Source organism: Camelina sativa, chromosome 17, assembly GCF_030686135.1.
Source record: "Camelina sativa cultivar CO46 ecotype springtype chromosome 17, ASM3068613v1".
NCBI lineage: Eukaryota > Viridiplantae > Streptophyta > Magnoliopsida > Brassicales > Brassicaceae > Camelina > Camelina sativa.
In genome coordinates, this window is record NC_141896.1 from 34,496,190 (window position 1) to 34,634,160 (window position 137,971).

At 35.6% G+C, this 137,971-nt stretch overlaps 16 protein-coding genes, 1 long non-coding RNA gene, 1 other non-coding gene and 1 pseudogene across 21 annotated transcripts; 10 read left to right on the forward strand and 9 right to left on the reverse strand.

The window, feature by feature from the left end:
* The first annotated feature begins 9,455 nt into the window (after positions 1-9,455).
* LOC147924716 (zinc finger BED domain-containing protein RICESLEEPER 2-like) lies at positions 9,456-10,262 on the forward strand. Its single transcript, XM_087496912.1, has 2 exons — positions 9,456-10,152; positions 10,231-10,262. Exons 1-2 carry the CDS (start codon positions 9,456-9,458, stop codon positions 10,260-10,262), a joined length of 729 nt encoding a protein of 242 aa, XP_087353038.1.
* Positions 10,263-11,433: 1,171 nt separating this feature from the next.
* On the reverse strand, positions 11,434-13,161 carry LOC104759860 (mechanosensitive ion channel-like protein). The gene is given in 5 exon segments (XM_087496913.1): positions 11,434-11,496; positions 12,439-12,585; positions 12,588-12,691; positions 12,694-12,856; positions 12,940-13,161. Coding segments are annotated over 5 exon segments (699 nt in total).
* A 6,756-nt stretch (positions 13,162-19,917) lies between these two features.
* On the reverse strand, positions 19,918-23,100 carry PERK7 (Protein kinase superfamily protein). The gene is made up of 7 exons (XM_087496323.1): positions 22,346-23,100; positions 21,441-22,076; positions 21,241-21,327; positions 21,072-21,142; positions 20,762-20,983; positions 20,502-20,663; positions 19,918-20,380 (listed from the first exon to the last, which is right to left on the reverse strand). The coding sequence occupies exons 1-7, from the start codon at positions 22,968-22,970 to the stop codon at positions 20,093-20,095; spliced, it is 2,091 nt and encodes a 696-aa protein (XP_087352449.1). The 5' UTR covers positions 22,971-23,100; the 3' UTR covers positions 19,918-20,092.
* A 146-nt stretch (positions 23,101-23,246) lies between these two features.
* On the reverse strand, positions 23,247-23,320 carry TRNAT-AGU (transfer RNA threonine (anticodon AGU)). The gene has a single exon. It is a non-coding gene; the product is annotated as a tRNA-Thr (tRNA).
* Positions 23,321-28,618: 5,298 nt separating this feature from the next.
* Positions 28,619-29,813, reverse strand: LOC104758228 (Rho guanine nucleotide exchange factor). The gene has a single exon (XM_010481060.3). It carries the CDS (start codon positions 29,762-29,764, stop codon positions 28,757-28,759), a length of 1,008 nt encoding a protein of 335 aa, XP_010479362.1. The 5' UTR covers positions 29,765-29,813; the 3' UTR covers positions 28,619-28,756.
* Positions 29,814-31,686: 1,873 nt separating this feature from the next.
* On the forward strand, positions 31,687-34,203 carry LOC104758229 (ras-related protein RABG3e). The gene is made up of 7 exons (XM_087495246.1): positions 31,687-32,023; positions 32,464-32,490; positions 32,657-32,756; positions 33,208-33,354; positions 33,438-33,518; positions 33,608-33,753; positions 33,867-34,203. Exons 1-7 carry the CDS (start codon positions 31,971-31,973, stop codon positions 33,934-33,936), a joined length of 624 nt encoding a protein of 207 aa, XP_087351372.1. The 5' UTR covers positions 31,687-31,970; the 3' UTR covers positions 33,937-34,203.
* Positions 34,204-47,937: 13,734 nt separating this feature from the next.
* Positions 47,938-49,660, forward strand: LOC147924717 (ras-related protein RABG3e-like). The gene is made up of 3 exons (XM_087494376.1): positions 47,938-48,972; positions 49,065-49,210; positions 49,324-49,660. The coding sequence occupies exons 1-3, from the start codon at positions 48,955-48,957 to the stop codon at positions 49,391-49,393; spliced, it is 234 nt and encodes a 77-aa protein (XP_087350502.1). The 5' UTR covers positions 47,938-48,954; the 3' UTR covers positions 49,394-49,660.
* Positions 49,661-50,136: 476 nt separating this feature from the next.
* LOC104758230 (uncharacterized) lies at positions 50,137-50,786 on the reverse strand. The gene is made up of 2 exons (XM_019238747.2): positions 50,608-50,786; positions 50,137-50,514 (listed from the first exon to the last, which is right to left on the reverse strand). The coding sequence occupies exons 1-2, from the start codon at positions 50,662-50,664 to the stop codon at positions 50,317-50,319; spliced, it is 255 nt and encodes an 84-aa protein (XP_019094292.1). The 5' UTR covers positions 50,665-50,786; the 3' UTR covers positions 50,137-50,316.
* A 96-nt stretch (positions 50,787-50,882) lies between these two features.
* Positions 50,883-52,073, forward strand: LOC104758231 (uncharacterized). Its single transcript, XR_762655.3, has 2 exons — positions 50,883-51,422; positions 51,512-52,073. It is a non-coding gene; the product is annotated as an uncharacterized LOC104758231 (long non-coding RNA).
* Positions 52,074-56,124: 4,051 nt separating this feature from the next.
* LOC104758232 (uncharacterized) lies at positions 56,125-56,872 on the reverse strand. The gene is made up of 2 exons (XM_010481062.3): positions 56,711-56,872; positions 56,125-56,620 (listed from the first exon to the last, which is right to left on the reverse strand). The coding sequence occupies exons 1-2, from the start codon at positions 56,765-56,767 to the stop codon at positions 56,426-56,428; spliced, it is 252 nt and encodes an 83-aa protein (XP_010479364.1). The 5' UTR covers positions 56,768-56,872; the 3' UTR covers positions 56,125-56,425.
* A 4,792-nt stretch (positions 56,873-61,664) lies between these two features.
* Positions 61,665-63,456, forward strand: LOC104758234 (BURP domain protein USPL1). 2 transcript variants are annotated; one of them, XM_010481064.2, is made up of 2 exons: positions 61,665-61,945; positions 62,482-63,456. In XM_010481064.2, exons 1-2 carry the CDS (start codon positions 61,889-61,891, stop codon positions 63,265-63,267), a joined length of 843 nt encoding a protein of 280 aa, XP_010479366.1. In that variant the 5' UTR covers positions 61,665-61,888; the 3' UTR covers positions 63,268-63,456. The 2 variants fall into 2 exon arrangements, with proteins under 2 accessions (XP_010479366.1, XP_010479365.1); XM_010481063.2 differs by having other exon boundaries at positions 61,693-61,960.
* Positions 63,457-64,829: 1,373 nt separating this feature from the next.
* LOC104759862 (hydroxyproline-rich glycoprotein family protein) lies at positions 64,830-66,241 on the forward strand. The gene has a single exon (XM_010482745.2). The coding sequence runs from the start codon at positions 64,910-64,912 to the stop codon at positions 65,999-66,001; it is 1,092 nt and encodes a 363-aa protein (XP_010481047.2). The 5' UTR covers positions 64,830-64,909; the 3' UTR covers positions 66,002-66,241.
* Positions 66,242-66,955: 714 nt separating this feature from the next.
* LOC104758235 (phosphatidylinositol 4-kinase alpha 1) lies at positions 66,956-79,160 on the forward strand. The gene is made up of 26 exons (XM_087494380.1): positions 66,956-68,261; positions 68,442-68,783; positions 68,973-69,134; positions 69,235-69,402; positions 69,568-69,726; positions 69,816-69,943; positions 70,332-70,641; positions 70,786-70,954; positions 71,048-71,265; positions 71,475-71,633; positions 72,299-72,481; positions 72,828-73,355; positions 73,482-73,841; positions 74,095-74,309; positions 74,629-74,809; positions 74,898-75,034; positions 75,135-75,288; positions 75,617-75,883; positions 76,338-76,415; positions 76,512-76,556; positions 77,075-77,247; positions 77,339-77,534; positions 77,738-77,878; positions 78,009-78,217; positions 78,370-78,840; positions 78,946-79,160. The coding sequence occupies exons 1-25, from the start codon at positions 67,275-67,277 to the stop codon at positions 78,788-78,790; spliced, it is 6,090 nt and encodes a 2,029-aa protein (XP_087350506.1). The 5' UTR covers positions 66,956-67,274; the 3' UTR covers positions 78,791-78,840; positions 78,946-79,160.
* A 164-nt stretch (positions 79,161-79,324) lies between these two features.
* Positions 79,325-81,853, forward strand: LOC104758236 (pseudouridine kinase). 3 transcript variants are annotated; one of them, XM_010481066.3, is made up of 8 exons: positions 79,325-79,802; positions 79,959-80,061; positions 80,197-80,235; positions 80,442-80,539; positions 80,679-80,793; positions 80,872-80,954; positions 81,050-81,587; positions 81,678-81,853. In XM_010481066.3, exons 1-8 carry the CDS (start codon positions 79,710-79,712, stop codon positions 81,737-81,739), a joined length of 1,131 nt encoding a protein of 376 aa, XP_010479368.1. In that variant the 5' UTR covers positions 79,325-79,709; the 3' UTR covers positions 81,740-81,853. The 3 variants fall into 3 exon arrangements, 2 of the variants coding, with proteins under 2 accessions (XP_010479368.1, XP_087350507.1); XR_015586314.1 differs by having other exon boundaries at positions 79,382-79,802; positions 80,872-80,950; XM_087494381.1 differs by having other exon boundaries at positions 79,565-79,802; positions 80,197-80,307.
* A 20,562-nt stretch (positions 81,854-102,415) lies between these two features.
* On the forward strand, positions 102,416-102,745 carry LOC147924718 (uncharacterized). Its single transcript, XM_087496914.1, has one exon. It carries the CDS (start codon positions 102,416-102,418, stop codon positions 102,743-102,745), a length of 330 nt encoding a protein of 109 aa, XP_087353040.1.
* Positions 102,746-103,311: 566 nt separating this feature from the next.
* LOC147924719 (uncharacterized) lies at positions 103,312-104,631 on the reverse strand. The gene is made up of 6 exons (XM_087496915.1): positions 104,497-104,631; positions 104,145-104,409; positions 103,864-103,939; positions 103,633-103,775; positions 103,469-103,553; positions 103,312-103,381 (listed from the first exon to the last, which is right to left on the reverse strand). The coding sequence occupies exons 1-6, from the start codon at positions 104,629-104,631 to the stop codon at positions 103,312-103,314; spliced, it is 774 nt and encodes a 257-aa protein (XP_087353041.1).
* Positions 104,632-118,020: 13,389 nt separating this feature from the next.
* Positions 118,021-119,146, reverse strand: LOC147924720 (uncharacterized). The gene is made up of 5 exons (XM_087496916.1): positions 119,012-119,146; positions 118,653-118,923; positions 118,467-118,578; positions 118,261-118,385; positions 118,021-118,151 (listed from the first exon to the last, which is right to left on the reverse strand). Exons 1-5 carry the CDS (start codon positions 119,144-119,146, stop codon positions 118,021-118,023), a joined length of 774 nt encoding a protein of 257 aa, XP_087353042.1.
* A 1,005-nt stretch (positions 119,147-120,151) lies between these two features.
* On the forward strand, positions 120,152-121,147 carry LOC147924721 (uncharacterized; annotated as a pseudogene).
* A 3,737-nt stretch (positions 121,148-124,884) lies between these two features.
* Positions 124,885-128,288, reverse strand: LOC147924722 (uncharacterized). Its single transcript, XM_087496917.1, has 7 exons — positions 128,028-128,288; positions 127,440-127,946; positions 127,195-127,354; positions 126,746-127,104; positions 125,864-126,471; positions 125,672-125,771; positions 124,885-125,595 (listed from the first exon to the last, which is right to left on the reverse strand). The coding sequence occupies exons 1-7, from the start codon at positions 128,286-128,288 to the stop codon at positions 124,885-124,887; spliced, it is 2,706 nt and encodes a 901-aa protein (XP_087353043.1).
* Positions 128,289-137,971: the final 9,683 nt, after the last annotated feature.

The following is a 137,971-nucleotide window of genomic DNA, read 5'->3' on the forward strand; positions in this document are numbered from 1 at the left end:
ATGGTTCAAACACTTCCAAAGAGAATAAATAAAAGGATTTTATCCCAAAATGATACTTTTGTAAAAAACTTTTAAAAAATGCCACATTATTAAATTCTATTTAAAAATGCCATAAACTAGTTTTTGCAGCGAGAATGATTGACAAGTTTGTCTTTGGAGAAAAGCTTGGATTTTTGCAGCTGAATGCACGAGCATGAACTCTTTCTCTTTCCTCTCTATATTATTATTTTTTTATTTATTTTTTTCACTTGTCCACATTATTTTGCACAATATTTCATAAAAGAGAGAATGAAATATACCATAATTTTATAGATAAGTTAAAATTAATTTAATATTGTAGAAAGTTTCTCAAAGAAAACCAAAAACACAGAGAAAAAATGAACGCGGAAAAAGATGAATGAGAAGACAAAAAGATGTGCTTGAGTTTTTTTTTCCCATTGCTTTTTATTCTTGGGCGTGCAAGTGAAAACACATTTTGATGCAAAGCTATAAATGTGTTTTTAAATGAATGTTGTGGCACTCATGAAAAAATGGGTAATGTGGCAGTTTCTTTTAAAAAATTACTGTTCATGGTAATTTTATTAAATAGCTCTATATTTATTGTTAAAGAATTAATAAGAAAATATAAATAAATTGTCACACCTTTTTGGCGAGAACTATGAATGAGGAGAGTGGAGGGGGAGAGTGGAGAGACTCTTCCTAGATAAAGAATATATAGAACTCTAGTTAATTAATGTTTGTGAAAATATCAGAAAATATTTTCAACAAAGAGGCAAGTGGGTGAAATCAAATTCATTGAGGTTCCATGTTGATGGAAGAGCCTATAGCTAACGTATTTACTGCTGACAAATGAGAGACAAAAATGTCACTGGTTGTTTTAAAAGAATCAAAAGACTCCACAATAGAAGCGAAAGCTCCAAAGCTACAATAATTTTGTATTTTTTCTTTGGGACTTGTACATACATCTTTTATGTATAGTTTGGTTTAAATAGTGTTGATAAGCATTTACAAATTCTAGTGGAACCAGTTTTTGTTATCTTTCCATTTGTAGTGTAGTTAGGGTTCTATATAATATAAAGTATGAAATTTTATGGTTCAAACATTTCCAAAGAGAATAAATAAAAGGATTTTATCCCAAAATGATACTTTTGTAAAAAACTTTTAAAAAATGCCACATTATTAAATTCTATTTAAAAATGCCATAAACTAGTTTTTGCAGCGAGAATGATTGACGAGTTTGTCTTTGGAGAAAAGCTTGGATTTTTGCAGCTGAATGCACGAGCATGAACTCTTTTTTCTCTTTCCTCTCTATATTATTACTTTTTTATTTATTTTTTTCACTTGTCCTCATTATTTTGCACAATATTTCATAAAAGAGAGAATGAAATATACCATAATTTTATAGATAAGTTAAAATTAATTTAATATTGTAGAAAGTTTCTCAGAGAAAACCAAAAACACGGAGAAAAAAATGAACGCGGAAAAAGATGAATGAGAAGACAAAAAGATGTGCTTGAGTTTTTTTTTTCCCTTTTCCCTTCTCCTTCACGTGAAATAATTGTTTTCCCATTGCTTTTTATTCTTGGGCGTGCAAGTGAAAACACATTTTGATGCAAAGCTATAAATGTGTTTTTAAATGAATGTTGTGGCACTCATGGAAAATGGGTAATGTGGCAGTTTCTTTTAAAAAATTACTGTTCATGGTAATTTTATTAAATCGCTCTATATTTATTGTTAAAGAATTAATAAGAAAATATAAATAAATTGTCACACCTTTTTGGCGAGAACTATGGATGAGGAGAGTGGAGGGGGAGAGAGGAGAGACTCTTCCTAGATAAAGAATATATAGAATTCTAGTTAATTAATGTTTGTGAAAATATCAGAAAATATTTTCAACAAAGAGGCAAGTGGGTGAAATCAAATTCATTGAGATTCCATGTTGATGGAAGAGCCTATAGCTAACGTATTTACTGCTGACAAATGAGAGACAAAAATGTCACTGGTTATTTTAAATGAATCAAAAGACTCCACAACAGAAGCGAAAGCTCCAAAGCTACAATAATTTTGTACTTTTTCTTTGGGATTTGTACATACATCTTTTATGTATATTTTGGTTTAAATAGTGTTGATAAGCATTTACAAATTCTAGTGGAACCAGTTTTTGTTATCATTCTATTTGTAGTGTAGTTAGGGTTCTATATAATATAAAGTATGAAATTTTATGGTTCAAACACTTCCAAAGAGAATAAATAAAAGGCTTTTATCCCAAAATGATACTTTTGTAAAAAACTTTTAAAAAATGCCACATTATTAAATTCTATTTAAAAATGCCATAAACTAGTTTTTGCAGCGAGAATGATTGACAAGTTTGTCTTTGGAGAAAAGCTTGGATTTTTGCAGCTGAATGCACGAGCATGAACTCTTTCTCTTTCCTCTCTATATTATTACTTTTTTATTTATTTTTTTCACTTGTCCTCATTATTTTGCACAATATTTCATAAAAGAGAGAATGAAATATACCATAATTTTATAGATAAGTTAAAATTAATTTAATATTGTTGAAAATTTCTCAGAGAAAACCAAAAACACGGAGAAAAAAATGAACGCGGAAAAAGATGAATGAGAAGACAAAAAGATGTGCTTGAGTTTTTTTTCCCTTTTCCCTTCTCCTTCACGTGAAATAATTGTTTTCCCATTGCTTTTTATTCTTGGGCGTGCAAGTGAAAACACATTTTGATGCAAAGCTATAAATGTGTTTTTAAATGAATGTTGTGGCACTTATGGAAAAATGGGTAATGTGGCAGTTTCTTTTAAAAAATTACTGTTCATGGTAATTTTATTAAATAGCTCTATATTTATTGTTAAAGAATTAATAAGAAAATATAAATAAATTGTCACACCTTTTTGGCGAGAACTATGGATGAGGAGAGTGGAGGGGGAGAGAGGAGAGACTCTTCCTAGATAAAGAATATATAGAATTCTAGTTAATTAATGTTTGTGAAAATATCAGAAAATATTTTCAACAAAGAGGCAAGTGGGTGAAATCAAATTCATTGAGGTTCCATGTTGATGGAAGAGCCTATAGCTAACGTATTTACTGCTGACAAATGAGAGACAAAAATGTCACTGGTTATTTTAAATGAATCAAAAGACTCCAGAACAGAAGCGAAAGCTCCAAAGCTACAATAATTTTGTACTTTTTCTTTGGGATTTGTACATACATCTTTTATGTATATTTTGGTTTAAATAGTGTTGATAAGCATTTACAAATTCTAGTGGAACCAGTTTTTGTTATCTTTCCATTTGTAGTGTAGTTAGGGTTCTATTTAATATAAAGTATGAAATTTTATGGTTCAAACACTTCCAAAGAGAATAAATAAAAGGATTTTATCCCAAAATGATACTTTTGTAAAAAACTTTTAAAAAATGCCACATTATTAAATTCTATTTAAAAATGCCATAAACTAGTTTTTGCAGCGAGAATGATTGACAAGTTTGTCTTTGGAGAAAAGCTTGGATTTTTGCAGCTGAATGCACGAGCATGAACTCTTTCTCTTTCCTCTCTATATTATTATTTTTTTATTTATTTTTTTCACTTGTCCACATTATTTTGCACAATATTTCATAAAAGAGAGAATGAAATATACCATAATTTTATAGATAAGTTAAAATTAATTTAATATTGTAGAAAGTTTCTCAAAGAAAACCAAAAACACAGAGAAAAAATGAACGCGGAAAAAGATGAATGAGAAGACAAAAAGATGTGCTTGAGTTTTTTTTTCCCATTGCTTTTTATTCTTGGGCGTGCAAGTGAAAACACATTTTGATGCAAAGCTATAAATGTGTTTTTAAATGAATGTTGTGGCACTCATGAAAAAATGGGTAATGTGGCAGTTTCTTTTAAAAAATTACTGTTCATGGTAATTTTATTAAATAGCTCTATATTTATTGTTAAAGAATTAATAAGAAAATATAAATAAATTGTCACACCTTTTTGGCGAGAACTATGAATGAGGAGAGTGGAGGGGGAGAGTGGAGAGACTCTTCCTAGATAAAGAATATATAGAACTCTAGTTAATTAATGTTTGTGAAAATATCAGAAAATATTTTCAACAAAGAGGCAAGTGGGTGAAATCAAATTCATTGAGGTTCCATGTTGATGGAAGAGCCTATAGCTAACGTATTTACTGCTGACAAATGAGAGACAAAAATGTCACTGGTTGTTTTAAAAGAATCAAAAGACTCCACAATAGAAGCGAAAGCTCCAAAGCTACAATAATTTTGTATTTTTTCTTTGGGACTTGTACATACATCTTTTATGTATAGTTTGGTTTAAATAGTGTTGATAAGCATTTACAAATTCTAGTGGAACCAGTTTTTGTTATCTTTCCATTTGTAGTGTAGTTAGGGTTCTATATAATATAAAGTATGAAATTTTATGGTTCAAACATTTCCAAAGAGAATAAATAAAAGGATTTTATCCCAAAATGATACTTTTGTAAAAAACTTTTAAAAAATGCCACATTATTAAATTCTATTTAAAAATGCCATAAACTAGTTTTTGCAGCGAGAATGATTGACGAGTTTGTCTTTGGAGAAAAGCTTGGATTTTTGCAGCTGAATGCACGAGCATGAACTCTTTTTTCTCTTTCCTCTCTATATTATTACTTTTTTATTTATTTTTTTCACTTGTCCTCATTATTTTGCACAATATTTCATAAAAGAGAGAATGAAATATACCATAATTTTATAGATAAGTTAAAATTAATTTAATATTGTAGAAAGTTTCTCAGAGAAAACCAAAAACACGGAGAAAAAAATGAACGCGGAAAAAGATGAATGAGAAGACAAAAAGATGTGCTTGAGTTTTTTTTTTCCCTTTTCCCTTCTCCTTCACGTGAAATAATTGTTTTCCCATTGCTTTTTATTCTTGGGCGTGCAAGTGAAAACACATTTTGATGCAAAGCTATAAATGTGTTTTTAAATGAATGTTGTGGCACTCATGGAAAAATGGGTAATGTGGCAGTTTCTTTTAAAAAATTACTGTTCATGGTAATTTTATTAAATCGCTCTATATTTATTGTTAAAGAATTAATAAGAAAATATAAATAAATTGTCACACCTTTTTGGCGAGAACTATGGATGAGGAGAGTGGAGGGGGAGAGAGGAGAGACTCTTCCTAGATAAAGAATATATAGAATTCTAGTTAATTAATGTTTGTGAAAATATCAGAAAATATTTTCAACAAAGAGGCAAGTGGGTGAAATCAAATTCATTGAGATTCCATGTTGATGGAAGAGCCTATAGCTAACGTATTTACTGCTGACAAATGAGAGACAAAAATGTCACTGGTTATTTTAAATGAATCAAAAGACTCCACAACAGAAGCGAAAGCTCCAAAGCTACAATAATTTTGTACTTTTTCTTTGGGATTTGTACATACATCTTTTATGTATATTTTGGTTTAAATAGTGTTGATAAGCATTTACAAATTCTAGTGGAACCAGTTTTTGTTATCATTCTATTTGTAGTGTAGTTAGGGTTCTATATAATATAAAGTATGAAATTTTATGGTTCAAACACTTCCAAAGAGAATAAATAAAAGGCTTTTATCCCAAAATGATACTTTTGTAAAAAACTTTTAAAAAATGCCACATTATTAAATTCTATTTAAAAATGCCATAAACTAGTTTTTGCAGCGAGAATGATTGACAAGTTTGTCTTTGGAGAAAAGCTTGGATTTTTGCAGCTGAATGCACGAGCATGAACTCTTTCTCTTTCCTCTCTATATTATTACTTTTTTATTTATTTTTTTCACTTGTCCTCATTATTTTGCACAATATTTCATAAAAGAGAGAATGAAATATACCATAATTTTATAGATAAGTTAAAATTAATTTAATATTGTAGAAAGTTTCTCAGAGAAAACCAAAAACACGGAGAAAAAAATGAACGCGGAAAAAGATGAATGAGAAGACAAAAAGATGTGCTTGAGTTTTTTTTTCCCTTTTCCGTTCTCCATCACGTGAAATAATTGTTTTCCCATTGCTTTTTATTCTTGGGCGTGCAAGTGAAAACACATTTTGATGCAAAGCTATAAATGTGTTTTTAAATGAATGTTGTGGCACTCATGGAAAAATGGGTAATGTGGCAGTTTCTTTTAAAAAATTACTGTTCATGGTAATTTTATTAAATAGCTCTATATTTATTGTTAATGAATTAATAAGGAAATATAAATAAATTGTCACACCTTTTTGGCGAGAACTATGGATGAGGAGAGTGGAGGGGGAGAGAGGAGAGACTCTTCCTAGATAAAGAATATATAGAACTCTAGTTAATTAATGTTTGTGAAAATATCAGAAAATATTTTCAATAAAGAGGCAAGTGGGTGAAATCAAATTCATTGAGGTTCCATGTTTATGGAAGAGCCTATAGCTAACGTATTTACTGCTGACAAATGAGAGACAAAAATGTCACTGGTTGTTTTAAAAGAATCAAAAGACTCCACAATAGAAGCGAAAGCTCCAAAGCTACAATAATTTTGTATTTTTTCTTTGGGACTTGTACATACATCTTTTATGTATAGTTTTGTTTAAATAGTGTTGATAAGCATTTACAAATTCTAGTGGAACCAGTTTTTGTTATCTTTCCATTTGTAGTGTAGTTAGGGTTCTATATAATATAAAGTATGAAATTTTATGGTTCAAACATTTCCAAAGAGAATAAATAAAAGGATTTTATCCCAAAATGATACTTTTGTAAAAAAACTTTTAAAAAATGCCACATTATTAAATTCTATTTAAAAATGCCATAAACTAGTTTTTGCAGCGAGAATGATTGACGAGTTTGTCTTTGGAGAAAAGCTTGGATTTTTGCAGCTGAATGCACGAGCATGAACTCTTTTTTCTAGCGCTGGGCAAACGGTGAAATCCGAATAAACCGACCCGAGAGAACAGAATGTTTCGGTTATCGGCACCAAATAATTAGAGAAGGACAAACCGATCGGCCAAATTAATTAGAGAATTCGGATGTCGGTTCGGGTCGGTTCGGTAATTGGACCCGATCGGTTTACCTAGACCGAGATTATGCAGCCATACATAAGGCTAATAAGTCACTTAACCCTAATTGTGTTCTCATTTCTTCTTTAGATCCGCCGTTTGCGAAACAAAACAAGATTTTTCTCTTCTTGCGAAGCCGAAGTAGCTTACGAATTTCTGAAAGTAAGCTCTTCGTCTTTGTTCTTTCTCTTTAATCAACACCTCGTTTTTCTTTGCTCTACCATTCATTCCTTTGGATAATCTTTGATTTCGAATTCTAAACCCTAACCCTAAAATTTCCCAAATCGAAATCGATTTGGGGAATTTTAGGGTTAGGGTTTAGACTTTAAAAGCAGAGGTTGTCCAATGTTGTTATGGGGTTATTGTATCTGTTTATCGATTGTAACATATTACTTATTTCAGTTTTAAAACTTCCAAATCAGTTTCGTATATTTGAGTTTTTTCTTGTTCTATAATTTGTGTTGTGTTCTATTGTGTTGTGTTGTGTTGTGTTCTATTGTGTTGTGTTGTGTTGTGTTCTATTCGGTTGTGTTATTTTGTGTCCAAATGAGTTTCGTATATTTGAGTTTTGTCTTGTGTTATATAACTATTGTGTTGTGTTGTGTTGTGTTGTGTTGTGTTCTATTGTGTTGTGTTGTGTTGTGTTGTGTTGTGTTCTATTATGTTGTGCCAGCTTTTGTTCTATTCGGTTGTGTTCTGTTTGAGTTTTGTCTTGTGTTCTATAACTATTGTTCTATTCGGTTGTGTTCTGTTTGAGTTTTGTCTTGTGTTCTATAACTATTGTGTTGTGTTGTGTTCTGTTCAGGTTTTTAAACTTTCAAATAAGTCTGTATATGTGAGTTTTGTCTTTTCTTTATGGTCCTTGTGTTCTATTGTGTTGTGTATGTATATCGGTTGCAACATATTAGGATTAGAGCTTGGTTCTAAACGCTGATTGTTATATATGTGTACTTTTGTTAATCTGAATTTTGTGTTTTTGTTTTGTAGATGAATGAAGAGTACAATGAGATGGAGCCGCCACTTCAACCTGAAAATACTGAAGAGGTTCTAACAGGGAACACTCGTAAACAACCTACTGCTGCTTCTGCTAAACCACCAAGACCACGAAAGAAGAAGTATGCTAAAAGAGCGCTGATATGGCAACATTTTCTGGAAAATGATGATGTTTCTGGTAAGAGCTTTTGTAAGTATTGCGCTGCAGAGATTGGTTGTGATTCAAAAACAGCTGGAACTAGTCCGATGATAGGCCACTTAGCTAGATGTAAGCAGTACAAGGATTTTGATGAGAAAGAAAAACAGAAGGTGCTAAGTGGTGACAGTAATGGGAATCTGAAGGTTATCAAGTTTGATCCGTTGATGTTTAGGAGAGCAGTTAATGAAATGGTTATTGTCAATGAATTGCCATTTTCATTTGTCGAATCTGAGGGTTGGAAACGTTTCTGTTTCAACGTCTTACCTCTCTACAAGACAATCTCGAGAAGGACTTGTACAAGAGACATTGTTGCACTCTATCTGGAAGAGAAAGCAGCCTTGAAGAATCTGTTTACTGTTGCGAAACAAAGGGTTTCTCTGACTACAGACATATGGACTTCTCCTACAACCTCTTGCAACTATATGGTGATCACAGCACACTGGATTAATGCTCAATGGGAAATGTAGAAAAGAATCCTCAGTTTTAAGGTTGTGACGGATCATAAAGGAGATACCATTGCAGGACAGTTGATGGATTGCATTGAAGAATGGGGGATTGACAAGGTTTTTACAGTTACTGTTGATAACGCAAAGAACAATGACAAGGCGCTGGAAATTTTCACAGATACATTAAGGCTGAGAGGAGGAGAAGCTCTAGTAAGAGATGGTGAGTTTCTACACATGCGCTGTTGTGCACACATACTAAATCTGATCGTTGGGGATGGTTTGAAGAAGGCAAATTCTAGTATAGTTGCCATAAGGAATGCAGTCAAGTATGTTAGATCATCCTTCAGTAGGCTTAGATCTTTTGCAATGAGGTGTGAAACAGGAAAGATATGTAGAGGCAGCTTGCCATTAGATGTTGTCACACGCTGGAATTCAACTTATCTGATGCTAACTGCTGCTATCAAGCTGAGGGTAGCGTTTGAGAAAATGGCGAGTGAAGACAAGTTGTATTGTGACTACTTCGAGGAAGTAGAAGAGAAGTCGAAAGCAAAAAGGATTGGACCACCAACATCAGCTGATTGGGAGGAAGCTTCAAGATTGGTAAAATTTCTGAAAGTGTTCTACAAGGCTACTTTGACATTCTCAGCTTCAAAGACTGTAACTTCTACATTGTGTTACAGTGAAATTGTTGACATTGAGAGGAATCTAACCGCTAAGTCTTCTAGTCCTGATATGGAGATCCGAAAGCAAGGTTATGTAATGAGGCACAAGTTTGAGAAGTACTGGGACGGATTGCATAACATGAATCCTCTAGTGATTATAGCCAGTGCCTTTGATCCTCGCAACAAAATGGAGTTTGCTGGACTCTGCTTCAAACAGCTCTATGGCAAGGACACAGTAGAGAGTAAGCAACTTGAGTCTTCAGTTTCAAGTGCAATGAAGCAGTTGTATGAAGATTATAGTCTTAGGCTGAGTGAACCAGTAGTCGATGCAGATCCTCCAGATTTTGAGCCTACGGTCATGTGTGACATTTCGGATGATGATGATTGTGAGCTGATGGAGTCACTTTACAGTCAGTTGGTTGGTTGTAAGAGAAGTGAACCCGGCTGCAATGAGTTAAAGGCCTATTTGACAGAAAAAACTGAGGTAAGAGTTGAAAACAGTTTGGGGTTACCTTTTGATGTTCTCAGTTGGTGGAGGTGCAATAGTTCTAAGTTTCCAATCTTGTCAGAACTTGCTAGAGATGTTCTAGCAATTCAAGTCTCATCAGTGGCTTATGAGTCAGCTTTTAGTACAAGTGGCCGAGTGTTAGACTCTTATAGGAGTTCCTTAACTCCTTACATGGTTGAGGTTTTGATATGTGCACAGCAATGGCTAAAGTGTTCATATAAGTCAGAAGCACAAGTATCAAACTTGGTGCAAATGTTGGAAGAGGTTGAGTTTCTGGAATCTCTTGGTAAGTATCACTAAGTTTCTTTACTATGTTTTCAATTTTTCAAATCTCTTTTATAATTTCTCTTCTTTTCTTGTGTAGATTCTCGGAATTCAGTGGCAGCTCCTCCATGATTCTACAAAGTATGGTACGTAGGTGTTTAGTTTAGTGTTTGCTTACTTGTGTCTTGCATTGAAGTCTATATTCTAGTTTCTAATTATGTATTTGATTTACATTGTTAAGATTATGTTTGATTTTGTTTCTTTATTAGATTTGTTAAGTCTTTTGTTATGGTTTTCATGGTGCACAGGTAGTAGATAGAAAGCTGCTCTTTTGCCTACTTTTGGATGCGGATTGGCAGCCTTAACAAAGGACTGGATATAACTGATTTGGAAGCCGATTTTTTGAGTACTTTTTGATGCAGATTATCATGCTTCGTGTAACTTCTACAACTTTCTAATAGTTACTAACGTACATGATGTAATGCTAGCTTTAAACTTGATACAATGCTAGTTGAGCATGTTCTTTAATGGTTTGTAAAGCTTCCTAGATGAGAAGCAACCAGATTTTTAAACTTTTGTACTTGTTTTCCTTTGTTTTCTCTTTCAACAGGTTTATTTCGGGTTAAATTAACCGAAATATGAACAATTTCTGCTAATCTCGGAAGGTAATATAAATCAGGTATCCGAACCGAACAAACCGAGTACCGACCGATCCGAAACCGAAATTAATTTCGGTTCAATTCGGTGACATTATTCATAATCCGAAATTTGCTTAAACCGAATAACCCGACCCGTTTAACCCGTTTAACCCGTTTGCCCAGCGCTACTTTTTTCTCTTTCCTCTCTATATTATTACTTTTTTATTTTTTTTTTTCACTTGTCCTCATTATTTTGCACAATATTTCATAAAAGAGAGAATGAAATATACCATAATTTTATAGATAAGTTAAAATTAATTTAATATTGTAGAAAGTTTCTCAGAGAAAACCAAAAACACGGAGAAAAAAATGAACGCGGAAAAAGATGAATGAGAAGACAAAAAGATGTGCTTGAGTTTTTTTTTCCCTTTTCCCTTCTCCTTCACGTGAAATAATTGTTTTCCCATTGCTTTTTATTTTTGGGCGTGCAAGTGAAAACACATTTTGATGTAAAGCTATAAATGTGTTTTTAAATGAATGTTGTGGCACTCATGGAAAAATGGGTAATGTGGCAGTTTCTTTTAAAAAATTACTGTTCATGGTAATTTTATTAAATAGCTCTATATTTATTGTTAAAGAATTAATAAGAAAATATAAATAAATTGTCACACCTTTTTGGCGAGAACTATGGATGAGGAGAGTGGAGGGGGAGAGAGGAGAGACTCTTCCTAGATAAAGAATATATAGAATTCTAGTTAATTAATGTTTGTGAAAATATCAGAAAATATTTTCAACAAAGAGGCAAGTGGGTGAAATCAAATTCATTGAGGTTCCATGTTGATGGAAGAGCCTATAGCTAACGTATTTACTGCTGACAAATGAGAGACAAAAATGTCACTGGTTGTTTTAAAAGAATCAAAAGACTCCACAACAGAAGCGAAAGCTCCAAAGCTACAATAATTTTGTACTTTTTCTTTGGGACTTGTACATACATCTTTTATGTATATTTTGGTTTAAATAGTGTTGATAAGCATTTACAAATTCTAGTGGAACCAGTTTTTGTTATCTTTCCATTTGTAGTGTAGTTAGAGTTCTCTATAATATAAAGTATGAAATTTTATGGTAACCAGTTTTTTGTAAAAAAGTTAAATAAAATGCCACATTATTAAATTCTATTAATAATGTCATAAGCTAGCTTTTGCAGCGAGAATGATTGACGAATTTGTATTTGGAGAAAATCTTGGATTTTTGCAGCTGAATGTACGAGCATTATCTCTTTCTTTCTCTTTCCTCTCTGTATTATTACTTTTTTATTTTGTTTTCTTCAATTGTTCTCATTATTTTGCCACAATATTTCATAAAAAAGAGAATGAAATATACCACAATTTTATAGATAAGTTAAAATTAATTTAATATTATAGAAAGTTTCTACTAGAAACACAATTTATGATAGACAAATTATTTTTAAATTAGAAGAAAGAGAAGGAAAAAGGAACAATAGTTGAATAATAGTGAATTAAGTTAATTAGTGACCTAATATAATAGTGAAATACGTTTAACTTAATTTCATACATATGCTGCTATGCACATAAATTTGTTTATTTTTGCATATAAATTTTGTAATATGCACATGTTATGCCTAAATTATGTATGCAAGAATCTATTGTTACAGTCTTCGCTTTGGTTTCACTTTGGATCTTCACGTCTATGCCAATGTGTTTTTGGACCATGAGCATTTTCTTGATGTCCCAACCGGATGTTTTCTTTGGGTCAAATACATGGCGTATTTTGCTCCAAGGATGACCGGAAAGAGCTTCAACAACAGAATAACAGACCAAAATAAGAGAGACTCCTTGATCCGTTCTTCGTAACTAGTTATGTGGAACCACGCTGAACAACACATGGCGATGATGGACTTTGTGACCACAAGGAGAAGATGATTAGAACCGGCGTGAGAAAATCAATCAACACGAGAAGCAGTAACTTTTTCTGCTTTGTCGCTTTCTTTGATATCAATGTGATAACAAAAAATATTGTCATCCACAACCGTGCGGCGTCTTGAATACCATGAAGAACATACACTGTTTGCTACTTTGATCTGAGGATCCACCTTATGATGAATCTGAAGATCCTCACCATGATTAGGTGAGATGTTTAGCAGCTATGGTAACCCCCGATGTTAACGCCCACTTCCATATGGGGAAGCTCCACCAGTTTTTGTGCCGCAAGCTTGAGATGCTTGCGGCAAAAACCATCAGAAGGAAAGCATCAATTATGATCACTTTGGAAGTGATCATAATACACCTCCATGCTGATCTTGACTTTTGCATTTTGAGGAACACTTGTTGACATGGAGGAATGTTTTTAGAGGTGAGGAACGTTGTTGACTCCATCTCCTTCCTTTTTCTTCTTTCACTTGTTTTTCGATAAATGATGAATGAAACAAAGTAATGATCATTGGTTTTTATAACAAAATGTGAGATTTCATCTTTTTGCTTAAGCAATGTACTAGTAGCTAGCTATTTTATTAAGCCAAGAGTGATATCGACAAAGATATCTATGTAAATGTAGTTGATTGTTAATTCTTCAACCGTAGGCCCTTAGAAATTATAAATCGATCCTATATAAGTGTTCTATTAAGTGTTAAGTATTTTTTTTTAATGTTGAAGTGTCAAGTATCTAATAAAGCAAATCCTTAACACATTATACATAAAGAAAATTTCTTGAAAATAAATAGTTCCTCTAAAAACGTAGCATATTATAAAAGTCTTGTGTTCACATTAGAACTTGTATGCACTTAACTACTCACTCAATACAACATGTTTTTGTGAATTTCTTTAAGATGATCTATAAATTTAAAAGACAATAAAATCATTTTCTAGGGTTTAAGAAACCATCAAAATTATGATATTAATTCATTTATTTTTTTGCATGAAAATATCGTTGGGATAAGTTTGAAGAAGAAAAAGATAGCTTAAGCAATAACTGATCCTAATCCTTTTAAGTAATGGTGTGACAAGATTGGACACTATGCATCCTAACTGTCTGGATCGTCTATTCAAACTAATCAAAGCACAAGAAACTCTTGAGAAAGAAGAAGATAACACTCATGAGGCTGCATCTCTTATGATGCACGAGGTGGTGTATCGTAATGAGAAGAATGTAAAGCCGAAATAGTATGAAGATTGCTCAGACAAAGTTTGGTACTTAGAAAATGGTGATAGTAACCATATGACAGGAAATCGTACTTGGTTTTGCAAAATCGATCATATGGTTACAAGAAAAGTCTGTTTTGGTGATGATTCACACATAGATATAAAAGGGAAGGGGTCGATTCTGTTTATTACCAAAGGAGGTGAACGAAAGGTGCTTGCAGATATCTACTATATACCGGATCTTAAGAGCAATATCATAAGCTTGGGACAAGCCACTGAATCCAGCTGTGATGTCAGGATGAAAGAAGACTATCTTACTTTGCATGATCGACATGGAAACCTACTAGTAAGGGCAAGTCGTTGAAGAAACAGGTTATACAAGGTGAAATTGGAGGTTGAAAATATGAGATGTCTGCAACTTATGGCTTCAAGTGATGCAGGTCTGTGGGATGCATGATTAGGACATATTATTCTTGAAACTATAAAAACAATGGTAACAAAATATCTAGTTATTGGAATATCAAGTGTACCAAAGGAGAAGGAAACATGTGCATCTTGTTTACTTGGAAAACAAAAAAGGCAAGCATTCCCAAAAGCGACTACTTATCGAGCAACACAAGTACTGGACTCATTCATGGAGATCTCTATGGACAGACCTCGCCATCTACAGCTGCACACAAAAGGTATATTTTTGTGTTAATCGATGACCACTCTCGTTACATTTGGTCCATTCTTTTGAAAGAGAAGAGTGAAGCTTTTGAGAAATTTAAAGGGTTTAAGGCGATAGTAGAACAAGAATCTAGAGCTATGATCAAAACATTCTGAACTGACAGAGGAGGATGTCTCAAGAATTTCAAAGTTTTTGTGAGAAAAAGGCATCAATAGGCACCTAACTGCACCTTACACACCACAACATAATGGAGTTTTTGAGAGAGAGAATAGGACTCTATTAGAGATGACTCGAAGCCTTTTGAAGCACATTAGCATGACTAATTATCTGTGGGGAGAGGCAGTAAGACATGCAACCTATATTATCAATAGAGTGAGAACAAGAAGTTTGACTAATCTAACACCGTATGAAGGTTTTAAGAACGAGAAATCGAATGTGGACCATCTACGGATGTTTTGATGTGTTCCCTATGCTAAAATTGAAATGCCACATCTGAAAAAGTTTGATGATAGGTTGAAGATTTTTCTGTATCTCGGAACAGAACCTGGTTTAAAGGCGTATCGACTTCTCGATCCAATTAACCGAAAAATCATAGTTAGCAGACATGTTGTGTTTGACGAATACAAGAGTTGGAAGTGGAACAACTCTAAAGATCATTCTACAGGATCAGGAACGATTACTCTTAGTTTTGGTGAGTTTGGTAACAATGGAGTTAGTAGAGATGAAGTTACTAATGAAACAGAGGAAAACAGAGAGACTAGTGAAGGTTGTGATGTTAATGGTGAGAAAGAGACTGGTAATTAATCAAAGACCGAAGAACAGGACAGTGTAGCAGAACAAGAACAGTTGCAGCCACCGGTTTTAAGACAATCAAGAAAACATGTTAAAAGACCTAGCTATTTAAACTACTATGTGTTGTTAGCAGATATAGAAGGAGAAAATCTTCTATTATCAGCTAATCAAGAACCATGGTGTTTTAAAGAAGCAAGCAAGTTGAAAGTTTGGAGAGATGCTTGTGAAGAAGAAATCATGTCAATAACAAAGAACAAGACTTGGAGTTTGGTTGATCTACCTTTTGGGGTAAATTTGATTGATTTAAAATGGGTGTTTAAACTGAAATGCAACTTGGATAATAGCATAAAAAAATAGAAAGCATGACTTGTGGCAAAATGGTATGTACAAATACATGGAATAGTCTTTGATGAAGTCTTTGCTCTTGTATCTCGGATTGAAACAATTTGTTTCATCATTGCTTTGGCAGCTTCGAATGGATGGGAAGTACATCATATAGATGTGAAGACTGCATTTCTTCATGGAGATTTGAAAGAAGATGTTTATGTTACTCAGTCGGAGGGATTTGTGGTCAAAGATAGTGAAGAGGAGGTTTACAAGTTGCATAAGGCGCTCTATGGACTTAATTAAGCACCTCGCACTTGGAACACTAAGTTGAACAACATTCTTGGAGAGCTAAACTTTGAAAAATGCATTAAAGAGCCATCTTTGTATAAGAAACGAGACAAGGAGCATCTTCTCATTGTGGCAGTTTATGTAGACGATTTACTTGTTACAGGTTCTAGCCTGGATTTGATACTTGACTTTAAGAGAGGAATGAAAAGAAAATTCGAGATGAGTGATCTGGGAAAACTCACCTACTACCTCGGGATTGAAGTGTGTCAAGGTGAAGATGGGATTGTGCTAAGATAAGAAAGGTATACAAAGAAGATTTTAGAAGAAACTGGTATGAGTGAGTGTAACTCTGTTCTCATACCGATGGAACCCGGTCTAGAGCTTTCTAAGACATAAGATCTGAAGCGTATTGATGAACATCTTTATAGAAGAAAGATTGGCTGTCTCAGATACTTGCTCCATACTCGGCCAGACCTCTCATACTTTGTAGGGATTCTGAGTCAATATTTTCAGGAGCCTAGGGAATCGCATTGAGCTGCGCTAAAACAGATTCTACGGTATCTTCAAGGAACATCTGTTTATGGACTTCATTTCAAGCAAGGAGTTCAAACATGTTTAATAGGATACAGTGATAGCATTCATAGTGTGAATGTGGATGATGGTAGGAGCACATCTGGTCATATTTTCTTCTTCAATGAGTGTCCGATCACATGGTGTTCCCAAAAACAACAGGTGGTGGCTTTGTCTTCTTGTGAAGCAGAATTTATGGCTGCAGCTGAGGCAGCTAAGCAAGCTATTTGGCTCCAAAATTGTTTTGCTGAACTAGTTGAAAGGACTTGTGAAAAGTGGCAATAAGAGTTGACATAAATCCGCAATTGCACTCACTAAAAATCATGTCTTCCATGGCCATAGTAAACATATTCACCGGAGATACCACTTCATAAGAGTGTGTTGAGAGTGGTCAAGTTGAAGTGATACATGTTCCCGGGATTGAACAAAAGGCTGACATTTTAACTAAAGCACTCGACAAGAACAAGTTCAAGGATATGAAGAACCACATTGGAGTTCATACAATGAAGGATTTCAAGCTTAAAAGAGAGATTGTTGGGTTAAGCTTGAAGAAGAAGAAGATAGCTTAAACAATAAATTATCATAATCCTTTTAAGTAATGGTTTTTAAAAGGATTAGGATTAGCATGTGTTTTAGGAGTTATCTAAACAGATATTCCTATTAGTATTAGGACTAGTCTCTTTATATAGAGATGCCAAGGTGTGGTATACCTATGAGTTTGAGAGATTGAGATAGAGAGATTGTGAGAAGCTTAAGGTTTTGAGTTATTTTCCTTTTGCTAATAAGAGAGTTATTCTTAAAATAATCTTGTGTTCTTAATTTTTCTTGCTAAAACTAGAAATATAACCAAAAAAACATGCAGCTAATAAAACAAAGTATTGAAAGTTAGTATGAAGAAAATAATTATGTTTTGCATTGAGAATCAATTTACAGTGCAATATATCTTGATAGAATGTGATAATAGAGTTGATGTCATAAACAAACAAGAATAATACAAGATGATGAGAGAAACAGTAATGAAAAGTGTTTAAAATTTGTTTACTAAACTTCAAATATTATTTTAAAATTTTTTTACTAAACAGTAATGAAAAGTATCATATGACTTAAGTAAAACCTTTTAAATTATGAACGATTATATTTATACTGAAGATTAGCATTGATAAACTTTGAAAATTAAAATCTTACGAAGCTAGTGTGGGATACATACTACTATAGTCTAATTAATGTATCAAATAATAACTATTCAATCAAAAAAAATCTTATATGATTTTTCAAATAATCTATACTAATAAAAAGTAGAAGCTATAAGCTCCTAAACCTGTCCACCTAGGATTTAAAACATCCAATAGGGATTCGACATATCACTTATTAACGTTTTATACAATTTCTAGAATTTTCTATATTAAGAATTATTTTAAACAACCTATCATGATTTGACATGTCATTCATTAACATTTTTTAAATTTACAGAATTTTTTAGAAAAAGGAAAATTTTAAGTTTATGGAAATCAAAGAACTATGCACAATATCCCACATCGGCTATAAATGTTTTAGACAGTGGTTCAGAACCAGTATAAATAAGATTAATATGCTTCCAACATTGAATGAGCAGGAAAGCTTGATTTATCAGGCGTCCAAGTTTAAAAGTTTTATTTGGTTTAATCTGGTTTTTTATTTGATCAAATTAAAACTTTAAAAAGTTTCAAAAAAATATTATAATATTTAAAATTTTTAAAAGTTTAAATATTATAATTATTGAAACTTTTAAAAGTTCTTAGCTTTTAAAAAGTTTTAAATATTAGAAATTTTAAATTTAAAAAGTTTAAAATATTATAAATATTGAAAATTTTTAAAAGGTTCAAATTTTGTATTTTGAAACCTTTTAAAAGTTTAAAATATTATAAATATTGATGTAAAACATAAACTATCTTATTTATCTACATTTGTGCTTTTTATTTCTTATGAGCTGTAAAACATATTTTTGTGTATGATTTTATAGATTAGTTGATATTCTTTCATTAATTTTTTACTTTTGGGTCTAAGGAAGAAGGATTGACATCGCAAGACCTTAATTTGATGTTTGAGTCAAATTTTGAGGTTTAAAGAAGAAAGATGGACGACAAACACACATGTTTTATACATAGGCATGACCAGCGTTACGGTTGTCACAGTTAATGTTTATTAACCATCGGTTATGGTTAGAAATTTTTGTAACCTTAACCAGAACCGTTTAACAAACAGTTAAACGGTTAATCGGTTAAATGGTTAAACGGTTAAACGGTTACGTTTAAATACGGTTACGGTTCAAGTGGTTACTGTTATATATGGTTACGGTTATTTGATAATATGATATAGTTGATATTATTTGATGATATAATATAATTGATATTATATATTTATAATTAATATGTTCTTATAGTTTACACATATTTCTATATATCATATGATTCATATTAAATAAATAATTATTAGTATATTTTATTATGTTTTTGAAATATTATAAACCAAGTAAGGATTTTGGTTTGAGAAGTTTCTAAACGCATAGATCTAAAACCAAATAAGTATATGGATAAAATTGTTAATAATTGGGTGCATGTGTTGACTATGCTGGTGTTCATGAATTTCATAAATTTTATGAGAAAAGAAATGATTTTGTTCTTGGAGTTTGATGGGTTAACAAGTTGTGTGGTAGTCTAAAAAAATGTTTTTCAGTAGAAAAATGTGAAGAAGTTGACGAGAAGAAGAAGAAAAAGAATATAACGAAGAACCAAACGGTAAAAGTTACGATGACAATTAACACAAAATTTGACAATGAAAATGACAAGAAATAATATGAATAATAAGAAAACATTGAATAAAAACACGAAAACATAGGTGATAGCGATCAATTAAATATGAAAACGAGTTAAATTCATGATTATAAAATTGTTTCGTTTTTCTGGTAGTCAAAGAATTGATTTAGGATATGTGAGGTCATCAGTTTGATTTGCCTCGCCTGGACGTCCAGTTAAATTCATGATTTTTTTATCAGATTTGATTTTATAACACAACTGATTTTTATATTTTAAAAATTTGTGTATCTGAAATTTATTTTTTCCTTAGTACTAATTTTCATTTTTTTATGAGATAATATTTTATTACCGTAATCAATCATACATAATTTTTTCAAAATATATCAAATAAACCCATGCGTAGCGTGGGTTCAAAATCTAATCTGACTAAATAGGTGCAGTGATTTGATTGAATAGAATTTTTTGATCGCTAAAACGTTGGGATTCATCTTCAATTCACATATAGGAGAATTTCTGTGATTTATAATGTACTTTCTTTTACAGTAACAAACAATATTTTTCCAACATTTTATTATCTTAATTCTTGAGAGTTAACATATTTTAGCATAGGATACAATACAATTGTATTTATTTCCTTAATGTTTTCAACAAACAATTTTAATCAAACAGTTATATTTCCAAAAAAGAAAATACAATCCAACAGGTTTTTTGATAAGTCGGTTTATGTAATTTAAATCCCACGGTTATTAGTGGTAGTTTTATTAGTGCTTCCTCCAGTGTGCATCTCCTCGCTGCTTGACGATGACGGGTCAAGCCCGTACTCGCTTGTGGCACCGTATTCGCTACTTGCCCCGTAATCACGACTGCCCAATGTCACTTTCCGAAACTTCTTCATCTCGGCACCATATGTGCCCGTCTCATAGTCTGAGCTGCCTTCACCTCCGCTTGAACTCTGTCTCGGTTTCACAACCTCGTCTAAGTCATCCAGCGAGGCATCGCCCTCCAACGTCCGAACAATCTAGTAAAAAGTTACGGAAATAAGCGATGAATATATAAACTCCGTAAGAAATGTCCAAAATCTCGTGAATTGGACGAGGACGAGCGATCAATAATGCCATGTGTCACGCTTATTTATTTACCTGGCTCATCTTTGGGCGGCGACGACCAGAATGTCTTACGGCTGCAGCAGCACAAGCCACCATGCGTGCCATCTCGTAAGGCTCGTATTGGTTCTCAAGGAATGGGTCTACCAATTCACCATATTCTCCGTCACGTGCTGCGTTCATGCATAATGGTCTCGCCTGCCAATAACCGCACGTTCATCAAAACATGAAAATTGTTTTCTTTTCTTTGGATATTGAGTATAACGATGAATGTATATATTGATACATTTACTTACCCAATCGACCAAACTATCTTCCATCTCACCACTTAGATCAACCGGTCTACGCCCGGTTACGAGCTCAAGAAGCATAACTCCGAAAGAGAAAACATCTGATTTCTCTGTTAGTTTCCCACTCGATGCGTATTCAGGAGCTAAGTATCCGAATGTTCCCATGACCCTAGTCGACACATGTGTGTTGTTGTCTTGAGAAAGCTTAGCCAAACCAAAATCTGCAACCTGGAATTAGCTTAAAGAATGTCAATCGAGAAATTTTGTAATTACATGTAAAGATTCGAAACAGAATTTAGGTATAGTTAAAGCATACCTTGGCTTCCATGTTAAGGTCAAGAAGAATGTTTGAAGCTTTAATGTCTCTATGAATGATTTTAGGATGACCTAACCACAATTATCAGGCCCAAACATGTAAGTATATTAACTATATCTCTTTGAATGTAGATTTAAAGTGAAAAGATGAAAAGATATTAATGACTCACAATCTTCATGAAGATAAGCAAGACCTTTTGCTGATCCTAAGGCAATCTTGAGTCTCGTTGGCCAATCCATCACAGTCCCACTTTTCCCTATATAATTCAATTGATTTAGTGAAAAATTGTGTTAGTTTTTAACTTTTTATATAGGTTATATATAATCATTACCAAGAACACAAGAAAAGTCATTATTACTAATTAATTACCATGAAGGTGGAACTCAAGTGTGTCATTAGGGAGAAACTCATAGACCAACAGCCTCTGTCCTCCAGCATTACTGCAATATCCAACAAGAGACACAAGATGTCTATGATGAACGCGGCTAATGATCTCAACCTCTGCCTGGAATTCTCTATCGCCTTGCCCGCTTCCAGCTTTAAGGCACTTCACCGCGATCTCCTTACCGTTTGGCAAGATTCCTTTGTGAACATAACCGAACCCGCCTTGTCCCAACAAACGGTCTTTTGAGAAACCTTGAGTTGCGGCAGCGAGCTCCTCGTAAGTGAATGTGCTTTGGTTGAATCCCAAAGCCACTGAAGGGTGAGGCGGTGGTAGAGATGGAGCGTATGGACCTGATGAGAAATTTGAGCCCATCTCGCCGCTCTGAATAACATTTACGCCTCCTGACATTGGTGCTGGTGGTGACGGCATTGGCTGCCAGTTTCCTGAAGGTGGTGGTGGCGGCGGTGAATTCACCCAATTTGTTCCCATTGATCCCGGAGGTGGAGGCAGATTCACAATGTGATCATTTTGGTTGTAGTGTTGTTGTTGTTGTGTAGCAACATCTTGGTTGTAATGTTGTTGTTGTGTAGCAACACTATTAAAATATTGATCATTCCCGGCTACAATCCCAACCAAAAAAAAAAGAAGAAGACGTAAGACAAAGACTTAGATACTAATTAAGGTAAAAGAACTAGATGAAACTTAAGCTTAATAAATGGTATGGGTTTTAGTTAGGGTTCATGGTTTTGTACATATGTAATCAAATGAGAGCAGAGGAATGTGATTTATCTAATATCTTGGATAGCAAGAAACAAAATTCATGTTTTTTCTTGGCAAATAAGAAACTAACGGGGTTTGAATAGGGTTCATGGGTTTTATATATACGTACTTTTGCCAGCGGCGTAAGCATTGCTTCCGTAATACGGCATCTGATCAAGCTTTGATTTCTTCTTCTTCTTCCGAAGACAACAGACACATAGCAAGATCATGACAAGGAACAAAAATCCAGCTGCAGCCACAAGTCCTATAACAGCACCAATGTTCAGACCATCGTTACTTGACGAATTCGAGCCACCCTCTCTTGAAGGTGGAGCCAGCGATTTTGGTGCCGAGGGGGAGCTACGGTCGGAAGTCTTAGACGGTGGTGGAGGAGTATGGGAAGGGTTCTTGTTTCCTCCATCACCGCTGCTCCCATCGTTTCCTTTGTTGTCACTTTGCTGCGGCGGGGACGGTGAAGAAGGAGGAGGTGGAGATTGTGATTGTGAGGAGGAGTCAGACGGCGGTGGTGGAGGCGAAGAGGAAGAACCATCAGATGAATTTTCCGGTGAAGGAGGAGGTGGTGATTCTTGTTGTTGTTGAGGTGGAGAAGCTAGGTCAGGTGAAGATGGAGGAGGAGGAGATGTTGTTTGTTGATTGTCGGAAGGAGGAGGAGCTGCTGTTTGTTGATCGTTGGAAGAGGGAGTAGGAGGAGGAGGAGCCGGCGGTGAGTTCTCCGGGGATTGCCCCTCCGCCATAATCGCTCTCTCTTTCTCTCTCTCTCCGGTGGTTTCAATGTGTATCTATTGTGAGATGAAACAAGGAACACCCAACTCTGTTCCTGTTCTCCTAGGAACAAGGAAGCTTTTTTTTTCCTTTTCCAAATTCTATTTTTAAGAAAGTTTTCGAATGTTTTTTTTGTTATTTCTATATTTGGGAATTATACAGAAAGGCAAAAGAAAAATATTCACAACGGACAATTTTCAGTTACAGCCTAGAATTCATGTTTGTAAAATGTAAAATGTTTTTGAAAATGCTCTCGTTGAGAGTTGAACTCAAGACCTCCCGCTTACTAAACGGGTGCTCTAACCAACTGAGCTACGAGAGCTTTTTGTTCGAATTCTGTTCTTCGACGATAATCAAGCTTTTCTTTTTGACAACAATTGGGTTGAAACTTAGTCGAGTGACTGTCTGAGTGAGCTTCTAAACATTAATAGAAAAATAAGTTTGGCTCACAATCAGAACTATAGTACGGTTGATTACAAGACTAGAATTCATGATTTTTTTTTTCTTTTTCTTTAATGAGATATTCAAGACTAGAATGCCAAATCTATTATAAGATTTACAGTGTTGCAAAACATAAACCATGCATCGTGGTCTCATGTATTAGGGCTAAAGCTTCATTGTGGTCTGTGGATCTGGTGCATGTAACAAGTGCATATCATGAAGTTATCCATTAAAGCGCGCGCGATCATTAAATTCACAATATTTTGTAAACAGATTCGAAAATTGGTCATCATTTGTAATAGAATATGATCATATTAATATCTCTTCTTAAAACAAATATTAAGAATCTAAGATAAGAATATTTTAACTTTCCAAATAATCTCCTCGCCATAAAAGATTATTCTGTGCATTTTTATTTTATGGAAACAATTTTTCGTATAAATAAAATGAAACTTCAGACAGCATTCATTTCGATACATGCCATTGCCAAATAAAAGAAGCTTCTTTTCCTTATTTGATAAACAACAACAACAACAACAACAACAACAACAACAACAAAAACCTAGTGGTTCTATTCTTTATTTTGTTCTTATCAGCTCAGGTTTAGGTTTTCATACCAGCTCACATCGACCTCCTCGCTTAGAAAATCAAAATAATAAGAAAAGAATGGTTTAACGTCATGTTTCATATATATATATATGCTCATGTAACAAACAACCAGTCAACCACTTAAAGAAAAACTATGCTTGAATTCATTTGATTTATCACTCATCTACCACTTATATATGTTCATGTTCGTGTGATGAATAGATATTTCTTTTAGTTAATTTGGGTCACATCTTATAAAAGCTAACCATAGATTGTATCTCGAAAAATCTTTTTAATATATGGATGAATTTGTATGAAAGCCACGTTACGTCTAAAGAATGAGGCCACTGATCATTTTTCGTAGTTTCTGTTTCTCATAAAAAAAAAATACATTTTTTTGTTGATCATATATAGTGATGGTTTCTTTACATGTGATTCAAGTTAGATATACTATTTAATGAACGAAGAAAAGTGAAGAACACATGCAAATGTCCAACAGAAGCAAGTCGAAATAAATTCTCATTTAGCTTTCACTGATTTATCATTGCTGGAAAATTTTGTTTATGCTAGTTTTACTATGATCTCGTCGTTATAAAACCCCACTTGAATTGTTGCCTTGTTGAGTGAATGGACGTTGTTTAGACATGTCTATAATTATGAATCTAAAATAACTAGTGTGTATATATAAATATATAAAAAAATCATTATTTATTTTGCCTCTCCTTCTATTTGTTGACGAGGGACTACAGTCCCGATCTAAATTTCAGTATTTCCCACTTACAGTGCCTCCGGCTTGGTACATACTTTCGTTATTAATCGTTGTATTCTTGTGATATTGTTATATGTCGTTTGCAATTAGCAGCGTTAAAAGTATATGTTCTAGATTTGATCGATTATATCATTGCTAAATTTTGGATTAGATTCTCTGGAAAAGATCTGATAGTGATAGTCAGTATGAGTATATTTGTATATGTTAAAAATTACAACTGTTTAATTCTTTTGTAGGTTTACTTTTCTATTTACCGTATATTCATAACTTCAACTATTCAATAAGTAAACTTGAAATGTACCCGTGCAATTAACTAGTATAAATATATATCTTTGAAAAAAAAACTACATGTGGAAATAACCAAGAGAAAAAGAAGAAGACTTCGGGAGAGAAGAAGACGATGGTGAAAAAGACAAATCCAAGAACCAACACAAGAAAAAACCTTTACCAGAAAGAAAGAAAAAAACACTAGAAAAAATGAAGAAAAGAGTGAGTACGATGAAAATGATGACGTATTTAGCCACGGAAAAGAGAAAAGTATGGAAGAGCAAACGATCCATTCACAAGCGAAAGATGCACTGTCGTGTATTGTTCTCTCCTATGCCATGTTCTCTTTCGTTTTTTCTCATGTGAAGCTTCTTCCATTCCCTCTTTTAGTGTGGTTTCGTTCTCAAATTTTAGGTTTTTTTTTCTTTCCCACTTCCTAACACTACAAAAAAAATTGAATTATTATGACAAACTTAGAGAAGGAAAATATTCGTCAGAAATCTGTCACAATTTTTGTTATGATTTTGTGACCTTTTATATTCAATGCCAACAAAAAAATAAACTTCGTCTCCTCTAACTCTTTTTTTCCTCAGACAGTCCTTCCACCATGATTTTTCTTTCAAATCCAGCTTGGTTTTGTATATTGATACTTTAGAAACGAGTTATAAAAGGAAGAGTTATTGTTGAAAAAACTGTTCTATGATGATGCGTAACGATGGAGTAGAATGGACAAGCTTTAAGTAAATTCCTCTTCGGTTTTGTTTCTTTTGTTAAGCTATCTCTCTTGGTCACCGTTCTTTTGTGAATGAATATATAGACAAGTGAATGACCTCTCTTGCTTTTTTTTTTCAACCTATGTTTGTAGGTATAACACTGTTCCACTAGCCATGCAAAACATCTGATCATGTGCCGGAAACAACATGGGATTCCCATTGGACGACTGATCATGCTTCGTGTAGTCTGATATGTATATGTGATGAATGCAACAACGGGTCATTCCAAAGCCGGTGTGTTATTTTCAGATGGGTTGGGATCTCAGACGCTTATTACTACAAAGAGTGTACATTTGGCCTCTCTTTTCATATGTGGTTCACTTTGGATAGGAAGGGGATTACCAGTTGGACTCTCGTCATCTCACTCTTCCTTCTCTTCTCTTCCCGCTGAGGAGTCCTTTGTTGTGACAATTGATACTGAGATATATCCCCACAAGAATACTTCACTTAGGTGAACTTTGCTTTCTTTTTAAACTCTCAATGATGTAAATGATCTCTTCGATCTCATCATTACTCCTTCATGCCAATTTTTAATAGAAGAGATTGAAGCCAAATTTTCCCTTTTTGTGTTGTGAAATATTTTAAAATCACCCAAAATTTAATAATAAATCTCAAAGAATCATACTTCCTACGTTTCAAAATATAATTTAATAATAAATCTCAAAGAATACTCCCTCCGTTTCAAAATATAAGATGTTTTGGAGAAGTTTTTTATTTCATAATATAGGAAGTTTTCAAATTTCAATGCAACTTTTAGATTAGTTTAGTATTTTATATTATGCAGTATTGTTTCTGATTGGTTGAACTTGTTAAAAGTAAAGACTTTTTAATTTGCGTGGTTTGCTTAAAACATCCTATATTTTGAAACGGAGGGAGTATTTAATATTCTTGATTAAAAAAATATAAAAACTCTAAAAAATAATCAAATCTTCTAAAAGCTCACTCAAATCTTTCAAAATTCTAAAATATTAAAATCCTACTAAATCTTTAAAATGTCAAGTTCAATGCTCCCTTCTACAAAAAAAAATTGAGTTATTGTAACATTTTATTGTGACGGAAAAAATGTTATTATGACGAAATATTACGTCTTAATAAAATTATTTTGTTGTAGTGTAATCTTAGCAAATATTTCAAAAAGAAAACTTATACAAAATCTTCCTAATCTTTCTAAACTCTCTTTACCCTAAACACAATCATGTCATCACCTTATTCTAAAAATATTAGGTAAAAAAAGATAAGCACATCTTAGCAAACAACAGCGTCCGTCGAAACCGCCAACATGAAAATGTTTCATGTTTCATGTTTAAGCTCATCCAAGTAAAAATTTATTATCAAATAATGTCAAACATTACTATTCATTATGATACTTTTTTATTTTGTTAATCACTCCACTCTTATCATAAATCATATATGCTTTTAACAATTAGTATGTGTTCTATCATTCAAGATATTCCAACAATGGAATCTTAGATCCAAACCGATGATATATATGTTCCATTTATATTTCAATCCAAATCCAAAGACGAAAGGAGAGAAACAAACCAATCTGGATCCAACGATTAAGTTAAAAAAAAAGAAGAAACTGATTAGTACATTATATTAGATCACATGTAACACAATTATCATAACTATTATTTAACAGTAGTTATACACACGGTTAACAAAATACTAAAAACGGTAACAATAACTTTGTCATTCCATGAACTAGTTATGTTCATTGATGGAATATCTTTTCTGATTACTATTACGTCGATTTTACGTAATAGTAATCATTTTAAAAACTATAAAATATAGCTAACCTAAATTTTGCAATTAAATTTCCAACGAGAAAGTAAAAGAAGCAAACAGATTTCTAGTATATAATATTAGATCACATGTAACACAATTATCATAACTATTCTTTAACAGTCATACACATATGGTTAACCAAATACTAAAAACGGTAGCAAACCCTTGTCATTTTATGAACTAATTGTGTTCATTTGTGGAATATCATTTTCTACGTCGACTTAACAGATAAAAATACGACAAACAGTAGATGTAATAATAGTTAATCCACATGCCAAGGGTTTGCTAAAATGACTAATCTTTAGCTCAAAACTATAGCTAATCTTTTTAAGTTGGTGGTTATATTTCCAACGAAAAAAAGTAAGAAGGAAACTGATTGCTAGTACATTATATTAGATCAAATGTAACACAATTACAGGATCATAAGTATTATTTAACAGTCTCATATACACTCGGTTAACAAAATACTTACATCGATATATATATACATGTTCAAAACTCAAAAATATAGCTTATATTTTTGAAACATTCAATTTAAGTTTCAGTGAAAAAGTAAATGAAAGAAGGTTAACAATATGAAAATGGTAACAATCCTCTTGTCACTGGATGAACAAATTATATTCATATTATATAATTTCCTTCTGGCCTACTTTAGGTCGATTTTGAAGAATATATACATAATATAAGTAAATATTGCATTTATCTTATTTTCACATTTTGAGGAAATATTGGTTAAAATCTTGAGGTCATGGAGGATGTGGGACAAATATTTGCCTGCCTACCAATTAATAATTTTTGACCAATAAACCAAAACTTAAATATTGGGTTTATGACAATTGGATATATTAGTAAAAATGTAACATTGATGATTTTACCAAGAAAATATTTATTCCTAGCTAAAATATTTGTTCTTGGAAGTTTTTAGCCTTTCTGGCGATGAAATTGTTAAATATTTTAAAAAGATATCAAAACCAAAATTAACACTTAGGAGAACTGGTACAACAATACTTTTATTTTCGCCAATCTGAACATATACTAATGTGTAGAACATTAATACGATAAGACGATACAATTTTCATTAAACAAAAAAAACAACAACGACAACAGTTTTATTCAAGAAGCACAGATACACTCAAACATGAGTAGAGGTTGAAGCTGAGAGTATGTTCTTGCGAACATACTTACGAGCCCAAACATGTTTGCCATTGATGGTAAACTTGTTCTTAAACCTCGCACTCACAATCTCTTCCATCATCAACGCACACGACGGTTTCAACACCAGCTTCGCAAACAACGGCTGCTCACCTTCAACTTGTTGCATCTCTATTGCTCCTATCACATCCCCGAATCTCTTAGTGAAGTAGACCCTCACTTCCTCTTCCGATATTGGATACCCTTTCGAAAACGTCAGGAAAATAGTCCTATCATCCGCAGCCGCCTTCGCTGCTCTCTCTTCTTCCGCCAACATCCTCACCGCGGCTGCCTTGTTTGCTTCTTCACCAACAGGAGGAGGAGGAAGAGGATAAGCAACAGCTACGTTTTGCACATTCCTGTTAGGGCTAACTTGTTGAAGACAACCAAGCCTAAGGTTCCTCAATTCCTCAAGGTATTTCTCTCTCTCTGAAGCCAAAAGTTTCTCCCTATTGTACTTACGTACCTTCTCGCATATGTCTTCGAAAGCTCGGATGCAGAAATCGTTCCAATTATTTGTCAACAAAGTGCAAAAAGTTTCACGGCTCGCGTTGATCAGCGTGAGAGTAAACCTCCCTTTAGTGATACGCAAGAGCAAAGGTATGATGGTATTGTCGTCGTTGTTGGCAGCCAAGACAGTCGATGCGTAATGATGGTTGAATAGAAGATTGATACAGACACTGACTTCGTTAGCCACAGCGTCGACGACAATGTCTGGTAGAGAGCAAAGAGAGGCGATTAGGTCGGGGGCGTAACCGGATTGCTCGAGCATCATGAGAAAACCCATCGCGAGAAACGACTGGTCCACGTCTCGACTTAGAGGATAGACAAGACGAGTGAACAAGGTTCTGTCGATTTTATGAAAGGTATGAAACTGCTCTCGTGTGACCACGGCAGTAGCAGATGATGAAGGGTTCTCCATGAAAGCCGAAAACAATGGAAAAGCCATGATAGGTTTTTTTTTTTTTTTTGCTTCGAGATTATGTGTGGTGATGGTGATGTTATCTATGTGATTAGGACATAGATTATATAGAGAAACCACTGAAATTGTGAAAAGGCGTAATCTTATTTTCCCTAAACAATTTTCATACATACCTTACAAGTTTTTGTCCTAGTTCATGTCTCTAATTAATTACATACAAGAGTCATAACGTTAAGAGGCTACGTGTCGTTTAGTGTTGAGCAATGGTGACCCTTGGATCATTATCAGTTATTACCCATCACCCTTGGATCGTTATCATTATTCAAACACATATCCCTAACATTTGTTTTTTTCTTGCATCATTGTACATTTTTTTCTTTATATGGAGGAGCCTAAGTCAATACTGTATTCTATGAGGCTAATTATAAAGAAAGAAATCAAAACCTCATTCTTCCAAATTTATTATCTTTTGCAATTTTTGTTGAATACAAGATAAAATTTATACGGTCAAACATTTGATATAAGAATTTCTATAATGTAAAAAAAAGTTTTTTTTTCTACAAATAATTTCAATTTGATTAGATATATTTATATTATTTGATTTATAAAAGAGGTTTTGTTGTCAAAAAAATATATTTTCTAGTTTTTCTTAAATATATAATCTAATCACATTTCTTATTTATTTTATACTTATTTTTATTTTCGTTTCAGTTAAAACTATTTAGATCGTTAATCTAACTTTGAAGATAAATTTAGTAAATAACTATAATAGTAAAATAATATATAAAAAGGTATATTCGTACGTATCGACCAAAATACTATTTATGAACGAAATACGTATTTAGAAAAATAATATGTTACCGATCAAAATAGAAAATCCGTATCATTAATATATATGTAACATATTGCTTTCGAAATGTAGAAACTATTTGACACAAAGATTTGATAATGGCAGCAGATGAAGCAAAAGAATGGACAAAGATTTGGCCAGAGGAAGATCATGGACATGATCGGAAGATCGAGACACATGATTGTATTTTTAGCAGAGTGGATGAGATACTCAATCAACTTAGAGTATCTTGTTCTACAATTCTGGAAACTTAACTCTAAAGTCTCATCATAACAATGCAACAAATGTGGATTCAGGACTAGAAGCAAATATTTGAAAGAGTCCAGATGGTTTTGCAAGTTGGTCAATGACTATATTCATAATTTCACAATCCATAACAAAATTAGAGAGACTATGAAATTCTCGGTAAAAATAACCTATGTATGAACATTCATTCAACTTTTATATTTTATTTATATATTCATGCTTGTCTTGTAAACATGTTCCATGAGGATTACATTGTAAACATCTTCTACTAGAATTACATTTTAAATTGATGAAAGTTGTTGACAAAAAAAAAACAATATAACACATTTTTGTTTAAAATTAACCTAAAAGTTGTAATAATTTGAAGATAATATTTCAATCAACCATAAGATTATCTACCTTCTTAAAAAAGTCGAAGGGGGTGTATTGAAACAATGATTTTGGAGAATTCTATGGAATTTAGGAAATTTGGAATTTTGATAGATTTTAGGGAAGTTGATATGATTTATGGTAAAATTCTTTCAAATCCCACCTAAAACTATGAGATTTGGATTTCTGTATTTTTAACTAAACAAATCCTCTCAAATCCTCCAGAATCTATAAAACTTATTAAAATCCAAATTCACAAATTGTTTTAAATAACAGTAGATTTTAAATTAGATTTTTAAATCATCAGTTCAATAACAGTAGATTTTATGAGACTTTTTAAAATTTATGATTGAATAACATATAATTTGTAACTTTTATACAAATCACCTAAAATATCAAGTTGAATATATCCCAAATCATTTATCTTATTAATTGAAATTCTCGGCGTAAGGTTAAATAGTTGGATTTTTTCTGTATAAAAAAAAAAGGAAAAAAATCCAAAAACCATCATCACCTAGGACACCTACTACTATTATCTTAAAAATAAAATAAAAGAATAAAATACAAAAAACAAACAAACATTAAATCCAAAGTATTATTAGACAGGTCAGCAAACATAGGCTCGCAAATCCGAAGAGCAAAGAGAAGAAAGAAACAAAAACAACAGTCTTCTCTTCTCCCCCAAAAAAACCCAGAAATCGCAGCAGAGCCTTTTACAGTAGAGATCTCTCCATCATCATCATCATCATCATCATCGTCACTGACTCGATGCCTTCCCGTAGAAGAACTCTCCTCAAAGTCATCATCCTCGGTGATAGCGGGTCAGTTGTTTTTAAATAATATTTTTTCTGGGTTCTGAGTTTTTGAAGATTGAAGTCGAATTTTGTTAATTGCTTGTTGTTAGGACTCGATCTGAATTAGGGGTGTGTGATCTCATCTCTTAGTTTGTTTGTTTTTCTCGATTCAATTGTTTACTTCTCGGTGACAAGTTTTTTTTATAAAAAAAAAATCAAATTACAGGGAAGGTTTTATAGTCTCTCACAAGTAATGAATGTTGCTATTCAACGTTATGATGTCTGATTTGGTATTATTTGTGTATCTTTTGACTTTAGAGACTGAATCTTGTATCATATATTCATGGTATTCAAGATTTGTATGTTGTGCTATTTGGTGATGTGTTACTCCAAAAGTCTATTGTTATGATATGTTTACTCAAGTTATGACTTATGATTGGGTATTTTTGGAACTTGTACTTTTCCAGGGTTGGGAAGACCTCTTTGATGAATCAGTATCCTTAGCTCGTGTGAAGGGATTTTTAAGGATATGATAGTACAATGGTTTTATTATAACTATATAACTTATGGATGGATGCATTCTCTGTTTTACGACTAACGATTTGTTGGAGTTTAGATGAGTTCTTTGTATCTGTTTCACTTTAACCATCACGCCTTTAGATATGTTAATAAGAAGTTCAGCAACCAGTACAAGGCGACCATTGGTGCTGATTTCCTAACTAAGGAAGTTCAGTTTGAAGACAGGCTTTTCACTTTACAGGTTTGTTGTAACCAGCACTTTATTACTAGTTGTAGACTAGTCTTATTTTGTGTTGGAGTAGATTTCGCTTGCTTAGCGCATTGGTGTGAGTTTGGCTGAAAAGGAAAAAAAAAAAGTTAATTAGTATGTATGTAGTTTATGAGCCCCAGGTTGATCTGTTACTCAATCTCTACTTAACGTTTGAAGCAAATTAAGTCATCTGTAGTCTCATCTTATACTAATGGAATCTTTATTCTGTCCAACTTTTGTGCATCATTTAAATATTGAAATGGTTTATACTGGTTTGGTTTCTAATGTGATTTTTAAGGGTTTTGCTTCTGGCATGATCAGAGTTAGGAAAACACTAAATGGGTTGACAGAGTATGTTCTAGATTAAGAACTTGTCCACAAGGACTATATGTATTGATCTCTTTGTTTGACCATAAGAGCTAAGGCCTTACTTTTCTTACAGATCTGGGACACAGCTGGTCAAGAAAGGTTTCAGAGTCTTGGTGTAGCGTTTTATCGTGGTGCTGATTGCTGTGTTCTTGTATATGATGTCAACTCCGCGAAATCATTTGAGGATCTCAACAACTGGAGGGAAGAGTTTCTGATTCAGGTATATAGATATAGATTCATACCCTCTTCCCAATGGATTCAATAAAGAAACTTTGCGTAAATTCCATTTATTGTGATTTGCAGGCAAGTCCTTCTGATCCAGAGAACTTTCCCTTTGTTGTTATTGGTAATAAGATCGATGTGGATGGTGGAAACAGTCGGGTGGTATGTATATAATCTCCATCTAATAATAAAGAACAACCTTGAAATTTGAACAGTCGGGTTGTTTCCAATCACTCTTTTGGTTTTTTCAGGTTTCAGAAAAGAAGGCTCGAGCTTGGTGTGCTTCAAAAGGAAACATTCCATACTATGAAACCTCTGCCAAAGAAGGCACCAATGTGGAAGACGCTTTCCTGTGCATAACTAAGAACGCAATGAAAAGTGGAGAAGAGGAAGAGATGTAAGTTCAAAACACGCAAATCACCATCATCATAGGCTTTTTTGCTAATGCTTTTATGGTTTGATTTGGTCAAAGATTTTGTCTGAAACTTGTTGATGTTTTGATCTTAACAGGTACTTACCAGACACGATCGATGTTGGAACCAGCAGCAATCCACAGAGGTCAACAGGATGTGAATGCTGAAAGTACTTCTGCTCTCTCATCATCATCAATCAGTTTATCTCACTTTGAGGGTTTTTTACCATATTGTAAATCTGGTGCTTTTTTTCTTTCTGGTATATTATTATTAAAAAAATAATTAGAATTTCAAAAAATAAATAAAAACCGAATTGGACTAGTCGGTGTTTGTGGCCTGTGTGTGTGTGATTATTATTATTATGGATTTCTTTTTTCTCTGCACTATCGACATTTGTTGTCCACTACATTTATGAAAAGACTTGTTTTTTCCTAGTTTTTTGTTTCGATTTAAGGATGACTTTTATATAATTAACTGATTGATCCCAATGTCGGTTTGAAGACCACGACGACCTTCCCAAATGTGATCATCTTTCTTTATTTTTAGTGCCAAGACCGACTTCCGAAATGGTTACCACCATCTCCCTCATGTACTTCCATCATTATTTGATCTGCCTCCACTCAATCCGCACAGATAAAAAGGGTATCTGAGGAACTCCAGCAAAAGAAATTGAAATATAAAAAGGGTATCTGAGGAACTCCAGCAAAAGAAATTGAAATAGAAACGACAAGCCTTCAACCGTTGGGCTTTCTAACGATCTGCTAGAACTTTACCACGCTTTGCAAATTAAATCATCAGCAAAATGCACAAGAGCAAGAAATTACTCGAGCTGACCAATCCATAGTAGGGTGAGAAACAAAAGAAAACTCTAAATATATTATGAATAAAACTTTGTTTGGGAAGCAGATCCTTATTGTTCGGTATTTCGGATCGGTAATAAAAGTGTTTGATATGTTTTTTATACTTTTATTGTCTGTACATAATTTTTAGTTTTTTTTTTTGGAATTCTTCTATTGTTTGTACATACATATTTTGTATACAATTTTGAAACTCTTTGCGAGTAAGTTATCAAAATTGAACAGAGGAAGAAGATGAACTCGGACTTGAGCAAGAACAAGAGAAAGAGTGAGATGAGAGAGCTGAGCTAGAGAGACAAAAGTTTCTTATTCTCATTAATTGTGTAAATTATACAGTGTTAACCGTATATACAAGTATATCCTAATCTAATAATAAGCTATATATTAACATGTACTAGGATAATATCCGCGCTATGCTGTGGGTTGTTTTTTTCCTTTTTTATTACTATTTTGTTGTGTTTTTTTATATATTGTTTGTAAGTTTTTCTTAATTTATTTGGGATTGTTGGTATGCAAACTATTTTTAATAATCAATTGTAATTTAAGATAAATAAGATTGAGCATTTAAAAATCTTGTAAAAATTGGAATTTAGTATTCTTGATTTTGCTCAAATTTTATTGTATGCTTTATACATTTTAATATTTCTAAAGTAACCACTTGAATGACATTCTCTTAGCAAATTTTCTTTATTTTTATCTTCTTTTAGTGAAACTTTCTTTTACTTTAAGAAAACAACAAAAGTCTTATTTTATTATTCTAAACAATGTTTTAAATCTTGATCTAAAAAGAAAACCAAAATATCAGTCAACTAAGTTCCGTCACGAATTACTTATTTTTACTTTTATTTTAATAGTTAATATTGTAAATAGCTGAATTAATATATATTTATCATTATAAAGATTTAAATAAATTCTTAGCTTAATTTTCCCTTATATATATATATATATATATATATATATATATTTGTTGGTTTGAATTATTTGTTTTGTATAGAAATTTTTGAAAAAAATGATTTTCTTTCCGTAAAAATCATATTGATAATGTAATAACTGGAAAAATCTTATTATATAAAGTTCAATGACAAAATTTCTTATTAACGAGATCGTGACACATATCAAAAATATTGATAAGATGTTGACACGTGTCAAAAATAAATATAGAAACAAATTTGATTTTTACTATTTTACTAATCTACATGAATTAGAAACAAATTTGATTTTTACTATTTTACTAATCTACATGAATTAGAAATATGTCAATTTCAATATCACTATTGTACGGTTAGAAACCAAATTAACATAAAAAATATACTACTACCAACTTCGTATTTTATACATAGTCTACTATAAATTTAAAATTAACATAAACAACTTTCGTATTATATATATAGTAGAGAATTTAAAATAGTCTATTGTTTCTGTGTCTTTTATGAATTAGAAAATCATGAACACCAAGGAACACCAAGGAGACAATTACAAACCATGAGACATCGAAAACCATACTAGCAAAAGAAAACGGGGTATCATGAGTGATGAACCTCATATAAAGCTGGATTTAGCTACACTTCAAATATGGGTAGACAAACTAAATCAATATGTAAGTACAATATTTATATAATGCTACACATGTATATACGATTAAATTATATTGTTTTAATTTTTTAAAATTTTCATTATCTAACATTGATTACCAAAATATAGGGTTCACAAATAACAACTTTGCAACTTAAACGATGGTAAGAACTTTTATTGAATTTGTCTTATACAATTTGTAAACACCTCCATCTAAGAGCTTATTATATTTCGCTTATACATTTTTTGAATACTTCCATTTGATCCAAAATAAAATTATCCGTAGGATTTACAACAAAAGATATGTTTCAAAATTAGCTCGAACTAGCAAGCAGTCAACACCATCGAATTTATGTTATAGACCCAAAACAAAGATCTTTAAGAGCAAAAAGGGCAAAAAAACATGGTAAGAATTCAAATTATGTAACCTTACACGTAATTAATAAGGTATAGATGATGAATAACGAAAACAATATGCATAACGTATTGTTCTAAGATATTTTTCTTTCTATGGCTTTAAGAAAATTGAAACTAAGCTAAACATTGTATTATTTTTTTCCATGAAAGACTAAAGAAAAAGACAATGATTTGGTCACATGTAATAATTGTGAAGCTTTGGTATGGAAATCTGAAAGTCTAAAACAGAGTGGAAAAGTGTTGAAATTCTCGATTTGTTGTCAACAAAGACGAGTTGTCTTGCAACAATGGCGAGCACCTCCAACTTACTTAGATGACTTACTGTCATGGTCGGCATCGTTTCGGCACAATATACAAGCATACAATTCAATGCTTGCTTTTACATCAATGGGTGGAAAAATAGATAACGATATCAATTCAGGAAACGGTCCTTTTACTTTTCGTATGCATGGTCAAAATTACCACAAAATTGGATCACTGCTACCAGTTAAAGGATATCTTCCACGTTTTGCACAGATATATGTATATGATACTGCTCATGAAGTTCAAAACCGTCTCAATGCACTTGCCAAAGGAAAAAGTAATGAGTTAGATGAAGGAATTCTAAGTGGATTGATAAAAATGCTTGATGAATATAATGACTTAGCTAAAGTGTTCAGAATAGCTAGAGATAAATACGAATCTGGATCTAAAGAAGTATTTTCCATTAGGCTATTGAAAAATAAAGAACGTGGCAGACAATTTGACCTTCCACAAGGAGACGAGATTGGTGGACTTATTGTGGGTGACATGTCTATCCCTAATTATGACAGAGATATTATAGTGCAACCTAGGAATGACAAACCACAGTACATCAGTTTTTTGCATCCATCGTACATGTCACTACAATACCCTTTGTTGTTTCCATATGGTGAACAAGGTTATATTGAGAAAACTATTTCATATAGCTCAGAAGAAAATGCTACTAAGAGGTCATATGTTACAATGCGAGAGTATTATGCATATCAAATACATACCAGGTTAACATCTCCAGGAACAATAGTCCGTTCAGGCCGTCTTTTCCACCAATATGTGGTTGATGAATATACTGCTATTGAACAAGAACGTATGAAATTTTATCAGTTCAATCAGAAAAAATTAAAATATTTGTGATTATAAGATATTAACATCCGTTTGAAATATTATCTTATCAGTACCATCCGTTTTCAACTCATATTACACAAAATATTAATTTAATTTTATATTAATAACTTTGAACTCATCTACATCTATTTTCTTTAACTAAAAGTGTATATATTTACTGTTCTTTTTTTTCAATCAAACAATTAAAAGGAGATTTCTCGATTAGCTGCTCAAACCGGAGGGAAAGGATAAACAAAAGAAACTTCAGAGATAAGATAACACGAAGCACAGATAAGACAATCTGCCTTCGTATTTGACGCACGCGGGATCCAAGAGATAGAGAATAGTGGGAAAGACTCCAGCGAGTTAAACTCATCGAGCAAGTTGGAGAAGGACGACCAATATTCAGAAGACTGCACCATAGTGAGTAACTCAGCACAATCAGTCTCAAAACATTGACAAGCGATCCCTTCAACACGTATCCGCTCAATGGCCAACAACAACGTTGTTAACTCCGAATGCAGGGGGATGGGCCTGTTTTAGACACTTGGCCCCCAACAACAAGGTTCGCTTCTCACCAACGCAACACCACCAGCCCAATCATGAATACACATTGGTTGCTTTCCAAGAATCATCAATCTGACAACCAAGTGAAGAAACCTGGACATCTGAATACGAAGATGGAGCTGACATGACTGACGTAAAAGAGAGCACCTATTCCCAGGCTAAATTATCGCCTAAAGTCTGAGTAATTATATCATTCGCCTCTATCTCTTAACCTTAATTTTTTTTTAATGGGTTTCCAGATTGCCCATAAAAGATATGGTAATTGAAGAAATTGATCAAGATCACCCTGTTGAGAGGCGTCCCTCCCATAAAACAAAATTCAAATTCGAGTACACAGACTCATATGGTAAACCCTCTGACAAGACCGGAGTCAAAAATAAATCCCAAACTTCACACGAACGTGGACATTCAAAATAAAAACGTGATTAATAGTTTCAACCGTAGAGTCACATCTTTTACATCAAATATCACATTGGACACTATTTTAATAACTTTGAACTCATCTACATCTATTTTCTTTAACTAAAAATGTATCTATTTACTGTTTTTTTTTCAATCAAACAATTAAATGGAAATTTCTCGGTCAGCTGCCCAAACCGGAGGGAAAGGATTTACAAAAGAAACTTCAAAGATAAGAGAACACGAAGCACGGGCAAGACAATCCGCCTTCGTATTTGACGCACGCGGGATCCAAGAGATGGAGAATAGTGGGAAAGATTCCAGCGAGTTAAACTCATCGAACAAGTTGGAGAAGGACGGCCAATATTCAGAAGACTGCACCATAGTGAGTAACTCAGTACAATCAGTCTCAAAACGTTGACAAGCAATCCCTTTAACACGTATCCGCTCAATGGCCCACAACAACGTTTTTAACTCCGAATGCAGGGGGAGAGGCTCTGTTTTAGACACTTGGCCCCCAACAACAAGGTTCGCTCCTCACCAACGCAACACCACCAGCCCAATCATGAATGCACATTGGTTGCTTTCCAAGAACCATCAATCTCACAACGAGATGAAGAAACCTGGACATATGAATACGAAGATGGAGCTGACATGACTGTCGTAAAAGAGAGGCGTCCCTCCCAGAAAACAAAATCCAAATTCGAGTACACCGACTCATATGGTAAACCCTCTGACAAGACCGGAGTCAGAGATAAATCTCAAAGTTCACACAAACGTGGACAATCAAAATAAAAACGTGATTAATAGTTTCAACCTTATAGTCACATCTTTTACATCAAATATCACATTGGACACATCAGTGTATCTATTTGCTTACTAAAATTATTTACTTTATATTATTTGATAAATTTTATTTTATTTTAAAAATTATAAACCCGCACATCGGGCGGGTCCTAATCTAGTGATTATATAAACAACCAAATAAGTTTGAAGACAAAATATGTTATAACAAAAATAATTATGTTGTCCAAAGAAAACACCATACCTCTCCGGAAAATTTTACTTTTACTTCAAATTTGTATTCTTTATTGAAGAAATGGTGATTCAGCAAATTACCTTGACATGATCCAGATTATGCACAACAACTCTTTTAATTACCATATATGTAGAAAACTTTTCCCATTGCTATAATTTTACTTGATGAGCCGTAAATCTCACTCCAAAATTTGCATATGTACTAAACAGCAAAATAGAAGCTATTATTTGGGTTTTGACCCCAAAAAAAAAAAAAAAAAGAAGCTATTATTTGGGCTTTGACCAATCATGCGGCCCATTAACACCTTAACACAACACACTTCTTTATTTGGGGTTTGACCAATCCTGCGGCCCATTAACACTTCTCATTACCAAAACACTGTAAGTCCAACTTCTTTAGGCTGCTGACATGTATTAATTGTTTTAATCTGATAGGCTGTTGATTTTTTCTGAGGTGTCAACACCAGCTTCAATGTTGAGGCTGATGTGTCAGAAGAGGAGAGCAACACATTCTAGTTTTATTGTATTGATATATAAAGTATATGGATGTATTATACTTAATACACCCCCCCCCCCTCAAACCTTTCAATCCAGAGCCAGAGAAGGATTGTAAAGGTTTGATAAAGCCATCCGATTGAGCAAAGAGTGAAACTGTCGAGGTTGTAATGGCTTAGTCAAAATGTCAGCTAGTTGATTCTTCGAAGCAATGTGTAATGCCTTCAGGTTCCCAAGCTTAATCTGATCATGCACCGTGTGACAGTCAATCTCAATGTGCTTCGTTCTTTCGTGAAAAACTGGGTTGGTCGCTATGTAAACGGCGGACTTGTTGTCGCAGAACAGTTTTGCAACCTAAGTAACAAGAATGCGGAAATCCCGAAGAAGCTGCTGAATCCATAGGACTTCTCTGGTGACTTCAACCATGCTTCGATACTCTGATTCTGTGCTACTATGACTTGCAACATGTTGTTTCTTGGATTTCCAATAGATAAGTGACTTACCAATGTAAACACAAAATCCACTAATCAAACGCCTTGTATAAGTACAAGTTCCCCAATCCGCATCCGCAAAAGCATTCACACAAGTCTCATTAGTTGCAGAGTAGAACAAACCTTGGCCTGGACTACCCTTGATGTACTTGAGAATCCGACGAGCAGCTTGCATATGAGCATCAGTGGGAAATTGTAAGAACTGACTGAGGTGATGAACAACAAATGTAATAGCAGGTCTTGTTTTCGTTAAGTAGAGGAGACGACCAATGATCTCCCTGTAAGGCCTCGCTGAATCCAAAGGAGTTCCAGTATCTTTAGTAAGGTGGACACATAGATCCATATGAACTGGACTCGGCTTACATGCAAGTAGACCAGTGTTCTCCAGTAAGTCCAAAGCATACTTCCTCTAACATACGGATATACCCTTGCTTGTTCTTGCAATCTCCAATCCAAGGAAAAATCTCAGAGGACCTAAGTCCTTGATTTAAAAAGAACATGCCAAAACAGCTTTAAGCGCAGCCAGATCCTCAACATTATTACTAGCAATAGCAATGTCATCAACATATACTAACACTGCTATAAAACTAGTCGTTGTGAATTTGACAAATAAGGTCTTATCCGCCTGAGACTTTAGGAAACCATCTTTTAGTAAAACAGAAGTGAACAAGCGATTCCATTGCCTAGAAGCCTGTTTTAATCCATATATTGATTTGCGAAGGCGGCACACAGCATTCGGAGGTAAGACTTGTGAGTTACCTGGAGTGTAGCCTTGAGGTAAACTCATATAGATTTCCTCATGAAGCTCGTTGTGTAAGAATGCATTAGAGACATCCATTTGAGATAGTTCCCATCCATGTGTAGCTGCCAACTCCAACATAAGTTTGACACTGGTTAGCTTAGCCACTGGAGAAAAAGTTTCATTAAAATCTACACCTTTGCTGAGTATATCCCTTAGCAACCAATCTTGCTTTGTACCGTACTATACTACCATCAGAATTATACTTGATGACAAAGAGCCATTTACAGTCAACAACATTCTTTCTAGGCGGTAAAGATGTAATGTACCAGGTTCCATTAATCTCCATTGCATCCAGTTCCTCATTCACGGTACCTTTCCATATATCATATGTCATGGCCTCTTCAAAAGTCTTTGGTTCAGTCTCCATAGAATAGGATAAGATATATGAACAATAATGTGGATTGAAGCGATCATAAGATAGAACAGAGGATAATGGATATTGAGTAGTATGATTAGGGGGAAGAACAGAAGAGACATTAGCCAATGCACAATGATTCTTAGATAAGTAACTAGGGGCTTTAGCATTTCGTTTTGGTCTCTTCTTAGGTAAAGAAACAGGTGTAGTATCTAGTAAAATAGTAGCTTGTTCCCTATGTTCCCTAGTCTCCCTATTCTCCCTATTTAGCACTGATGATGAATGTTCAGAATGAGGTGCAGCAACAACAACATCAGGTAATGCAGTGGATGGAGTAGATGAAGATGGCATATCATGAACAAAAGGAATTGGATTTGGTAAAATAGTATATGAAAACATATCATCTTTATGTTTTTCTAAATCAAGAAATGGAAAAATGCGTTCATGAAAAATAACATTGCGACTGATATAAATTGTATTTGTAGCTAAATTTAAAACTTTGTAACCTTTATATCAAGAAGGATATCCCAAGAAGACACTAGATTATGCTCTTGGAGTAAACTTTGTTCTATCTTTCTGCAAAGTACTACCATAACAAATACAACCAAATGACTTAAGAGTTGTATAATCCGGTTTCTTATGCATTAATTTTTCAAAAGGTGAAACATTATCAAGTAAAAGAGACGGTATTCTATTTATGAGAAAAACTGCAGTTGTAATGCAATCACTCCAATAGACAAGAGGTACATTTGATTGAAAGGGTAAGGCTCTAGCTACATTTAACAAGTGTTGATGCTTCCTCTCTACTACTGAGTTCTGTTGTGGAGTGTAAGCACAAGAAAAATAATAAAACATGCCATTTTCTTTTATAAGATCTTTGAAAGCTAGTTCTGAAGCATTGTCAGTTCGAATAGCTTTTATCTTTGTATTAAATTGAGTTGCAATAAGCTTCAAAAAAGCAGAAAAACATGTTCAATTCTCTTGTACAATCATCAACTATAGTGAGAAAGTATTTATACCATTCTATGAGCTCTACCGAGAAAGGACCCCAGATATCCAAATGTATCAAATCAAATAGTTTTTCAGAGATATGATTATGAAAAGGAAAAGACAAACGTTTTTGTTTCGCTAATGGACAAACTGAAAAATGATCTAGACTAGAGACACTTGTTTTATTAAGAGAAAGATTACCAGACATAAGCTATAACTTGGCATTTGATGGATGACCAAGGCGTTGATGCCAAAGAATTTCTTCATTCCCTAAGGATCCAGAGACTTGATTGATGACAGGAGACTTAGCAGGTGTAGAAATAGAATGTTCGTTCAAGATGTAAAGATTGTGAATAAGATTAGCACTCCCAATCATCCATCCCTGAGAAGAATCCTGTAAGAAACATGATGTAGGATAAAAGTGAGCCGAACATTGATTATCATGCAACAAAGTACTAACGCTAATGAGATTAAAACAAAAGGATGGAACATAGAAAACATTATAAAGAATCAATGAATCAGACAAATGAATGGTGCCAGTTTGATTAATAAGGAGTCTAGTTCCATTAGGTAATGCTACTGTAATGCTAGAGACTAAAGAAGTTTCCCTAAACTTAGAGATGTCACAACAAACATGAACATGACTAGTTGCCCCACTATCAATTATCTAAGAACCATTAGGCAAAACACTATGAAGAGAAGATAGACAGTGATGTTGATATGTGAGATTACTATTCTCATATCTAAGATTAGAAGAGATATAAAAGACTGTACCAGAAGAGGATTGAGGAGCCATAACACCTGATTCTGTAATAGATGCGCAAGAAGAAGAAATTTTAGGCTCTGAAATTTCTGAAATCTGAACACGAGATAGTCGATTGACCATAGGCTTTGTAGCTTGAACTCGAGAGAGTTGATTAATCAAGTCTTGAGCTCGACTCTGAGTTAGCTGACTCACATCCAGGTTAACAGCATTAATAGGAGAAGGAGGATAGTACGACATTCCTCAATTATTATCAACATGAATGTTTGCAACCATCCTTTGTTGTGTTACACCAGGCCTTGGAACAAAATTCTGATTAGTAGACTGATCTTTACTATAGAATTGAGTTTGAGTATTCTGATTAGCCTGACCACGAGACACAAAAGAAGGTCTATGAATATTATGTCCTTGCCTTGAATTATTCTGATTTGTATACTTGAAACTAGGCGGATAGCCATGAGCCTTGAAACATGTCTGAATTGTGTGCCCCATCTTCCCACAATGAGTACACATCGGCTATTACTCCTTGGCCTATAAGTATTGTAAGCTGCTACATACTCGTATGGCTCCACCACATAGGATCCATTCGCAGGATCTCCTCCATAAGAATCAGTTGTTTGAAAAGCTACATTATCAGACTTCACAGGAGGCTTGAGAGATACAGTACGTTGCCTTTCATCTTGAGTAACCATGTTGTATGCTTCCTCCATACTAGGAATCGGCTTAAGCATTATGATATGCCTCCTTGTCTGTTCATAACTCTCATTTAACCCCATCAAGAATTTGGTTACTCTACTACGATCCTGTAGACGTTCCAAAGAACAGTTGCATTACATTTGCAGCGACCAGAAAGTGCAAACAGGAAGCTCTATGTAATTCTTATATTCTTCCCAAAGTGTTACCAACTCTGTATAATACGCACTAACATCCAAGGAACCTTGTTGAATACAAGTAAGTCTCTGCTCAATCTCATAAACATGAGGTGCATCATCTTGCTTGAGACGAGACAAGAAATTATTCCAGATACCTTCAGCAGTTGAGATGTATAACAAACTAGCTCCAATTTTCTTCGAGACAGAGTTCATTAGCCAAGTAGATACCATATCGTTGCAACATGACCACGAAACATGACTCGGATGATCAATAGGAGGTTTCTGAATCGAACCATCAACAAATCCCAACTTATTTCAAACATTTAATCCCATCCGTACTGATCTACGCCAAGAATGAAAATCTGAACCTGAAACAAGTCGATGTGAAACCAATTGCAACCCAGCATGATTAGTACTATGAAGAAAATAGGGATTCTCGTATAGATAGATCTATACCTGAATCACCTTGATTTCGAGAATTTTGGTTCACCGAAGTAGACGAATTTGGATTTGATCCCATATTAATGAAGAATCGAGTTTTTTATAAGAGATTTCTCCAATTGAAAGTAAAACAAGAATCGGAAAAACAATTAGGTTAAAGAAAGAAGAACTCAGAGAGAATCGTATGCAAACACGAATTAAAGAACCGCGAATACGACGAGACAACACAAATCAAAAACGAAAGAAAGAATGTGAATGAGAATAAGCTCAGCTGAAGAAGCGCTCATGACTGATGTCGCTCTAATACCATATCAGGATTAAACAGAGGAAGAAGATGATCTTGGACTTGAGCAAGAACAAGAGAGAGAGAGAGTAGAGAGAAAAGTTTGTTATTCACATTGCTAATGTTTGTTAGTCATTATTATTATTATCTTGGAGAGAGTTGAAGATATGTAAATCATTTCTGAGTTTGGTTGAATTTGAATATTATACTTAAAGCTTACAAATAACTACAGTAAATGGTTGATGGTTTAGACCGGTTCGTCTAATAATCTCACAAACCGGGAAACAACAATAAATTTGTAAATATCGATCTAGGAAATCATGATCCTCATTGTCGAATTCATGTTTGTTTTCTTTGATATGGAATCTTTGAATCACTTCTATTGGAGTTTCCTAGATTTTGTGTTCTTAAGTGGAAAATAAATGCAAAATGGTAATGTTCCTTTAAAATGGTAGATAATTTAATTGAGGGGGTATAATATGTCATGTGCTTTATATATTGATTTAGAAATATAAATGTAACTAGAATTTAGAACAATCTAAATATATATATATATATATATATATATATATATATTAGTGAAATTATCTAACTTCTTTTTAAATAAACGAAGGAAATTTTAGGTTTAGTGTCTAATAAAAGAAAAAAGGAAACCCTAATTGTACTAATAAAAAAAAAAAAAGAATACCTAATCCTAGATTCACAAAAATATAAATTTACAGAATCTTCAATAAAATTTCAAATCTAATTATAATTAAATTTAATATCACTAACCTTTGACCAAAAATACAAATAAAAACTAATTAACTTTAACAAAATCAGTACCTTTTCAATTTTTGTTTCTTATGTTTTCACTTATAAATAAAAGACATTACATTGAACGAAAACTAATAAAAAAATTAATGTTAAATAACTTATATTATTAATTTGAATATCAACATGCATTCTATATTGGATAAAATATGTACTAAAATATCTTATTAAATTACAATAATATAAATTAAGTAGGTATGAGATTTAGTATAAAATGTATTTTTGTTGTATAAGATATTTCTATATAGTTTACAAAAAACATGATTAAATTACCTTTTTGCTTAAAAATAGAAAAGGGTTAAGGAAATTAGACAAGTAAGTCATATAATATCATGATTAAGAAAATAATACATTTCATTAGTAGTTCTAAATACTCACCTCTCTTTTTTTTCGGCAAAAACAAATTTTATTATAACGAAAGAGTTATTACAAAGACATATACAAAATTATTGTGACACAGTTATTACATACGCAAATGTATGCACCATACACTAAGAAAAATACAGCAGAAGGAAGTTTGATGATGCTTTCCGTAGAGTAGCCTTACTCGCTAACCGATCAAAAGATCCGTTATTGTCCAACTTCATATTTGATTTCTCTTTGTTACGAATTGTATGCAGCAACTTTTGGCTAAATACTCACCTCTATGTCTAAACAAATAAAGCAAAAAATTGTCTCATATTTTTCTATGGGAATAAAAAAAAAAAAGCTTAATTTCTCTTTTCTAAATACTCACCTTTATATTGAAACAAAGGAAAGTTCCAAAAAAAAACATCCAACTAATTTTAATTTAGATGTTTAGTATCTTATTATTTCGGATTGGAATAAAATATCTGAGATAATAAAACGTTACATTTAAAACCTGAACTTTTATAATTGAGTTGTTTCAAACATACGAACGACTGTTAAATTGTGTAAGGAAATTACTAAACCGGGTTAATGGTTAAACAACACGTGGGTGGGTAGTGAAAGACAACAGTGTCTTTTGCCATTTCCCCCAAATTGAAATTGCTCTCTTCTTCGCAACACTTATTCCCTTTTTGCTTGAGAAGTGGACTTTATGTTCTGGGAGTGCTGACGTAGCGGAAGCTAATAGGGATATAACTAGAGATCTGTTGATTCCTCAGAATTCCGGATAACTAGGTTTTGAGAGTCCTCCTCACACGGCTTTCGCAAAAGCTCTTGTATTTGTGAATACTCTTCACAGTGGTTTATCAAAACCTCTTTAAATCTTTCGATTAATCAATTCATCAATAACTTAATATAGTAAAACCTCTATAAATTAATAAAGTCGAGACCATGAAATTTTATTAATTTATAGAGGTTTTAATTTATAGATAAATTAATTATTATTAATTTATAGAGAGACTTTTCTAATTAGGTAAAAAATATTAAAAGTAAGATTTAATCTTTATAACTAATATTTTTATAAAATCAATTACAATGAAATTAAGAATTATCATGTTTTGAAGATAGCACTCAAAGATTTATATATAGTAAAAATATTAAAAATAAACTCTAATAAAAATTAATGTGTAGATATATACATATATTTAGATAATTTTATATAATTATTAATTTATATTATCGATGGGACCATATATTTACAAAGGAGTTTCAAAAAAAATTATTTTATTATATTATCGAAATTAATTTATATTATTTTATTAATTTATAGAGATTATTAATTTACCGAGTATTAATTTATAGAGGTTCTACTGTAGAATCGGAGGCCTAAAAAGGGCTATATATAATAAAACATAAAACCCTAAAACATAGAATATTCTCGAATAATTATAATTAATAAATTAAAATATAATAATAATAGATATTTGGAAATTATCCAAATATCTCGCTGCATCAAGTGCTCTTCATTTTCTGGATCTTCTTCATCACCATGTTCTCTACTTTTTCTGAAGAAGATTTGTCTGATGAAGATTCAGAGAAAGTAGATAAGATGGTGATGAAAGAGATCCAGAAACTGAAGAACACTCCAACGGAAGATTTTAAAATCTTTGTGTGGGTTCTGAAGCCTGCTTTGTCCTCAGCTATCTCTTTAGAGATCCACCCGTCTTTGATCTATTAAAAACTTTTTCTGGGTCTGAATTTTTTGAAGATTTTAAGTCGAATTGCTGGGTCTGAATTTCGCATCTCTTAGGTTGTTTGATTCTATAGTTTGGAATTGAATTTATAAAGTGGTTATTTGAGATTGTCTGCTTTATTATCATAGCTTAGTGTTTATTTGGTAATGTTGTCAATCTCTTTATGACAATCCATCCATTTTAATGTTGTAGATGAACCCACTTAAAATGCATTCAAACAACTTTTATTGGTTAACCAGATGATCTGGTCCAGATGAATTATTATTGTTTACAATTTCTGGTTTTCAAAATCTATATGGAGACATATATCATGTTTATCTATAAAATTACACAAGTTTATGATACAAAGTGGATCAACTCATTTAACTCATTAATCCATTAAGCTAAATGGGTTATGGTTTGATCCAAACCATTTGCTAAATGAGTTGGGTTAAATTATCACCCATTAAACACAAAAACTCAATGGTTTTGGGTTGGTTTGGTTTGGTTTAACCAATTTGACATCCCTAACCAGATCTAATAAAATAAACTAAACTCTGCTGTTTTGCAGTATTCTTCCCCGCAAGTGTGTAGAGCAATGTTTGACTCTCACCACGGATTTGTATGCTGATTTGGGAGAGTCCCCTTTGGTTTTCTTCTATTACGTTGCAACAAAATTCTCACATGACCCATATGATGTTCCCTGAAATGTAAACATATTTTGTGATACTTAGAGAAGCTTTGTGTGGGTTCCATTTATTGTGATTTGCAGGCAAGTCCGTCGGATCCAGAGAACTTTCCCTTTGTTGTTATCGGTAATAAGATCGATGTGGATGGTGGAAACAGTATGTATATAATCTCCATCTAATAATAAAGAACAACCTTGAAATTTGAAACCTCTCTGCATTGTTTCCAATCACTCTTTTGGTTTTTTCAGGTTTCAGAAAAGAAGGCTCGAGCTTGGTGTGCTTCAAAAGGAAACATTCCATACTATGAAACCTCTGCCAAAGAAGGCACCAATGTGGAAGACGCTTTCCTGTGCATAACTAAGAACGCAATGAAAAGTGGAGAAGAGGAAGAGATGTAAGTTCAAAACACGCAAATCACCATCATCATAGGCTTTTTTGCTAATGCTTTTATGGTTTGATTTGGTCAAAGATTTTGTCTGAAACTTGTTGATGTTTTGATCTTAACAGGTACTTACCAGACACGATCGATGTTGGAACCAGCAGCAATCCACAAAGGTCAACAGAATGTGAATGCTGAAAGTACTTGTGCTCTCTCATCATCATCAATCAGTTTATGTCATCAATCAGTTTATCTCACTTTGACGGTTTTTTACCATATTGTAAATCTGGTGTTTTCTCTGGTGTTTAAAAAAAAAATTAGAACTTCAATAAATAAATAAAAACCGAATTAGACTAGTCGGTGTTTGTGGCCTGTGTATTATTATATTTTGGATTTCTTTATTTTTCTCTGCACTATCGCCATTTGTTGTCCACTACATTTATGAAAAGACTTGTTTTTTTCTTACTTTTTTGTTTCGCTTTAAGGATGACTTTTGTATAACTGATTGATCCCTTCCCAATGTCGGTTTGAAGACCACGACGACCCTCCCATATCACACATATCTTGTGAATTATAAATACTTAAATCTCATTTGAGTGTGTATTAATTAATTAATAATTATGTTTTAGGGTCTTTAATAAAAATGTTGATGTTCTTCAAAAGTTGATACAATCATTTGATTTTATTCCATGTTAAATAAATAGCTAATGAACAACACTAATTTGAGGATTACTCATATTGATCATCTTTTATCATATGACATAGTTAAACAGTTTCACAATATAAGACACAAAAGGCATTGTATATTAAGTTACGTATATCAAAACTATTAATGTGAAGCAAATTTAATTTTCACCACACAAAGACTCACTCACATAGTCACATTAATGGATAATTGTAAAAAAGAATCCCTCTTATAACTAAGGTTAACACTTCTTCACTAAACAGAAAATATATATATTTAATGTTTTAAGTGTGATCAACTCGAGCAGCTGTTATTTTACCTAATAAAAACACACACATGATATACGTGCATGTATAAACCGATACATACACAAACACAGAGAGCCATAGATATGTGAGACATTGAGAGAGAGAGAGGGAGAGTGGTTTTATTAAAACTATTCCTTAGGGTTGTGGTAGATGATGACAACAGATTTGGTGTCGAAACTCTGTATGAACCTTTCTTCTGCGGTCCTAAACGGATTGTAGAGAAGCTCTTTGATTGGTTCGGGCAACGGTTCATTCTTCATCATCTTCTTCCAATACTCCTCTGCTACTCCTCCACCTCCTGATCTTCCTTCACTCAGGTTCACAAACTGTACCAACCAAAAATATATACAACATTCAATATATATGTTTCAGATCTTTATTTAGGGTTTTAATATATTTAAACAAGTAGCTATATCTACCAGAAGAAAGCTGAAAAGGATGAAGAAGACGACGACCAAGTAACGTTGTTGCTTCATGTCTCTCTTTTAACTTTTTGTTTTGTTGTTTTTGAGGATTTTTTTTCTTGATCTATGTTAAATCTTCGGGTGTTAAAGTTTATATATATATAGAGAGAGATACCAGTTTAAATTAAGGAAGTTGTTTTCATGATAACTGTTATAATTTCCCTCTATCTGCATTTATTTATATAATCATTTAATATTTACACTGTAAGGTCAACTTTGTGTTGTGTTGTGTTGTGCATAACCTAATTTTTCTTTTTTTTCCTTATCTGAATTTCAGAGTGGTGGTGGGCCGCTTAAGTAAGGATTTAGTCTGAAATCTGTAAAGTTTTTCATATATTTAAATTCGATTTGGTTTTGATCAAAAGAAAAAAAATGAGTCTATATTTAAATAATTAAAGGTCTGATCTGGCCCCAACATGATTACAGGGTTATTCCGGACTTTTTGAGTTTTTCTTACAACTAAATAACTATCAATATCTTTTCACAAAATCTAATTTAACTGACATAATAGATTTAAATGAATGAAAAGTACAAAAACTGCTCTATGTCTTTCTCCCTAGGCGATCGTTCATCCTTTCTCCAGCAAAAACTCTTTCCTTGCCATTGATTCTGGCCGGCGCTGGTTTCTCCGGCGTCGGTCGGCCCTCTCTTTTATTCTAGTTTTTCATTTTCCTACTCTATATATTTTTAAAATATAAAAATGTTTTATCATTTTCTATTTTTTTTCACCCTTGTGGTTATGGCTGCTATTCTCTACGCTGGTGATAGAGGTTTTATGGGACATCTCTCCCTTTTTCCGGCAGTTATCTCCACACCGAAGTCCATGATTCGATGTGATGTATTCTCTTTGTTCTTGCAGATCTATAAATGGAGAATTCGAGATATGGTGTTTTCACAACCATTTTCACATTCTTCAGTGGTCATTCAATCCGCTGATGTCAATCAATTCTTCTTAATGGATCTGCTCTGGAAGAAACACCCATGGAAACCACCATGGAGAAAGAGACAATTTGGGGATGAAGATGTAGTGATAGTAAGCAATTATCAATGGATGAATAAGGCGAATCTGATTTTGATATCACGAAGGAGACAAGTTCCAGATGCAAGTCTAACAACATTCAGTCTCAGTTTATTAATCAAGGTTATGCCAAGTGCATTTTGGAGTTTCATCTATAAGATGATAGCCATTTACAAGTGTATGAGAGGGGGACTTAACATATATTATCTGTTAGCCCGTAAGGCTTCCGATTAGAAAGCAGGGTTAATCTACTCTTTCATCGAAATTGTGTTCAATTTCCTGTATTTGTGATAATTGGTTGTATTTGATTTGCTTCTGTTATTTGTAAACTCTGTTCTAATATCTATGATAATTTGGTGTTAAAAAAAAATAGATTTAAATGAAAAAAATTGTACAACACATACCACATAAAACATAAAATCATAACACTTTGAATCTAGATATATAGTAGAGTTATGATTGATGTAGAAAAAAAGATAGTAGAGTCAAGGTTTGAATAAAAGCATTTGAATTCCTTATTATATATGTTTAGAAAAGCTAAATTGGGTTATGTTATGTGTATAGAACAACGAACACTTCTAGAATTTGGTTATGTTATATGTAAGACAGTAAGAGTAGTTATATAATTCTGTAAGATTAGAGGATACAAGGAAGAATAAGGAAAAAAAAACATACTACTTTAATTTATTCTTAAAAATAATGTTTTTTTATAAGTTCTATTTTGTGTTTTACAAAGAATATTGTTTTGTATTAGCATCATTATTATTTAGTTTTTATTTGTCATTCAGATGATAAGAAAAAAGGAGGAAGTTATATCATTCGATTCAGAAAATTGTAATAAAAACGTTCTCTTTTAATTTGTACTAGATAATGGCCCGCGCTGCCAGCGCGGAGAATTTTTTTCTTCTATCTTGTTATTTGTTAATATTATATTTATGGTGTATCATTCATTTACATGTTATATAATATAATATTATATGGTGAGTTTTGATTCATATTAAACTACTAATAGGTAGGCCTAGAAACAAACTACCAATACCCGTATTCGACCCGTTTTTCGGTTTGTATCCGTCCCGACAAAAGGTACCCACAACTTTAGAGTCGAGTAAAGGGTATAACAATTATATTATCCGTGAATAATGATCGAGTATCGGATATTAATTTAATTTTTGAGCGTCCTATTACCCGTTTTATTACCCGATTCATTAATACACGTTAATATTTTGTAGAATAATATTACCACTTACCAGTGTGAGGAAATATTTATGTAAATTTGGATTTGTTTGTTACAAAATAGTAGTAGAAATTTTTTTAATTCTATTCCTTTTTATAAAATCATATATTTAAGTTACTTAACGTCATACTCTGATTTTGACCCGTAGTTGGTGATATTATTTTGGTTTGGTGCAATATCAAATTCATTAATTATACATTCGGTAAAACTAAAAAAAAACCCAACAAAACATGTATTGACCCGTGATTTGGTATTACAAATTGCTGTGATCGTGTTTAGAGATCTTAATATACCAAATTTACAAATTGAAGTTATTGGTATAACATGTTATATATTAATTTTATAGGTGAAAATTACAATTAGGTTATGTATATTATCAACATTATACACTTAGTATTGTTTATATAGTGAATATTGTGTATAAACAGTTAAGTTTTAACCAATTAAATAATTTGTTATTATTTCCTAAGATTTATGAAACAATAAATAGAGTTTTATTATTTTGTAAACAAATCTAAACTTTTATTTTGTTAGTTATTAGAATAATTAAAATATTATAATATTTTCGTAATATGTCTCATCATAACTGGTTAAAATTTTAACAACATAGCTTAAATAAGTATATAGATATATTTTAAAAATATAAACAATGTTGTATCCTAATTTTAATATATATATTTTTATTATTAAATGATTTAGATATGTAAATATTTAATCTTAGTTTTATAAATAAATTAGTTTTATAATTTTTCTAAATAGTTTGTTATTGTTTCCTAAAATTTCTGAAACAATAAATTGAATCTGTTTAATGATTTTATTACATAATTTCAAAATTATTTTATTATTATTTTATTAAATAATTTCGAATTTTTTTATTAATGATATCTTGTAATCTAATAAATTAATAATTACTATTTTTTTGGATAATCATTTTCAGGTTACAACAAATTAATATTAAAATTCTGTTATTAGATTTTGTATTAAAATATAGTGGCATTTTATGTAATATTTTACATGAAGTAAGGTTATTTGTTTAAAGAGTTGCTTAAATAAGTATATAGATGAAAACCTAAAACATATCTTTTTTTGAAGGACCATAGAGTAGGATAAGTATAATTTCATAAAAAAAAATTCTAAAAATCAAATCTTCCCCAAACATTTGAGTTAAAGGGTCGTCAGTGGTTTCCGCTGACAGTAATAATCAAAAACCCTGGTCCAACAAAAAAACCCTGGTCCAACAAAAAAAAACCTCTTGAGAGAGAAAATCGGGCGAGTGGTTTCCACGCGCGGCGATTTTTTCTCTCCCAGATTCTTTTTCTTCTTATCACAACCTCTTGCTCCGTCGTTGGGGGTTCTCCGTCGATTCCGGCGACGACGAGAGCCCAAGGCTCATGGTGCTTCATCGATTAACCGCTGCATCAATCCGGTGAAAGATTTGTGGTCGAAATCAAGGGAGCAGTGGAAAGGAGAAGCTTCCTCGACACACCAACGGTAAGAGCTCTACCAGCGGTGGTGTGACGAGGAGTAGAAAAGGGAGATTCACGGCAAGGATCGAGAGAGAAGGTGGTTAGATCTGAAACTCGGAGATTCTGGAGGTTTCTCAAGGTTGTTGTTCGATGGGGGAGGTCGTCTACGGCAAGGAGGAGCTAAGCCACCGTCGAAGGGTTCAGATCTACTCCCTACCGCCTATCTCTTCTCACATGTGAGCCTGTTTCTCTTCGACAATGAAAGCTCGGCTCTTTTCTTCCTCCTCGAAGCTGCTCTACGGTGGTGGGATGGCAACGGATCTTGGATCACCATCTCCGTTTGACTCGCGTCGTCCAGGCTCGTCGGAGGATCTGTTCCGACGAGCATCCGCAAAATTTTGGGCGGCGGCTGCAACTGTGTTCTTCAGTTGCAGAATTAGGGTAAACGAAATCCGGTTTGATTCCGGTTCGTGTTTTAAACCCGGGTCAATTTTGATTCACGGTTTTTTATTTGGTTTGATGTAAGCGGTTTAAGCCCTTTGAGGATTGTAATGGGCTAAATCCGAAAATAGCCCATTGAGCATTTATTTATAAAATTGAATACCTTTAACAAAAAAAAAAAAAACCCTGGTCCAACAACGAATACGAAAAGATCAGTGTTTTTCAATTTCATTATTACAATTTCAACAACAAAACATCCATTTGGAGTGCATGCAATGATGCACTACAAAACTATGGGTGCCGTGTACGGTGTACCCAAGGATGTTTTGTAATATGTAAAATATCAATACTTTTAATTTCATTATATCACAATTTGTTCTAACAACAAATACGAAAATGAACCAACAAAAACCTTTTTCGAAAAGAAAAGAAAAAAAAACAATACAAAAAATGATATTATTCGCTTGCATGATCGTTTCAGAGTATTCAACTATCGCATGCAGAAAATTCTTAAACCTATATTTGATGTGTGATTTTGATTCTTATAAACTCTCATTATGTACATACGATATATCCAAAAAAATGGGTATATTAAGTTTTAGGTTAGTATTGTATATATCGCTCTGTTGTTACGATTGTTGATTACGTTAACTTGAAGTACGTAGTAAAACACCAAAAACAAAATACTTGAAGTAGTAAATACGTAAAACAGAGTTGGGTTTTGCTTTTATATTTGGGGTCCATTTGAATTCATTTTCTTTGAAAAGAAGAAAATGTTGGCTTTTCTCCGTGAGAGTTACTTTAATTTATGAAAAAGACAGGCCAAAAGTTATGTTTCAAGAAAACAAAGATGACATTAATAATAAAAGTTGCATTTAACCAAAAAGAAAAACATTACAAAAGTAGGAAACGAACGAAGCAGGTCAACTTTCAATGTGTGTGCACATTAGCTCTACGACACATAACCCAAAGTCTTTTTAGAACATTGATTAATTTCTTTATCTTTTTGAACACATTAATTACTTAATTAGTTAAATATAATCCATTATCATAATTTAATAAGTAGTACTGTCTTATGGTTTCATCATTGGTACTAGGCTGTACTTAGTAGTTAGATTAGATCAAGATCTACCTACTATAGTGTTATCTTCTTCAAATTCACTGAGATTTAATTACTTATTGTAATTAGATCAAGATATAATGATATATCACACTAGCTAGTGTTCTGATTCTTCCTCTAATTGTTGTTTGTAGAAGAAATTAACAATATAATTTGTGTTACAGTCAACAAAACATAATTAAATCTTAAAAAAAACACACACAAAAGAACCTTAATTATATTAATATATATATCAAAATAACATGAAGCAGATCTAATTTTTTCCCCACACCAAGACTCGCATAACATCAATGGTAAAAAAAGAAAAAAATTACTTATAGTTACGGTTATAACTATTATAAACTGAGTATATTTTGTTTACTGTATTAACTCAAGCCGGCTGTTATTTACCAAATAAACCACACATCTACATGCATGTATAATAAACCCTTGCACACATAAACACAGAGGCATGTACATATTTTTAATATATGAGGGATATTTAGTTAAGTTAATTATTCATTAGGATTGTGGTAGATGAGGACGACAGATTTGGTGTCAAAATCTTGGATGAACATCTCTTGTGCTGTTCTAAACGGATTTTTAAGAAGCTCTTTGATTGGTTCAGGCAACGGTTTATCCTTCATCATCTTCTTCCAATATTCCTCTGCAACTCCTCTTCCTGATCTTCCTTCATTAAGATTCACAAACTAAATACACAATATCAATTCAAAATTTGTTATACATTTCAGATCTTAATTAATTAGGGCTCTTATAATTATATAAAGAAGAAGCTTTACCAGGAGAAAGCTGAAAAGGACGATCAAGAAAACGACCAAGTAATGTTGTTGCTTCATCTCTGCTTTAACTTTAGGATTTTTTCTCGATATCTATGATAAATTCTTGGGTGGTAAAGTTTTTATATGATAATTCTCCGCTCCTTGCATTTTATTTTGTTATTTAAAAAAAATAAAATTTCATATTATATTGTAAGGTCAACTTTGTATTGTGTATATTGTATATTTATATTTTTAATATAAATTTGAGAGTGGTGGGGTGGCCTGAGTAAGGGAGTTTTGTTTATTCTTCTTCTCTGGAGCGATCAGCTATTACAGCTCAGATAGCAACACCATCAAATTTTATATTTACTAAAAATAGATAAGACTTATATAATTGTAGATATAGAACAAAGAAGAATTCTTAAATTGAATATGTACATTCGTTCGAATAAGATTCGGCCTTTGGAATACGCAAGAAGACAAACGATTATAAGTTAATGGGACACTAGTACGACATTTTTCAAAAAGCCTTTTGAGTTTTATGTCTAAAAGACTCGAGTAAATGAAACAGAGCATGCAAGTATGTCAATGAGACAGTGCACTGAAGATAGACACATCCTTGGGTAATGTGGGAGGTTCTGTTTCAACATTGTATTCACGTGTCAACTAAACAAAGTGGTAGGTATTTCTATTGGGAAAAGATACACTTCCAACATCACAAAAAGCTGGTAAAAACAATTCAAGATTAATAGGATAGTTATTTTGGTAATAAAGGACTAAAATACTATATCAAATATAACAATTTTTTTTATCGAGAATGCATTGATAAAGTATTATTTAACTTTAATCATTTATATCCTTACTAAGATTCGAAGTTTAATTATTTTAAATTTGTGATTTGATGATATTTAATTTTTGTGCTTTTATAACTTAAAAAATAATTAAATTTTATTCAATCAAATACATGTTTATTACTAACAGTGACACATGTCAACTTGTAACATGCTCTCAGATTGTGTGGTTTGGAAAGAAAAAAAGTCTATCCTTCAATCTTTCATATAATGTGATATGGAAAACTTTACTAGAAAACCAAAAGCACGTGTTATCTAGTCACTTATAAAGCTTACAACAATATGAAATATAAAGATTGATTTGGCAACCAGTAGAGTACACAAATAACCTAACTGTTTAATTGGCTAGAGAACAATGGATTAATGAGACCCACCATTAGTCTTGAAGTTGATCCTCTCAATTCCATCAAAACTGTCCATGAAGGCAATGATGTATTGTGATTATGATTTGAACTAAAAAAAATATATATATTTTATGATCTTGTCATAATCTGAACACTATATATGGTGTTTGGCCAAGTACACTCATATTTTACAAATCTTATTTTAACTTTCCTAACTTTTAGTGGCCGTGGAATTTTGTCTAAAGATTTGAAACCGCTTCTACAATATTCCCATTAGGAAAAAGGATAATCATGACAAACCAGCTTAGCTTTAGAAAGAAAAGTCATAAAGAAAAAGCTGAACTTAGTGCTTCTCATAAGTGCAAATTGAAAATTTGCTATATTATGGGGTCTAATTAATAAAGAGTATAGATAAGATTATAAGATAATCGATGGCTTGGATGATTTTACTTTTCGCCTGATTAATTGTGGTGCAAATGAAAAGCTTTTAATACATTGATGAGTTTTATGTTTGCGGCAAAACTCTATGATAAATATACAAGTCAACTTCTATATATGCATGGATGATGACAGATCATCCAACTTAAAGATTTACAATAGTGATGTAAATTAATGTATAGTGTCCAAAAGAACAAACACTTCACATACGAAATCGATCTCTCATGTTGATATGGTTTACAATAGGTTCGATTGGCAATTACTCGCATTTAAACGAAACAGTTAAAATAAATTTTGACCTTTTATTATACGGAGTAATAAAAACAATAGTTTAAAAAGTGGTAAAAATAATTGATGAAAAAGGTGGTATAAATTAAAAAAAAAATAAGACGGTTTAAATATATAAATTTGATTGGTTGCATGGCAAAGTTGAATAGTAGAAGAAACATATTAATTGTGAAGATGAATATTAAATTTGCAATGTCGATCTTTTGTGTCGACACAACCAGCCTTAACGAGTTCGACAGTCTTCTCAGTTAATCTTTAACGAAGGTTTCGTTTATTGCCAATATGGAAGCTCAAGTTTCCTATTTTTCGAAGTCTACATAATTATGTTTTGGCGGGTTTCGGCAATGTTTTCTCAAAACTTTTTAAGGATCGAAGTCGAACCAATAATCTTAATTAAGCATTTTTGTTAGTTGTTTTATTTAAATTTCTATCTTTTGTGTCATCGGACTTTATATCCTGAGATTTAAAAACTATTACAAATCTTCAAAGGAAAAGAAAAATGTAATAACCTTGTGGAACGACACGAAGCAGTCGAGTGGGGACCCAAACGTTCGATCAAGTCATGCATGCATATCTTGAAATGTTGGCTAAATATTAATGCGCTATCCTTGAAATTGTCAATTGGTAGTAAATATATATATAGCCTATTGGTCAACTTCTACATGTACTTGTTGGAATTAGCCTTTTAATGCCCAAGTCAACTTATATTTCTCAATCATGCTCAAAATATTACAATTCTCTTCTTTTTTTGTACTGCAAACATTACAACTATTGCTCATTAGTATAATGGATATATCCGCTGTCTAAATGGATTTTATTCTCGGTTTTATATAAGTACTATTTGACATTTTTACTACATTTTATACACATTTGATTAATGGAGTTTTATTTATTTACTATATTAGGATTCGTGCTATACCACAGATTGAAATTTATTTTATTTATCTTATAAAAATAAAATATAATTTATATAATTGTTTTTAAAAGTTTTTTAGATAAAACATAATGCAATAAAATCATATGTTAAATATGATGGCTTGAAAAAAATACCTATTTTGTAAGTTTGATATTGTTAGTTTTGTAATTTTATGTATGAAAAATGGTTATGTCTGTTGTTTGTTTCTATTTTAATTTTTGAACATATTTGGTGAATGTTTTAGCATTAGATTTAGTTAAAAATATGTACAACAAAAGAGAAATTGAAACAACTTAAATACATTATTTTTTGCCATAAAACAAAAATAAAATTGTAGTTGAGATTAATATCAGGATTTGATTTTTTTTTGCTTTTAATTTATATTTTTTTTTCTCTTTTCATTTGATTTTCGTTTCTTACATATCTAATCGCTTGGGAGTTTAATGCAAAGCTACAAGATTTGTGTTAGTAACACTCATACCAGATTAAGAACAAATCTTGACACCGGAGTACCATTAATTAAATTAACATATCTCGGATACTTTTAAATTTTCTTACAATGGTTCTTTTTTTTTTTTCTCCGTAGAACCATTAAAACCACATATCCATATACTAAAAAATAGATTCCACGAACATGAATATTCATTTTGATGTTTTTTTCTCTCCTTATTTTCGTGCAAATTAGGATGATAAAACATAATGGGTGATGTATTAAAGTCAAAGATTTTATTTAGTGGGTTGGTTGTCGCCATAGAAGTAGAGTAATTATGAAAACGAAAAAAAAAAATAATTAGGTCAATGATACTGCGACTAAGTTCAATGAAAGATCAATGAGCTTTTAGTTTTTGTTTTCTTATTATTATTTTAATTTACAGTCCTAGTTAGTTTTAAAAAACTAGTATTGTATTCTAATATTGTTTTAATCCTTTTGAATTCTCCAAAGGTCTACGATTCACATTGTCAACAAAAGATTTATTGAAGAGTACCACAAAACTTCGTGAGGGTGACATACTTTTAAAAACAAAATTTAAGATTAAAATCAGAAGCATTCAATGTATATATGGAGATAAATTTTACTATTAAAGATATCAGCCTATGAAATTGGCACGTACCCTTTTGGCACTTTAAAATATGGGGAAAAATTATCTATCAGCGATTCAGCGTTACGAACGAGGGGTCTTCCACATTGTTCTATGATATATAGATCCGAGTAAAATACATTGTCTATCAAGTAATCCCACACATATAATTGGTGATAAGATATATAACGAGACGAGCAAATTCTCAAAGATGAAAAATGAAGAGTATAAGTATCATTCTTTTTGTTATATCCTATCAGCTATTCATCGGAATATTCAGAGTGAACTTTTTCGAACATTAGCAAATCGAATATACTTTGTTCGTGGCCTTTTGCAGATTTCTGATATACGGTATCTCAACGTGGATGTTGTTACATTTTCTAACCTTGTATGCGAGTTACATTTTCTAGAAAGAGAAAACACTCACAAATGCTAGGGATAACATATAGATTCGCATAATGTTTTTTCGTTTTTGTTTTGTTAAATGCATTCGCATAATCTTGTATGACGATGACTTCATTTAACAAAGAGTCTTCAGTCAAAAAAAGAAGCAAGATCGAGTCCTCAGAAAATACTCATTGCGCAGTACACAAACTTACATTATAGTGTCGACCCCCAACAGTTCTAGAGACTATATGCAAAAACAGATTCGCAAATATTAGCACTAATATGATATATGGATTTTATTTTCATTTAAAACTTTACTATTTACAGATGACTATAGCTGGAATATATTCTATAGATCTATTTTTTAAAGGCTTACGAATGTATAATTAATATACAAAGAAGAGTTAGTTCTTTTTATTTTTCAATTACGACGTAAAGGATGATCTATGAACTATATATTTTTTTTGTATTATAGAATCAATGGAACCAATCTATTTGGATTAATATCAATTTTTTTTATCAACGTATCTTTTACAGTTTCAAATTAGATGACGATGTAAGAAGCTTGCAGGCTTCAGAAATATTAATTATACAAATAAAATGGAATTAAAACTGTTAACAGTCTACTTATATGTGTAACTTAAATAAATGAAATAAAATCCTTGAATTTTTAAAATAATGAGAAGTCAGCCTCATCATTAAGTAAATGGATTATTATAAATATACAGAAGATGGGTGTTCAGACTTCATTGAGATCTATAAGATCACTTGAATACTATCTTCTTCTTTTTTTTAATGTTTTGCTCTCTCTTCTTATTTAACAAAAAGTCAAAATATTAAGAAGAAGAGGAAGAAGATAGAAGAAACTCATTCTCTCCGCAGAGATCATAAAATCCATGGCTTCTACTTTAAGGCTCTCTAATAGCTTCATCATCCTCCTACTCTTCTCTCTGGTATATATCTCTCTGGTATATATATATTTTTCTCTCTACTCTTCACTTGAATACATATATATGATACTCTATATATATATATATATATATATATATATATATGTATACGTGTGTTCTATATATATAAGAGTCTTGGATTCAAAGCCTTATTCGTTAGCTGCTTCTTGAAAGTAGAATCCTGCAAAATATAAACTAATCACATAATTCGTAATTCTGATAACACAATTTATGCATCATAAAACCTTCTCTTTTGTTTCCGTCAATCGGAGAAAAAGTAATTGATACTATATAGTATTATGTACTATATAGAGAAGTTATACCATATTCATGTATCAATTGAATTTGTGCATACTGCATCATGGTTCCTACCACATTGTTAGGAAGAAAAAGAAAAAAGTCTTCTTTAATTTATCTTCTGGCAACCTTTTTGAAGAAAAAATATTAATATATTTAAATTTATAAACAAAACTTTGAATCTTTTTTAATTAAGATTTTGGCATCTAATTTCGAATTGGTTTTGTGTTTCTTGAATGTAGTGGGTGGTGGAGGCACACACGTCAAGAAAGCTGATATCGATCAAGGAACAACAAGGCCAAGATGTTAATCATTTTCTGAAAGATGGTGATTTTGATGATCCTTCACTGTACGTGTATTTCAGACTCAATGATCTCAAACTAGGAACCAAACTAAGGATTTACTTCTACAAAAACGATCTTCAAAAGCTTCCTCCACTTCTCACAAGACAACAAGCTGATCGCATTCCTTTCACCAAGTCGAAACTTGACTTTCTTCTGGACCATTTCTCTATCTCCAAAGACTCTCCTCAAGGAAAAGCCGTAAAGGCGACTTTGGGACATTGTGATGCTAAAGAAATTGAAGGAGAGCATAAGTTTTGTGGTACTTCTCTAGAGTCAATGGTTGATCTTGTGAAGAAAACACTGGGGTCTAATGTTGACCTCAAGGTCATGACGACTAAAATAATGGCACCTACTCGAGATCCGATAAGTTACGGTTTGTATAACTATACATTCGTCGAGGCTCCTAAAGAACTTATTGGGATTAAGATGTTGGGATGTCATAGGATGCCATACCCTTATGCTGTTTACTATTGCCATGGGCATAAAGGTGGAAGCCGACTCTTTGAAGTTAAGATGGTGACGGATGATGGGAAACAACGGGTAGTAGGACCAGCTATTTGCCACATGGACACATCCATGTGGGACGTGGATCATGTAGCCTTCAAGGTGTTGAAAATGGAGCCGAGGTCAGGACCGGTTTGCCACTTCTTCCCTCTTGATAACATTGTGTGGGTGACAAAGTAAGAGAGACTATAGGCTTAGGTAATATATAATGTGAGTATGTAATGTGTCGTCTTGTAATATCTATGGTTTGGGAGAAAAGAAAAAAACAAAAGACAGCCTTGTTGTTGGCTTTGGTGTTGCCTCTTTTGTGTGACTTGCAGCGACGTGACAATGCTACATGTAACATATAAATATAAGGTTGTTACATAACATGTAATATATAATACTATATATATTTATATATACATCAACATGATGTGTACGTACGTAGCTTTTTTTGGCCCATGAAATATACGGTTAGTTAGGAACATCAATTCAATTACGACTTGTCCTTCCTTTCAATTAATAAATAAAAAGCTTTAATGAATCTTTCGCGACGTTGCAGACGACGGACATGCATGTCTGTCTAGAACATAAATTATATGATCATCTATTCTTTACTAGTATATGATATTCAGCATTGAATATTTTTATTTACTCTAGTCTCTAGATAACATAATTAAACATAAGATAACTTTTTTTCTGAAGATAGTTTTACAATTTACATGTACTTTAAACTTTAAACACATAGTTTAATCAAACAAAACATGTACCTAAAGGCTAAATTAAACAACCATACTGTATATAATAACTCTATTAGCTCCATATTTACGTCTACGCACAAAGTTAACCAATTAACTAGTTTAAAGGTTTTAAGTATTACTATAATTTATAATAACGAAATGGTTTATAGCATGATTTCACATATGTTTTAAGCAAAATTTATTCTTATATATCCGATTACACAACGTATATATATTATTTATCAACACTTTTTCTAAGACATCATATTCCGCAAATAAAGGTATATAATTTGGTTATGATCAGTCATACTAATCCTAATTTCAAGTTAAGATCTCATGCTGACAAAAAAAAAAAAAAAAAAAAACAATCAAAAGATTTTATTATGATCTGATGAGGTAAGAAGACGTTCTATTATACTGTAAGTGTGGTTGGATAATTCTTTTTTACAATATCTGATAGGGGAATATAAATTAAGGCCACACACACTTGCCCAATTATTGTTGGGCTTTTTAATTGGTGGGCTATTTCATCTGACTAATTTATTTCCCCTTGATCAGCTGAAGACTAACTAAACAGTTAACTTTGTGTAAATGATTAATTTATGTATGCATGGCCATAACCATAACCATAGTGTACAGCGCTGTAATTCATAACAAAATAAAATCTCCCTTTTAACGAAATTTAATGTAATAAATACTATGATTAAGACATTATTCTTTCTTAGCAGTGAAAAATAGATGTCCTGATAAATGAAAAGAGGTTTGTTTGTTATAATATTAGAGTTTATCGGAATCTTCATGTTTATTAGGATTATTATTTTCACATAAAAAAAATCTTCAATCTCAATTTTTAAATCAGTACGGAAATATCTCTGAATTCTCTTCATCTCTGTGGACTGTGAGTCTGAGGCGTAACAGAAAAGATCCTTTTTTGTTGTTTCATTTATCTCTCACTCCGCTTCCTTCTCGTCATTTTCTCACATTTTTCCCGTCCTTTTCTCCGCTTATAACAGTGTACGATCTCACACAGAGAAAAAACACTGACGCCTTTTATTTTTTATTTTTGTCGTTTCGTTCCCCCTCTCCCACAGAAGAAACACATGGATCCTTACGACGGCGTTAACCGGAGGAGGAGATCTGCACGACGTCATCAGACCAACGATCGTGAAACCAATCGCTCCAACGATACGACTCAGGCGATGATCATCGGCGACGACGCACATGCTTATCGTGATATCGATGAGTATCTTTCGCTAAGTTTGGGTTCAAAATCCTACTTCTCTCATCAGATCCCTCCGGTGACTGCTCCATCTGTTACTCTAATACCATCGCTTCGTCTAGCACCACCGTCGCCTTTTTCTGAACCTATGAAGACCACGTGGGAAACAACAACACATGATGAGACGATCTTTCCGAGTTCGTTGGCTAATACTTCTTATTCGCCTTATCTCATGACGCCGCCGATGTCGTTGCTTCCACCATCTTCGTGGCTGAGCAGATCTCAAGGATCATTTCCTTCGCCGATTCCGCCTCCGCCGACGACGGTTGATCGCTTCTCATTCGTTCTTCCGCCGAATCTAACCGCTCAGGAGATGGGACCACCGATGATGATGACGAACTCCGCGCCGCCGCCTGTTCGTAATCCCATACCACAATCCGCCGTAAATCAAAGTGAGAAGTCCGAGACGATCCCGCCGCCGTTTCCATGGGCGACGAATATACGAGGGGAGATTCACACCCTAGAGTATCTCGAATCGAAAGAGATCACGACCATCACGGGAGAGGTTCAGTGCAGATACTGCGAGCAAGTGTATGAGATGAGCTACGATCTGAGGGAGAAGTTCGCGGCGGTTGAGAAGATCTTCGTGATGATGAAAAGGATCATGAGGGAACGAGCTCCTCAGATGTGGACGAATCCTGAGCAAAGGAGGTGTGAGCTTTGTGGCCGTGATAAAGCTGTGAAGCCTGTGATTGCTGAGAGGAAGAGTCAGATCAATTGGTTGTTTTTGCTTATGGGACAGACTTTGGGTTATTGTACATTGGAACAGCTCAAGAATTTTTGCAAACACTCCAAGAGTCATCGTACTGGTGCTAAAGACCGTGTGCTTTACTTGACGTATCTGGGTCTTTGCAAGATGCTTGACCCTAATAATGACCTCTTTGACCGTGCTGACTCCGGCTCTAGACGGTGAGCTCTGCTGATTCTATCCCTTCGTTTAATTCAGTACGTTTGGAACTTTTGTTTTGGCATTTTGGACCTTTGTGTTTGCTTTTTAGGTGGAATAATTTTGTGACAAAAAAAAAAAATATGGTATTGCATTGCATGGGTTCTTTTGTTTTTTGTCGTTTTCTTCTTCGTTGTATCTTTATCCATTGGACTTTGGTTTAATATCTCATTAATATATATATATAAATCATGGTTTTCACTTTTATGAATGAAGTCTGAATATGATATGTATTTAGTAATTTACTCGTTAATTTCGAATTCTATCATTATAAATGATACTTGTAGATATTTTTGTTGGAAAGTATCTCAACTGTCGTCAACCCTGATTTTTTCAAAAAATTGTCTTTAACTAATTTTTGTTATGATGTGATTTGAATTTGGACCAAGATCTTTACGACTTTAATCAATCAGTCTAAATCTTAACTGTTTTTCTAATCTAACACAAATTCAAAAATCAAAATTTGGATAATCTCTTTCTTCTAGAAAGAAATGATTAACTTTCCAAATTGAATAAACTGTAAATCATAAATAGTATTAAATTTATCATTTTCAATCGTCAAAAGGCAAAAAAAAAAAAAAAAAAAAAAGTCAGCATACTGACTCTTTCTTTCTTCGCTCAAATTAAAACATGCACACATGTTTTTAACTACCAAATTTACAAGTTCCCAGAGGTTTATTATAGTTTTTACAAGCTGGAACGTTTCATTTCATTTCTTCGCTTAAGGCTGGCCAGGCCACATCGTTCACAGTTAAACCGATTCAGATTTTGGTTAGATTTCAAACCGATTCAGATTTTGGCTAGATTTCTTTTTACACGCTCTGTTACGAATCAGACCGGTTCAACCGACTTGGTCTATTAACCTATTACTGTTTTACAAATTTACCCCTTCGTACATCCTCCACAACGGACAAAATTATCGACCGGAGAGCGAAGCAAAAGAGAAAGAAAACAAAAAAAAAAAAGGAAGAGAAGGGACAAAAATAAATAAAATGGCGACTCAGGCGACCCACGAGCCCTTCCATGGCTGCTTCTTCCTCTTCCAACACAGAGGCACCAATTGAGCGAAATTTGAATTCTAAAACCAATTTCTACGCTCACATTTATGTTTTTTCCCTTCTTGGTGGATCCTACGAGATTTTGACTCGCTCTTCAGGCAGATCTGATCGCGGAAATTGCCTTTTTTTCCCAGCTAATTTTGTTCCGTGGCGTTTGATTTTTTTTTTTTGTTTGATCGGAGATGGAGGCATTGACGGAGCTTTGTGATATTATTGCGGAGAATCCGAAGCAATTCTCGGAGAAGTTAGCTTGGATATGCGGTCGTTGTCCTCAAACGGAATGGCTTCTCGCTGAATCTCCCAGGGTTTCTCGGAGTCATCTCAACGCGGTTTTGGCCGTTGCTCGGATCATCTCCAAAAATCCAGAATCAATCGACAACCGTGCCAAATCCGTCGTCAATGAGTTTCTCAGCGCTATACCTGCATCGTTCCGCCGTTCGTTCTGGCCGCATTCGTTTCCGTCTCAGCCGATCTCTGCGTTCTATTGTGATTTCTTGAGTTATCTTTCGTGTGCGGCGGATCTATCGCCGGAATTCGGTACCGAGGTTGCTAGGTTTACAGGTGAGGTTGTGATTGCCGCCACGAGTTGTAGTGAGAGCGACGGTGATCCTTCGATTTCTAAGGCTTTCTTGGTCGCGCTTTCTCAGAATTTCCCATCGATTCTGCAGTCTGATGGAGATAAATTGATAACAATGCTGCTTGAGCAGTTTGTTGTGAACCGTGCTCCTGCGTCTCCCAAAGAACAGCGGCAGCAGAACTCGGCTAACTCTGAAACCTCGTCGTCTCAGAGCTCTCCTACTAGTACGAACCGTTATCCCTCGGGTAAAACTGAGGAGTCCAGTCCTGGCGACGAGGTCGCTAGCCATGGTTCCAATGTATCTTCTAAGAGTTCATCGTCTGTAGTGGTGAATGGGGGTAGTATTGTGTGGAAGAGTGGTGTTGATCAGTTGAGTTTTGGATTTAGCGAGGGGAGTGGTGGCGCTAATCCTGTTTTTAGACAACAAGTGGCTTCGTTTGAGGACGAATCCATTGAGTGCTTGGAGAAGCAAGAGATTGCCTTTAGATTGATAACCCATATCTTGGAGAAAGTCAAAATTGATTCTAAACTTCAGGATCAAGTAAGATTTATAGCAAAGAGGCAGCTCCAGTCCATGTCTGCATTTCTGAAGGTAATGCTTTTCTTGTTATATTTTCTTAGGAATGCTAGAGGCGAGGTATATTGGTGAAACCATTGTTGGTTTATACTCCCTTTTACTGTCTAGATTTGGTGCTTACCTTGCCGATCTTGAGTGGCGTATGGATTTCTTAGAAGAGATGATAAATCTGTTTCTGCCTTTTTTTTTTTACAGTCAAGAAAGCGAGACTGGAACGAACAAGGCCCAGTTCTGAAAACTAGAGTCAATGCCAAACTGTCTGTTTATCAGGCTGCAGCTAAAATGAAAATCAAGAGCTTGGTGTCTCTTGAAACAGATGGGAAAACTTCTAAAAGGATGGTCCTGGAGACGCTTGCATTGCTTTTAGATGCTGCAGATGCCTGCTTGACATCTGTGTGGCGGAAAATGAAAGCCTGTGAAGATTTGTTCGACTCTCTGCTTTCTGGAATTGCGAAGATTGCAGTGGCAAGAGGCGGGCAGCCACTACGAGTGTTGCTCATCCGTCTTAAACCACTGGTACTGGCTGTCTGTGCACAGGTAACTTTGTTATGTCTTAACTCCTTCTAGCAATATACTCTAATCTACTGATGATCGCGTCTGGAGGTCCATAGAAGTATAATCGAACATATAATGTCACAACTCACGAGTGTCTGGACGGTCCTGTTGTTAATTGTGTTTTAACTCATTGAAGGTGTTTCTATTTATTTTGAATGTCTGTTGGAACAGCCGGATACTTGGGGGAGTAATCAAGGGGCAATGCTTGAGAGCATATTTAAGACTAGTTGTGAGATTATTGAATCTGGGTGGGCCAAGGACCGAGCTCCAGTGGACACCTTCATTAAGGGATTAGCTTCAAGTATTCGTGAAACAAATGATTATGAAGAACAGGTGCAGAAATAATTTTACCTTTCCTGTAGCTGGTTAATTTGCCATCTTGTGTTGAATTGCAATTTTATGTTTCCAATAAAGCTCATCATTTGGTGTCCAGGTTGATAGAGAGAAGCAAGTACCTGCAGTACAACTTAATGTGATTCGGCTGCTTGCTGATCTCAATGTGGCTGTTAAGAAGCCGGACGTAGCTGACATGATTTTACCACTTTTTATTGAAAGCCTGGAAGAGGGTGATGCGTCAACTCCTAGCTTTTTGCGACTCCAAGTACGCTTCCAATTTCTACACTTTTACCTGGCTGCCTAGTTAGTATCCTACATATGCTACTTTCTCGAACTTTTGCAATTGCAGAAACTGCTATCATCTATATCCTTTTTCGTTTGTTTTTTTTTTTGAAATATTTAGTTTTGCATTTATGCCAATTTTATGCAGCTTCTTGATGCTGTTTCTCGGATAGCAACATTAGGGTTTGAGAAATCTTACCGCGAGACAGTAGTTCTGATGACCAGAAGTTATTTGAGCAAACTATCGAGTGTAGGATCTGTAGAAAGCAAAACATCAGCACCGGAAGCCACAACCGAGCGTGTAGAGGTATATGTCATTTTATACATGGTAGTTTGTTGTGTTTCTCTTTGACTTATACTATGAAACTGATGCTCAGAAATCCAACTGTCGTGTAGACTCTTCCTGCAGGTTTTCTTACAATTGCCAGTGGTCTTAGGGATACAAAATTGCGTTCAGACTATCGCCATCGTTTGCTTTCCTTGTGTTCAGATGTAGGCTTGGCTGCCGAATCCAAAAGTGGAGGGTAATTATATAATCTTAAAGCTTGTATAAACTTTGAGTTTTTCTTCTTTTACTGTTTATGAGTAATTCTTTACTTTGAGGGTAATTCTTTTACTGTTTATGGGTTAGTCTATCTTGTAAGTGTTCTCTTTTGAAAAACATATTTGGGGATGAAAATAATCTGGGCAATTTTTTTTCGAAATCTACTGGCAACAGCTTTTATTGGCTACTATATGGTTACAGCAAGGGCTAAGTATTGCATGTACAATCAATGGTGTGTTTATGCTGTGAACATAAAGATATATCAATCATCTTTCGCACTCCATTTTGCCTAAAATTTTATTATAATCAGAAAGTATCCAGTTAATGTTTCTCCACTAAAACGTTTTTGCATGTTTCATTTTTTCCAGGAGTGGTGTGGATTTTTTAGGGCCTCTTCTTCCTGCAGTTGCAGAGATATGTTCAGATTTTGATCCTACTATGAATGTGGAACCTTCACTTTTGAAGTTGTTCCGTAATCTCTGGTTTTATATAGCCCTTTTTGGCTTAGCACCTCCAATTGTGAAAGCTCCAACACCAGCTGTGAAGTCAAATTCCAATTCAGTGAACAGTGTAGGAAGCATGAGTGCAACTGCTTTGCAAGCTGTGGGAGGTCCTTACATGTGGGACAATCAGTGGGCTCTAGCGGTTCAGCAAATTGCTCAAGGCACTCCCCCTCTTGTAAGTCATTCTAGAAGGTCATCTTCAGAGTTTTTTTTGTGTGGTTCACCTAAGTATAAGCCTACTAAATACTGTATCTTAAGCCTCCCAGGTGATATTTGTTCTGTAGTTTAATTTTATCTAATTGAGCACTGCTCTTCGTAGGTCGTCAGTTCTGTAAAATGGCTTGAAGACGAATTAGAACTGAATGCGCTTCACAATCCTGGTAGCCGTCGAGGAAATGGAAATGAGAAAATAGCCTCAACCCAGAGACTTGCTCTTTCAACTGCCTTAGGCGGCCGAGTTGACGTTGCAGCTATGAACACCATCTCAGGTTAACAAATGACGAGTTACTTACAATACATGCTAGATGGATTATGATGTACTATTTTAGATACTTAGGAATCCCTTTTTTCAATTCTTTCAGGAGTGAAGGCTACCTATTTGCTTGCTGTGGCTTTTTTGGAGATCATACGTTTTATTAGCAATGGGGGTATCCTTAATGGGGACTCAAGCGTGTCTGCCTCTAGAAGTGCCTTCAGTTGTGTGTTCGAATATCTAAAAACTCCAAATCTTACTCCTGCTGTTTCTCAGTGTTTGACGGCTATTGTGCATAGAGCCTTTGAAACAGCAGTCTCATGGCTGGTATGTAAATACCTGGTCATAGTAGTTTAACTATTTGTTTTTGTTGAAGACTTTTTAGTGGCAACTCTAGCACAACCATACTGTCCCTTCATATATGCATTTTGGTCTTTTTGTGACCAACACCAGCTCTTCTTTTGTGTTTTTACTACTTTTTCATTTTAAACATTCTAACGTATATAATCGTTACAAAAACTTTCATTTGGTTTCAGGAAGATCGAATTTCTCTTACTGGGAAAGATGCTCGGAATAGAGAACTGACAACGTATGCACATGCATGTTTCCTCATTAAAAGTATGTCCCAGAGAGATGAGCACGTTAGAGATATCTCTGTCAACCTGTTGACTCAGCTCCGGGACAAATTTCCGCAGGTAAATATATGGGTATACATTCTCCCGTTCGAAAGATTAGATGTAGGTTCACCATTTTATAAGAGAGAAACGAGGTGAAATAATGCATATATGAGTATATTATATAACAGAATTAGGAGAGATAGAGTTCTGTTTAGTCATGTTTCCAATGCGAGTATTCACAAAAGATAAGGAATAAGACCCGAACCTCAGTGATTATATCAAATTCTAATCATTATAATTCATATTTACATGGAAATGGTCCAATGGAACAAAAGTAACTTGGTTGATCCTTATCTGTTTTTCTTCTTACATGTGTGCAATAATTTCACGTGTTACCCATTGCAATTTTTCTTTTTTTCTTTTGAATCTAGCTGTTTCGCATTTGTTCTTTTAATCTCGTACAAATTGGTCAATTCTCATGGTCACTTACGTTAGACATCAGTGGTGTAGTCTGTTGGTTTTCATGGACTTAAAAAAAAATATTTTTGTGATTTCTGTTTCACCTGCGTTTACCATAGAAATTTTGGTCACGGTTTATTTCCTTCTACATATTCCATCGTCATTTTAAATTGATTATGTGTGCTAAAGTATATCTCTAAGAAATGATTATCTGCTGTTACCTTCTCTAACTCTTCGTTTGGATCCCCATGCTTTGTAGATCGACTAACAATGAAAAAATGCAGGTCCTCTGGCACTCGGCATGTCTGGATAGTTTACTGTTTTCAGTTCATGACAATACACCTTCAACTGTTGTCAATGATCCTGCTTGGACTGCTGCTGTTCGATCCTTATACCAGAAAGTTGTTCGAGAATGGATCATAATATCGCTTTCATATGCTCCATGCACTAGTCAGGGTTTGCTTCAGGTTTCCTTCTTCTTGCCAATTCATATTGTCTTCTATATGCACACTGAAATATCTTTATTTTTGACAGCTTTCTATTTTTTAAAGTCAATGTGTTAGTTTAACTATTTTAAATGGAAACCTACTGTGGATATATTGTTCTTGTCTCTGTTTTGTTGTACTGCCATGTTTTACTTGCGTCTACTGTCTCTGACTAATTCTTTTTTTTGTATAGTTTTAGGCTCCTCTTTTTTCTTAAATTGCTGAGAGCAGCTCGGCCTCAGTTTTTCTCTCCGCAATTGCTGTTTATGTTCCCTTGAGTTATAATAGAGTTTCACATTGCTTCTCTGGTTTTGAATATGAACCTCAGGATAAGCTGTGCAAGGCAAACACATGGCAGCGCGCACAAACTACAACTGATGTGGTTTCCCTTCTATCTGAGATAAAGATTGGAACTGGAAAAAATGAAATTTGGTCTGGGACAAGAACTGCTAATATCCCAGCTGTGATGGCTGCAGCAGCTGCAGCGTCAGGGGCAAACTTAAAAGTTTCTGAAGCCTTTAACTTGGAGGTACTTGGTACTGGTGTAGTCAGTGCAACGGTAAAGTGCAACCATGCTGGAGAAATTGCTGGCATGCGAAGGTTGTATAACAGTATTGGTGGATTTCAATCTGCCTCGGCGCCTAGTGGTTTTGGTGGTGGCCTTCAAAGATTAATATCTGGGGCATTTTCCCAGGCACCACAACCAGAAGATGATTCATTTAATGAGATGTTAATCGCCAGGTTTGTGCGTCTCCTTCAGCAGTTTGTAAATTCTGCTGAAAAAGGTGGAGAGGTGGACAAGTCACAATTCCGAGAAACTTGTTCTCAAGCAACTGCATTACTTCTGTCAAACCTGGTAAGGCTAACCAAGAACAGAGGGGCTCATTTTTCTTACGTGTGTAGAATACTAGGGGGCACATGTATGCAATATCTACCATCTATTTTGTGCTGCACATACTAATTTTTCTTATTGTTGCATCAGAGTGATGAGTCGAAAACAAATGTGGAAGGCTTTTCTCAGTTGCTGCGTCTTCTTTGTTGGTGTCCAGCATATATATCTACTCCAGATGCTATGGAAACTGGAATTTTTATATGGACTTGGTTGGTTTCTGCTGCTCCTCAACTGGTATCTCTTGTTCTTGCCGAGCTTGTTGATGCATGGATATGGACAATTGATACAAAACGAGGACTCTTTGCGTCTGATGTACGATACTCTGGCCCAGCTGCAAAATTAAGACCCCATCTTGCCCCAGGGGAACCAGAAGATCCACCTGAAAGTGATCCTGTTGACCAGATTGTCGCTCACAGACTCTGGCTTGGATTTTTGATAGATCGTTTTGAGGTTAGGACTTATCCTCTATTTTTTCTAATACAGAACGAACTCATATGTGTGATTTACCTCATTCTTCTTCCGTTATTGGTTAAGACGGTCTACAATGTTATAAGTCTAAGTTTTCTTGTGATCCTAGTTGAATCAATATGACTTTTCACACCTTAGGTGAGAAATTTGCAGTCGCAACTAGTTTTGCTTCACTTGAAGTTTTTTGCCATATGGTGTATTTGCGTGAGTTTCTTATCGTCACAATGGTTTTTAGGTTGTCCGACATAATAGTGCCGAGCAACTGTTGTTGCTAGGTCGGTTGTTACAACGGAGTACAGACCTTGACTGGTGCTTTACTCGCCACCCTGCCGCCGCTGGTTCCTTTTTTTCTTTGATGCTCCTTGGACTAAAATTCTGTTCATGCCAGACTCAAGGCAATATGCAGAAATTTAGATCTGGGCTCCAGCTGTTAGAAGATCGCATCTACAGGTCACTTTTTGCGAATTCCCTTTGTTTCTTTGTCGTACCATACATATTGTTTACTCTTTCTTTATGGACATCTCTCAGTCTGCCTCTATGATTTAGCAGCACACATCTGATTACTGTCTGAACTAGTATCTGCTATATTAATACTATATCATATGCTGAGAACAAATTGGAAGTAGCTATATCTAAAGCTTTTTGTCATCTTAGTCTTAGCCATCCCAACATGGCATTTTTCGATGTTTTCAAAATACTTAAATATTGTTGCTTGGTCAACTTAATTATCTCTGACATACATATATATATTTTTGTCAAATTATTCCAGGACCTCTTTAGGCTGGTTTGCTCATCAGCCAGAGTGGTATGATGTAAATATTCCAAACTTTTGTCAGAGCGAGGCTTCATCTGTTTCAGTCTTTGTCCACTTTTTATCAAACGAGCTATCAGAATCAAGTCAATCTGATTCCAAAGGAAAATCTCGTGAAAGTGGGAATTTGATTGATGTGGTAAGACAACCATCTGCCATTTTTTTACTTTCACCTGTACATCATTTGATTACAAACTATGATATTTCGTTTGGCTGAATGTTGACAGACTGATCAGTATCATCCTGTATGGGGTGAGATGGACAACTACACTGTCGGAAAAGAAAAGAGGAAGCAGTTGCTTTTAATGCTCTGCCAGCATGAAGCTGACAGGCTTGACGTTTGGGCACAACCTATTAGCTCAAAGTAAAACTCTTTCTTTTGTAGGACACTTTCACTTCTCAGTTGTTTTTTTTTTTACTTTCATTTTTGATATTCATTTTTCCAATTGGCAATGTATATATAGGGATAGTCCATATTCGCGGCTGAAAATAAGCTCTGAGAAATGGACCGAATATGCTAAAACAGCCTTTTCTGTGGATCCTCGCATAGCTTTGTCGGTTGCCTCAAGATTTCCGGCAAATGCTGCTGTGAAATCTGAAGTCACTCAGCTGGTTCAGGTATGGATTCACAGCTGCTACTTCCTCTAAGAATGTAGAAAGACAGATATTTTTTGTAGTCTGAGATGGATATACTGTTCCTCTCTTAAGTTTTAAACGTCCTGTTTGTGTACCACCCAAAAAAACCAATGAGGCATGATGCATCTGGAAATAAGAATGTCATGATACTTTTAGTTAAATATTTATTGAAAGTTAAAACGTATCTTGAGAATCAGATTACATGCTCTAGACTTCTTGGTATAAAACTACAATTTGATATATGATTTAATATTATTATTATTTTTAAATGATGTAAAACGTGTTTTTTCACTGGTACTCTTTCTTGCAGACACATATTGTAGATCTTCGTACAATTCCTGAGGCGTTGCCGTATTTTGTTACACCAAAAAATGTTGAAGAGAACTCAGTACTGTTGCAGCAGCTCCCACACTGGGCTGCTTGTTCAATTACACAGGCTCTTGAGTTCCTCACTCCTGCTTATAAGGGACATCCACGTGTCATGGCATATGTCCTACGAGTTTTAGAGTCTTACCCTCCTGAACGAGTTACCTTTTTCATGCCGCAGTTGGTGCAGTCTTTGCGCTATGATGATGGGGTAAGTCTTATCATGAAAATCTATATATTAATGTTACCTCTCTCTCACCTGGCCTCTCTTTCCTCTGAGCAATTTTTGGGGTTTAGTTATATCATTTGGTTTATGCGCATTAGATTTAGCGAAGGCACATCTTAATTACGTGAAATTAAATAATATATAGATTTTCAAGTGTAGTCTATTTTAGTTTTCATATGTGGTTTTCTTCTTTTAGTCTTTAAAATAGAAATTCTGCATTCGATGGGTTGCAGCAATTCCTAGAACTTATCCAACCATGGGGCTAAAAATTGAAATTCGCCTATATTACCTCTTCTTTTCTTGGCTTTTTTTATCTAAACTTCCGTTTTTACATTAGTATTGGATTATCAGCTGGATATTGTGTATTGCCTTACTTGAGTTCTCTCCTTTTCCTTGTTCCCTATGATGTTTAATAGATCAGCTTCTTTTTTAAATGCAGAGGCTGGTTGAAGGCTATCTTCTTAGAGCTACCCAAAGAAGTGATATATTTGCCCATATTCTCATTTGGCATTTGCAGGTGAGTTTAACCTAGTAGACTTTGCAAAATCTTAATTTTGCTTGTAATCTTTATGGAGATATGTTGATTTTTAAGTTCTATCTTTTATAATGCCAGGGTGAGGATGTTCAGGAAACTCCAAAGGATGGTTCTATTGATAAGGTTTGCCCCTTTTTTTTTTTTTTCTGCTTATATCGCATTGGTGTTAGTTCCAATGTGGATGTTACATCTTACTACTGGTAGGATAGTAAAGTATGTATGCTATATGTGGGTAGACCATCTTTGAAAACAATGAATTTCATTGACATTAGTACAATGTACTGGCCTTAATTGCTGAAAATAGTATCCTACAGTTGCAATATATGGCCTCCTGCAGAAAACATCTGCGAAGTCTTCTGGTTAAGTTGTTCTTCACTTGTTAACCACGCTAAAATTATTTTGTATTCACCATGTTGACCGCTGGTTTTAAGCACACATTTCCAAGATCTTGAGAATGGGTTTTATGACTACTTATTATTCTTTATTACCATAAGTTTGATATTGGAAACCATCTGTTCGATAAAATATGTAATGAGACAGTGTAGGTTATTAGGCTATAGATAGTGATAGAAACTTTGTTGTATTTCTTTTGACTGATCGGCGGAGAAAATCTAACCTGTTGCTTCTGTAATATTTTTCAGAATGCGGCATTCCAAGAAATTTTGCCAGAGGTTCGGCAGCATATTATTGATGGTTTCAGTCCCAGTGCCTTGGACATGTTCACTAGAGAGTTCGACTTCTTTGACAAAGTTACTTCTATTTCTGGGGTGTTATTTCCTCTTCCAAAGGAAGAACGCAGAGCCGGTATTAGAAGGTAGTATTTCTAAATTAATAAAACCGTATCATGTGGTAACGATTGATCTGCATCTGTTAGATGCAAGGTAATCTAATACTTTCCATGGCAGGGAGTTAGAGAAAATTGAAATGCAAGGAGATGACCTTTATTTGCCAACTGCTCCTAACAAGCTTGTTAGGGGTATCCGTGTAGATAGTGGAATACCTTTACAATCAGCTGCCAAAGTTCCTATCATGATAACATTTAACGTTGTTGATCGTGATGGTGACCACAATAATGTAAAACCACAAGCTTGCATTTTCAAGGTAAAGCCTTTGCATGATTTTATACAATTTTTTTTATGTTTGTACGTCGACATGAAATCTATTCTACTGCGATGTTGGTTCCTATAGTATTTGCCAGTACAAGAAGAAATCAATTCTGCTGCTTGCTCTTGCACTTGCATTCATACGCTGCACCCAGTTGGTGTTTATTGTGAGTTTGATGATTCTCTCTTGTGTTCGTTCAGGTTGGAGATGATTGCCGGCAAGATGTTCTTGCCCTTCAAGTGATATCTCTTCTTAGAGACATATTTCAAGCGGCTGGTATTAATCTTTATCTTTTTCCATATGGAGTACTCCCAACTGGTGCCGAGAGGGGCATAATTGAGGTAGAACTCACTCTACAATGTTTAACATTAAAACCACTTCCCTTGATAGATAAAATAGATACGGTGGTATGAGAACTTTCATGTATAACTTTTTTTTTTTTCATTTCTCTTTTCTTCCATTTTATTACAGGTTGTGCCTAATACAAGAAGCAGAAGTCAGATGGGTGAAACTACCGACGGGGGTTTGTATGAGATTTTTCAACAAGACTATGGACCCGTCGGCTCAACCACCTTTGAAACAGCACGAGAGAACTTCCTCATCAGCAGTGCTGGTTATGCAGTCGCTAGTCTTTTACTCCAGCCCAAAGACAGACACAACGGAAATCTCCTCTTCGATGAGTATGTTTCCTGTTTTGCGCTTACCCTTTGTTCTTTTATCTTGGTGCATTGGTAAAAAAAAAATCAAAAACTCTTTATGGACAACCATAATGTGAGAAAAAATTTCATGGAAGTAACACAAATTTATAACCATGTGTGTTATGCTAATGCAGCGTGGGAAGACTTGTCCACATCGACTTTGGTTTCATCTTGGAAACTTCACCAGGTGGAAACATGCGGTTTGAGAGTGCTCATTTCAAACTGAGCCACGAAATGACTCAGTTGCTAGATCCATCAGGTGTTATGAAGAGCAAAACATGGCATCAGTTTGTGAGCTTGTGCGTAAAGGGATACTTAGCTGCTCGGCGGCAGATGGATGGAATCATCAGCACGGTGCAAATGATGCTAGAAAGTGGATTGCCTTGCTTTAGCAGAGGAGACCCAATCGGTAATCTTAGGAAAAGATTTCACCCAGAAATGAGCGAACGTGAAGCTGCACACTTTATGATTCATGTATGTACTGATGCATATAACAAATGGACCACTGCTGGATACGACTTGATTCAGTATCTGCAACAAGGCATCGAGAAGTAAGAAGAAGAGGAATCTAGTGATATCCCAAATCAGAGTTATATGATATGCAGGTAAAAAGGTTTGCTAATTTTTATCTCCTTCGGTTGGACATTCTGACTAATTACTTAAAAGGGGAGGAACTTGAGGATCTATTTTTTATTCTTTTGTTGTCGTAGGATTTTGCTATGCACGAAAAAAGTAACAAATGAAAGAGGGATAAGAGAGTCTTGTGGTGTGGTGATTTTCGATACCTCGAGGGTGCAAGCTATTAGTATGATATATGATCTTTGATATTTTTCTTCTTAGCTTAGCAACATTATTATCACGCCAATGGTTGAAACTTGAGATGGTCACACGTGTTCCTTTTAATATTAATGATTATTTGATTCAATGATGATGTTTAAACTCTTATGTACTGTATATTATCCAGTATTACAACAGAACCGCTTTTAGTAGGTTCTTTCACTAATCAAACGAATGATATGGAGCATCAGAAAATTATGGTATGCTTAAAAATGGGTACATATCACAAGTCAGATATAATGGTGGGTGTGTGGAGTCTTTGGATAAATACTCGAACCTATTTTATGGAGTTGTTCATCTATGCACAGTGCATACAACATTGAGTGATAGTCTGATAGATCAACCAAGAAGGTCACAACTCATCATCAGTTAATGTCAGTAAATTAACCAAGAGGATAAAAATCGCCACTCAATTTCTTAGAAAAATGTCAGTAAAGTAAAGTCAACTCACCAGGTTTTTTATTAAAAAAAAGACAGAGAAGATAAAAGGACAGAAGCAAAAAGAGACAGATCTATCACTCTAATTACTGACTTGAGTGAGAGAGGGATTCGAGCTGAGAATAGAAGAACAATTCTTTCGAAGTTATTGGGTCCCTTTCCTCGTTCGCGAATCTCTGTCATCTCTGAGGGTTCATCAATGGAACCGCCAGTCATAATCGGTGCGCTAATATTAGATGTTCACGCTAAGCCATCAACCGCACCGATCTCAGGAACCACCGTCCCTGGCCAGGTTTTAAAATTTGGACTCTCTCTTTGTTAGACCTTTTTCTTGATTTCTTGTGCGCAATTGTGATAATTTTGTGTTGGTTTGAATTTGATTAAGTAATTAACATTTAAATATTTCTTGGAAAATTTGATAAAAAGGTTCGATCTTTCTCGTTTATAGGTGTTGTTTACGCCGGGCGGTGTAGCAAGAAATGTAGCTGATTGCATCTTCAAACTTGGAATTAAATCTTTCATGATCGGTACTTTGGGCCTTGATGGTCCAGGTATATTGTGTCGTCGATTCATTTGCAAAAGACATTGGATCAATCATTTTTGTTTTTTTGGCTTCATTGGACATTTCCTGGTAGCTTAATTCTGGTTTTTTTTTTCTTTTTTCTTTTTCTGTATTTCAAACACAGCCAATGTACTATTGAAAGAGTGGAAGCTCTCCACTGAAGGTAAAGACTTCGCCCTATAGAGTAAAGCAAACTGATGCATTATTCAGTTGCAAAGTCTGCTCTTTTACATGTGTATGAAACATCAACCCTGTTTATGAATCTTGTTTCATTTTCAATATCTCAACTTTGTAAGTCCTTTTTCTCTGTCTCTGTTTCTTTTTCCACTTTGGTTGAAAAACTCTTTTCTTGGGTCGACGATGTTGCAGGAATCTTGAGACGTGAAGACATCAGTACTCCCATTGTCTCCCTTGTATATGATACGAATGGAGAAGTTTCGGCTGGTGTTGCTGGTGTCGATGCAGTTGTACGTACCTTTTTCTTTTGATGTCTTATCACCGTACTATAGAATGATCAACCAAATAATAAAAATTGGGAATGAAGGATGTTGTTGTTGTACTTCATTGGATAAGTAAGTTACATTTACATTGTTTTTACTGGGACAGGAAAAGTTTCTGACACCTGCGTGGATCCAGCGGTTTGTAAACAACATAAGCTCAGCGCCTGTTCTAATGCTAGATGCAAATCTTAGCACTCTTGCTTTGGAAGCATCTTGTAAATGTAATGCTTATAGCTTTCTCACTTTGATTGTTTCTAACCATCGTTTTATCTGTCTTCTTAACGTTTTCCTTCTTGAAGTGGCTGCAGAGTTCAATGTTCCTGTATGGTTTGAGCCTGTGTCAGTCACAAAGTCTCGGAGAATCGCCTCAATTGCCAAGTATGTGAGTGCCATGTCTCCATACTCATGAACATTAGAGTCTTTTGGTTCTCTATGGTTATTTGCAAACCAACATATTTAAATTTTGTTTCCTAATAGATGACGATAGTGTCCCCAAACCAAGACGAACTCATAGCAATGGCCAACGCTCTCTGTGCCAAGAATTTGTTCCACCCCTACAAATCAGAACTGTCCATCGAAGGCATACTCCACGCGCTAAAGCCAGCCATTTTGATGCTTCTTGAAACTGGTATTAAAGTAGTTATTGTAACCCTTGGATCCAATGGAGCTCTCCTTTGCTGCAAGGGGAACCCCAAAAAGGCTCTGAACATAAACCGGAAGTTCCCTCTAAGTGGAGAGATTTTCAAACGTATACATTCTGTATGTTCACCAGACCGGTTTTCTGAACTTGAATCGTATCGCAGCTCGAGTCTTTTCGCAATGCATTTCCCAACCATACCAGCCAAAGTCAAGAAGCTGACTGGTGCAGGTGATTGTCTGGTAGGTGGCACAGTCGCATCACTAAGCGATGGGTTAGATATAATCCAGAGTTTAGCTGTTGGCATTGCTTCTGCTAAAGCAGCAGTTGAGTCAGACGACAATGTGCCTCCTGAGTTCAAGTTGGATCTTGTTTCCGGTAATGTTCTGACTCTGAATTATGATTTAAGTTTTCGGTTTTATTGGGTCTGAGCCGGTTTACGTTTTTGGGTTTGGTTTGAACGTACAGAGGATGCAGAGTTGGTGTACAATGGGGCGAAGATGTTGATGGTTCATCAGTCGATGCTATGAAGGGATGATCTCGTTGTTTCTTTTGTTAAAGCTGTCATTGGCCTTACTAATTGTTTTATTTTATGTAACAATATAAAATTTTCTTTTTAATTTCTATAATTATTGCTGACAAAAGTAGTTTAGTGGTTTATTAAAAGCCTACAACTATCAAATAAAGTATTTGCTCGCAGAAAATAAAGTTTGATATTCACCGTTGAAGCACCGAAGCTAAGCAGAGCAGCGGCTTTTGTGGTTTTCAACGGCGGAATAAATGAAACGGCAAGAAGTTTTCTCTAGTAATAAAAAAACAGCAAAACATTTATTAAACGGCGAGTAGTTGGTTCCTCAGAGTTTGAAACACCATGAAGTGCAATTTAATTAAATTACAAAAAAAAGCGCTCTATAGAAGAGATTAGAGACGTCGTTACACACTGACACAACTTTTACATTTTCTTCTCTCTTTTGTCTTGTCACAGAGATGATATCAGAGAGGAGGCCTAAACCCTAATTTCATCGGAGAAGAAGATGTGGAAGAGAGGGGAAAAGTGTGAAGATAACAAGAAGTGAAGCTGCATAAAGAAGAGTGTGTGGTGTTACTTGACGTGCCAGAATCGCTACTCAGATTAATTCAGTCTCTCCATTTCAGAGTGTGGTGTTATTTTGCGAATTGGCATGTCGATTTGGTATATTCATCGGCGCTTTGAATTTTGTTTTGTCAGATTTGGTATCCTTTACCCATCCGAATCAGTTTTCTTCTGATTGATTTTAAGGGTTTTATGTTCATCTTACTACCACTGTATGATTTTTAAAGCATTGATACTTGTGTTTATAGTTGAAGAAGGGAGATTACAGCTTATCACAGACAAGGAAACCAAGGGAGTTGTTTCTTCTGTCAATGCCTTCAACGGATAACTTCTTGCTGCTATTAATCAAAAAATTCAGTTGTATAAGTGGATGATGGACATAGTAGCAGCTTAAACCTATTATATGCCCTTGGACAAACTAAGAAAAAAATGCTTTTTAACCTATAAAAAAATTTTCTGAGTTTATACATTTTTGTTTTGCCTCTAGCTTACAAAGTTTTTTTTTGTGTATCTCTTTAACTTACAAATTTTTTGTGTGCCCCTTTTTAGCTTACAAAGTCTTTTTTTGTGTATCATTTAGCATACAAATTTTTTTTTGTGTCCCTTTCTAGCTTACAAAGTTTATTTTTCATGTCTTTTTAACTTACAATTTTTTTTTTACCCCTTTTCTTATACGTAAATGGCCCTTTAATTTATGTACCTGGGGCGGTCGCACTGTCCGTTTTCCTAGTTAAGCCGGCACTGGATGGACATCACGGTCACATACTAGCTCTCTACGTACAGACCCGTGGAGACTTCATCGTTGTTGGTGACCTCATGAAATCAATCTCTTTATTAATTTACAAGGTAAAACGTTTTTCACACAAAATTGGCTTCCATCTTCTTGTGAATAATACATATGTCAAATGTTAGATTATTATTATGTTCAAAAGAACTGACCCATCTTCTTGTGAATAATACATATGACTATTTTTGCGTTTGTTTTAAAGCACGAGGAAGGTGCAATCGAGGAAAGAGCTCGTGATTAAAATGCAAACTGGATGATGTTAATCTACCTTGGTGCTGATAATTGCTTCAACCTATTCACACTAAAGAAAAACAATCTTCTTAAAATCATACAGTGGTAACATAACAAGATTCAAACTTTTTCGTTATGATTTTGTTAATAAGTTTTTACTTGTGTTCTTTTTTACTTGAATGTGTGTCAAGTTTTTGAGTGTCAAAAATGTAACCCATACACTTGTACACAATTTTTCAAAATTTTAAATTTATAGAACCTCATTAGTTTCTACCATTGGACTATGTAAAAAATAACAAAACTTCTAAGTATCTAAACTTGTGTTTTTGCATTATTATTATTGTAAATATGATTTGGAACCCTTCGTGGAATCCATACCGCTGGAGATGCTCTATAATGTTAGAATGGCTAAATAGTACTCCCTCCGTTTCAAATTATAAGATGTTTTAGAGAAGTTTAATATAATAAATGATGTTTTCAAGTTTCTATGCAACTTTTAGATTAGTTTAATATTTTATATTATGCAGTATTGTTTCTGACTGAACTTGTTAAAAGTAAAAATTTCTTAATCTACGTGTTTTACTTAAAACATCCTATATTTTGAAACGGAGGGAGTATTATATACTCCTATTTTTCTCAGTCACGAAGTCGTCATTCCCGTAAACTCTATATACGTGCGTGCGTGGATTTACTGATTCCGCATGAGTATTTATTTGGTTAAAAATAACAGCACTACCAAGTACCAAACTTGATAAATGATATGCTCAAATTAAACCCTAGAGTTACTCTTTCAAATTAAGAGGTCAATATAGTACTTAGGGATTGAATCCACAAAGACTCAAGATCAAACACAATGGATTATAGAGTTTTGTTATTACGCTAAACAAGTTAATTTAATTGAAATAACAATGCAAAATATTAAATAAAACTGTTGTAAATTCAGAAGATCGAAAAGTTAGGCCTAGAGAATTTCTCAGGAAATTACAGATTATTAAATCAGGAAATAAATAGGATTAAAGCAATTAAGAACAGATCTAGAACTCTAAACACTTTTGTAAAATAAATCAGTTCTCACTGCAAATATTATCTAAATTTAAAACCAGAAAATCCAAATATCTTTGCAAAATTCTAGGTAATAAATCAGCTTTAAAAACAAGTTTAGATTGTTCACAAAATCACTAAAGCAAATCTCTTTGCAGAAAGTAATTTTGCTCATCAAAAGGTTTTATCAGGAAAATCAATTATATTATCATATCAATTTATTTTCCTAGGTTATTAATTCTAGATGGCCAATCAATGATTAATAATGAAGAACAACCTATGATGAAGATCTAGAAAGATATTGAATCCTAAATAAAGAGATCTAACAATTAAGAAAAAGAAAAAAAAGGAGTAGAGAAACGAAAAATCAGAAAAAAAGAGAGAGGTATGGCGACAACGGCGGCGATTTTTCGATCTCGGTTTTGAGCGATGTGTTCCGATGAGTTTGGGAGACGGAGAGAGGAACTCTTCCGTTCTCTGATGGGTGAGAGAAAGCAGGGTCAGATCGGAAGTCTGACTCTTTGTATCAAGAGGTTTCCTTCGATTTTCTCTGAGTATGGATTTAAATCAGGAAACTCGATACAATCGGATCTTAAGGATTTGATCTGGTTGGATTTGCAATTCCATTACTGGGATAATGAAAGGATTGTGTTTGCGGGCTTGATTGGGGATTTTCGGATTCGCTGGTATTTAAGGAGACGATTGGAATCGTATATTTGCGGGTCTTGATTATACGGTTTCATTGCTTAGGAGGGTGTTGTTTATATTCTGTGTGGATCTTGGGATATGGAATTGATGGTGGGAAGAGTTTCGGGTGGTCTCTTAGGATCCCGTTGATTGGGATTTTCCATTATTGGCGACGAGGTTATAGGATGGATATTCAAGTATTTATTTGGGACCTGGTTCTCTTTCGTTCCATCTGGGCTTCATTTCTTCTCTTATTCATTAGTTCTATCTGGTGTGTTTTGCGGTATATTGCTGTGGTTAGTGCTCGGGTCTTGGTGTTGGTGGCTTTCTCTATGTCTCAGTCAATGTTTCTCAAGGGTAAGGCTCCTTTGGTGCGTACGGAGACTGTTAAAATCTCCAACTCGGTAATGGCTCAAAGGATTCAGCAGTTTTCTCTTACCCTTATAGGGAGATTGATGAATCCATCGATGCAACAAATGGAGTTTCTGGTGTCCACTATGCCTAAGATATGGAAGCTTGAAGACAAAGTGGTAGGAGCGGATTTGGGGCAAGGTATATTTCAATTCAATTTCGCAGAAGAGTCTGATATGCAAGGAGTCTTACAAAATGGTCCTTACCATTTTGATAGCTGGATGATCTCTTGGTGAAGTGGGAGCCCATCATTTCCTCAACTTACCTTCAGCTATCAACTTTTGGGTGAAGGTTTCTGGTATTCCAATGCACCTTTGGGAGTTTGCTACATTGGAGGCTATTGGCAAGAAGATTGGGTTTATTCGAGACATTGATGAAGAAACCGGCAGCGTTTGTGTTACAGTTAATGGCTTAAACCCCCTCCTCTTCAAGATGGTGGTGCCATTTGAATCGAGTGATGAAGTGATTGTTTCACTGGAGTATGAAAAGTTGACAGGTTATTGTGACAACTGCTACCGCCTCACTCATGATGAGAGAAGTTGTCCGGAGCTTCAAAAGGGAGTTGGAGGTCAGGGTTTTGAAAATCAAGGGGATAAGCGTGGAGCTCAACGTCACCAGGGGGTTGCAAAACAAGGTGCTTTTCATACTGATGATGGCTGGGAAAAGCCCAGGAAGTCGGTTAAGAGAGCCTTGGATTTTTAGGTTCACGATTCTGTTCCTGGGGTGGGTAGTTCTGGTCATTACCAACAGGATCGACAGTTTGGTTTGGTTTCGTATAGTGCAGCAACGAAGGGTTTGGGAGGCAAGAGTGGGGGTCAGATGGGTTCACGAGAGTTCATGGGTCAGTCTTCTTCCCATCCCCTTAACCGCAAAGGGACAGGAAAGGCATGGCCAAAGCCCATGTATAAGGCTAAAGTTGGTCACAAGGACACGCAGTTACAAGATATCTTTGGTGGGAGTTCCGCGGGTCCTGATCAAGGTATTCCGCTTCGAGATTCAGAGATGGAGAGCTCTCCTAAAAACGGAACTGGGAAGGTCGGACTTGAGTCGGAGTTTGACGAAGCTAACGATGATCTCCTTGAGGAAAGGGAAGCTACAGAGGAATATCTTCATGAGGAAGATGAGGTCGCGGATGATCAGGGTAATACGGTTTCGGTAGAGATGGGGTCGGGAAATCCAGCGACTAAGGAGGCCAATCTCCAAGGTATTTCTTCATCCTCTTCGCTTGACTTGGCTGTGAGTGTCGTGAGTTCAGCTTTACAAGGGGTTAGTTTAGGTCAAAAGACAAAAGAGGTAGTACGGAGGTCGTCGAATCAGACTAAAACTGTAGTCAAAAAATCGAATGTAGTCAAAAAACCGGCTGTGTATTTAGCATCTCCCGGTAAACACCTGCTAGCTAAAGCTTTGTCTAAATCTGCAGGTGCAGGTGAAGGTAACAAACAGAAACGGCCAGGGAAGCAAGGGAACAAGGCCATGGATGGCAAACCTGCTGGTGGGGGTCGACCAGTAACAAAGGGGATGGTGGCTCTCCTGAAACCACCGGCTCAAACGTGAAAATCTTGAGTTGGAACTGTCAGGGAATTGGGGCAGACCTGACAGAGAGTTATTTGGGAGATTTGTGGAGGAAGCATCGTCCGGATATTTTATTTTTGTCAGAAACCAAAAAATGTTTTTCTTATTTACAAAAATTTCAGAATAAATTTGGTTATGAAAAATCGTATACTGTTGAACCCTGAGGGGCAAGTGGTGGTTTGGCTTTATTTTTTAAAAATGAGTTAAATTTATCTATTCTCTTTGATAATGATCGTATTATTGACACACAAGCCTTGGTTGGGCAACAATTGATATTTTTGTCTTTTGTTTATGGGGATCCAGTCCCTCAACATCGCAAAAAAGTTTGGGATAAATTAATAGATATTGGGTCTTTTCGAATTGATCCCTGGTTTATTATTGGTGATTTTAATGAGTTAGTTGGAAACCACGAGAAGCAGGGTGGTGCCTTGCGACCAGCATCTTCATTTCAACCTTTTATTTCAATGCTTCGGCATTGCGGGATGCTTGAATTTCCTTGTTATGGAGAACAATTATCCTGGCGAGGGAACCGTTGTAATAATCAAGTGGTTAGATGTCGATTGGATCGAACCTTGGGTAATGAGGATTGGCATGGGTTTTTTCCAAATTCGAAAGTGGACTATCTGGAGATGATTGGGTCGGATCATAGTCCAATTTTAGCAACCTGTTTGACAACAATTCGGAGACGGCAAAGGCAGTTTAGGTTTGATAAACGATGGTTGGGCAAGGAAGGTTTAGTTGGGGCGGTTGAGTCAGGGTGGAACCAGACAAGGAACTTTCAGATTCCGGGTTTTGTCGATAAGATAAGGAATTTTAGGAATTCGATCTCCTGGTGGTGGAAAAATAATGTTAGTTCTGGTCCATCTGTCATTGCTTCCTTGAAGACGGTGCTTCATGAGGCGAAAATGGATGATTTGATTCCAAAGGCAGAAATTAGGGACATTGAGAGGAAACTAAAAGAGGCGTATCGTGATGAGGAAATTTATTGGCAACAGAAAAGTAGAAAATTCTGGCTAAGGGTGATGGATAATATTTTGGTAGCTCAGGAGATGTTCCATGGGCTAATTACTAATCGTCGGTGTAATTCGGAGTTTTTGGCTTTCAAAACGGATATGAGTAAGGCATATGATCGGCTTGAGTGAGATTTTTTGGAGGCGGTTATGGTCCAATTAGGATTTGATAGAAAATGGATTTCATGGATTATGTGGTGTGTCTCGTCAGTGTCGTACCAAGTTCTCCTGAATGGTCAACCCCGGGGTTTTATTAGGCCACAGAGAGGATTACGGCAAGGAGATCCTCTGTCGCCTTATCTATTTATACTTTGTACAGAGGTATTGATAGCTAATATCAAAAAGGCTGAAAGGGAGCATAAAGTAACGGGTATTTCCATTGCCCGTAGTAGTCCTACTATCTCGCATCTGTTGTTCGCTGATGATAGTTTGTTCTTTTGTAAGGCAGAGGCTACGAAATGTAGGACGGTAATGGATATAATAGGTAATTATGGTAGAGCCTCAGGTCAAGAAGTTAATCTGGAAAAGTCATCTATCATATTTGGGAAGAATGTCCCGGAGGATATACGATCTCAGTTGAAATCCGTTATTGGTATTTTCTAAGGAGGGCGGTATGGGCTCCTATTTGGGTATTCCTGAAAACCTGCAGGGTTCAAAAACTAAGGTTTTTAGTTATGTCAAGGATCAATTGGATGATCGAGTAAATGGCTGGTCTGCAAAGCATTTATCGAAAGGTGGTAAGGAAATTATGATTAAATCAGTGGCTTTGGCACTTCCAACACATGTTATGTCATGTTATAAATTACCACAGGAGTTGACATCTAAATTAACGAGTGCTATCTCCACTTTTTGGTGGAAATTTAATGATAAGGCTCGAGGTTTGCACTGGGTTGCGTGGGACAAACTATGCAAAGATAAAAGTGAAGGGGGTTTGGGTTTCCGAGCTTTGGAACAATTTAATGACGCTATGCTGGCCAAACAGTTTTGGCGATTAATTCACAATCCGTCGTCTTTAATGGCCCGAGTGATTAGAGGACGGTATTTCAGGAACAAACATCCTCTTATGGCAAAGAAACCGAATAATCCTTCCTTTGCCTGGCGGAGCATTTTTTCAACTAAGGGATTGGTGGAACAGGGTGCGCGATGGGCTGTAGGTTCTGGTTGTTCCATTTCGGTTTGGCGGGATCCATGGTTACCGGATATTCGTCCAAGATCTGCAAATGGTAGGGGGAGGTTTTTGCTCCCGAGTTTGATGGTTAATCATTTAATTAATCCAGTTACAAAGGATTGGCATTTGCCTATTCTAGAGGAGTTCTTTGATCCGGTGGATATACCACTTATTCGGAGTTTGCCGGTTAGTAAAACTTCTCAACCCGATAGATTGTTATGGCATTATACTAAGTAAGGCAGGTATTCGGTAAAGTCAGGTTATCGGTTAGCCTGGGAATTAATAGCAGAAGTGGAGTACGGGCCATCATGCAGTTCTCTGCGGGCTCAATCCTGGAAATTAGATGTACCTCCGAAGATTCAACATTTTTTCTGGCAAATTGCCTCGGGTACCCTTCCAGTGTTAGAACGGCTCGCGTATCGGGGAGTTCGTTGTGATGTTTTGTGTTAGCGGTGCAGTTTGGCGACGGAAATGGAGACTATTAACCACACACTGTTTGTTTGCTCCCGGTCGCGTAGTATTTGGGAGTTGGTCCCGATGCTGTTGGAACCGGGAGGTTTTCCATTTCCCTCGATTTATGCGAATTTAGATTTCATATTTTGGAGGGCGTCTTCTCAAGGCGGGGCTTCTGATATCATCTCTTCTCTCCCCTGGATTTTATGGTCACTTTGGAAAGACAAGAATAAAAAGGTTTTCCAGGGTATTGAGCTAGAGCCAATTGAGATTATAAATCAAGCGGCAGCTGATAAGCTAATTTGGGAGGAAGCCAAATCTTATTCAGTGAACAATCCCCTTCCTCCACCCGTAGTGGAGGTGAGGGATTCCTCCATCTTCTGTCAGGTTGATGGTTCATGGAAAGGAACCGACCCTTTTCAGGGTTTGGGTTGGTGGTGCTATAATGGTGATGATATTACGCTTCTTTTGGGAGCTCGGAGCCTCAGACGTGGCCTTTCTCCCCTACATACAGAATTGCAAGCACTGATCTGGGCTATGGAGTCTTTACTGGTGGCTGGAGTGAGTTGTCAGGCATTCGAAACGGATTGTGCGGAGCTTGTTACGATGGTGCAGTCGCCAGATGATTGGCCCGCTTTCACGAAATTATTGGAGGATTTCTCGCAGCTTCGCTCCTTCTATCCATCCTTCTCCCTAGTTAAGATTCCCCGCGACGTCAACGTAAGAGCAGATTGTCTTGCTCGGTCTTCAAGATCTTTACCTTCCAAATCGTTATTTGTAAACTCTTATCCTCCTGTTTGGGCAACCAATCTTGGAGTTCTCTTTTAATTAATTATTAATGTTTGGTTGAAAAAAAAAAAGATCTAACAATTCATAAAATCCTTGTGAAAAACCCTAAACCTAACAAGCAAACTACTTAGACATGTTTAATGAAGAACAAGACATAATTCTGAATAATAAGCAATTGAAATTAAAAGAGTAAAGAGGGAGTTCAAGAATTTTTCTCTCAAAGCAGTTCAGATCTCTCTCCCAAAAGCTCTCAAAATATCACAGGGTTGCAGAAAAATAAAACTTGCTAGAATAAAACTTGAGGGTTGGTAAAACCTAAAAATACTATTTATATGTCCTAAAACACATCAGGGACTTGTGTTGCAAATATGGAAAACTTCGGGCAACTTTGTAAAACTTCCAAATTTGTGATTCTTCATCGGCTGATCATGGTGTCGATTGATGCTAAGGCAGTGTCGATCGACACTCACTCTCTGTTCTAACTCCGAGTTGATTTCCTTCGGTTAAATGCTCCAAAATGATCCAAATTGCTCCACTTTGCTCCTTCTGCGCCAAAGTCCTTGATAACCTGTAAAGACTCAAAAACAACCTACAAAATAAATCAAAGGACTCTAAAAGACTCCTTATATCATGGTTAAAAGCCACAAAAACCATGATATATCAACTCCCCCAGACTTAGCCTTTGCTTGCCCTCAAGCAAAACATAAGCTTAGACATGTGAAAGAGGTTTGAAAACAGGGAACTCACTCAACTGCATGATGATTCTTATTTGCACTCTTCATTTACCTGACTTAAGAACTTACTTCTTATACTTAACCTTGATAAGCATCAACATTCCTTACTCAAATCCCACAATCCTCTAGAATCTCTGAAATTTCCATTGTCATCTCATTACATAAATTAAAGCAAGTACAAGTGAGTTCTTACCTTGGGTGTATTCATCAGTGGCATATGGATTCTCTTCAGGCCAAGACATTCTTCTTACATCTCCTTTCCTCTCCCTTTTCTCCCTCCCAAATTTTTTTTTCTTTTCTCTCTTTTCTTAATCAAAGGTGTAAGCGAATACCGGGGTCATCGGTAATTTACCTACCCCTCGCTTCCAAGCTTTGTGTGATCATTTGACTCAAGAGTAGAAAAATGAGGTCACAGGTAATTTACCTACCTCTCTAAACTGATCAAAATCATCTCATCTTTTATTCTCTTTTTTTTTTTTTAAGCACTGAAGGGAAGAGAGAGGGGAGACATACTTTGAAAAATTGCACTGTCTTGTATGGCCCGAAGAAGAAGTCTAGTCCAGTGATTTCCAACCCAAAGTAAGAGATTAAGTCCGGTTAAAATCCTGATAAAATTTGAGACAACGTTAGATCAATCAGATATCCATTGAATTAGGGCTTTCAGGATTGTTGATAAGACTCATAGTCTTTCTAAGCTTCTGTTCTGAGATCAAGCATAAACAAGTAATCATTAGAGTGTTAGCCAAATAAGAGAAATCATTAATCATGATCATAATTCCCAAAGACAAAAAGAAAATTTTTGAAAAATTTGACTCAAACTTTATGGTTTTGACTGACACAACTGAAACTCAAAAACAAAAACGTAGTTAGTAGACAACCTCCCCCAGACTTAAACAACATTATCCCCAGTGTTATCAAGCCTAAGATTGGCAAAAGAAATATATAAAATAAATATAAATAAAAATCAAAAGAAAAAGAATAACCTACGAGTGGGTTGCCTCCCACTAAGCGCTTGTTTTTAGTCATTAGCTTGACTGTTTTGAAGCTCAGGCATCGGGTGGATCAGAACATGGCAAAGAATGCTTCTGATAGGAAAGTCTCTTTATCCAAGGTGGTGTATAAGCTTTAGGTGCATGAGGTCTTCCAAGAATGTGAAGAACATGACCAGGGCGGGATTTAGGGATGGGTTTGCTTCTCTTATGTCCTGCAAAATCATCAACCGAAGAAATAAGCACTCTACGATAATCTCGTGGCTTGGTTAACTGCAAAACAGTTTTTGTACCTTTGAAATTCTTATTAATGATTTGAGGAGGATTAGGTGCAGAAGATGCGTACCTTTGCCTTACCTGAGGACTCTGGAGTGTGGAGTGAGAAGTTTCCTGTTTAGGAGCAGCTTTCTGGCTTGGAGCATCAGTTGTGAACAAGTTTAGTCTCGGAGGTGGAGGAGTGTCGACCGATGCTGATGGTGTATCGATCGACACTAAACCTGTTGCTCGTGTAGCAGAAACTTTTTCAACAGAAAAAGTCTGTCCATCAATAGTAGGAGCCCTCCTCAGCTTATCCATCTCAAAGTTCATACTCAATCCATCCACATTCAATGATATGTGCCCCTTCTTCACATCAATGATGGCACCAGCTGTAGCCAAGAAAGATCTTCCTAAGATGAGAGGATCATTAGGTTCTTTATCATACTTCAACACCACAAAGTCAGTGGGAATCATGAAGTTCCCAACCTTAACTGGAATATCCTCTAAAACACCTTTAGGAATTCTTCGGGAGCGATCAGCCAAGATAAGAGAAATCTGAGTTGGCTTGAATTCTGTCATCCCAAGTCTCACAGCAACAGAATGTGGCATCAAGTTGATACTAGATCCAAGATCACAAAGTGAATGAGCAAACCTTCATGTGGAGATAGAGCAATTTAACACAAAACTTCCAGGATCTGGTAACTTCTTAGCAGTCCTACACTGAATTGCTGCACTCACTTTCTCAGAGACTACCACTTCTTGCTTCCTCTCTTTCCTCCTTTGAACAGGCTGGTTCAACAGAATTGCACTAACATCCTTAGTTAGCAATGCTCCTTCCTCAGGGCTCAAACCATTTGGTACCATTCTCTTAACATAGCGCTTAATCCCAGGATAAAATTTGACTGCATCAATCAAAGGAATCTCAATCATTACCTTGTCCATCATTGCCTTGCATCTAGCTTCCTCAAGCTCCTGCATGGACCTTCTTGGCTTAGGAAAAGGAATCTTCGGTTGGTACACTCTTTCAGCAGCTGGAACATGAGACTTTGCAGTTTTGAGTTCTGTCTAAGATGAGTGTCGACTGACACCCAGGTGGTGTCGATCGACACCATCATCTGGAGCCGACAGATTTTGCGATTTCTCTCCTTTTTCTGCACAAACAATTTCACCATCATCTTCACCTCTCACTGATATGACATTACAAGAATGTTTGGGATTTGACTCAGTTCTCCCAGGGAGAAATCCCTCTTGCCTTTTGACGTATCCAACTGTTTGTGCAACCTGACTTTCCAGCTTCTTGACATGAATGTTCAAAGCTTCAAACTTCCCATTAAGATCATGTAGACATTGTCAAGCTTCCCATTGAAAGTCACTGTCATTTGCTCCTGACCTTGCACTCAAGCATAGCTTCCATCTTACTACTTTCAGCTGTTTTTGGAGGAGGAGATTGATATGAGTTATGGCCATAATTCCTTGTGTACCCAGTGCCCTGTTTCTGCTGCTGATACTCTGGCTTGGAAGTGTAGCCTGAAGAGTTCCCACTGTAAGGCCTGTTGCCTTGCTGATTACTGAATCTCTGACCCTGATTTCCATAGACAAAGTTGACATCTGCTTCTTCATTCCCTGTCCCAGGTTGTGGCTCAAATGTCTCAACTTCATCAGCAAAGTGAACTGACTTCTTACCCACAGGGAGATTATGAACTGAATCAAGTTTGGCATTAACATAAGCAAGCTGGTTTGCATCAAACCCTCCATGCAATCTCTTCCTTTCAGTATCTGCTCTCTTAGTGCTATTGCTGGAAGCCAAATTCTCAATCAAAGCTTCAGCATCTTCTGGAAATATCATCTTGAAGTTTCCATGGCTTGCAGCATCCAAAGCTAGCTGATATTCCCAGTCAATTCCTCTAAAAAAAAAAAATACTCAACAGCTGCACCATTGAAAAACCATGGTGTGGACAGTCCCTCTGATAGGCTTTGAATCTCATCCAAACTGCCTTGAAAGCCTCATCTGGTCTCTGTTTGAAAGAGGACAGCTTGACTCTTAGCTCATCTGACATTGCATCATCATAAAAGTAGTTGAGAAAGGCCACTTTAACTTGTTGCCAAGATGTCAAAGATCTAGCTGGCAACTGTTTCAACCATTGGGATGCTTCTCCTGCAAGTGAATATGGGAAAAGCTTGCAGTAGATGTAGTCTTCAGTCACTCCATTGGCTTTGATACTAGTCACCAGGTCTTCAAAGTGCTCAATATGGTCCAGAGCCTTCTCATTTGGCAGGTTAGAGAAGGGTCTTTGTCCAACTAGCTGGAAATATGCAGGCTTCAAGTCAATGTCATTCCTTGGGAATGGAGGTGGAACAATTGCAGAGCCTTTTTCATACATCAAATCAGCTCTGTTGAAGTCTGCAATAGTCCTGATCAGATCCCGGTTTTGATCCTGTCTTCGAACTGGGTTCTGGACGTGGTTGGCAGCTCCAAGTACGTCTGCTGGAGGTGGGTGTCGATCGACACCCAGTTGGTGTCGGTCGACACCATCAGCCTGCTGGTCTCCGACAACGATTTCAGCAATTATGTTGCCCTCAGCATCAATCTTTTGGCCCTGCTCATTGCGCAAGTGGCCCTCTTGATCTCTCAATGCACCAGCCTCATCACGCATCAGAATGATTGGGTTAACCATCTTCAAAGATTTGGCTGCTTTTCGGTTTTCACGCTCAAGTTTTCCCAACTCTTGGTTTGAAAGATTACAATAGGACCAGTCTTGCTGCTCCTTGTGTGAGGTCTAGGAGGCATGCACCTGAAACACCAAAGAGAGGAAAAACCAAAACGTGTAAGTAGAAAATAAAAAGAAAATTTAGACGAAATTAAAAACTCAAATCTAATGGTAGATCAAAGAGTCTCCGGCAACGACGCCAAAATTTGATATGCTCAAATTAAACCCTAAAGCTACTCTCTCAAATTAAGAGGTCAATGTAGTACTTAGGGGTCGAATCTACAAAGACTCAAGATCAAACACAATGGATTATAGAGTTTTGTTATTACACTAAACAAGTTAATTTAATTGAAATAACAATGCAAAATATTGAATAAAACTGTTGTAAATTCAGAAGATCAAAAAGCTAGGCCTAGGGAATTTCTCAGGAAATTACAGATTATTAAATCAGGAAATAAATAGGATTCAAGCAATTAAGAACAGATCTAGAACTCTAAGTACTTTTGTAAAATAAATTAGTTCTCACTGCAAATATTATCTAAATTTAAAACCAGAAAATCCAAATATCTTTGCAAAATTCTAGGTAATAAATCAGCTTTAAAAACAAGTTTAGATTGTTCACAAAATCACTAAATCAAATCTCTTTGCAGAAAGTAATTTTGCTCATCAAAAGGTTTTATCAGGAAAATCAATTATATTCTCATATCAATTTATTTTCATAGGTTATTAATTCTAGATGGCCAATCAAGGATTAATAATGAAGAACAACCTACGATGAAGATCTAGAAAGATATTGAATCCTAAATAAAGAGATCTAACAATTCATAAAATCCCTGTGAAAAACCCTAAACCTAACAAGCAAACTACTCAGACATGTTTAATGAAGAACAAGACATAATTCTGAATAATGTCTTGAGAAAAAAAAAATCAATTGAAATTAAAAGAGTAAAGAGGGAGTTCAAGAATTCTTCTCTCAAAACAGTTCAGATCTCTCTCCCAAAAGCTTCAAAATCTCACAGGGTTGCAGAAAAATAAAACTTGCTAGAATAAAACTTGAGGGTTTGTAAAATCTAAAAGTAATTTTTATATGTCTTAAAACACGTTAGGGACTTGTGTTGCAAATATGGAAAACTTGCAGTGTCGATCGATGCTAAGGCAGTGTCGATCGACACTCACTCTCTGTTCTGACTCCGAGTTGATTTCCTTTGGTTAAATGCTCCAAAATGATCCAAATTGCTCCACTTTGCTCTTTCTGTGCCAAAGTCCTTGATAACCTGTAAAGACTCAAAAACAACCTACAAAACAAATCAAAAGACTCTAAAAGACTCCTTATATCATGGTTAAAAACCAAAAAAACCATGATATATCAATAAAAAAAATTACTCTATAGCCTATATACCATATAGAATATTCATCTCATTCTTTTTTTGTTTTCTTAGAAGTGTTTGTATATATACTAGATTAGGCCCGCGTATTAACGCGGATATAAGAAAAATATGTAAAATTTTAAGTTGTATTTAAACTATTAATTTTATTTTATTTGATTTTTTTTAACCCGATTTAGAGTTCACACACTCCATATGAAATACAATTTCTTTTGTATTTTACATGATAATAAAATTAGATTTTAATTCTTTGTACTCAATTTTAATGACATTTATAATTTTCATATCAAGAAAAATGTGCATTATATCAAATTTATATCATACTTAATATTTGTAAAAAACTAAAATCAATAAAACATAATTCTCAAAAAAAAAAAAAATGAAAACTAATTTTATCTCATATTTGAAAAGTAACAATATCTTAAATATATTTATTTGATATTTTGTAATCTCATACGTAATAGTTTTACTACATGTCCAACTAATTTTAAATAAAACTATAATAGCATTATCATAAATTAATAAAAAATTCATAGACGTTATCATGAGAAAATTATTTGTTTATTTAAAAGTGAATATCTACAATTATTTTTCTTTTAGGATTAATAATTGACAGTATAATTTATGTAATTATGGTATTATAGTAATTAATTATATAATTTTTTAATTCTTTTTCTTATAGAATTAGTCATTTAAAATTAGAATTAGTATTATTTTTATATACATATATGAACTATCTTTTTATATTTATTAAATTGTTTAAATTTTTAATTTTTTTTTATAATTTATAAATATGTTAAAAAAAGCTTTTGTATAACACATGGCAAAATTTTTAATTGTTAATATTGACACGTGTCGCGATCACATTAGTTACTAACTTTGAAAACTAAAGTTTATATAAAAACATAATATTAAATAAGCTATCAAATCATTCACCGATTGAAAAACTTAAGAAAATTACATTAATTTCTTCTTTTTCTTATATTGTGTTAATCACTAATTTTAACATATTAAACCTTTTAATACTTTAATCATTTTTCTGTATAAATTTCTTTTTACTATATGATTATAATAAATAATTATTATTATTAAATTGCAAATATTTTTCTTATTAATTGCACATATTTTCCTATTGAAATTAGTAATTGAATAGATAACTTTCCCATTAGAATTAGTGATATAATATATTACTTTTGGTTTTATATACTTTCAAAAATATTAATTGTAATCCTTTTATTTTTATAAATTTTTTAATTTTTTATAATTATTAAATAAAATTTATTTTCACACATCAAAATATTATCGATACACTTGACACGTATCGCGATTATATGAATTATTAACTTTGAAAACTAAGGTTTATATAATAAGATATTAATTACTATGAACATGTAAAAAAATAAAGTGACAGTTAGCGAAGTGTTTCTAGCGTTAGAAATTAACTTAGGATATAAATATAATGCCCTTGCCTAGTTACAAGTTTTGCTTGAAAATTTTTGTTTACTAGAAGTCTAGAACACAACGTGTTACGTAGACGAAACAAAAACACAAGTGACATTTGTTAAAGACGTAAACGAAATTTTTTGTTTTACTAACACAAGTGACATTTGTTAGAGACGTAAAAGATTTCTAGGAAACAAAAACAAGTTTCTTTCTTTTTGCACAAAGTAGAAAGCGATTATTTTCCCTAACATATATCACATTTAAATGTATCTTTCTTAAAAATATTAGAATCAGAGCAAAAATGCAAAATGGGACTAAAAAGAGAATTTGTTAGAGTGGGTTCTTTTCTCTGTAATCCATCTGTTCCACCATTTATAATTTTCTACTTTTGTGTATACTTTTCATTTTCTTCATTCTTTTCACGGCGGGATTTGGCGGCGGTGCACCGCCCTTGGGCGGTTGTGCAACTTTCTTTTGGTCTCCAATTGTAAGTTGTGGTGCAACTTTCTTTTTGTCTCCCATTGTAATTACTTGTGAAATTTAACGTGTGTGACAATTTGGTTTATATAGATTTGTTTCTATTACTTACTAGTCACGAGTAAATGACTAGTCGTTAATGACTCTTAGGTATTATTATTAGTAGGTGTAGCGCCACATATTGATTTATTAGTTTTTAATCATTTTTAGATTTTTTTAAACTCTGTTAATATATATAGTTACTTTAAAAAAAAAATTACAAAATATAATATCTTATTATATAAAATTTAGTTTTCAAAGTTAGTAATTCATATAATCGCGATATATATCAAATATATCGATAATATTTTGACATATGTGAAAATAAAATTTATCTAATAATTATATGAAAATTAAAAAATCCTAAAAATAAGAAGATTACAATTAATATTTTTGAAAGTATATAAAACAAAAGTAATATATTATATCACTAATTCTAATAGGAAAGTTCTATTAAATTACTAGTTTTAATAGGAAAATATGTGCAATTAATAAGGAAAATATTTGCAATTTAATTGCAATTATTATTCAATTTAATTGCAAATACTATTCATTATAATCATATAGTAAAAAGAAATTTATACAGAAAAGTGATTAAAGTATGAAAAGGTTTATTGTGTTAAAATTAGTGATTAACATAAGGGTGAGTTACTAGAATATTGCATAAAAGCTTCCTTATTACAAAAGTAACATACAATTGTTTGTAATGACTAGACTAACACCTTGTACCTATACTACCCCTGAAACTAGTGTTGAGAAAAAACGTAATTACGGCTAATGCCATTAGGAAAAAAAAAAAAAAACATTGGAAGTTGGGACTAAGTCTACCGATCCTTTGATGGTAGATTTATACACGTGGACTGATTAAAGGTGTACGTCAGATATTTTTGGTACACTTAGTTGTAGTCTTGGTACACTTATCGGTTACTGTAGATGGTACACTTAGTTGTAGTGTTGGTACACTTATCGGTGGACGTACATGAAATCGATTCGTTAGATTAAGTTGGTAGAGGAATTTCCCTTTGATGATAGACTTTTGTTTTAAGCGCGTGTAGCGGCAAACGTAACAGGGTGGGAAGATATTTATGGTAGACTAATGGCATATTGGGACAGATTTATGCGACAGCCTTCTCTCCTTACAGATATTTTTGGTATACTTTGTTTGTTTTTTGAAATAGTTTTCGTAGTGTTGTGGTAGGCTTCTTGTCCGTGGTAGATTTAGTAAGCAAGATTGACAGCTGTAAAGTCTTACCAGAATAACACGAATTTGTTTGAGCTGGCAAAGACAGTCGAGCGTTGCGATAGACTTATTGGAAGAAGATCTAAACACCTTTACTGTTCTTCCGATCTATGGTGTTCATGTAATAAAGTTTGTAGCAGATTCATCAATCGTGTTCTGTTTGTCTGCCGGAGCAAACGTCTTTTTCCTACTCAGTTTCTTTAATCTTTGATCTCGGTTCATCCATGGAAGAGCAAGATATCGTATTGGCGTGTGGGAGGTGGAGGGTAGACAAAAAGCGCTGGTTGTTTGATGTTGATACTAGGAAAGGGTGCAGGATTATAGTTGCCGATAAAGAAACAAAGTTTGAAGACTTTACTGCTATGGTGTACGATGACTTTGGTTTCTGTGAAAGAACTTCCGCGATAAAGTTGAGCTATATGTTAGATAGATATAAAAAAGCGGATGTTATATGCCACCGGTGATTGTTTCGAATGGTCGGCAGTTTCAAAACTTTCTCAAACAGCATAGGAGTGAACTCATCCGGCTATGCGTTGAGGTCGAAGCTAAATCTGGTGAAACCTTGTTCGAGGAAGTTAAACCGAAAACCCCAGAACCAACACCCAAGACCCCTGAAGTCGTTGTAGATGATTTCGTAGGCGTGGCAGAGGAAATGGGAGAGAAAGATGATGAGTACGAGAGTCGGAAGGAAGACGGTGAAGATAATGTAGGAAATGATCTAGATGAAGATGAAGCAGATGACGAGGACAACAGTAGATTTGATTACTGTGACGACAACGATGGTGCAAGTTCAGGGGATGAAGACTATCTGCTGTACTCCAACTTCGCCCCGGATGAAGCAGAGGAATCATTGGACGACGGACCTGGGGGTGGGTCTTGTATAGAGGAAAATGTGTGTAACACAGAATCAAATAACCGTACCCGCAAGACTAACTCTGCAACTGATGCAATTGAGAAGGAGGTTCGCAAAATAGAAAACGGAGGTGGTGATATTGCTGTGGGGGATAAGTTTGATAGCAAAGAAACATTGGTGGCAAGGTTGAGGGTGCTGAGTGTATTAGATAAATATGATTACAATGTTCGATATTCAACGCCCGTTTTGTTAATCGTTGAGTGTTGGGTAAAAGGTTGTAAATGGAGAATACGAGCTTCAACCATGGGTGATTCGCCGGTGTTTCATATTCGCAGATATTGTCGTGAACATACTTGCTCTGTTACGGAACGATATGGCCGTAGCCGTAATGCTAAACCACCAATCCTAGCTCAATTATACAAGGATTATGTTGGTGGTGTGGGAAGTTCTGTTGTGCCAAATCTTGTTGGGGATGGGCTCAACCTACGATATGGTGTACAGGTTGGCTACTGGAATACTTGAATATGTTTGTTTTATGGTTGGCTCTGTGAGTGTACTTGTTTATAGGGTGTACAAACATATCGTAGCTTAAGTTTGTTGAGTTTGTCAGAAATTAGTTGATTCTATGGCCTGCACTGCACATATATATAATTCGATCTAGTTGATAGTGTTTAGTGCTGATGTCTTTTACTGACCATTTTCATATAATAGCTTGGCTACTGGAAGGCACATCGTACACTTATAAAGGCGCGGGAGTATGTTAGGGGTACACCTGAAAGTGGATACGCTGAATTACCGGCATATTTATACAGGCTGAGGTCCTCTAATCCGGGGACCCTTACTAGACTGGTCGTTGATGCAGAAGACAGATTCAAGTATGTTTTCATTGCGATTGCTGGATGCATTAAGGGTTTCAGGTATATGCGGAAAGTTGTAGTTGTAGATGGAACCTTTTTGAAAGGTGAATTCAAAGGGACTCTTCTGATAGCGACAACACAAGATGGGAATTTTAATATTTTCCCTCTGGCGTATGCGGTTGTTGATACAGAGAACGACGTGTCGTGGGAATGGTTCTTTACTCAATTAAGTAGTGTAATTCCTGATGATGAAGAGCTTGCACTGATATCTGACCGGCATAAATCTGTTGGTAAAGCTATCGCTAAAGTGTACCCCCTGGCAAGTCGAGGAATCTGCACTTATCATCTTCACAAGAATATTATCCTGAGATTTAGTGGGAGCGAAACATTCCGGCTGGTAAAAAAAGCAGCTGCAGCGTACCGTGTAGTTGATTTCGAAGAAATCTTCCAGCAAATTCAAGAAGCGAATCCGCAACTGCATGCTTACTTGGTTCGTGCAGATGTAACCAAGTGGAGCAGGGCGCACTTTCCTGGTGATAGGTACAACTTCAACACAAGCAACATTGCAGAATCGCTAAACAAAGTACTGAATCCTGCCAGAGCCTATCCCATTGTAGAGTTACTAGAAGCTGTTCGGAATATGTTGACACGTTGGTTTGCTACAAGGAGAAAACAAGCTGCCGCAATGCCAACTTTACTAACCAAAGGAGTGGAGAACCTGTTACAGGTGTGACATTCATTAACATATCCATCGATATATATGTTAACGAAAGGCCCGAAAAATGTTAGTGGATATGTTTTGTTGTTTTGGTTATATGAACTTACGCTTTGATTTACTCATAGGCACGTATTGAACAGTCAAGGCGTCTAAAGGTTCAAGAAATTGATGAAGATTGATTTGAAGTAAGTGGTGGTAACTCAACGAATGTTGTCAATCTGAGGTATAAAAGGTGTTTATGTAGGCGTTTTGATCTAGAGAGGATGCCATGCGTACATGCTATCGCAGCCGCATATACGGCCAACGTATCAGTTATAAACCAGCACCATCCATACTTCCGCAGAGACAGCCTCTGCAGTGGGTATGCGGAGGCGATAATGCCGATAGATACATCCTGCATCGTTCCTACTGATATTACACCGTCTAGATGTAAACCGCCTTTTGTTAGGAATCCTCCAGGAAGGCCAAAGATGACGAGGAGGAAGTCTTTTGTCGAGGTTGCGTTGGAGACGAAGCGGCCCCGCAAACAGCATGCTTGTTCTCAGTGTCAACAGGTTGGCCACAACCGTACAACATGCCCAGCTAATACGTAGTGCATGGGCGACAATAGACGTGTTATCTTTAATTGGAGTGAGGATAATACTCTTTTTTCGTAAGTGCCAACATAGCTTTTTGTAATATGGTTATGATGGCCCTTTTTAATTTCTAAGCCCACATTTTTGTTTAACTATAATTGTTGGAGAAATTGTTGCCGGCTGTCCTAAATGGGCCTATTACTCGTGTGGGCTTTTTAGAAATCTCAAGCAAACGGTTTTCTGTTTGAATAAGAAGCTTTTTAAAGCGAAATATATCTGTTTGTGGCCTTTATATGGTCCATTAGAGAGGACATAATTCGATGGTTGGATAGTGTTGACATGTTCACTTATCGTAGATAACTATTGTTATGTACGTACATATATTGCGGAGTACTTAATTTTATATTTTGTTGACAAAACATAACCATATATTATCCATAATCAGCGTAACATTGGGTTCATTCAAAAGTACAAACACACCGGGGAAAAAAAAGTTAATAAATTGCATAGATCTGTGCCGGTTCTTTAAATAAATATGGTACACTCCCTGAGTTCTCCCTTTCGCCCATATGGTTCCTTTATTCTCAAGGTACTGTATTCTCCCCTACGTGCTCCATTATATGTTCTATATAGTAACGTCCAGCGATTTCAGATCTGCGGTAAATATAGAAAGTGTATTAACGTATTTGATAGTAGCAACAAATACAATTAGGTCTTTTAGTAGGAAAACAAAGAGCTTACATCTCCTTGTGATGTTCCATTCCCTCGAAATCTGGTTTTATATAGAACAGCGAAGAGGCGGTTGTGTTGACGAGGCAAGGAGCACCTTCAGAACATTTACAAAATTAGTTGTATATGGTTTCACAAGGCTGGTTTCCTTATCTGATCTATCAAATCGAACATACCTTCGTAGCTTCCAACCTTCCAGAACCGCAAAATACAAAAGACAGGTTCGGATGTAAAAGTAAGATGACACCCGAGTGCTTCCCAAGCATTTATGAAGCGAGCAGCATAATCATCTAGGGCACGACACTTGAGGGTTTCATTCCTACGATTTTCTCAGGTTAATATTGAACGGGTATACGAAATAACTTTAAATGTAAATGTATTGAAAAGGTAGCACAAATCTCCTTTACCTCCCATTCAGTAGGGTGAGGACAACTTCATTGGCCGCATTTGCCCCCTCGAGTAATCTTCTGTCTTCCACCCCAACTACACACCCACAGACATCTGAAACCGGGGTAGACACATACTTTAAATGTTACGACCTATGTATTTTGATATGAAATTGTCTACTAACCTATTTATTTAGTATGAGGCCTAAAAACTAGTGATAATCACAAATATATCAATTAGCAAACGTTTTTTAACGTTGTTTCAAACGATTTGTGTAATTGAAAATTGAAGATAAGCGTACCGAATGATATGGGATGGGTAATTCTCCCTCGAGATATATCACCCAAATCTTCGAAATGGAAGTAGTGTTTTTGATTCACCGGTGAGAGCAGGCCCATCGTCGACTCATCAGTAAATTTGATTTGGAAAGGATGATGTGTATTCCTCTCCCTAAGTGTTGGCTGGATGACCTTGAAATTCCTAATTTCATACCAATCACCATCATAGATATACTTCCTCATTTTCTTATAGGTCCCTGGTAAAAACGCCACCTCGATTGTGTCACCCTACAAAATTGCATATCAATTGTATAGAAGACCACTGCGTTGGTTAACAACTTCGTGCAAATATTTTACAAAGCAAAGTGGACTAACCCGTGTATCAGCAAGGAGCAGAACCCGCTTCCAAAAGAACTCAGTAACATACCACGAATTCAAGACCTTCGCTTGGATAATCCAATTCGTTTTTCCTGGTCTAAGATCAGCGATGGCATCAACTCTAAACTCCATGGTTTTTTCTGATAAGATCCTGTTACTCGTGTCTACCCTGGGTTTGGAAAGGAGACAGGGTGATGCTATTTAAATAAAACAAAACGTCGCGACTCTTCGCTTTCTTTGTTTTTCTTCGGGTTTATATTTCAAATTTACTTTAATTCGTAGTTAACATATTAAAAACCATAATTTAATTGCCGGTCCAGCAACATTGGAGGCCCAATGCGAAAAGAAATTGTATTGTTTACTTTAAAATTGTTTTTCTCAGTAAGGCCGATGTAATTTTTGAAATTTTTAAATGGGTCATCAACTCAAACTCTAAAAATTGAGGCCTTCTGATGTTTGTTCGAATGGGCTTATTAAATTTGACCGAATGTTGTTTGAGTTTAAGAAATAAACAACAAATCCATACCGAATGGGCTTATTAAAATTGAGGCCCGATACCTTGAAATCATAGGGATGTGAACACTTCCCGACTTCACCAACCGAATGCACAGTAGTAACAAAACAATACATTTCTCGTACCAAACGTAAGGACCCATGTACCCACACACACTTTGTTGTACATACACAATTGGCAGATATATCTATTGTGTATAGTTCTTTTGCAAGATAGAACAGTTACAAAAGGAAAGGAAACAACATCAAGTGGTACATGCTTAAAAATAAGTAGAAGAGAAAACCATTGAAACAAAAGGCCGGATTCAGTCCGCGTAAAGCCTATGACGTAGATATTAGTACTGCATTTATAACAGAAGGCATTTAGATGAAACGTTTAGGGCGAAACATCTAAAGAGATAATATAACTAAAGGATCTCGGATATAGATTTCGCCAACCACCAAAGGCCGCAATTGTTGCACACCATGTCATAGTCTCGATAGTTGAGAGAGTACAGACCATGCTCCAATAAACACAATTTAGCACATTCCAGAGAAGGGATCATAGGGGCAATCGGATAGACGAATGTATCCTTGTACGTGTTTTCTCGCGCCGTCTGATATCTACCCAGCAACATGAACAACTCCCTGCCCAAAATCCTTGTTTGAGTTGTATTTAGTTGGTAGTGGTATTCCAAAAACAGGTAAAGATAATGACCCGCCATGTCGAGGTTCCCATGTAACATAGAAAAAAATCCACATGCTAGTGTGGCATCATCTCTTGCGGGTACGTTACGAGTTAGAAGTGCAATACCTTCCTCAATGTCGCTTTCCTCGGCAACAACCCGGAGACCTTCGTAATAGATTGCCTTTTCGTTCCAGCGTCAAGGCATTTTTCGAAGATACGCCGGTGCATCCCTTCCTCTTTTATTCTACGATTTCGATGATGTAATTTTTGGAACCAAGAAGGATGGCAAGTAATGCTGGAGATGTTAGCATCCTTGAGAACTTGAGGCCTAAGCGCTGTTTTGACTCCTCGAGGTCCTGCCTTGACTATTGGAGCTAGGTAGTTCAAACCATCAACTGCGAGAAACCCGAAGATGATAATCAACATCTCATCTGGTAGATGAAGCATTTTTTGAGACGCAGACGCCATCTTGCTGTGATTTTTCAGTAGGAACTACAACTTGTACAGAAGGGTGTTTGAAGAACACAAAGTTCAAGTTGCACTCAGTGGGACTGGTAATTATAATTTATAGAACGCTAACGAGATACGTATTTAGCTAACACCCTACCCGTTTATTGTTGTAATGCAACGTGACAAACGTCACTTACTACTGTTTAATTAAAACTCGCTGAGATATAAATCACATCACGCTGAGATAACACGACTTGGGGGGTAGGAGTTGTCACTTCGTCCAACCTACTGCTGTCATGTCTACCCTAAGTAGAGCCTAGCGGAATTTAAGAGAAATAATTGTCTAAGTAGTGTATAACGCATTTGACATCCTTTTATTATAGTGGCGCCACGTATATACTAATACGAAATAGAAGAATCTACGTCAGCGGATATATTTATAATTAATTTGCATACAGGGGGTTTTGCTCACCCAAACAATAATTGCATAAATGGAGATAATGCCTGAACTATTCCTTCCCATTCTACGAACACGCAAATTGCAACTCCTAATACGTACAAGGCCTAAAGTATATACTATTGTACGTACACTAAACGTACATTCTCTTGAACGTACACTGAAATTATAAACGTAGTTATTACACTAATATCTTTCAGGTTGTGTACGTCTTAGTATTATATATAAGTGGTTTTGCAATGGGTAGGTACGAGTTTTAGGCACCCAACCTCTTAGTTTTCGTAAACAACATATTAAGTAGCGATAGATTCCGCGTTCTTATGAAGGATACAACCTAGGTGTTACATGAACCAAAATGGTAGTACAACAGGGAGACATTGTAAACGGATTTAGTTGCCGTAGAAGGATTCTAGAAGATATAAGAACTGCGTTGAAAACATGATATTCGTTACATATTACGTTTAGGGCGAAACATCTAAAGAGATAATATAACTACAGGATCTCGGACATAGCTTTCGCCAACCACCAGAGGCCGCAATTTCTGCAGCCAATGTCATAATCTTCATACCATTTGTTTTTGAAACCATGCTTCAATAAACACAATCGACCACATTCCGGAGAAGGGATAAAGGGAGCAATAGGATAGACGAATGTGTTCCTGTATGTGTCTACTCGCGCCGTCTGATATCTACACAGCAACCGGAACACCCCCTTGGCCAGAAACCTTGCTCGTTCCGATTTAAGTGGGTAGTGATGTGAATCAAACAGTTGAAGAAAATGTCTAGCCATCTCGCAGTTCCCATCTAACATAGAAAAAAACCCACAAGCGAGTGTCGCTATAGGTTCCGCGGGAAAGTTACGAGTTAGGAGTGCGATACCTTGCTTAATGTCTTCCACCTCGGCAACAACCTGGAAACCTTCGAAAAAATTGCCTGTTTGTTGCCAGCATCTAGGCATTTATTGAAGATACGCCTGTGGATCCCTTCATTTTGGACTCTACCATTTGGGTGATGTGGTGCTTGAAACATCGTCGGATCCCAGCATAAGGTGAAGATGTTAGCATCCTTTAAAACTTGGGGAGAGAGCGCCGTTTCTACACCTCGATGACCTGCCTTCAGTATTGGAGCGAGGTACTCCAAACCATCAACTGCGAGAAAGCCGAGGATTTTAATCAATATTTCATCGGGTATATCAGGCATTTTTCGAGTTGCAGTCGTCATTTTCACTTGAATTTTCTAAAACAATGTTTCGTATGTGTTGCAACTTGTGGAGGGTACTCTAAATAAAGAGAAAGTTCTAGTTTGGAGTTGCAGGGTTTTTAATAATTATGGCAATGAACGACGACATGTATAAGTGCGCCTTTTAAGCTTTTTTTTTTTAAATCCGCGTGATGTTACCAATCAAGACATATTCTGTAGTTTTAGTTTTTTTTGGAAAAGCAAAATTACTGTTGCGGTTTCCAAAACAGTTAACACATGAACCGCATATACTTGGAGCCCATGAACCGCATATACTTTACCCAACTACCATTTACCTAGCGGTTTCATAAATTCCGCACTGAACAAAGCAATAATTTGATTTTTCTTTTTTGTTTAATACTAATACAAGTTACAAATCCGCACATAATTCGACATAGAGAGAGGTCAAACTATAGCCTAAATACGTAGTAATCATTGTTCCATACGAACCATGTGTGAATATATTATTTGTTCACACCCTTAGTTCACACTGTGATCAGATTTCGTAACTTAGTAATGATTACAAACACATCATGTTAAACGTACTCATCAAGACACATCGATGAGATATAAGTCACATCCCTCTACTTACTTGTTAAACAACTCTTCTACGTCTTCCCATATAAGACTTTTGCGGGTATCAGTTGTCACATCGCAGTTGCCAACAGGTGTCATGTCTGACAATAGACGTTAGCTGAGCGGGTAGTGAATAATCGAGATTGAGATAGTAGATTATAGTAGTAGACTTCAAATCCGTTATATGGTTATGACACGTGTATACTAATAGGGGATGTGGGGGATTATATATGGTTATGATGTAAAGAGGCCTAAAATATTCCAACCGGCCCATTAAGATTCTCAAAACGACACTCCATCTATATTGTTAGTGGATGTTTATAAACTCTTAATAATTAGTGGTTTGATGTTACCTCGCCATCTTGTCACGCAGTTATATCAAGTATCATTTATATCCATACCAAATACTTCCCCAACCATATCAAACGATTGTATTATAAAATCGTTTGCATTACAATATGCACATAATACTTTCACTACAAATATGACCAACCCAAATCTTCCTGATGATCTGTTGGCGCGAATAGCTAAACTAATGGCAGCAAAACACTGGTGGTACATGCAGTCACTCCTACGTTCGGGAAATAGAGGCAAAACTATAGTTTACCGTCGCGACGTCTTGAAAGAGGCAAACATCTTCAACATGTGCAGTGACCCCGATGATATCATGTTTGGTGGTCGACACCGGAAGTTTTTTGAAAGGTGCCTTGATGCAGATAATCCAATGGCCATATATTATGAAGGCCTTCGTCTTGCAACAAAAGATGGGGACATTGAAGGGGCCGTAAATTTACTCCTGCGTAACGTACCAACACATGCCGACGCTACTCTTGCTTCTGCCATGTTGTGCATCTGTAAAGGGTCCGGAGTCCAGGCGGGTCATTTGCTTCAGCTGTTTTCTATAAAACACTACCCACTTGACTCCGAAGAGGTTGGAGATATGTGTGAAGAACTCATCACTGAGCTTATTCACTATGGAGCATCACACAATACAACTTATGGTGTGTTTTTTGACTATCCTGATGATGGGGAAATAACAACTCCTTCGTGCGCACTAAAATGCGCGCTCTCAATGAGGAAGGAAGACGTACTCAATATGGTGGGCCCTTACAAGCATCGTTGCAGGAAACGCACAATCTGGTGGTGCGCTCGCCGAATTAGTCAAATGCTTTGGTAGTTTTATAACGAAACATGTTTGCATTTAAAGGTAACCACGAACTTTGTTAGATGTGATAACTGGCTATTAGTTTTAGTAAAACTAATAGTTTATCGAATATCTTATTCTGTACGATACATGGCTAAGACCTACATCAACAGTTACATGCACGTGTAGCTCGAATTCAATATTACCCTTTCATACTTAAAATTGAAACCACTATATTTAATATATAATATAGGGAAATTAACAATGTGTTTGTATCTAATAGTAGTCGTATTTAATGCAATGACATGTTGCTATTTTTAATGCAATGGCCAACTGATTTGACGTCCATATAAGTGAATTTTAATCCATATGACTTGCAGGGTTGTAGATGTCAAATATCAGTTATGTAATTTCACTTATATACGTACACGAGTACCAAAGAACCAACATAGCTTGTTGAATACTTTTGGCGTGACTAATAAACATAAAGTAATCATTACATTTTTATATAAATATATTCCTATACAATCAGTACATTTTACTGTTAAATACCATCGAATTAATTAGTAAAAATAAAATTACCACTGTTCTCACTATATATAGATGTGTGTACGTAAGAATATGTTTTATTCCCTACACACAGCAAATACCATCCACAGCCCATTACGTCTCCAACAAAATAAAAAAACAAAAACAAAAACAATGAACACCCCTCCGAACGAGATATTCCTGGCCATCAAGCTGCCAAACCCTACAAGCCTCCTTGTCAATTTTATTCCCGTATCTGTCACTCCTATCCCCGTATTGGTCGAGGCGCTGAACACTGTCGACCTCCAAACTGTTCAACTTCGTCCGTTCATCATGTGGCCACAGTTCATCACTATGGAGTCTAAGTTCAGGCCCTACTTTGAGCTTCTCCTATACAGGGGCCACATCGTAGCGAACTATCTTGAGGGCGTCAGGCTAGCTTCAAACTCCCCCACCTTTGCTGAAGGTATGGCAAAGCTACGCTATTTTGCACCAACGGATCCGTATGCGAATTTCGCTTATGTGCTGTTTGCAACGTTTACGGGCCAAGTGACGGAGGTTGAGGCGTTTGGCAATATTTTCTGGTTCATGGTCCCTCACATGAACACCGCCGTTGAAGTCGCTGGCCTGGTTATGTACCATGTTGCGAACCTCCATCTCGGTGGTCCCCTTTTTGAAGTGAGATCGTCGCCTTCTCTCCTCCACCGCCGTAGGTGTACTTGCAGTAGCTACCTCACCGGGTGTAAGTCCTGTTTTTTCTACTGGTATGCACAGGAGTTGCGCCCGTTCTTTTAAGATCCTCTTTTCATGTTTTTATTTTTTTTGCGGATTAACCTTAGTGACGACGTTTTCAACTAGGTTAATGTATAAATATTATGTACTTGTTGGTTGTTTTTTTCTTTTTGGAACCTCGAACCGTTATCCGGTGTATGCCGGAGTTTATTTTATAATCAACGTATGTATTCTATTTAGTGTTATCCCGCCATCGTACACGGTGCCACACCTATGTATTTGTGTACGTACAACGTAACTGGGCATCGTACATAAATACATAGTTGTACACGGTTGCAAACTAGTTCTATTGTCTGTGACGTGTACGTACACATGGACTAGTCCCGTTCATATCGTCTTGTTTTATTTAATAACATACCCTACAAATTATCGATGTACGTACCACCGCTCATATAAGTTCACATGTACGTACCAGACGTATACAACAGCACATTAAAACAAACAAAAAAATAAACTTTAAAGAGCAGCCATTGGAGATTATAGAACTAAAGGATTTCACATATAGATTTTGCCAACCACCAAAGTCCGCAATTAGTACACAAGATGTCGTAATCTCGAAAGTTTATAGAGAAGAAACCGGATTGGATACAACAAATGGCGGCACAGTCCGGGTTAGGGATGAGGTGAGTAGATGGATAGACGAATGTATCCTTGTACGTGTTTTGAATTGCCACCTGGTATGTAAACAACAGGCGAAACACAGACTTGCCTACAAAGCCGACCCCATTCGATTTGAGATGAAAGTGATGTGCATCAAATAAATGAAGAAAATGAACCGCCATCTGTTCGCTTCCATATAAAATAGAAAAGATACCACATGCCAGTGTTGCCTCAGCGTCTGCGGGAACATTACGAGATAGAACAGAAATGCCTCGCTTGATGTCTCTCTCCTCCGCAACAATCCGGAGGCCCTCGTAGTAGATTGCAACTTCGTTTCCAGCTTTGAAGCATTTTTTGAATATACGCCTATGAATCCCTTTATCTTGAGGGCCACCATTTGGGTCGTCTGACCTATGGATCAATAACGGATCCCAACATATGTTGTAGATGTTTGCATCCTTTAGAACATAGGGGTCGAGCACCGTCTTCAGTCCTCGCCGACCCGACTTCAATATTGGAGCAAGGTGCGACAGCCCATCTACTGCGAGAAGCCTAAAGATTTCGAGTAAAATATCATCAGGGAGATATGGGAGCTTATTGTGTGCTTTCGGCATTTTTTCTTTTTTTTTGAGATTTCGTTATCGGAGCTATTATATATGCTTCAACAATAAAGGAGGTAGGTTGTGAAATTTGTATATAAACTGTACAATATAATTACTCTGCGTGTCCTTTTAGCACAATGCGTATTGAAGAATAAGTTACAGAGAGTAATTAGTTGGGAAAAGGTGTACGTAATGCTTACGCAACATCATACTGGTTCACACGATAAAGGTTTTTCTCTCGTCGTCTCGGTAACCAAAAATATATACTGTACTCGTTGGGCAAAGTTTATAATTATTACTTGCTTAAAAAGTGATCAGTAAACACTATGATGAGATAATAGTCATTTCAAAATATAAGTAAGACTGATTTTACACAAAAGAAGATGTCAAATCCCTGCATGTACTTGTCGCATTTAATGCTATAGCTATTGGCTGTTCCAGACGTCAAAGTGGAAAGTTGTGTAGTTCGTATATAATTTGTCTCAAATCCGGTTTGTAGAAAAAGACACGTTTCCGTACTAGCATATTTTACAAATAAAATTACACGAGTTCTCTAACTTTATAAATCAAATATGTGGCTGTTCAAGATAGATATTATTTTTAACTGCAGTTTATTTGTCTTTTTGTGGTTAATGCATGAGAAAGACATGCATAAATTGTATACCTTTTTATTATGCTCTTCACCCTTAATCTAGAAAAGCTAAATATTTGATCTACCTTTACTCTGCTTGTAAATCTGAAACCGCTAATAACCGAATATTATTTAAAACAAGCCCGATTAAACCGTCTCTTGAAGTGTTTATCACAATTATGGTATAGGGTTTCGAATTGAGGGAAACATAATTTTGGTCTATCGATGCTTGTTAACATTTATGAGTTTAATGGTTAAGGTGTGGGCTTAGCGATATCCTCTTTCGTTTTGGTCGGGATCTCGTTATTAATTTATGATTCCCGGTTATTTGTTAGTCTTGTAAATATACAAACTATACATATGTACGTATACTACATTGGGAAGGTACGTACATTTAGGGTCTTATTAAACGGACACCATGAAAAGTTGAAAAGCCGCGCCGTTTCGAGATTTCGCTCTCCGTAAATATTTAAATTGCTCTCAACCTTCGTCAAATCCTAACACAGTTTAAAGTAATAGATATCCAAAATCTGAGATCACCATGAGCTTCAGAATCGATCGTATTGCTGAACTGGACCGTGAGAGAAGGAATTGGTGTTGGTGTATCCACGCCAAGGTGTTGAACGCTTGGTCGATTCACGAATGCTTTATAAAACGAGTTCTCCTCCTTGTGGACGAAGAGGTTAGTTGAACAAGTCTTTCTTAATTCGCTAAATCCAACAGTTTTTGATGTATAACAATTTATATGTTATGAAGGGTTCCACAATCGAAGTGGCGTTTCTACAGGGTGAATACCCAAATATCCCGCCAAACCCTGAAATCGGTTCCTGGTACGATATTCGGGAGTTTAAATTAATCAATCCAACTCTCAAGGAGAGGAATACTCATCACCCATACCAAATCAAGTTTACGTATGAGTCAACCATGGATGTGATCCAACCTTTGAATCACAAAAATTACTTCCGCTTCGAGGATATCGATGATATAACTCGTGGCAGAGTTACTCATCCCGTTTCTTTCGGTATGTTTTATCTATAATTTCTTTAATATGTATATATTAATGTCCGTGGAATTATGAACTTGCGATGGTTGCTGAGATTCATTTAGTGGTCGTTTGGTCAGTTGAGGACGTTACTTTTAAGTGTATCATTTGCAAAAGTACAAAATAAACGTTACATCCCCATTTTATTTTCCCCCCCTTAGATGTTTGTGGGTGCATCGTAAATGTGGACGTCATAAGAAGACGTTACGATGGCAGGTGTATTGAAGTTGTCTTCACTCTCCTGAATGGCAGGTTAAGTACCTATTATGCTATAGACATAGTAATATACATATATATATTGGAACTTCATAGGTTTAAATTTGAAAGCAACTGTGCGTTAATGCAGGAATGAAAGTGTCAAATGTCGTCTCACAGACTTCTATGCCCATCAATTCCTCTCTGATTGGGAATCAAAGGGATGTCATGTTCTCCACAAATCCGAGCCAGTGTTTTGTGTCTTCCGGTTCTTTAAGGTTGGGAGTTATGAAGGTACGTCAGATGAAATTGATATTATGATAGAAGCAAGTACATGTAATTTGTCTAGCAACTCAATTACGTAATTGTGTGTAGGCGTACCATGTCTTGTACACACCGAAGCGTCTTCTAAATTCTTCATTCGAGCAGATTTCAAAGGACTTGGCCATCACAAGGAGATGTAAGTTGATATTATATTAATAATTGGTATGAAAGCATATGTGTTCTTATCTGTTCAGACTCTCACATGTACATTTAATTTTTTAAACTTATAGAAGTGAGTTTGCTGCACAACACTACATTAACAATGTGATGGGACACGATGGGACAACAATTGAAACAATTGCCCAGGAAGCAGAAAGCTCCGGAACCCATACAGAATCTGCACGGACGTTCGTCAGACTGTCCGCGGAATGAGGACAGAAAAACAAACGAGAAATAGAAATCAAATGTTGTTTTCTATTTCAAATATTGGTTTAATTTCGTGAGAATATGTACAATGGTTGTATTATTAAAACGTACTCTATCCTATTTATTTAATATTCGAATAATTGTTGAAATTGAGATAGAAAATAATAGGGAGAGTTTTGAATATCAAAATTGTTATTATTAGTAGCTATTTTCACAAAAATATTAGTAAATGTTTATTTCTTTTTGGACATTAAATAAAGTAAAAGAAATGACGGAATGCTTGTACTATCTCCTAATAATAAGACGAATGTTTGTATTGTCTTATCAGAAAGATAATTTATTCCCCACACCATAGTTGATGTACGTTGGAAGTCATAATATATTGTGATAGTCGTCTACGTACAGAAGCTTAAATAATCGTACAATCAATACTAGTGAATAGCAACCCTCTGGATTGATCTACTTGAGAGGAAGTGATGATAATTACGTAACTGGATACACATCAAATAAACATAATGATGAGAAAACTATCATATCTAAAGCAACAATAAATACGACTCTCTTCGAAGTTGTCACATCAGAGAACCTACAAAAGTCATAGTCTAGGCTTAGGGTTAGCTGATGGTTGAGTTATAGGCGATATTTAACGAATACGAATATAATGAATTTGAAATCCGATAACACGAAAGTGACACGTGGTTCGCACTACTTATATGTTTTAGTAATTATAATCGAGTAGGCGTGCATGAGAGCTCATAAACCTAAAATGGGTTCCTTCGTAATTAAGTAGTTAACAAAAGAAAACGACGTCAATAAAGAAAAAAGTATAAATTTCCAGGATTTTCGCCAAACTCCCCAACCACCTCTCACATCGTAGGTTATATTAGTGGGCAGGCGGCAGTTTCCGTCTATTTGGTTCTGCACATATTGCTATTAGTTTACTGAACTCCCAAAAAATGGCGTCTGCTAGCCGTAAGAAGATTGATCTGCCAGACGAGATGTTGATAAAAATAGCCAAGCATCTCGTAATTGATGGGTTCTGGCGCCTTGGCCCATTATTAAAGGCTGGTCGGCGAGGAGTGGATGCGGTGCTTGCCCCAGAAGTTCTGAAGGTTGCCAGCATCTACCACATCTGTGAACATCCTTCTTCATTCCAAACGACAAGGAATCCAAATGGTGAACACCAGGAAGAAGGGATTCACAGGCGTATTTTCGAAAAATGCTTGAAAGCAGGGAATAACATAGCAATCTACAACGAGGGCCTACGGATCGTTGCCGAGGAGCGAGACATTCAGGGCGGTATCGCACTACTAAAAAACAACGTCCCCGAAGATGCCGAGTCCACTCTTGCATGTGGAATTTTCTCTATGTTATATGGGGACGAGCAGATGGCGGTTCGTTTTCTTCACCAATTTGATGCACATCACTATCCACTCCAATCAGAGGGAGTACGGCTTATCGGGGAAGATCTGTTCCAACGGTTGAGTATGTTTAAGACGGCGCGTAAAAACACGTACAAAGATTCTTTTGTATATCCATCAAGTTCGTTGATCCCTTTCCCGGACTGTGCCATGAGTAGTTGTTTGAGATGGGGCAGGTTATCGACCGACACACGTTATTATGACATCATCTGTGTAAATTGCGGAGTGTGGTGGGTGGCCAAATCTATTTGTGAAATCCTCTAGGTGTATCGTCGGTTCCCTTCTGTGTTGCGTTTCATCTCCCCACGTATGTTTCATTAGATAATTAAATTACTATGTAATGAAGATGTTAATTAACGTGGATGACAATCGTTGTCGTTTTGGGCGTTTTGCTCGTTTTACTCCGAAAATGTCTAGTAGATGTCGTATTGCTCTTTATATTCCTAAATAAATATCAACAGTGCAGTGAAGACGACGTGTACTTAGTTTCACCGGGCAAACACACCAACAAATATCAACACTGCCGCCCAAACATATTTTTACCATTAACAAACATAAGAAAAAAAGAAAAAGTACAGCTTTACAATGCCTCGAACTCGTGACACTGAAGGACACTCATGGCCAATCCTACCACTGTACCACCGCACCGTTTTTGATATTTAATCCCCTATAATCGGTAATACAATCTGTAGCATAAAGCCCTTGGTATATCGGCACTGTAACAAGCTTACGACGCCGTTCGCAACTATTGGAAAACGACACAACTTGGAAAACTTCATGTTGTTTTTCAATACAAAAAACGACACGATACAGAAAGTTCTATAAAAGGCCAACCGAATATAATAGATATATTATAAGATTCAGGGAAATTAGGGTTCATTGAACTGATTTGGGGGAAACCGAGAGAGCCGCTGCCGTAGATGTTGGATTAGATTTTGAGAGTTGGATATTCGGATAATAGTTTAAAGTTCCTCTTTTCTTTATTTTCACTCCTTCAATTACGTTATCAGTTTCGTTCTTAATGTCTGCTTTGCCAAACACGAGTCCAGTCGAGTATGACGATGCGGAGTATGGGATCCCGGCTGTTTGTTACTGTGGTGAAACGCCAAACCTACAACCTTCTTTTACAAGGACAAACCCAGGGAGGCTTCACTACACTTGTAGAAATAGAGAGGTAAGTGATTTACAGTTTCGCCGAGGTTGATTAAAGATCAGATTTATTTGCATAATTTAACTTTCGTGTAAAACAATATTTTTAAATTAATGCAGGATGGGGACTATCACATTTTTAAATGGTGGGATGGTGCTATGATGGAGGAACTGAAAACAGTGAAGGAAGATATTCTAAAGTTAACTAGTTTGAATTTGCGTGAAGCGCTTCAGGCACAAAAAGAGGACATTGCTAACATCTTAAATATGCACAAGGAAAATCATATGAAGTTGGAAAGGATGAAGAAGTTGATTGCGTACAAGAGTGATGGATTAATTATGAAATTAAAACTGACCAATGTGTTTGTTGCGACTTTGTTTATAGTAGCAACAATGACCTATTTCTTAATGTAGTTATGTCGTTTTATTAGAGTAGTATTTTGGGTTGTGGGTTAATTGTTTGAAATCAAGTTATAAACGTTATATTTGGTTTAGTGACATATTTTGTCGTCTAAAAAAAAGACTATTTGGAACCTTGTCGTGTTAATATTATCGACCAAACCCTTCCAATTAAACATAAACATTTGTACACGTTTGTACACATACGTCTAACATTAAAGGTTGGCAGTATTAGGAAGATGCTTACCAAATTAAAATAAATATATATAATTAACCATGCGTATAACACACAAACATTTTACATCAAAATATTCCTATCCACGTTAGATAGATTGTTTGGATGTAGGTAATAAAGATAATATAAAGAGTTCAGCAACGTGGTTTAGAAGTTTATAATGTAAGCAACATTGACAAATGGAAACATAGGCTACGAATCGTCTTCACTCCGCTCGCGCTGGTCGAAGTATTCCAACCGGAGTTTGAAATCTCTAACCTCAGGGAAGGGTGGTTCAAATATCACTTTAGAAACACCCGGTTGACTAACCAATTCCATCCCTCCTGCGGTGTGGAAAAATAAGGAAAAAGGGTAACCAAAATTAGTATTATGAAGTAATCTTATATTGAAAAGGTGATTGAATTATTTTAAATATGTTTGCCTAATCCGTACCTCCATCCTTAAACTTGGGCCTCCAGAATCGCAAGACTATAACTGGTTTGCCTCCGCATAGCCAAAAATTGCGGGCGAAATCATCGACCATTTCATCATAAGCCACACATTGCAAGTGATGCCCCCTACCCAAAGAGACACCTTACGTTAATAGGACGGTATATCTTTAAAGTGTGTGAAAGCTAATAATCGCCAAAACGACTCACTCGAGATTCGTCAATGAAAACCGTTTCAACCGGGTCCTCTCGGTAAAACGTGGAGCAGTTGGATCGTCCACCAATATTCTTTGTTTGACGTGAGTTACTTGCCCCATCGTCTCTATGGTTTCATTTCATTAGAATTATGGTATCGGATTTGATATTAAAAAACGTAACAACACAATGCAACGTTACCTAAGTAGCAGTTCTGGGTCCAAGGAGGCCATCGTTCATAAATTTGGTCGAAGGGGACGTAGTCGATGTAGTGATTGGTCGACAAGCAACGAATGTTGTCCACAACCGTCCTAGCAGTGAATATGATCCGGTAGTTGGAAGCCACGACCTTCACAGCGGATGTGTCGTCAGTGACGACGAAATTAGAGAAGGTTTTCCACAAACCCTCCTCAATCCCCGCAGAGAACTGGGGCAACAGGTCCTCGGTGATTGTTGCCTGCATCTTATCGCCCTAAGAATACGAAAAAAGTTCAACCATGATCTACATGAATCATTTAATATTAAGTGCATATAATATGATGATGAGACGAGTCACTTACGAACACATCCGAAACAACCATTTCGAAGGTGACGATGTTCACTTCTCTCTTTCTCCACTTGCGGATGATCTTAACAGAAACCTTCCAATCAGAACGCCACGTCTGGAGATCGGATAGCCTGTCGAAATGCACCATGACTTTGTTGCACTTATGTTTACTTAGTGATGTGATATTTTGGTTTTTGAGAGACGAATACATACTTAACCGGGTGTGTATTTGTCTTCTTATATAATCCGCAAAGAAACACAAACGGATGTATCATATTGTGGTTTTTCAAACGTCGTGACTGCAATCCATACAGATACATAGCATTTAGATAATTAACAAGTGTAACAGCCGGTTAAGCAAAGACGATACATCGCATGCACCACTTAATTATGACCCTATATTCGACGTTATATATATAGCCGGAAAATATATTGGTTCATTTAACAAACCAATTCAATGTAAAACTTTATAAAACATCAAGGAATAGATCTCATCTAGTATAAACTGACAGATAAAGGCTGATATATAGTGCAAATGAACCAATAACGTTGAAAAACAGTATATTATGAATAAAAATAATTAAAGACAAGCTCAGCCATTGCACTGTGTATAAATAAAAAATTATTTTTAAATAGTTTAGTAGTAGAGGCAAAATCTTTTTTCTTGCTAATAGACGGAAAACTGACGCCTCAGCTGCGACGGCGGAATCTTCTGTCCGATAGGGTTGTTTTACCTCCCAATTTCTTGAATCAAGGTGTTTAGATCTGGGATAAGTACTACAAAACGACACTCCCTACAAGTCGGCGACGGAACATTTAAGGAAGAAGAGATTACAGAGGTCGGGTGAAATCAGAAAAAGGCGAGTAGTTTCGATCCCTCTATCATCACCGGTGTTGAATCAGAAGATAAGTGTTTGTCTTGACTTCCTACTTTAAATTGGAAGAGGGATTGTTCCCCCAAATTCTATATTACGTTGGAAGAGTATATAGCAAATACAATTAAGTATCGATTTGAGTAGCCCAGGATGTGAAATCAATGAATAGTTTTGTATTTGCAGTGGGCAGAGGCTAAATAACCCTAATCGTCAACAGAAGTGAACTTTGGTAGACATTGGTATTAGGGTTAATTGGTTTAGTGTACGTACATATTAATATGGTATTAGGGTTACTTCGTGGTGATAGGATGGATCCCGAGGCTGTAGAGATCGTTCCTCAATTGAGCTTGGATCTACCGAGGAGGTTATTTGCTCTTGACCGTTACCCTCTCAAAACCAAGATAAATGCGTATTCAAAACCGTAATATCTTTCTACAATATCGAGGGTGCTGAGTGGAACAAAGGAAATGGAAAACTTGTTAGAGTCTCCATTTGGGCAGCTTTTTCTTATCCCTGCTAACAAGATCTCGTTCTCCGGTAAACTTGTTCATGGATTTGTTTGCCGTCAATTGGTGACCAAAAAGCGGCATGAGATGTGGATTGTGTTTGGTGGCAATCCAATCAAGTTTGGTTTACAGGAATTTGCAGAGTTGACAGGGCTCGAATGTGGGAATTATCCTAAAAAGAGAGATGTGGAAAGAGCTACAAAAACGGATAAAGGATGTAAGACTGTTTGGGAGGTTCTATTCGGGGAAAACATGGAACCAACGATCTCCGAGTTGGTAAAAAGGTTGGAGACTGAGGAAATGGAATCGTGGCAGAAACTAGCTTTAGCGCTGATTATAATAGTTGATGGAGTTCTAACATGCGCCACGCAACCAGTAAAACCAGATCCGAAGACAGTGGAGATGACCAAGAATATTGATTTTTTAAAAAAATATCCATGGGGAAGGTTGTCATTTGAACGGACGCTGGAGACTATAACAGGATTTAAATGTCCAGCAGACGTAGACAGCTTAGTAAAAACTTTCAAGCAACAATCAGTTGCTGTTCATGGATTTCCTCTAGCACTCCAGCTGCTGGCTTTCCAATCTGTCCCTGCAATTGCAAGATTAGTACCATCTGACGTTCAGGATCAGGCGTTTAATCAAAGATCGATCCACAATCTGGCTAAACTGCGGCCAATCAAGACAGCAGACATCTTCGCATGCGAGGCTGCTAAAGAGGTATGTACTTATCCCTTGTCTATCAGATATAATACGTTAACGACCTGAATCTATAAGTTCCGTAAAATGTATATATTTTTGTAATCATATTATAGGTGGTTATTAGACGGATGGTTGGTAGTGGGGATCATTGTGATAGTCGAGAATTGGCGTGGCGTGATGAAGAGGAAGACCATCAAGTTGACAACATTGAAAATCTTATTAAAGCAGGCCACAAATGGGATGAGGCAATATGGATGGGAGGTGATGATAGGTGTCCAAAACAGACACGTCCCGAAGAGAAAGGTATTAAAAACATTTATACATTACAAAGGGATACACTATAAAGTAATTTTTTAAAAAATTAATGGTTAATTAGTGATATAGTTACAGTTGACTGTCGGAAGAGTAAAAGAGCAGACACCGCAACAATTGACAATAAGAAAGAGAAGAGCACGAGAACTGATGCGCGACCGGGGGGTACGCACGTTGTTCATGAACGTTTGGACGATGACCAATTTGAAAGGTTTAAGGCGGAACTATACCGGTTCTACAGGAAACAAGAAGCTCTGATGAAGGAAAATCAGGCAAACATGGAGATTTTCGTACGTACAGAGATCCGCAAGGAGATAAGAGCTGCACTATTAGAGGTTAAAAGAAACGAACATGGGGAACCTTCTGACGCTTGGCATACAGTTTCAGAGAAGAAGTATTCAAAAAAAAAAAGAGGGAAAACTATAAAGTTTAGAAGAATGAGTTCAGTAATGGTTATGAAAAAAAAGGGAGAGAAGGTCAGAAACAGGGGATGCGCTGCCACTGCTAAGGTTGATATGACAAATAGCTTAAGGGTAGTAATTTTCTCACTACTTACATATATTAATTTATGTTGCTATCGTGGTGTGCACAGGGTGATCGGAATAATGATGGTTCGAAGGATGCCATAGATGGTCAACACACTGTAAGTGGTGACTCTTTAGTTGGAGGCCAGGTAATGGACAACAAGATCCTCTTTAGAATACGACTCAATCAACGTAATGGGGGTGTTTATGCTTATGCACCTATCATATACGCTTTATATATTTGACCGTAGGATACAACCCGTACTCATATTAATGAGTGGGTCACCGATAATAACGACTGTGGCCTGAACGAACCATCCCCGGACAATGGAGTTAATGAATGTCGCCAAGATTGTGACGCGGGGGACATTGCTGTCGAGTTATCATCAACTAAAATCGTATCTGATGTAAGTATTTGACACGGAATGGAGATTACAACACTAAATTTGTAATAAAGCATTGTCCACCTTTAATTGAACAGATATTGCTGCAGCTGAATACTAAAATGGAACCTGATCTGCATTGTAACAAAATGGTAGGTCAGGAAGTAACCATAAAAGGGATAACCATCTGTGGGTTTCATATATATTCGGTTATTTGTTTATCTCCTCTAATCTACACGTGTGCAAAATTTTGCTTCTAGCAACGGACCTACTACGAACACGCGTCTTAAAAGTTTCATTATTTTGAATAGGAGGATGGGAAAGAACTGCATCAAGAAGGCGGGAAACTCGAGTTCGAGTGGTTTAACAGTAACGGAGGGGACATAAGACGTCAGGAAGGCGAGTCAGATGAGGGTTGTAACAAAACCGAAATACCTGTAGAAAATGAAACTGCAGTTGACGGTGAACAAGAGGCAAGTGTCTAACTTTGATGATTTTGAGTATTTGTGACATTTGTGTACGTAAGTATGAATCTATGTACGTACACCTTATTAGGCCGAAGTCCAAGCACTACAAATTGAAAGCGATGGCATGGAGGGCTGTAACAAAACTGATGGACATGTACAAATAGAAACAACAGTTAACCTCCAATTGTGCAAACTTATTTTTTTATTTCGAATATTTGCCATATTTATAGTGTCTACTAAGATGGTCAAGTGTACGTCACAACTAATGTATGTACGTGCATCTTATTAGGCCGGAGACCAAGCAATACCCAACGAAAGCGATGTCGAAGAGGGCTGTAAAGAGACTAGAGGTCAACCAGATCAAAGTCCCGGGGAGGAATGTATTCCCGGTGAGTCAGACAATTTAGTGCCGCAGACGGTTATTATTGTGGATGAAACAGGACGGGCTGAGATATTGATAATGGAGATACATGCGAGTCAACCATCCGAAGCCATAGTGATAAAAGCAGGGTCGGTTTCATACGACCCTATGGAAGATGTTGCTGATGGAAAATTCGCCAAATTCACCGAGTTGATAAAACAAGATAATGTGTAAGTGTAGTATATATTACTCCGATGACATATTGATATCCTCAATCATTGATATAGGGTATCCATAATTAAAAAATTGCACAGGGTACACACCTTTTTCGGATTCCGCAAGGCAGATATCCTATTCTTCTCTACTCTTATATCGTCCCAAAAATGGGTCCATAGTCAGGTACATATTTTAAACTTTAACTACACGATTTTGGTGTGTTCATGGTTTCTTGTTGGATTTAAATCCCACAACGGGTTTGCATTTAACTGCATCTGCAGCACATGGAGATGATTGCCCTAACGCTGTGGCACAAAAACGGAGAAGAAATGATAAAACAAAGGACCGTAGTTTTGGACGACATTCTGTTTTACGAGTTGACAAGAAGGTTCCAAGCATTCAACAGGAGCACAGCGAAACGGAATTTCAGATGGGATGAAGTACTCATCAACATCGTCAATGGGGAAAGGATGCACCATGAACCAAGGTTGAAGTGGGTTACAGATGTCGACGTTATATATGCTCCAATGAACTGGAAATCTAAGCATTGGGTAGGAGTGGGCATAAATCTTATAACGAGACATGTTTCCATTTACGATCCTTTGATGACCTCCACCAGAGAAACCCTTGTAATGTCCCGGATCAAGCCGGTGTGTGAGATGATACCGTACCTACTTCAGAGGGTTATCGATGTCAACTACCCTCTCGATCCATTTACCTCTGAAAGGGTTAGCCTAGTAGGACAAAACTTGAGGACGGGAGATTGTGGACCTTTTACTATGAAGTTTTTAGAACTGTTGAGCATGGGTAAACCGATCACTGATTGCTTGAAGATCTGTGACAACAATATTGACAATTTCCGAAAGAAGTTCGCAATGGACGTCTACGAAGCTGGTATTGGTCCGATAAATTAAGTAGCGAATAAACATTCTTCCTGGTTGTACTTATTACTTTCACGCAGGTGGTCCATATGATCCGTAACAGTCTCTTAGGATGATTATGGTTCGCTGACTTTGAATACAATTTAATTGCCTCGCTCATCATATCATAGGATTGCCAGTAGGGACAAGTTAGTGTGCTCATAATGGATAGAAACTAAGCACCAACCATCCACCTAAAAATAAAGTCTATAACGGTAGAAAAACGATTGTACGTACGCTGATGAATACACGTACGTGTGTACACAGATCATAAATATACGTACGTCTGTACACAGACCATAATAAGGCCGTTCCTTAGTTCATGGTACGTACACATCTGATAAAGGCCTAACATATACTAATACTGGTTAGAAAGACGTCATAATGATACATATCTACACCCTCCAATATACAAAAAACACTACACCTGAAGAGGGTTTACAAACAACCGATAGGAGCTATTTGAGTGACCAGACCTCGGAAAATCTAAGAACGACATCCTCAAATCCCACATGTTACCAAAATAATGACCAAACACGCATTTTCTATTAGCAACACGCGTAAAATCAATCTTCAATTTTGCAAAATCATACTGCTCCGGTAATGTACATGGAACCTCTTCAACTTTTTGATCCCGAGTTGAACTCAGCTTCTGGATAATCTACTGTCTCCGACGTAGCATCTAGTTGGAGAAAGCAGTCTCGGTCTGGGACCTCATCAAACACGTCTGCAGCAAGTTTCATCCTAATAGAAGGCATGGCCGCATCACATAGGCCTGTGTAATTTACTCCAAGAGCTATACACTCTAAGCACTTCAACGTGTACACACCACAGTCACCTTGTTGATAGTTCTGTGGGAGTGTTTTCACCCGATAGTAACTAAATGCCGCCGCCCCGATATGCACATCTTTGTACCTCCGGTTATATGCTTGTATCAAGCGTGGAATCATTTTTGCGAACGGTTTGCACTTCTTTTGTAGACTCTCGTCGGTTCTACCGCTGTTTATGCTATCGTAAACTCTTAGCCTCCGCTGGACTAAGTCAGCTTCGATGGCTACCCAATGGTTGTTATCGAGGTTGTATGGGAAGAGCAGGGTGTCTACATCGTCAACCCACACTTTGTTTGTCATTCCGTATTTTGGCAGCCTTCCCACGTACGTCTCAAAACAACCTTCTCCAAAAACCCATTGATTAGAGGCTTCCATTTTAGGGAATTCGAGTGCCCACATACTAACAAACAAAGGATCGAGAAAAGCAATACGATCTGTTTTATATGGGGATGGCGTTTGCGTCCCCCTAATACGGAACATATGCATACATGTAACCATGTGCTGCAACACGAGTGACATCTATCAGGCATTAGTATACCATAGTTAACTACGTCAAATGTTATGCTACGAAGCTTACCGCATCCCATAACCAGCCGAATGTTGTAGTTGGCCACAATTGTTTAGGGGTCAGGAGGCGAAAATAAAATTCGGCATTTCCAGTGGAAGGTACTTTAGCCCTGAATACCAAAATTAACAAATCAGTTATAGATCGTAGTCCTCAAATCCGAATATAGACACTAATTATATACAACTCTAAATGAAGACTTACAAATCATCAGTTAGGAAGGACATCAGCTTTGCAATTTTCTCAGGACTTGCCTCACTAAAAGGATCGTACACTGCGGGAGATAGGACTACAATGTTGCTTTCACGTCGGGTCATTAATGCAGCTCGCATTGATTCGTCATTAGGGTTGGTGCCCACTGGATCTACTAATAGAAGATCAAGCTCTCTTGATGGAGGAAACACCTTTTGTAACAAATATGCAAAATACATGGCTTTCTCCTTATCTTTCACTGTATGAGACGATGCACGACTCCTGGTCTCATTGGTTAAATCCACAACAGATTCGCACTTTCGATCCGACGAGCGAGGGTTACCACCACTTACCGGATGGATAACATTAATAGGAACGGGTTGAGCACCTGCTCCATCAACTTTGTCATTATACTTTGCTCTTTTATCGCCTTCCTCTGTCTCCCAACTCTGTACTCTTTTGACACGCTGTACACTGTCTACCATCTGCTTTGGAATTCGCTCTACACTGTCCTCTGGTTCGATTTTAATACTCCCAGACCACATTACCTTATCCTTAATGGCTAACGGATTCCTAACACAACTAGCAACTTTATAACCATCCTTGTCCGAATGCTTTATCTGATATAGCCATGACTTGAAACAAAAGACATGTATTTGACGTTATTTACAAGACATTTGAAATATAATATGACGCTGTTAAACTAGAGACAAAGTATACAAATTGAAATTGTGTGTACGAAAAAAATCATATATCAAAATAATTACAAAATTAATTATACAACTTCACAAAACTGAAATTGATATTGTTTCCTCGAATATATAAATACAATGACTTCATACTGAACAATAGATATATAATAACAATTTTATCAATACGGTACGCAGATCATACCTCCTCTATTTTTTGTTCGTCATTTCTTAATGTAAGAGGTCCTTGCGGATGCGCTCCTCCATCCGTTGTGTTGATAACAACTTTCTTCAATAGTTGAACGTCACTCTCAAAGTTACCCATCCTACTCTCCATACCTTGAAGTTTGAACACAACTTCCGCTATTGCTCTAGAAAACGATATCTGAATATTATCCATTTTCGCCCCTAGTGTTTCAACCATAGTAAATAACCTTCCACTACCATCTTCACCCTGCACACCTGAATGCTTATCTCCAGACGCCTTCTCTGCTGAACATTTGTCCCCAACACTTTCTTTCTGCTCCTTCGCATTATTGGGCACATAACGGATGCTGGTTGGGGCTGTTTCAAGGAAATCATCGTCACTTACCCCTGCAACATGTTGCCTCCTCTCCCTCTTCTTCGTATGTTCCCCCTTCCTTTTTTTTACACAATCCCATTCTCTTTCATCCACTTCGCCATTGATCACGTCTAACAGCAGATTATCCAGTTTCTTCTTCAAACCTTCTCCTACACCATACACACAATACTGTCCTGGCCAATCTGGATATATAAACTCCAAAGGTTTAGGTACTAAATGCTTCACCTGAAGCTGCATTTCAGATACCATAACTTTTAATAATCTATCACAAAGAAAAAATGCAGACAAATAATGTATACGTAAATTGAAGGCATACCTCCCCATTATTAAGGAGTTTGCTCCCGGATATGAAGGCTTCGATATCCTTCCTTGGCCTCCCTCCTCTCCACCTTAACAGAGGCAAATCTACACCTTCTCTTACATTCCCGTAGCTAGCCCCCAGCACCTTCACACTCTCAAATGCCCATATCAGCAATACATGGACACATCCATGGAGGGTATAAGCATTGTTAGGTAACCCAAGGACTTTGATGGAATCAACTAAACTCTTGAATCCAACCCTACCATATTGAAAACTCTCAAATGCTTCTTCATTCAACGCCCGTTTAGCGTATTCCAGAGGAATCCGACTGTTCCTTGATAAACCAAGCACTCCAACATGAACAAGATACAACCGAGCTATCTGCGTCTTCATTTCATCAGACCACCCACGGCAGCTTCTCAAACCCTCAACTAGCTCCTCCCAGTTGGGTCCATTAAAAGCTTTCACCTTTAAAGCCGCCCATAAAGGTGTATGATCGACTTCAAACTCTGTTTCATCAATCTTCTCACAATTCAAACCACTAATTTCTTCATATTCATATAGAGAGAACCTCAACGGCTTTCCTCCAACCAAAAACCATACCTCCGAAGGAATGTTTATTGCCAATTGATTGGACAATAGATAATGGATGGTCTTCCCACAAAACAGGTAGTCAGATTCGGCTAGATCCAATAAAACTCCCAGCTGCGAATTCTTTCTTATTTTGTCATACACCTCATCACCAACAAAGCCTTTCAAACCACCAAGATTGGACAAACTACAATCGTGGTGCATGCTTCTCATCGGCAGTGGAAAATTACCAACCCCATACAACCTACTTGGATACCTCTTGCTTGACCCCATATCTACGACAGAAGCTTTAGTTTAGTTATTAATTCAATATCACAAAACATTTGTTGCTTAGATTAGCAACGAAGCAACATGAAGTCACACAAATATCTTCCGAAAAACAGAGCTCAACAACATACAGAAAACTAACATAAAATATACAAGGCCTACTATGTAATACTCGGGTATAAGAAAACATTAAGCAATAGAGACTAAACCACGATATAGAAATTTACCTCTGAGCAAATCGCTTTATTTCCCTCCTCCTCTACTTTAAACCACCTCGCCGTCAACTCGCCGTCAGTGGTCCTCCAGCCAAACGTCCTCCACACAGATTCTTTTCACGCCGCAAGCTATCTAAAAATAGCTGATCTCAACCCAACAATCGTAAGACAAACAACACAAAGATTCAAGAGATCGACTTAGGTTTATGATCTTTTTATTTTCCCCTTTTACGATCTTCGTTTTAAAAGAGAATGGCATAAATCGTAATAAAACACACAACTCAGATATAGAAGTAATTTGCAAACTTTTATGTGTTATTCTAGTAAGACAGAAATCTCAATGTGTTAGTCTAGTAATAAACCTACTTTTATGCAATATTCTAGGTAATTTCCCTTAACATAATGTAAGAAATATAAGATAGTCAAAATAAGAAATTAATGTAATATCCTTAAGTTTTTCAATCAGTGAATGATTTGATAGCGTATTCAATATTATGTTATTATATAAACCTTGGTTTTCAAAGTTAGTAACTCATTTGATCGCGACACGTATTAATTTAACAATTAAAGATTTTGTCATGTGTAATACAAAAACTTTGTTTCAACATATTTATAAATTATAAAAAATTGAAAATTTAAACAATTTAATAAAAAATAGTTTATATATGTATATAAAAATAATACTTATTCTAATTTGAAATTACTAATTCTATAAGGAAAAAAAATAAGAAAATTATACAATTAATTACAATAATACCATAATTAAATAAATTATACTGTCAATTATTAATCCTAAAAGAAAGAGGATTGAAGATACTCACCTTTACATAAACAAATAATTTTATCAGAACGTCTTTGTTTTTTGATTAATTTATGATAATGTTGGACAAGTAGTAAAACTATTACTTATCAGATTACCAAATATGAAATAAATATATTTAAGATATTGTTACTTTTTAAAAAATGAGATAAAATTAGTTTTCAATTTTTTTTTGAGAATTATGTTTTATTGATTTTTAGTTTTTATAAAATATTAAGTAAGGTATAAATTTGATACAATGCATCTTTTTTATATGAAAATTATAAATGTTACTCAATGGGCTTGAGTGCATAGAATTAAAATATAATTTTATTATCATGTAATAATAAAAAGAAAATTGTATTACAATATGGAGTGTGTGAACTCTAAGTTCAGTTTTAAAAAAGTCAAATGAAATAAAAGTAATAGTTTGAATACAACTTAAAATTTCACATATTTTTCTTATATCCGCGTTAATACGCGGGCCTAATCTAGTATAATATATATAATACTTTCTTTCAACCATAAGTTCATTGTTTAAATTGAAAAGAAATAATAAATAAAAATAAACAATTAATTACAACTGTAAATCTTTATAATTTTAATTTTGCTTGTAACCTTTATGGAGATTTGTTGATTTTTAAGTTCTACCTTTCATAATGCCAGGGTGAGGATGTTCAGGAAACTCCAAAGGATGGTTCTATGGATAAGGTTTGCCCCGTTTTTTTTTTCTTTCTGCTTATATCGCATTGGTGTTAGTTCCAATGTGGATGTTACATCTTACTACTGCTAGGATAGTAAAGTATGTATGTTATATGTGGCTAGACCATCTTTCACAACAATGAATTTCATTGACATTAGTGCAATTTACTGGCCTTAATTGCTGAAAATAGTATCCTACAGTTGCAATATATGGCCTCCTGCAGAAAACATCTGCGAAGTCTTCTGGTTAGGTTGTTCTTCACTTGTTAACCACGCTAAAAATATTTTTTATTCACCATGTTGGCCGCTGGTTTTAAGCACACATTTCCAAGATCTTGAAAATGGGTTTTATGAATACTTATTATTCTTTATTAGCATAAGTTTGATATTGGAAACCATCTGTTCGATAAAATATGTAATGAGACAGTGTAGGTTATTAGGCTATAGATAGTGATAGAAACTTTGTTGTATTTCTTTTGACTGATCGGCGGCGAAAATCTAACCTCTTGTTACTGTAATATTTCAGAATGCGGCATTCCAAGAAATTTTGCCAGAGGTTCGGCAGCATATTATTGATGGTTTCAGTCCCAGTGCCTTGGACATGTTCACTAGAGAGTTTGACTTCTTTGACAAAGTTACTTCTATTTCTGGGGTGTTATTTCCTCTTCCAAAGGAAGAACGCAGAGCCGGTATTAGAAGGTGTTAGGAACGCAAAAATCAAATTGAAAAAATATGCGAATTATATTTAAAATAACGAAATCATGAACGAATTACAACATCATAATATACAGCAGTAAATAAATCATAGAGACGAGATATGATATCTCTTTCCTTAATTCAATAAATCGGTCGTAAATACTTTTGAACAATCACGATTTATGAATCCCAAGATAAAACCGATCACGAACTATTACAGTAGCACACTAGTAATAGAACTCAAACGAACAGATCTACGTTATATTCTCGAGACTACTAACTATAAGAACTTACTCTAGACTAAGCAAGGGAGAGGGAGAGAGAGATCTTCAGAGGAAAGAGTCTTTGTATTTTTTTTGAGTGTGAGAAACAATGAGAGGTTGTTCCTCTATATATAGTGGAAGGAGGGAGGTCTCAAGAAAATATTCACTGAATATTCTCGGAGTACTGCCCAAGTTGCTTGGAGTTCACACCAAGTATTTCCAAAAAATAAATGGGTCTAAAGCTGTCCAAAAAGCCCACGGCCTATGGCCCGTGTCCACGCCCAGCCCGGTCCGCCCTGTACCATGCCCGGCCTGCCCCGCGTCCGTGCCCGGTTTTTTTGAAGATAATCACCTTTACATAAACAAATAATTTTCTCATAATAATGTCTTTGAATTTTTGATTAATTTATGATAATGTTGGAGAAGTAGTAAAACTATTACTTATCAGATTACAAAATATGAAACAAATATATTTAAGATATTGTTACTTTTTTAAATATGAGATAAAATTAGTTTACAGTTTTTTTTGAGAATTACGTTTTATTATTTTTTTGTTTTTATAAAATACTAAGTAAAATATAAATTTGATACAATGCACCTTTTTTATATGAAAATTTTAAATGTTACTCAATAGGATTGAGTGCATAGAATTAAAATCTAATTTTATTATCATGTAATAATATAAAAAGAAATTGTATTACAAGATGGAGTGTGTGAACTCTAAGTTCGGTTTAAAAAAAAACTAAATGAAATAAAATTAATATTTTAAAATTTCACATATTTTTCTTATATCCGCGTTAATACGCGGGCCTAATCTAGTATCTTATTATATAAAGCTTAGTTCTCAAAGTTAGTAACTCACCAGATCGTGACACATGCTAGTTTTAACGACCAGAGATTAAAGTTAAAAATTCACCAGATCGTGACATGTGTCAGTTTTATTGATTACATATTCAAGTTAGTAACTCATCAGATCGTAACACGTGTCAGTTTTAACGATCAGAAATCACATATCAAAGTTAGTAACTCACCAGATCGTGACACGTGTCAATTTTAACGATCAGAAATCACAACTTTCCGGCTTGGTAAAACGATGCATAAGATAACTGTAAATTTATTATATTAAAAAAAACTTTGTTAATCCTAAAAGGAAAAGTAACACCCCTCTATAAAAGCAAATAGAAGATGACATATTTTTCACCAAACAAAATAATTTTGACTAGCTTTATTTTTCTTGGTAAAATTTTCTTCTTTGTTTTTTTTATTAACTTTTTGTTTAACACATCATCCTTCTTGAACAAGTTTTGAAGTCAATTTGTTTGTTGTCTAATCGATGCAACTATATATAAAGATTCCTAGACATTACCAAGTGTTTTCGTCGTTTTTTTGAATTTTGTTTCGTTTCTCAATTTCATAATGCATACTACATAATCTTTGACTTTGAAGTGTTAACAAAGTTTCTTATGCATAATAACTAAGGATTTTGGGATTAACAAATTACTCACGGTGTTATTATTATTTATATTAATTTGAAGGACAGGTAGCACAAAAAAAAGATGAATACAATGTAATATAACAATAGAGATTATATAACACTATATCAACTAAACAGAAAACATTCTTATCGCCGAACGATAGTACGTCTTACAAGACAGTGGGAAGCAAGAAATTAAAAAAAAAAACAATGAGCTCATTGGAATAAATTTCTTATAAAATAAAAAAGGGATTAAGGAAAATATACAGAGAATTATTAATCCTAAAAATGTAAATACTCACTTCTATATAACACATAGATCTCTCATATTATTCATCTAACAAAATAATTTATTCATAAATATTGCTTTTAAGGTCAAACTTTTTTTAATGGGAAGACAAAGTTCCTTATTTTTTTAAAGCAAAATATACTCCTACTTTCTACTTTTTTAGTTTAGAATAGGTAAGATTAATATGTTGACCCAAAAAAATAGAAGATTAATATATGTATCTTTTTTTTTTTTTTGTCAACAAAATATCAGCTCAAACGAGCCAATTGGGTGGAAGTTGTTTATAAACAAAACTTGATGCGGAGATGTACGCGCTTGGCATGCCAAAGAATCTGCACTTACATTAGCATTTCTAGAAACTAAAGATAAAGAGAAAGTAGAAAATTTCTCCCTATCAATCTTGATGTCGTCAAGGTATGCCGAAAACGCTGGCCAGTCGGAAGGAGAAAACACCATCTTCACCAAATCTGAACATTCTGTATAGAAAGCCATCTCTATGAAATCATGGCCGATCATGCAGCGCATCGCCCAAAGGAACGCTTCAGCTTCAGCATGTAATGGAGATAAACTTCGCCGGAAATTCTTGGCTCCAAAAATTGGCTACGCAGTCTGGAACGAGGTACAACACCATCCAGCACCTGCTAACCGATCACCTGCTTTCCAAGATCCATCTATAAAGCAACGATATCCCGAAAAAACCGTAGGGAGGGAAGCAGTAGCCGCCCTAACTGGTAACCCTGAAACTACGGGGATAGTGGGATAGGTCTCCAGATCGACCTCTGCCTGAGCCTGCTACCCTAACAATATCCTCCGGCCACTCCAAAATATTTTCAAAAACGCGTGCATTCCTTGCTTTCCAAATATACCACATAAGCCAAGGAAAAGCCGCAACATGAGCCCCAGGATTCTGCTGCCCTAAAAAGTGATCAACATTTGCATACACTGAATCCATCGGGAAGGAAATAGGCCCCACCGGCACGTGTGCTAGATCCCAAACCTGAAGGGCCGGAGGACAAACAAAAAGTGCATGATTTATTGTTTCCGCATCTGCACCACACCGTACGCATCCTAACTCACAAGGAATACCCCGTCGTCCCAAATTTGCCAAAACCGAAATACATCCAGATAAGACCTGCCACATAAAATGTTGAATTTTAGGAGGGCAACGAACCCTCCAAACATTAGCGAGGAGGGAGGTAATTACCGAGCCAGAACCAGTGGCCGCAAAAATCCGAGTTACATCATTACATGCATTGTGATAGCCTGATTTAACTGTATACATCCCAGTTTTCGTGAAATGCCAACCGGATCATCCTTTCGGTTACCACCCAATGGTATAGCCCTTATCAATGCAACATCTAGTGGATCAAAATGCTCATTAAGCATATCCATACGCCAAGTGTTTGTCTATCGATCAATTAACTGATTCATTTGAAGAGAAGGGTCCTTTACCATGCCCTTACTTAAAGCTGGTCTCGGGCATTGAGCTGGTACCCAAGGATCAGACCATATGGAAATGATGTCCCTTTATTAACCAGAGAGCGAGCGGAACATATACTCCTCCATCCATACGAGGGAGAGTATGACCTAACTGGATCCAACGGATGCGTATTCCTATAGTACCTACTTTTAAAAACCCTGGCAAACAGTGAGTCCAAAACGTCAATCAGACGCCATAGTTGCTTGGCCAGTAAGGCCGAATTAAAATCATCCACATTCCTAAAACCGAGTCCACCCAGCTGTTTACTAACACATAATTTTTCCCATGCGAGCCAATGCATGCCCCCGACTGACCATTAGTACTCCACCAAAAGTTTGCTACTGCACTGGTAAGTTTTGATGTAATTGTTTTTGGTAACCGAAAACAAGACATCATGAACGTCGGAACAGCAGTAGCAACAGATTTAATCATCACTTCCCTTCCCCCTTTCGAAAGCAAATTTGCTGTCCAACCATTCGTCCGACTCTGAATCCGTTCTCGAACAAATGAGAAGACCTTGGTTTTAGCCCCATCCAAACTTTTGGGTAAACCTAGATATGACCCCATACCACCCAAAGTTGTGATCCCGAGAACATCCTGCAGCTCTGCTTTTGTTAGCTCATCAATCTTGTGACCAACCTGTACCGAGGACTTAAAAAAATTTATTTGTTGGCCTGAAACAGATTCATACTGTTGTAAGATATCTAAAATAACCCGACATTGATCTCTGTCCGCCTTACAGAAAAAAAGACTATCATCGGCAAACAACAAATGCGTAATAGGCGACAACAAATGCATCTTCTTTTTCTAATACTGTATTTTAAAGTTTATTGTAGTAGGTTTAAATTGTTTTATTTAATTTATATTTACATTTTGAATTACTTTAGATATATATATATATATTATTGTGCTTATAATATTCTATTATTTCAATAATTATGTCAAATTAGTTTTCTTCTAATTTCTCAACCTTGATTGGTTGGTCATAGACTTTTTTGTGGTGCAAACATAATTGTTACCATTCGTTCACTCTCAAAAGGAGATAAAGAAGAGAATGTCATCATCCTAATGGTTGAATAAAATAAGCTAATCAAACACAAGCCTATAACAAACATAGATAGATTGGAAAAACATAAATCGTTGTTGATAGATCCATAGGAGCTTGGAGACAGAGGCTACATCATGATGTGCCAAAGAAACATCTATGAAATACATTGGAAAATTTAACATTAGTAACTATCAAAAGATTTTCTGACGTTGTAAAAAGGATGTCTGGAGGTTGGATGCAACCTGTGTACTTTTTTTTGGATGAAATTGTTAGAGACGTAAAGATTTCTAGGAAACAAAAAAAAAGTTTCTTTCTTTTTGCACAAAGTAGAAAGCAATTATTTTCCCTAACATTTATTACTTTTAATTGTATTTTCTCAAAAATATTCTCATCAGAGCAAAAATCCAAAATGCGACGAAAAAGAGAATTTGTTAGAGTGGATCCTTTCGTTATATTTTCTCTCTAATCCATCTGTTCCACTATTTATAACTTTCTACCTCATTTTCTCCTCTTGCTTTGTCTAATCTATAATTCCTCCTTTTTTGACTTTCAGGTATGGGTGTTTTGTGATGTTTATATGTGAGTATCTTTTTTTTTTTTTTTTAACTCATACCTTTTCATTCATATTCATAGGGGATATCAGCAATACAAGTGGAGGTGCCTCCCATATGAGCAACACCTATAACATAATTAAAAATACGACAATGAGACTAGTTAAACACTCCAAACCAAGTAACAAGGAAGGACTGGGAAGGATCGATTCGTCTTTGAGCTCTGGATAGGGGATCCAGATGGCAGCGAAGGATGGTCTTGATCTCTTGGATTAGAACTGAAGCTCGGCGAGAGACTGCATTGTGAAGTCTTGAGTTACACTCCTTCCAGATGATGTAAACAGACGCTTGGTAAGCGAGGCGAAGGATGAGAGTGATGTTCGTGTCGCGAGTAGGGTTCTTGAGCCATCTTGCTCTAGCTTCAAACAGAGTAGGGGGTGCAACTCTAGCCCTTGTGGTGAAGAAATTCCAGACCTTTGCAGCATAAGAGCAATCGAAGAACAAATGTCGCCTTATTTCATCCTCAATACCGCATAGTAAGCATAAAGATGGGACAGTTAACCCCCATCGAATGAGTCTATCCCGAGTGTGAAGTCTATTCCTTGAATTCACCCAAGATATGAAAGCATGCTTTGGTATACTACCTTTGAACCATACCGCATCATACCATTCAACCTTGGGAGCAGATGGGTATAAAGAATCCCACGTATTTGCTGTAGAGAAGTGGTGAGTGGGTTCAGCATTTCCAATTTTCCACATGTAGGTATCGTCCTCAGCCTCCTCTTCTAAGTCAACGACAGAAGGAGAGGGAAGGCATTGTTTCAAAAGAGTGATGATGGGATTCTTGCTCCGCGAATGAGATATCCACCAGTAACCATTGCGGATGGCATCCGCTACTGTTGTTGCATTTCTGGCAAGACCTGTAACTCTGGGGCCTTGTTCACCGGTGATTTCCAACAGAGGACCAAGATCATTCCAATTATCTGACCATAAGCTACAAGTGATACCTGAAGACACACGACATATTAGAAAAGATTTGGCTAGGGGACGGAGCTTGCAGAGGCTTCTCCATATCCAACTACCCGAGGCATTGGCATCCAAGTCCCAAAAACAGGGAGAACCAATCAAATTTCTCCTAATCCAAGCAACCCAGAGTGAACCTCCAATAGTAAAAATCATCCAGATTAGCTTTAGTGTTAGAACCTTATTCCAGTGAGTGAGTCTCCTCAGACCTAACCCTCCACTCTCCTTGGATGTGCACACCGATTCCCAAGAAACCTTTGCTCCTCTAGCTGAGTTTGGAGCACCTCCCCATAGAAAAGCACTGCACATACTTTCTAGTTTTTTTAGACATTGATTGGGGAGGATGAAAATGGAGGCCAAGAAAGTAATGATAGAGTATATTATAGACTGGAGGAGCTGAATACGTCCCGCAAAGGATAAGAACTTGACATTCCAAGCAGAGAAGTGCTTGCAGATTCGGTCAATAAGAGGCTGGTAATCTTGTTTTCGGAGTTTTCTGGATGTCAACGGGACTCCAAGGTACCTGACTGGGAAAGAGCCCTGCTGAACACCTACTAAATCCGCAATATCTTGATGTTCCTGGGATTCACCTCCATCCAAGAAAAGCGCTGACTTCTGTCTATTAATGCTGAGACCTGAAGCACTCTTAAAATCCTCAAGTATTTGTAAGATACCAGCGAGGGAGGATTCTGAACCATCGAAGAAGATGAGTATATCATCTGCAAAACTCAGATGCGTAATGATAGGCGCTGAGCATATAGGATGGATTCCAAAGACATTCTGCATTACTCCTTTATCCAACTGTTTTGCCAAAACATCCATAGCGAGAACAAAGAGTAAGGAAGATATAGGATCTCCTTGCATGAGACCTTTCCTCCCAGGGAAATAACCAATAAGCTCCCCATTAAAAAGTTGTGAAGCACTCCTTGATCCATCCAATGAATTGAGGCAGGAGATCAATTGCAAGCAGGATATTGAGAAGAAATTGCCAATTCAAACTATCATAGGCCTTAGCCAAATCTACCTGAAGGCATCCTCGTGTAGTTGGTCCCGAGGCATGAAAATTTGTAACCAACTCGGAAGCAAGTAACACATTTTCACACAGCTGCCTTCCTTGAATAAATCCAACCTGATTCGCTTGAACGGCAT

Coding starts and splice junctions, on each gene's coding strand:
- LOC104758228 (XM_010481060.3), bottom strand. CDS start 29,764: ATGGCTTTTCCATTGTTTTCGGCTTTCATGGAGAACCCTTCATCATCT.
- LOC147924716 (XM_087496912.1), top strand. CDS start 9,456: ATGAGGCACAAGTTTGAGAAGTACTGGGACGGATTGCATAACATGAAT. Junction 10,153..10,230: donor TGAGTTTCTGGAATCTCTTG/GTAAGTATCACT, acceptor TTTCTTGTGTAG/ATTCTCGGAATTCAGTGGCA.
- LOC147924717 (XM_087494376.1), top strand. Junction 49,211..49,323: donor AGTGGAGAAGAGGAAGAGAT/GTAAGTTCAAAA, acceptor TGATCTTAACAG/GTACTTACCAGACACGATCG.
- LOC104758229 (XM_087495246.1), top strand. CDS start 31,971: ATGCCTTCCCGTAGAAGAACTCTCCTCAAAGTCATCATCCTCGGTGAT. Junction 32,491..32,656: donor AAGACCTCTTTGATGAATCA/GTATCCTTAGCT, acceptor TCACGCCTTTAG/ATATGTTAATAAGAAGTTCA. Junction 33,355..33,437: donor GGGAAGAGTTTCTGATTCAG/GTATATAGATAT, acceptor TGTGATTTGCAG/GCAAGTCCTTCTGATCCAGA.
- PERK7 (XM_087496323.1), bottom strand. CDS start 22,970: ATGGCGGAGGGGCAATCCCCGGAGAACTCACCGCCGGCTCCTCCTCCT. Junction 22,077..22,345: donor TGCTTACGCCGCTGGCAAAA/GTACGTATATAT, acceptor TTGGGATTGTAG/CCGGGAATGATCAATATTTT. Junction 21,328..21,440: donor ACTTGAGTTCCACCTTCATG/GTAATTAATTAG, acceptor TGAATTATATAG/GGAAAAGTGGGACTGTGATG.
- LOC104759862 (XM_010482745.2), top strand. CDS start 64,910: ATGGATCCTTACGACGGCGTTAACCGGAGGAGGAGATCTGCACGACGT.
- LOC147924722 (XM_087496917.1), bottom strand. CDS start 128,288: ATGGGGTCAAGCAAGAGGTATCCAAGTAGGTTGTATGGGGTTGGTAAT. Junction 127,947..128,027: donor CAATAAACATTCCTTCGGAG/GTATGGTTTTTG, acceptor AATTGTGAGAAG/ATTGATGAAACAGAGTTTGA. Junction 127,355..127,439: donor AACTCCTTAATAATGGGGAG/GTATGCCTTCAA, acceptor TCTGAAATGCAG/CTTCAGGTGAAGCATTTAGT.
- LOC147924719 (XM_087496915.1), bottom strand. CDS start 104,631: ATGGAGTTTAGAGTTGATGCCATCGCTGATCTTAGACCAGGAAAAACG. Junction 104,410..104,496: donor TGCTCCTTGCTGATACACGG/GTTAGTCCACTT, acceptor GCAATTTTGTAG/GGTGACACAATCGAGGTGGC. Junction 103,940..104,144: donor TACCCATCCCATATCATTCG/GTACGCTTATCT, acceptor GTGGGTGTGTAG/TTGGGGTGGAAGACAGAAGA.
- LOC104758234 (XM_010481063.2), top strand. CDS start 61,889: ATGGCTTCTACTTTAAGGCTCTCTAATAGCTTCATCATCCTCCTACTC. Junction 61,961..62,481: donor CTCTGGTATATATCTCTCTG/GTATATATATAT, acceptor TCTTGAATGTAG/TGGGTGGTGGAGGCACACAC.
- LOC104758235 (XM_087494380.1), top strand. CDS start 67,275: ATGGAGGCATTGACGGAGCTTTGTGATATTATTGCGGAGAATCCGAAG. Junction 74,810..74,897: donor GTGGGAATTTGATTGATGTG/GTAAGACAACCA, acceptor GAATGTTGACAG/ACTGATCAGTATCATCCTGT. Junction 75,289..75,616: donor AAGTCACTCAGCTGGTTCAG/GTATGGATTCAC, acceptor TCTTTCTTGCAG/ACACATATTGTAGATCTTCG.
- LOC104758230 (XM_019238747.2), bottom strand. CDS start 50,664: ATGAAGCAACAACGTTACTTGGTCGTCGTCTTCTTCATCCTTTTCAGC. Junction 50,515..50,607: donor TCCTTTTCAGCTTTCTTCTG/GTAGATATAGCT, acceptor TGGTTGGTACAG/TTTGTGAACCTGAGTGAAGG.
- LOC104758232 (XM_010481062.3), bottom strand. CDS start 56,767: ATGAAGCAACAACATTACTTGGTCGTTTTCTTGATCGTCCTTTTCAGC. Junction 56,621..56,710: donor TCCTTTTCAGCTTTCTCCTG/GTAAAGCTTCTT, acceptor TTGTGTATTTAG/TTTGTGAATCTTAATGAAGG.
- LOC104758236 (XM_010481066.3), top strand. CDS start 79,710: ATGGAACCGCCAGTCATAATCGGTGCGCTAATATTAGATGTTCACGCT. Junction 80,540..80,678: donor TTGCTGGTGTCGATGCAGTT/GTACGTACCTTT, acceptor TTACTGGGACAG/GAAAAGTTTCTGACACCTGC. Junction 80,955..81,049: donor TCGCCTCAATTGCCAAGTAT/GTGAGTGCCATG, acceptor GTTTCCTAATAG/ATGACGATAGTGTCCCCAAA.
- LOC147924720 (XM_087496916.1), bottom strand. CDS start 119,146: ATGGTGCATTTCGACAGGCTATCCGATCTCCAGACGTGGCGTTCTGAT. Junction 118,924..119,011: donor TGGTTGTTTCGGATGTGTTC/GTAAGTGACTCG, acceptor TCGTATTCTTAG/GGCGATAAGATGCAGGCAAC. Junction 118,386..118,466: donor TTTTCATTGACGAATCTCGA/GTGAGTCGTTTT, acceptor CTCTTTGGGTAG/GGGGCATCACTTGCAATGTG.
- LOC147924718 (XM_087496914.1), top strand. CDS start 102,416: ATGCCATGCGTACATGCTATCGCAGCCGCATATACGGCCAACGTATCA.